General features: G+C 36.7%; 7 protein-coding genes and 1 long non-coding RNA gene across 10 annotated transcripts; 4 read left to right on the forward strand and 4 right to left on the reverse strand.

Moving 5' to 3' along the window:
- Positions 1–24,985: 24,985 nt before the first annotated feature.
- LOC133828820 (pectinesterase inhibitor-like) lies at positions 24,986–25,676 on the reverse strand. The gene has a single exon (XM_062258914.1). It carries the CDS (start codon positions 25,661–25,663, stop codon positions 25,127–25,129), a length of 537 nt encoding a protein of 178 aa, XP_062114898.1. The 5' UTR covers positions 25,664–25,676; the 3' UTR covers positions 24,986–25,126.
- A 1,196-nt stretch (positions 25,677–26,872) lies between these two features.
- On the reverse strand, positions 26,873–32,098 carry LOC133829956 (peptidyl-prolyl cis-trans isomerase CYP59). Its single transcript, XM_062259807.1, has 15 exons — positions 31,897–32,098; positions 31,656–31,758; positions 31,070–31,174; positions 30,766–30,883; positions 30,591–30,641; positions 30,114–30,205; positions 29,887–29,986; positions 29,434–29,556; positions 29,251–29,328; positions 28,992–29,038; positions 28,845–28,900; positions 28,602–28,642; positions 28,256–28,361; positions 27,822–27,957; positions 26,873–27,735 (listed from the first exon to the last, which is right to left on the reverse strand). The coding sequence occupies exons 2-15, from the start codon at positions 31,751–31,753 to the stop codon at positions 26,991–26,993; spliced, it is 1,896 nt and encodes a 631-aa protein (XP_062115791.1). The 5' UTR covers positions 31,754–31,758; positions 31,897–32,098; the 3' UTR covers positions 26,873–26,990.
- Positions 32,099–43,481: 11,383 nt separating this feature from the next.
- Positions 43,482–57,166, forward strand: LOC133828821 (uncharacterized). Of its 2 annotated transcripts, XR_009891331.1 has the most exons (4): positions 43,482–44,099; positions 44,180–44,254; positions 44,726–44,787; positions 56,919–57,166. It is a non-coding gene; the product is annotated as an uncharacterized LOC133828821 (long non-coding RNA). The 2 variants fall into 2 exon arrangements; XR_009891330.1 differs by lacking the exon at positions 44,726–44,787.
- Positions 57,167–59,596: 2,430 nt separating this feature from the next.
- On the reverse strand, positions 59,597–60,967 carry LOC133831891 (stemmadenine O-acetyltransferase-like). The gene has a single exon (XM_062262297.1). The coding sequence runs from the start codon at positions 60,965–60,967 to the stop codon at positions 59,597–59,599; it is 1,371 nt and encodes a 456-aa protein (XP_062118281.1).
- Positions 60,968–70,508: 9,541 nt separating this feature from the next.
- Positions 70,509–72,161, reverse strand: LOC133828822 (stemmadenine O-acetyltransferase-like). Its single transcript, XM_062258915.1, has one exon. It carries the CDS (start codon positions 71,994–71,996, stop codon positions 70,632–70,634), a length of 1,365 nt encoding a protein of 454 aa, XP_062114899.1. The 5' UTR covers positions 71,997–72,161; the 3' UTR covers positions 70,509–70,631.
- A 27,100-nt stretch (positions 72,162–99,261) lies between these two features.
- Positions 99,262–103,764, forward strand: LOC133831892 (uncharacterized). The gene is made up of 2 exons (XM_062262298.1): positions 99,262–99,540; positions 101,914–103,764. Exons 1-2 carry the CDS (start codon positions 99,262–99,264, stop codon positions 103,762–103,764), a joined length of 2,130 nt encoding a protein of 709 aa, XP_062118282.1.
- A 12,520-nt stretch (positions 103,765–116,284) lies between these two features.
- On the forward strand, positions 116,285–119,808 carry LOC133829957 (uncharacterized protein At4g15545). 2 transcript variants are annotated; one of them, XR_009891906.1, is made up of 11 exons: positions 116,285–116,649; positions 117,128–117,196; positions 117,667–117,720; positions 117,831–117,894; positions 118,002–118,076; positions 118,397–118,654; positions 118,891–118,936; positions 119,032–119,110; positions 119,214–119,347; positions 119,430–119,497; positions 119,573–119,808. XR_009891906.1 is itself a non-coding variant. In XM_062259808.1 (10 exons), the coding sequence occupies exons 1-9, from the start codon at positions 116,341–116,343 to the stop codon at positions 119,304–119,306; spliced, it is 1,047 nt and encodes a 348-aa protein (XP_062115792.1). In that variant the 5' UTR covers positions 116,286–116,340; the 3' UTR covers positions 119,307–119,347; positions 119,430–119,808. The 2 variants fall into 2 exon arrangements, 1 of the variants encoding a protein (XP_062115792.1); XM_062259808.1 differs by having other exon boundaries at positions 116,286–116,649; positions 119,430–119,808.
- A 7,103-nt stretch (positions 119,809–126,911) lies between these two features.
- LOC133828823 (uncharacterized) lies at positions 126,912–128,899 on the forward strand. The gene is made up of 4 exons (XM_062258916.1): positions 126,912–127,716; positions 127,900–128,046; positions 128,410–128,610; positions 128,730–128,899. The coding sequence occupies exons 1-4, from the start codon at positions 127,033–127,035 to the stop codon at positions 128,811–128,813; spliced, it is 1,116 nt and encodes a 371-aa protein (XP_062114900.1). The 5' UTR covers positions 126,912–127,032; the 3' UTR covers positions 128,814–128,899.
- The last annotated feature ends 15,280 nt before the right edge of the window (positions 128,900–144,179 follow it).

The raw sequence follows: 144,179 nt of genomic DNA on the forward strand, positions 1-144,179 counted from the left end.
TCGACTTCCCGTTGGAGTGATCAGTATGATACTTGCCCCCGATCCATTTTCGTTGGAGGATCCGTCGACATAAAGTTTCCACAGCTCGCGGGCTAGGTTATAACTTCGTCGTTAGACACTCCAGTACATTCTATGATGAAATCCACCAAGGCTTGTCCTTTTATGGTCATTCTTGGGAGATATGTGATCTCGAACGGTCCGGGTTCGACCGCCCACTTTAACAATCTTCCAGAGGCTTCTGGTTTAGATAGAACTTGTCGCAGTGGTTAGTCAATTAACACTTGAATAGGGTGTGCTTGGAAATAAGGTCGGAGCTTTCGAGATGAGTGGATCAGGCTGAGAGCCAGTTTTTCCATTAAAGAGTATCTTGATTCTGCCCCCAGTAACATTTTGCTGACATAATACACTGGTTTTTGTACCTTATTGTCTTCTTGGACGAGCACAACTCTAATGGCGTGCTCGATGGTAGTGAGGTACAAGTACAAGACCTCTCCTGTGATAGGCTTCGACAAGATCGGTGGTTCGACGAGATGTTTCTTTAGGTCCTGGAATGCGAGCTCACATTCCTCTGACCACTCGAAATTTTTGCCCCCTCTCAAAAGGTTGAAAAAAAGAAGACAACAATCTATAGATTTTGAAACAAACCTACTTTGGGCCACCATTCGTCCAGTTAAACTCTGGACATCCTTATGCTTTTGAGGTGAAGGCATATCAATCAATGTCTTGATCTTGTCAAGATTAACCTCTATTCCTCGCGCATTCACTATGAACCCCAGAAAGTTTCCTGAAGATACTCCGAGATATTCAATCAATGTCTTGATCTTGTCAGGATTAACATGTTGAGTTTCATGTTATATTTTCGTAGAACAGTGAAGCATTCTGCGAGATCATCCACATGGTTATTGTTATGTTTGGACTTAACTAGCATGTCGTCAACATAAACTTCCATGTTATTACCTATCTGCTCAGAGAACATTCTGTTCACCAGTCTTTGGTACGTTGCTCCAGCATTTTTGAGTCCGAAAGGCATGACATTGTAGTAGTATAGCCCTTTATCGGTTACAAAGCTCGTATGCTCTTGGTCCGGCGCGTGCATGGTGATCTAGTTATATCCAGAATAAGCATCCATGAACGACATGATGCCATGACCTGTAGTGACATCTACGAGCTGATCAATCTGAGGTAAGGAGTAGTCGATACATGTTCTCCATGTGCCGCTGGGCTTTGGAACCAACACTGGATAGGCAATCCAATCAGGATAGAAGGTGTCTCGTATGAATCAATTTGCCTTTAACCTGTCGACTTCTTCCTTGATGGCTTTCTTTCTATCGTCGTCCAGGAGTCTTCACTTTTGCTGCTTCGGGGGGAAGCTTTTGTCAATGTTAAGTGCATGACTCATGACATTTGGACTGATCCCCACCATGTTGGAGTGTGACCATGCGAATACATCCTAGTTTTCTTTTAAGAAGCGGATTAATTGCTATTTCGCTTCTTCAGAAAGATTCTTACCCACATTTACTATTGTTGATCCTGATTCTGGTGCTTTCATTGAGAACTTGGTATATCACCGTTGAGAAAACCAATGGCGAAAACTACAAGGAAAACTGGACAAGTGGCCGCCGCTGCGCCACCAAACCCGCCTCCACCTCCTCCTGCAAGCGTGGCTGAGGATGAGCCACATTTGGACTTTGAGGAGGAAGAAATGGATGACGCGACGCTGAAGAGTACTCTAGGGGTGTTACATGAAGAGCTGGCCAATCTGAGGGCCAGTCAGGAAAGTGTTGCCGAATTCATGGCGCGGCAGCAGCAAGAGATTGAACGGCAGCGCGCAGAGTTAAGTGAGAGGCAGGCGGAGATGGACCGTCACCAGTGCGAAGCCATGGCAGCCCTCGAGGCAGCCCTACAATTGGCTAGGAATCAGGCTCCACCTGCCTCGCAGCCTGATCAACCTACGAATGGGCCACCCCACAGGAGTCCTAATTCTAGTCCGCCTATCCAACCCTCGAGCCCACAAAGGCCCGAGCAGCCACCAGCGCCTCAGGACGATGTCCCTCTCAAAGACCCTGAGGCACAACCTCCTTCCTAGGCTGATCGTGGCAATCCTCCGCAGCAGAGGCAGAATAGGACCGGGCAGCAGCCTCGCAGTCCTAGACGCCATAGGGGTGACAAGCCAAACCTTCCGAACAGAGGACAGCATCCTCCTGGTAACAGGAGGAACTCAGAGTTAGGCTCTGCGGTCCGAGGTCCCCCACGGCACGATAATGCATGAGGACCTAACAACCAACGCAGGCCACCCTCTAACGCTCGGGACGTTTCAGCCCGGGAGGGAAATCGAGGGAACAGTCGATCCCGTCATAGCCAATCACGATTCAGAGATGGAAATGGTTATGATGAGGCCGATTCTAACAGGGGAAATGCCGATCGGAGGAATGACGAAAAAGGTGGAAACAGGAATCAACCACCTCAAGATGACCAACCCGGCAGACGGGACACTGGGGGGCAATCTAGGCAAAATAACGTCTTCAACCGGCTAGGAGGTAGCGAGCAGCGGAGAAGAGACGAGGATCTAAGAGATGTGCTCAATGATCGCCGTGAGGGACATGGCGAGAACATCCCCCCAGCAACAGAGGCCACAACGATTCCTATCGCTGTGTAAGCCTAGATAGATGCCCTCAACCAGGCGGTGCAACAGCTGGTCGAGGGAAGAACGTCTTACATCGACCACGACAGGAGGAAAGGCACTCCTTTCGTCCAGAGGATATCTATGGTAGAGACTCCTGGCAAGTTTAAAATGCCTATGCTTCCGAACTTTGATGGGTATGGTGACCCGGTATCTTACGTCAATAAGTTTGAGATACAAATGGACATTCAGAAAGTGTCCGAAGATGCTCGGTGTAGGATCTTCCCTGCAACACTTTCTGATGCCGCACAGGAGTGGTTTTTTAAGTACCCTCCTGCAAGCATAGTTTCCTGGGAGATGTTCGTAAGGGAGTTTTACGGGCAGTTCTACGCAGGTCGTGTGCATCCGACCGAGGCAAACCAGCTGGTTGAAATTCGCCAGCAGGATGGAGAATCACTGAAGGACTACATCCAGTGCTTTATGCGAGCAGCCGCTAGAGCAAAAATGGTGGGGGACGAAGGAAAAATGATGGCCATAACCGCAGGGGTTAAGCGTCGCACCCCCTATGGAAAAGCCTCCGAAAGGATGGGGTTAGAACTACCTAGGAATTCTTGGACCGGGCTAATCGTTACATCAAGCTCGAAGATGCCATTGCCGATGATGGAAAGCCTCCAGGCAAGGATAAGAAGGTTGCCGAGCCCGCCAAAGCCACCAATGGGTCTAAACCTAACGGCAAAGGCAACGGGAACGGTAACGGCAATGGCAAGAATGGTGGAAAAAGGCCACACAATGAGCCTTCCACCTCTGACAATAAGCGAGCCAAGGGTAACCGTTATGAACCGCGGTTCACTAACTACACTACCCTAGTTGAGTCTCGGGGAGAGGTCTATCAGGCCACGAATTCCAGTGTGCCTTATAAGAAGCCTTCCCCCATTCAAAAGGATATTTCGAAAAGAGACACTACCAAGTTCTGTCGTTATCATAACGACTACGGACATGACACCAACGAATGCAACCAGCTGAAGGATGAAATCGAGTTCCTTATTAGACAAGGACACTTGAGAAGATACGTACGGGCCTCGAGAAATTCCCAACGAGAAGCTCCGGGTGGCAACTAGCAAGCGCCCACACGCCAGCGCTCGCCACCTTTGCAGCCTGCCCCCGTGACTGGCACACTGTTAACCATTTGTGGAGGCCCGCACCTCGCGAGAAATAGCGGAAAGGCCAGGGAACGATACTCTCAGACTCTGCGCCACGACCAGGACATCGAGATGATGACTGTGGAGGACCGTGCGCCAAAAAAGGCTCAATCAGAGGAAGGTGGGATAACCTTCTCTGATAGCGATGCCCAACATGTCCGGTTCCCACATTCCGATTCGCTGGTCGTGGATATCCAAATGGCCAACATGATGGTGAAGAGAGTGTTGGTCGATACAGGAAGTTCGGTAAATATCCTGTATAAGGCTTCGCTGGAACGCATGAAATTGTCCGTTAAGGACCTGGAGCCCTGCAACCAGACAATATATGGCTTCTCTGGTGAGGGGCTTGGCCCCGCAGGATCAATCAGACTACCAGTAATGTCGGGTACAGTGCCTGCTACCAGGACATTACTCGCTACTTTTATAGTAGTTGATTGACCTTCGGCGTATAATGCCGTCATTGGGAGACCTATACTGGTTGATCTACGGGCCCTCACCTCTATGTGGCACTTGGCCATGAAATTCCCTACAGACGCAGGGGTAGGACGCGTGTTGGGAAACCAGAGGGAGGCCAGAGAGTGCTATAACGCCTCAGTCACGAAGGCAAAAAAGGGAACATCCAAGAGCACTACCTCAGATAGGTTGCAGATGGTAATTGATACACAAGCCCAATCCGGTGATGAAGTCACCAAATAGGGTGTTGCCCAAAGTGAGGATAGAGATCTAGATCCTCGCTTTGGGGATTTTGAAGAGAACGTTGGACCCATCGAGGACCTAGAAGAGGTCCAACTTGACGAAAAAGATCCGACCAGAGTCGTGAAGGTCGGGAAAAACCTAGAACCAACCACGAAGCATGCATTAGTGGAATTTTTGCGGAAGAACCAGGGAGTCTTTGCCTGGTCGCATAAAGACATGGCTGGGATAGACCCTGCAGTTATCAGCCATGTCTTGAATATAGACAAGACTTTTCCATCCGTGCAACAAAAAAGAAGGCTGCTCGATAAAGATCGATCAAGAGCCTTAAAAGAAGAGGTTGAAAGGTTAAAGGAGAATGGGTTCATCAGGGTGGCATTTTAACCATCGCGGGTCTCCAATCCAGTGCTGGTTCCCAAGCCTAATGGCAAATGGCGAACCTGTGTGGATTTTACAGACCTCAATAAAGCCTGCCCAAAAGACTGCTTCCTACTCACCAGAATCGACCAGTTGGTCGATGCATATTCGGGTTACAACCAGATTAGCATGCATCCCCCTGACGAGGATCACACCAGCTTTCGGACCGATACAGGCTTATACTGTTATAAAGTAATGCCCTTCGGACTGAAAAATGCAGGTGCGACTTACCAGCGGTTAGTTAACCACATGTTTAAAGAATTGATCGGGATAAACATGGAGGTATACGTGGACGACATGCTGGTAAAGTCTAAGAAGGCAGAAGGACATGTGAAGGATTTACAAGAATGTTTTGATGTACTAAACAAGTACAACATGAAACTAAATCCTCTCAAATGTTCCTTCGGAGTTGGATCAGGGAAGTTTTTGGGGTTCATTGTAAATTCAAGAGGAATCGAGGCCAACCCCGACAAGATAAAAGCCCTGATCGACATGAAATCGCCATAAAAGATCAAAGATGTACAAAGTTTAACCGGAAGGATTGCAACCCTAAGTAGATTTATTTCAAAATCAACAGACAAATGCGTCCCTTTTTTCAATCTACTTAGGGGCAATAAGAAGTTCGAATGGACAGGGGACTATTAGCAAGCTTTTCAGGCCTTGAAAGAACATATGGCACAGCCTCCCGTTTTATCCAAGCCGATAGAAGGAGAAACTTTGTTCATTTACCTGGCGATCACGGAAGTTGCTGCGAGTGCGGTACTAGTACGAGAGGAGAAAGGCGTACAAAAAGCGGTCTACTATTTTAGCAAGAGGCTGATCGGGGCAGAACTGAGATATCCACCCATTGAAAGGTTAGCGTATTGCTTAATCCTGGCCTCAAGGAAGCTGTGCCCTTACTTCCAAGCCCATCCCATCAGAGTATTAACCGACTAGCCCCTTTGGCAAGTCCTCCAAAAACCAGAGGCGGCTGGGCGATTATTAAAATGGGCGGTCGAACTAGGACAGTTCGATATCACATATTCACCGCAAGCAGCAATAACAGGAAAAGTCTTGGCTGATCTTATTGTAGAGTTCGCCGAACTCCCAAACAGCGAACAGAGCGAATAGCCTAGTGCGCCTGAGCCTCAAGAGAAAGCCCCTTCGTGGAAGTTATTCACAGATGGATCGTCTAATGAATCTCACGCAGGAGCGGGTGTGATATTGATAATGCCGGAAGGGCATCGATTTTACTACGCCATTAGGTTCGACTTCACCGCATCAAATAATGAAGCCGAATACGAAGCACTCCTCGCTGGATTGAGAATGGCGAAAGACTTGAGCATAAAGACGCTTGATATTTACAGTGATTCACAGCTGGTAGTGAATCAAGTTCTAGGGGAATATCAAGCACGAGGCCTAAAAATGGTGTCCTACTTAAATAAAACCAAAGACATGCTAGCCCAATTCACAAAGTATACCCTCCAGCAAATTCCGCGGGATCAGAATTCGAATGCAGATGCTTTAGCCAAACTCGCGAGCGCGAAAGATGCTGATACTTTGAACATTGTGCCAGTAGAAAGATTGAGTGAGCCAAGCATACAAGCAATTGAAGCCAGTATGGAAATCTGAATGGAGGATACATGGATGGCGCCGTACTTAGAGTATCTGACAAAAGGTGTACTACCAACAGATAGGAACAAGGCTAGAACTCTGCAAAGGCAAGCTGCTAGGTACATACTGGTCGATGGTGCTATGTACAGAAGAGGATATTCAATGCCATTACTCAGGTGCCTTACACCATAAAAAGCTAAGGAGCTCATGAGAGAGGTACATGAAGGCTTCTGTGGAGACCACGCTAGGGGGCAAAGTTTGGCAAAAAAGATTCTAAGGCAAGGCTACTTCTGGCCGACTATGAACGAAGATTCAATGGAGTTTGTTCGAAAATGCGATAAATGTCAAAGGTTCTCCAAAATTCCACGAGCAGCTCCAAACGAGTTGAAACAGATGCAAAGTCCGTGGCCTTTTGCAGTATGGGGGATAGATTTGATTGGATCCCTGCCCACGGGAAAAGGCGGAGTGAAGTACGCAGTTGTGGCAGTCGACTACTTTACCAAATGGGCCGAAGCTGAACCACTCGCTACCATAACGACCAAGAAAGTTCTTGACTTTTTCATCAAGAACATTGTTTTCCGGTATGGTTTGCCCCGAAAGATTGTTTCAGACAACGGAACCCAATTTGACAGGGACTTATTCACCGACTTCTGCGAAAGGCACGGGATTATCAAAAGCTTTTCTTCAGTTGCGCATCCACAAGCAAACGGGCAAGTAGAGGCTGTGAATAAAACTCTTAAGGACACCCTGAAGAAGAGACTTGAAGACGCTAAAAGAGCATGGCCAGATCAGCTGCATGAAGTCCTCTGGTCGTATAGAATGTCTCACCGAACAGGGACAGGTCATACCCCATTTTCCTTAGCCTACGGATATGAGGCCATGTTACCTGTCGAGTTAGATCCCCCCTCACATCGACGCATAACATACGACCAGGGCCAGAACAGCCAACTGATGATGGAGTCCCTGGACTCAATTGACGAAATACGAGAAAAAGCCCAACTCCGAGTTGCTGCGTACCAGCAAAAGGTCGCCCGGTACTTTAACTCAAAAGTAAAAGAAAGAAAATTCAACGTCGGAGACTTGGTGCTACGACGAGTTTTCTTGAATACCCGCGACCCTACTGCTGGAGTACTCGGACCTAATTGGGAAGGACCTTACCAGATTGAAGAAGTCCTTCACCGGGGCACCTACAAACTTGCACGCCTAAACGGAGATCTCGTTCCACGTTATTGGAATGGAGAACACCTGCGTAAGTATTATCAGTGAACAGTCCTTTTTAAAGGACTGGCTTGTATTAAATTTTACTTTTTACAAGTTTTAGAAAAAGGGTTAGCCACGTTGTATGGCTAATCGCTTATATGTGTAAGATCTTTTTTTAAGGATCACTCGTAAAGACATGTTTAGTCCATTTTTAATACGAGATTATAAGGGACTGTGCGCAGCTAGTCATTCTTGCCAACCTTTGTAAATTTACGTTTACAAGTATTTGTTCATTACGTGTGTTGTTTTGCTGTAGTGTAAGTATTACGTTTGCTACCGAGCAGAAATGTTCGAACAGGTTGTGGTCAAGGCAAGTGACCCAAGACCTAAAGCTCCTCGATCACTTGGGGGGCATATAAGGCACATCGATAGCAAAGCGTACCATGAGGTATGTAAACACATGAACAAAATGAGTGAAAGCATGCTAAAGTACTTAGAGTATTTTTCAAAATTTATATTTTGTTAAATCAAACCAAAGTACTATGCTAAGTTCGGTCATACGGACAAATATTATGATAAATGAAAATATTATAACATTATAATGCAGTCTTTTACACCGCAAGCATCACTGCTTGGATGTAATTGTTCGAATAAAAGGAAAGTTTGCTGCCCATGCAGCAAATTAAAAAAAAAAAAGATATATAGTCTTTACATCACGACCCGTGGGTCATGTAATTGAAGAAAAATAAAAAGAGAATAAGTCTAAGGAGCAGTAGGGGCAGGAGGGTCTTGCTCAGCAGTCTGGTTGGCTGCATCCTCAACAACTCCTCCTTCCTCTACGCCAGCGGCCGGCTGGATGCTTGGGGAAACAGGGATCCTTGCTCTTTCCTCTTCTTCGGCCAATCAAGCAGTGCAGCGGGCCAGCTCAGCATTCCTGATATCTTCTGAAAGGTAGTCAAATTTGGCACCCTGGTTGTGTTTCCAGAAGTCATAGAAACACCGAAGCGTCGCATTCTTATACCTTTCCAGATCTTTGGCATTGGTAAGCTTCAGCTGCTCAGTTTGGCTCTCAAGATCAGCCATGGCCTTGTTCTTGGCAAGAAGCTCCTCGTTGAGTCTCTTGCATTCATGATAATGGACTCGACTGGCCTCTTAGTACTCCTCCCTTTGCTTCCTCAAGGCTGCCTTGGAAGCTTCGACCTCCGCCAGCTTTGCCACCACAGCATCCTTCTGCTGGGTGACCGCCTCCAACTCCCCAGCATGCCTGGCTTCTGCAGCCTGAAGCTCCTCAGCAGCTTTCGCCTGGTACCTCTTGATGGCCTTTGCCCGAGCCTGGTCGATGGTGGCTTGGGCATGGGTACGAGCAGCAGTTGCAGTCAGCAAGGCCTGTGGATAAGAGATAAAGTTAGAGTCTGTTGCCAAGAATAAAAGACAGAAGCCAAAGAGATAAGAAATACTTACGCTGGCCATTTCGTTTAGGGCCCTATTCAGAATTTGGTCGACCCCCATCTTTTCTGCCTCAGCCATCGCATCCTTGCAGCGGTCATACTTCATGATGTGTGCAAGGCGGTCCTTGGCTGCTCGCAAGGCGTGGCTCGAAAGTTTGGCCCCAAGAGCTTCGTCCTGCTGGGTTTGTTCTTTGGCGGCTGTAGGTGGAGGGTTTGTCATAGCAGGCGGGGTTTCCTTCTCAACAGGAATCGAAGGCTGGGCAGAAGTTTGCCCAGTTGGCACATCCTTGGGAGGATTTTCTGTTCGACTCTTCTTGGCAGGAGGTCCTTGGCTCGATTCGCCGTTATGCCTCCTGGACATTTTTCGCCGAACCAGAGGGACTTCTACCTCCTCCTCAGTCTGGTATAGATCGAAGACGTTGGGAGTGGCCATATCTGCGTACAAATAAACATATGCAAATGATAAGACAAGGGCAGATAAAAACTCTTGGTAAAGCAGGAAAGAGTTCACAAAGTTTAATACCCGAGCTACAACTACTGGTCGCTATACTATTGACTCTATTAGTCACACACTCACTATCTAGCACGAAGAAGTCTGGCCCTAGATTTGGAGTATACGTAAAGTTGCCCTCCCCGTCAAACAAGTGACAGGGAATTCGCAAGCTATTTAAAAGCGAAATAAATGTACCATTTTCTTCGGAGGATTCACCCAAGTCAACAACAGATTCTATTGCCTTTTGTTTCCCATTGCCTTGGGGAGCAGAAGGCTTTTCTGCGGAAGGATTTCCCGTGGGTTCCCTGATTGTAACCCCCGTCGGCCTCCTTCGTGGAGGGGACACAGGGGGTTGCTGCTTGAGATCCCCCTTGGTAGTGGCATCTGCTACCACGGGTCCTCTTGTTTCATGGCGAGGAGCCAGGAGGCCGGATAGCCTCAGATTATCATCAGTGACCAGGGACTTGACACTTTTTTCTGCATCTGTCATCCAGGCCAGTGTGGTGGACCTCGACACCATGTCTGGTGTTGGGGTCAGACATAACCATGGGCCTGAAAGACAAAGTGAACCTTAGGAAAAAAATGAAGATAAATTCGCTGATGGAAAGTATCGACCAGTAGAAACAGCACTTACCTCCTCAAGCGAAGGCCAGGTTGTTGCTGGTCATGTCCGGAGTGAGGAAGTACTCCTTGCTGTACTGCCCCACGTTGGATATGTGAGTAGTGTCGCTCAGGAACGTCCGGTTTGTCTCCTGGTGACAAAGATGGAAGAAGCCCGTCCCATACTGTTGAGGGTTGGACTTGAGGTCGAAGAGATAATTGACCTCATGGAGGGTAGGTTCTGGCCATTTTCTAAGTTTGTACAGGATATAGAGTGCGGCCAGCATTCTATATCCATTTGGAGTAATTTGGAAGGGGGCGACACCAAAATAGTTGGCCACCCCCTGATAAAAAGGATGTAGAGGGAGGGTTGCCCCCGCCTCTATATGATACCTAGACCAAGCACTGTAAACACCTCCAGGAAGGTTAGCCCTTTGGTCTGCAGCAAGAATTTTGAGATTGAACCCTGTGAGAGGATACTTCCTGAGGTAGTTGAAAAGCATCCGAGGAGTCACTTGGCTGGTCGGGGAGAGATACCACTCGACATCAGGAGGATTTTGATGACGAGGGCGAGCTCTGATTTGGATATTAGGGTCAGGAGCAGGATTTTCTCGACCACTGGTCGAAGGAACCCTAGCCTGTGAATCAGGCTGGGCAGGAGAGTTTGGGCTATCTTCGGAGTCAGGTCTTTTCTTGCCTAAGGATTTAGAACGGGCCATTTGAGGAGGAGATAGGCGAGGTCTAGGAGAAGATCGTGAGAAAGGGATTTCGTGAACTCTGTCGGTCGGTTGTTCTTCACCTTCGAGAAGTTGGGCGAGAAGATCGTCGTCAATGGGCCGTTCACCTCCCCACAAATCTGGCATTAAATTCTGTAAACAGAAGAATGGGGAGGTGAGAATGGAGAATTTTTAAGGCTTTTTAGAATAACACTGGTCGAGTATAAAAGTTAAGCTTTTATACAGCAACATTTTAACAAAAGATAAAATTTTCCACACGAACAGTTTGAGAAACAGATCAGAGGGTGAAAGCAAAAAGTTTTTTCATAAAATCTTTTTCAACTCCCCTTAGGGCGGGAAAAACCTATTTTTTCGGCTGGCCTAAAAATTTAACTTTTACTTCGGTTTTACGTCCTAAAAAGTATGATCTCAATTATAAAACTAACTCGTAACTTTTTTCACCCACAAGACATCCTACAGACAAGCATCTCAACCCAGAAGTAGATAAACTCAACAGTCAAACATACAGAAACATGCATTACAAAAATACGAAACATAAAGATTCAAAGACTTACTAGAAAGAAGGTCGTGGAGATTGGTAAGGGTTTTCGGAGATCAGGGAACTCTCGGGCTGAGTCTTGAGAACGCAAAGGGACGGTCTCCAGAAGAAAATGGAAGTTCTGGTTTTAGGGTTTCTTGAAAGAGTAATGGCGTGTGTAAAAAGAAAAAGGGAACTTCAGAGATGTTATATATAAGTTTTGTCTGTGGCATTAAAAGGGATTAATCATCAGTTTCCCCTTTTTCGAAGTATGGGGAAGCGAGATAGCCGTCGAATTATTACTGGGGAAGTGAAAAGACATGATTAGACAGAAGTAGGTTGCTTTTTCCAAGAACACACGAAGGGTTCTGACACGTATGGCGGGGTCACCGAAGGGTCGTTTCCTCAAAAGTTTATTTATTGCTCGTAATAAATAAACTTGGGGGGCAAATGTTATCCAAAAAACTGGCGTAGATGACGTGGCGAGTGATTCTCGGACACGTGGCTGACACTTGGAGGAACTCTGCTAGGGTATCGACCAGAAGACAAACTATAAGTAGTAGGCAGCCGAAGTTTACCTGCGACCAGCTTGGTCGCAGGTTCCGCATGCTTCATGATGTTACTATAAAAATCTTGATAAATCCCGAAATTGACTACCACAATCTCCTGAGTATCCGATTATTTAGGAGAGAATATCTGTAACAGATTCATGTAATCCCCCTTGGGCCTATAAATAGAGAAAGATAGCTCAAGGAAGGGACTTTGAGCTTTCGAATTATTTGAGACTAGAGTAATTCTATTTGAGATATTGTATTGTTCTTCAGAGGTTAGTGAAACTCATTGAACCCTAGTTCTTTGATCACACCTTTGATTCTCACATTAATAACAATCTAAGTGGACGTAGGCTATTACCAAATCCTGGGGCCGAATCACTAAAAAATATTGTGTTCTTATTATTTTCATCATCACGTTCTTTTCAACGCATTCATCCACATGAAGCGTATTTTGACTCCGTGTCAGTTGACCAAAATCAGGGTCAACAACTATCATTGTGGGGTCTTCGAGCTTGACCTCCTCAAGCTCTTCTAGAGGTTCGAGATCAACCCTTTCTTCTATTCTGGGGTCAATCTCTTCATTTATCTCGAAGACCATCCCATCCTTGTTCTGAATAGTTACAAGTGCCTGTGCACTTGTTTGCTTCTTTCCCCTAACGGAGATGCTATAGCATTCCCTCCCCGCAAGCTGGTCCCCTTTCAGCATCCCAATGTCACTACAAGTCAGGAACTTGATGGCCAGGTGCCTAACAGATGACACTGCCCCCAGCCCCACTAGGGCAAAGCTCCCGAGCAATACATTGTAGGTCGATGGGAGGTCTGCCACGACAAACCCCATCATCTTGGTTACAGAGATTGGATAGTCTCCCAAGCTAATGGGGAGTTCAATGGATCCCATACAGGCATTCTCTTCTCCTGAAAAACCATACAGTGTGGTTGCACATGCTTTTAGATCGCAAAGCGCAAGTCCCATATTTTCTAGAGTGGCCTTATAGAGGATATTCACCGAGCTCCTGTTATCAAGCAGGACTCGGCGTACCCTCTTGTTCGCGATTTTGAGGGTTATGACCAGGGGGTCGTTATGGGAAAACTGGATGTGCGATGCGTACTCTTCAGCAAAGGTTATGGGTTGAGTCTCAACCCTTTTTTATTTCGGAGCTCGTGGTTTGGGTTCGTGGTTCGGGTTCACCGAGCTCCCGTTATCAATCAAGACTCGACATACCCTCTTGTTCATGAGTTGGAGGGTTATGACCAGGGGGTCATTATGGGGAAACTGGACGTGTGACGCGTCCTCTTCAGTAAAGGTTATGGGTTGAGTCTCAACCCTTTGTTGTATCGGAGCTCGTGGTTTGGGTTCGTAGGGAGAACCGTCGCCTGTCTTAAGCTCATTTACATATCTCTTTTGGGGATTCCTGCCCAAACTTGCAATATGAGGTCCCCCCGAGATAGTTATTACATCTTCTCCATCAATCGGAGGGGATCGCTCATCATCTCGAGCTCGGGAGTTACTGTTTTGGGCAGGTGGTGCATCCGCTACCCTTTGGCTTGTGGAAGCTTGATTGGGATTTCAGTTTTTGATGTACTATCCTAAATAACCCCTTGAGATCAAACCTTCGATCTTGTCTTTCAACTACCGACACTCATCGGTTTTATGTCTGATATCTCGGTGAAATCTACAGTATTTATTCGAATCTCTCTTTGCTTTTTGGTTCCTCATGGGGTCAGGTCGTCTGAATGGGACCTGGTTTTAATTAGCCAGGTAGATATTCTCCCAAGACTCGTTGAGCTCGGTATACACTTTGTATACGGTGAAATATATGTCCCCTTTCTTCTTCTTCCCTCCATCTGCCTCAGGGTTATTCCCTTCATTTTTCTTCCTTTTAGAAGGGTTATCCCCAGGGGGTTTCAAAGTTGAGGGGTCTGCCGAGGTCGAGGCAGAGTTCATGTTTGTCGTTGTAGTTACAGGCTAAGAGGTCATGTTCAGCGGTGACCTCGCCTCTTCTACATTGACAAACCTCTGAGCCCTTTGATTGAACTTGGTTAAAGACTTGATAGGTTTCCTTTGTAAGTCTTCCCAGAGGGGACTTCTTGGCATTACGCCTACTCTAACCGCCATCAGGTGACCACTATCGTTGACATCTTGAGCTCGGGCCAGGTAACTTTTTAGTGACTCGTTTTGTTGTTGTCGAACGTTGGTTAAGGCTGAGGCTGAGGGCCTTATGCCAACCATAGCCTTAAATTGTTTTTTAAAGTCCCTAGACAATTGATCCCAAGACGCGATCGAATGCCTTTTGAACTTCTCAAACTAGTTTTTTGCTATTCATGTAAGTGTGGTTGGAACAACATACACCTGAGCTCGTAACCAACATTGTTGGCTCGCATGATGGTGTTGAACGTGCTCAGATGGCTATAGGGATCTGAGTTTCCGTCAAATGGCAGAACATGAGGTATTATGAATCCCTGAAGGAACGGGGTGTTAGAGATATATGGGGCAAAAGGCTTGAGCTCTTCATCAAACTCTTCATCCTTGTCCCTGCTACGCTCATTCTGTAAGAACCTGAATGCTCTTTCTAGTTGTTCAATCCTTTCTTGGACTAAATCCACAAGAGGTCTAGCCTGGACCTGAGGAGGCTGGTTATCGTTAATAAAAACTCCAGCTCCCTATCTCAGTACAGGGTTATACACTGGCTGTTTGCGACCATTCAGATGGTCTCACAGATCTGGGTTTGTGGGATTGTCTCGACCCTGATTGTGGTTGAAGTGTTCCCGCAAATCAGGGAGATTCCCTCGATTCCCTGCATGCCTTGGTTCCGTGTTGTAAATGCTCAAGGACCGAGTGTAATCCGAACTTTCACTTACATAGCTCGTAGCATGATTATTACGAGGTGGGTCCCCAGATGGCCTCCTTGTCCCAGCAGTATGTGATCTTGACATTTGGCTTCCCGTAGGGTGAGGAGCCCTGCGATCTCGGGTAGCTTCCCTTTCATTCCTTTGTCCATGCCTAGCCCGTCGATTTTCATCTCAATGTGCAGGTCGTGGAACCTCCTGGACTGGCAAGGGGTGCCTTATTGGCGATGGTGGGTGTCTTATGGGTGACGGTGGTTGTCTCCCATTGCCGGGCCTAGATGGTCCCGAATTTGACTGGTCAGGCCCCGGGTTGTTTTGCGAAGCATCAGGATTCGGGTTTCGAGCCACTGAGGGGGCTTGGTTATTTCCCGTTCCTGTTTGTGCTTCTGCAGTCAGGTTGGTAGTACCCTCAGCCCGGTTACTCCTCCGGGGCCTTGACCGAATTGGCTGAGATTGGTGGCAGCACCTGTTCCGCCTTCCTGGCGGCCGTGCTCCCACGAGGACGTCCCCTAAGCCTTTGAGGAGGTGCCTGGGCACCAGCAACCTGTCTGGATAACTCTTCATTGCGCTTTGTTGCTTCTGCCAACTGTTTGCGTTGTTGGCGATTTTCAAGTTCCACAATTGGAACATATCTGTAACGCCCTGGTTACTCCAAGACCGTTACTGTGAACTTTGAACCGTGCTTAACTTGCTAATCGAGTTCTTTGGTTATAAACGTGCATCTAGGTGACATTAATAGGTTAAGGTGAAAAAACCAATCAAAAGGAAATGATATATTTCATTGAATACATAAAATTGTTCATGGGCCCATAAAAACTTTTACAAGTTATTTATAATACAAAATGGTCATTACAGTGTGAAAATTACAACCCGCTGACCTAAGCGACAAAAATAGGGTAAACCCCCTAGTTCCTCTGAGAAACTCCTTGGCCGTGGTGGTCAAGCGGACGCATATGTACACATCACCACCTAAGCTCTCCACTCAAGGCTGGGTGAGCTTTTCTTTCCCATTACCTGCACCACATAGCACCCATGAGCCAAAGCCCGGCAAGAAAACTCAATACTGCATGTATATAATATCAAATGATGATCATGATAATCATACAGAGCTTATAGCCCTGAACAGATGAGTGAGTATCACTTTGTGGTTCAATTAACCATGATGGAGCATATAGCTCTAATCAGATGAGTGATTTAACACTTGAGGTTCTATTAAACCATATGAGTGACTGACGAGCAAGTCACTACGGGGCTCAGCACCCATAGCCATGTGACTAGATAGTCACTGGGGCTCTCTGGCCCTGGCTCTAAGTGACTAGCCTTAGGCTAGCCAAGCGCTTTTAGTTTTCATCGAACTTGAGGTCAGTCCGGCATTAATGCTCATTTGAGTCATTCAATGCAGATGTCAATTAGATCTAATCTTTGTCGACTTGCGTTAAATACGCTAAGACCGTTCTTGACATATTAGTCAATACCAGGCGACCAGTGCTCAGTACTACTGCCGAACTTGACTAATGAGTCACAGCTTCACAGTTAATACTGACACCATTGCCAATTCTGACTATTTAGTCAGTGCCATGCACAAGTGAGCAAGATTTTCTAAGCATTCGATATGCAATCAATGTCCACATTTAAACACTCAACATGCCTCATGAATAACCATGCATGTTACATATGGGGTGCAGTTTTCTTACCTCTTGTTCAAGCGAGAATTAATAAAAGAACGACCCTTGAGAACGATCAGTCTTTTAGTCCCTTAGCGGTCACCTAGTCATAACCAAATATGGGATTCCATCAATAAAATGAATAATGAAAAGTTCCCGAACTAAGATCTAGCATCCGGGACGTCGAATCCTACTAAACCGGGTAGTAGGAACGATCTCGAGGCCTAAGGTTTGAGTTCTCATGACAAAAACACATTTTTGGCCAAAAAAGCTCTTAAGGGTCGCGTCCCTACTTCCACCATGCCGCGGCCCGCCTCCTAAACAGAGGCGCCAGCCTCAAGCTCCTGCACCCAATGCCGTGGCATTACCTCCCAAGCACCGCGGCATTGCCTCCCAGCAGCCAAATGCTCCTGTTTTCTCCCATCAAAACCTCATTTTTCCCTCTTTCAATCCTTCCAAAACCTTACTCAAACATCTCCAAATCCAAAACCAAGTATTACCACAACACAATCAACATACCAACAACAAAACCCAAGCAAATTCTCTCAAAATCCTCCATGAATTCTCAACTAATCACTTCAAATTTCTTAGCTAAAAACCCTTAGAAAAACAGAGTATAGCTAAGATTTCATGGATGAATTCTTACCTCAAGCTTGAATTGAGTCCTCTTAAATGGATGAACTAAGGTTATAAGGTCCAAACTTTGATTCCCTAGCTTGGTTCTTCAAACAGGGTTCAATAATTCCAAAGGAAGAAGGAGTAGGATGATGGTCGTGAGAAGAGGAAACCAACAGCTTTGTTTTGCTTTTAGTTCTTCTACAGCTTAGTAGAATCACATATATCCCTTTCCAAATGACCATATTGCCCCTAGGTTAAGTAAAACTCTATAAAGGCTAGTAAGGGAAAAAAATGTCATTTATCCTCTAATCCCGCTAATCATAATTAACGTTCTCCAATTCCTGTTATTCACAAAATTCTCAAATACTAAAAGTTCATATCCCGTTACCCTTTAATTCTCGGCAACGTTCTAATCACCAAATCACCCCGAGATTCACCCCGAGCCCCGAACTTAAACCTATTATGACCAAACCGCTAACTTGTTACTCAAAGATCGTCTCATGCCGAATGGCTCGAACAAATCCACATTTTTAATGTGGCCTCAACAATAAATCACCGACATGCATACAAATATACAATTACGCCCTCACGGGCCAAATTACCAAAATGCCCCTATGATAAAATGTGGACCTACGTGCATGCATTTAACATCATATTATAATATAATTCACATAAACATGCATGTAATCATTTAATGGCATAATAAATCAATTATGGCCCTACCGGCCTACTAATCCAACCATTAAACTGCATTAGGGATTTTAGGGCATTACAATATCTTTCAAGATTGTAATACATATCCTCATCAAGCCTGGGGGCAGGCGGCCCTCGAGAGTTGGATAAATCGCTCCTTTCTTTAGGAACTGGATCCACCATGGGCTGCTTTCCAAGCCATCGTGGGTAATCTTCAGCATGAGGTATCTGCTCCTCAGGTATATTGGGCATTGGTCGCTCACCTGTATTGGGGTTACTCGCATCAGCCATTGATGATTTGAGAGGCTTTTTCACTAAACAGGCTCACGTCTTGTTTAATAGCTCTCAATGAAAGCACCAAATTGTTGATGTCGTTTTTCATCAACTTAGAGAAGAAGAGCAATTAAACGAAATATACTAAAGGAAACAAATAATATAGACACGATTTTTTACGTGGTTCAGTAATTAAAATCTGCCTAGTCCGCAAGTCTGTGTTATTAACTTCTTGGAATTCTCTGATAGCTTTTTGGAAGCAATTGTACAGAGTTTTCCCAATATCAATTTCTCTGTTCCCTACAAATGAATTATCCCACTCTATTTATAGAGTGTTTTACCGAATCTCTTCCCACAGATTTCGGGGAGTTATTCTACAAATCAAATCAAATAATGCCATTAAATGCATTAGTTACAACGTACATGGTAATATCCCGTGATATTTGGGATTTAATAACAAATTACATCAGATCCCTCAAACATAGGGATTTTGCAACAATAAACGCGTTCACACACAGCTGACGAGCTTGGATGCCAAATTCACACTCCTTCGAGACCATTTACCTATTGCAAGCTCGTCACCTTGGTTTGCCTATGTTCCCAACAATTGATGTTGACGAGACCATCCTCTTTGATATTACAATACTCGAGCTCGAATCGTCTTGCCTAAGGGCAGGAAATAAATCAAGAAATTTACACAAGTGTTGAACCTTCGCCATTGCGAGCCTAATTTATAACCTCGGAACACCTCCGAGATTACGTAGTTCCCTAGCTCACCAATCCCGACATTGTTACAGTTACTGCTCAGTGAGATTGTCTCTGACTTACCAATCACATGACGACTGTGCTAGTCTCGAGCTTACATCTTACGAGCCTGAGTTTCGAGATCAAAATTCTCATTCTCGAAATCGGGGTGTAACAGTATGTTTGTAATTTGATTATTATTTTTTCGCTTATTTTTTTTAATATTATTTTTTATAACTAATTTTATATTAAATTTTCTTTAGTTGTTTTGCAATTTTTTTTTTTTTTTTTTGTAATATGAATTGTGTTTATTATTTTTTTATTATAACCATTTTTTTCCTTTTTTTTTTAGATTCTACGTTTCTTTTTCAAATCCTGGTTAAGGTAACCAGTTACTTGATTGATCTTTGACAGTTATGTAAAAAAAAAAAAAAACCTAAAGTTAGGTTAAATAACATGTACCAGAAGTGGTAACTAGTTACCCTGAGAGGAGTAACTTTCTGTCATAAGAGGGGCAACCAGATACCATAAGAGGGGTGACAGGTTACTCATATTAAATATGAAAAGAGACATCAAATTTGAAGGAAAAAGAGAAAGAACACTTCATTAAAAAATGAAGAGGAAGTAACTATGATTTAGTAACATAGCTAATCAGTTATAAAGAACCCAGAAATATACACACACATAAGACGTGAAGGTAACTAGTTACCATAAAGGACCCAGAAATATACACACATCAAAATGTGAAGGTAACCAGTTACCCCAAGAAATATACACACAAAGAACGAGAAGGTAACCAGTTACCCCAGACATATACACACAAAAAACGGGAAGGTAACCAATAACCATAGACCTAAAGATAGAAAGAAAAAAAAAAAAACAAATCCACCCCATTTCTCTCTCTCTCATCTTCTTCTATTCCATCATCAAGAACCCTAGCCGCTGCCTGCCTCTCATTGTCGACCCTCCACTCTGACCAGCTCTTTGCATCACCTCAAAAATATAAAAAAATTTCAGATCTGAAATGTTCGGCAGTCGGGGCTGGGACTCGCCTGAGTGCGACGAGGCTAGGGTGGATCTTTTAGGTTCTTGGTTCTTAACTTGGATTGCTGGGTTTGGGCTCGGGTTGCAGAGGGGTGGCGATGGATCTCGGGATCGACGACGGAGATGGAGATGAGGAGGGTGGTTCGCGTCTAGGTGTGGGTTGTTGTGGGGATGGGCTCGGAGTTATGCTGCAGAGCAGGTGCGAATTCGCACCTGAGTTCGGATGGTGGGGCTTGGGCGAAGCTGGGTTTTTCGAATGGTTAGGTCTCTCAAACGCAAGGTCGTCGGTGCTAGATGGGGTCGCGGTTGAGGTCGCCGGAGTTGGAGGGGATGGTGCGGCTGGGTTTTGGAGAGAGAATGGGTTTATGCGACTGGGGTTTGAGAGAGAGAATGGTGGAATGTTAAATTTACAATAGTACTCCTATTTGGCTAATGTGGTTTGGTTTTAAATTTAGCTTCCATATTTAGTTAGCTTGTAATTGTGTTTCCCATAGTTTTTTTTTCTTTAATAAATTTTCTCATACAAATTAGCAAAAGTATAATCTTCATATTTTTGCACAATGATGGCATAAAAGCCATATTTTTTAAAAATTCTCATATTATAGTTCTGAATAATTTACAGTGCCCAAATCAAAGTTCAAACAGTATATTTTCCAAGCATATAAAAAATAGTAGTCACGTGTGCAATTGACTGTTTGAACTCTGATTTGAGCACTATAAATTATTCATAATTTCCCAAAAATTGGTGAGGTGTCTACTATACCTATAATATACACGGTCATGAAAAAAAATTGGTTATAATTTTTCCAAATACCAGAAATAGAAAATGCTGCTACGGTAAGGGCATTTTCTATGTCCTATGAAAGAATTATTCTATTTATATAATAATAATAATAATAATAATAATAATAATAATAAAATCAAAAACTAGTTCATGATATGCAGAAATTTTACTCCTAAAATATTGTTCAGATAGATTGTGAAGAAAAAGAAAAGATAGATTAATACAATTTCCTACTATGGAAATACATTTCACTTCTACTTCATCATTTAAAATACCTCCCCAAAACACACATTTTTCTATTTTATCTCTAAGTTTTACATTTTACCATATATCAGATTCTCTATTTTTTTTCTCTATATCATTTAAATATTATATTTTCAAACATTTTTTATTTATTTCAAATATTTTCTATAACTATCAATAATATCTATTGAAATATTTATATATTACAGGGTATTACATATGAAAAAGTCATAATCAAAATTTACTTAATAATGTGCTCAGAGATACCTTGGAAAGCGACATCTTTGATAACTTATTTGGCTTTAAGCCTATACATATACATACACCATTCGCCATCTATATATAAATATACATATATATATACAGAAATACTCAGTTGCATTATTTTGTACCCTTGAAATATATTATATATACATACATATATTATATAATGGACAATAAATTAATGACTTGTTCTTAAGCGAAATGTATGAATCTCATCCCACTGCATGAAAATGAGGTTAAAGACCATTATTTTCTTATTCAAACACTGGAGAATTTTTTTGGTAGAAAAGGAAACTATTTAATGATATGAAGAGAGTGATAAGTGGTAAGGAGATTCCCAACAACGTTGGCTTCCATACAATTATTACTATGATCTTGAGGTGGGTGAAAGTAGTCTTTTATTGTATTAAGATAAAAACATATAAATATGGTTCTTTAAAAACAAAACTTGTTCATATAAGCAAGCAACAGAATACCAACCCCAAAAAAGATGTCGGAAACTTTGTTTTTTCCCATTAAAAATGATGCTCTGCAATAATGACTTATTGATCAAGTGATATTACCATCAAATATCTAAGAAGAACTTTGCAGACGAGTTTTGATCCATGACTCCAGATACTTGAGCTCTTCCGTACTTATTGAATGAGTAAGACCAGGATAAGCCTGCAAATAATAAAGCAAAGTTTGTCACGGGTCAAATATTAGTACAAAAAGGAAAGGAAAAAAAAGAAGTCAATTAATCTATTGACCAACAATTATCTTACCTTAAACTCGCAACTTATACCAGCTTTTTCAAGGAGAGGGGGGCCAGCTTGTCCTGCTTCAAACAATACCCTTCCGTCATCCGTTCCATGTAACCACAAGATAGGTGTCTGCTTCAAATATTTATCTCAATATTACATATCAATATTGCACGTTATAAAATCTACCATAACTGTTGCCACCATTTTTCTAACGTTCATTTTTATTGCAGGGTACTACATATGAAAAAGTCATAATCACATTCAGCTTATTTAGCTTATAGGGATTTTTATTGCAGAGGAAAAAGTCCTGAGACCAACACTATGAAAGCTAGGGGCCCAAGCTTCAACAATCAATATTTTTATTTAAAAGATAAACCTTAGCCTTTTCCCTACTTAACAAGATAAAGCCATGATCCCCCTTTTAAACACCAAAATCACCATCAAAACTACAAAGCCCAAAGGATTACAATACTATTACCCAAATCCAAACAAAAGTGATTTTACCTTGAAGCACTATAGTCGAAACCTAGGGTAATTTTTATCCTCCCTTGATCAACTTCCAAACATAAAACTCACGTCAAGAACCTATATGACTATCTAGCCATTTAATAACATTAAAGATGATCAATCCTACCTTGTTCTTGGGCACATTTGCATTGGCCAAATCTTACAATGATCCATATAACAAGAAAAGAGAGGCATAAACATACAATTCAGCAGAGATATATTCAATTCTCTTGTGCACATTTACATTGGCCTCTGCCAAATCTTGCTTCACAAGAACTGGACCAATCAACTTGTACAAATTTGCATCTTCTTTCAAAAGGTCTAACTCCTAAACCAAAAATAAAATAAAATAAAATCAGATTAACAATCAGAAACCACATATAAATATATAAATAAGTTCAAAAGAAAAAAATGATAACAAAACTGGGCATCTTCTTCATTTTTGTCCTCAGTAATAGGTATTGAAGAATATAATTGTGAAAATCAATATAAATCACTTCCAACAATGAAATATACCAACAGAACTGAAGTGGGTAGAGCTCTAAATATAAAATATCACCTCAAAAACAATTATTTACACAGGAACCAAACAGAAATTTTAAAATAGAAAATGAATTGGAAAAAGTGTAAATGACCTTAAGGACAAGCTCATTCTCGCCAAGCTGACTGGTGTACTTTCTCACCTGGTGATTCTTTGAAATATCTGATAAGCACTAAAGAAATATCATTTCAAATAATATTCCTAAGTAATGATCTCCATGTGTTTGTAGAAATGCATGAAAAGAAACTTCTAAGATAATTAGGTATAAAGGTGAAATTTGAAGAGGGTAGAATCAAGTAGTTCCATAGTCAAATTACCAGTATATATATATTATATATGCAAGACTTGCAGTACCAAAATAAGAACTTGAGTGTGCCAGTTCCATAGTCAAATTATCAATATATATATATATTATATGCAAGACTTGCAGTACCAAAAAATAAGAACTTGAGTGTGCCATTTTGTTACCTGATTGAGAGAGAGCGGGCGTGTCTAAAAGTCTGAGATGCTAAAGTGGCTGGTGTGGGTGTAATAAGGAGAGAAGAGGATCACTGCGAGGAGGGGAGGGGAATGAGGAGCACGAACCAGACAAACTTACCCAAATCAGAAGTGCTAAAACAGTTTCTGGCGCCAATCTTGGAAGAAAACGAGAGAGAAGATTGAGAAAATGGGAAGAAGAGAAAAATTAATAATATATTGGGTTGAAGGATGAATAGTATACCTTACATATAGCTTTTTACTGTAGATTTATCTAAAAATATTTGTAAAACACATCATCCGATGGACACCTATTTTTCTTAGTTTGAGCTATTTTTTACAGTTTTTGGTGATATATCCCAACGGATGGGAGTACTCTAAATACATATCAGCAAAATCTATTAATCTTGCCCCTCTAAATAGAAAAACCAAATAAAAATATTATATATAAACACTATATTAAAAAAAATATTACTTTTAAACCGTGAAATTCACATAGTCGGTTACCAAATTGGTTTTTTGCAAGTAATTGAAACAAAAACAAACTTGTTGCTAACCTCAAATGCAACCGAGGGACTAAATAACTCGCCTTAAATAAATTTTTACTTGAACTTTATTCTGAACTTTTGTTTATATAAAAACAAATTCTTAACTTTTTCATATACCTGTGTATATTGCTTCTCATCAATGTGATGTGATAGCAACTATATTGTCTCTATTCATAGTCTAGCATTTCTCTCAAAAATGTGGATCTCAACCACAATGTTAGATTTTGATTTAACTTGTAATTTTTTGTTTCCAAATCTGTGAGTTCACACAAAAAATAAAAGAGAGAAAACAACTCTTAACACCATCGAAGAAAATTACTTTTCTTACTTGAAAATTATGCATGTATTAATTTCTTCCCCCATACAATGCTGGGTATTTTATATAGAGGAAGAACAACACTCCAAAATAAAATAAGGAAAAAGAGATCGTTATGACAAGCTTTTTTTATATAAAAATAAATAAATATTGATATATTAGGTTGAAAACTTGACAAGTGGAATATTTACAAAATAGTTTTTCCAACATATTATTTTGTAAAGTAATATTAGATTTTTTTTATATACAGTTACTCATATAACTTATATAGTTTCCTATATAATAATAATATCATGTTTAATTAAAGAAATTTTTATGTGAAAATTACAAATGTGTAATAATTCAACGGATTTTTTCCTCCGTGTTTAATATATTTTTCTTAAACGGTTGGTGGATCACAAGAAATGCAATATTTTTAGGTTTATGAAGAATGTAGCTCACTTTTTCCTCTCATATTCCAAAAAAAAAAACAGATTTAAGTCTTAATCTTTGTATAAAAAAAATGAACTTGAAAATGTTATAAATTAAGATGAAATATAAACACAAAAAGTAAGATAGAGGTAAAGACATGAACTTTCTCCATTGTCACAAGAAGAAAGATTATTATTATTATTATTATAATGCTGAATGAAAACAACTACAAGTTCTTTTTTTTTTAATTTCATTCTTGTCACAATTATATAATGCAACTTCATATCTGAAATTTTTGTATGAGTAAAGAATTATGACAAGTACTAATGATAAATATACTAGAATCGCTCAATTATTCTCTCAGTAGAAAAGCATAGCTCTTCATAAATCTTCATCTCATAAGCCACTTCACTTGGGATTGTGAGCTCTTTATTGTTCTCAATAGCATAATAGCATGATTGGTGTTTAAGCATAGCTTGACCCACATAACTCTCAGCCTCATCAATCTCATAGCTCTGCAAATGATCTATTGCTGATTTGAGATCTTTCTTTGCAGCCATATATGCCTTAACACAAGCATTGTAAACACTTTTTGTAGACTTGTTTTTGGAGTTGGAAGCAGTGTCTTCCATGTTGACTTGCAAGGCATCAGCATGGCTGCTTATGCAGTTCATCATGATAAAAGCAAGTTCTACTGCAGAGGCGAATTCAGCGTAGGGATCAGATTGGAGACACTGAATGCAGATGTCGGGAACATCAGTGGCGCGGCAGACGTTTAGGATCAGTTTGGAGTCTGCTTTGGCAAGATGAGGGTGTTGGTGAAAGAATTGGGAAAGAGTAAGGAAAACAAGAACAAGTGTCTTGGAGTAAGCCATTTTCCTACTCAAGTTTTCCCTTCTCAAACTAGGTGATTAAGCAAGGCTTATTATCTGTGGTATAAATAGCTTGAAATTCAATGAGCTAGGGGAATCAAACGGTTGAGAATCCCACTAAAAGACTTGCTTGAAGTTTGTCATTGTAGGCCCTTATGGTAAATTGGTGTTCAGAGTCTGCAATCTGCAAAATCCCACTTAGGTATTTGCCCACTTCAAGTTATCCAAACCTATATACCAATCCCACTTTTAGGCATACTTGGCAAATTTGAGCCTATGGAAAACCACAATGCAAAATTGCACATCCATAATAAGAAAGCTGCCAATTCATTATTCTCTTTTGATTCAATCTTTGGTATGAACCAAAGGTTAGTGTTGCATTCAAGCTGTGTCAAACCCAACCCAAACACCAAGCTAGACACACACTACAGTTGTACAACTTTTCCATTTTTAGTTCACAACTGTATAGTGTATACAATCACACTCAGTTGTGTGTAGGAACAAACATATTTAATGTGGTCATATAGCCTTTTGGTAATTGAGAAAGAAAATAAGACTTTAAATATAGACATATGAGAAAATGTTGTGATATCTGATGCGAGGGTGACCCCTTGAGGCTGGCTGAAGTGGTTAAAATGTGTATGCACGTATGCGTGAATATTTGGATAATCGACATCCACATATTATTAGGAGGTGTTTGTTTTGAGTAGTTGAGTTGCCTTGAAAAGTGTACATAAATTTAGAATGGAGGACCTACACAAATTAATCACTTTACCCCTACCAAACATATAAATGGTTTTAAATTCCTATTGTCACATTTACTTTACTCCATACCAAACACCCCCTTATGTAATGGTTAGTTTATAAATCAAATTAGCTTATTAAGTTTGTCTTACATTCTATTTATATTTTTAAAATATTCATGTTATATATTAATTAAAAAAATTAATTAATCAAGTGAATTTCGTATCTAGTGTGCTAACTTTGAATAGTGTTGGACTCAAATTGTCACCCATAGATAGTATTAAATTAAGTTACAATACATGGAAATTCTAAACTGAAATTTGATTTTGCCAACATACTCCTATGGTAACAAGTTAAAACTATTAAGTGTGCACCTAGCTCATGTCTAAACACATCGGATGTTAATTCTGAAACAAAGTTTCCTAGAGAATTATTAAACATATAATTCAAGGAAGAACAATTCAATGCTGGAGCCAGGAAATAGTTTTTCATAAAAGCAAAACTTGGTTCAACAAATCAGTGTTTTCACAATGACCACAAAAGATAATCTACTTTAGTCACCACCTTGTGTTTTGGGAAGAACCAATCATCTTCTTTTGTCATGTCTGTACCTTCTTTCACGGTCTCGCTCATCAGCACTACCTGTTTCCTGCCTTTTGTGTTCCCTGTCTTCCCTCCTGTCTCTGTAGCCATCACCATCTGCGCCTCGTTTTCTATCCCTTCGCTCGTCTCCTGGGTCATGAACATCATTTTTCCTATAGTCTCTATCGTCTCTCTTGTCACTATGGCCTCGATGATTCTCGTTTCTCTTTTTAAAATCTCCAACGTCCCTCCTCTCTGCTCGACTATCATTATCTGCACTTCTCTTCCTATAGTCTCTGTCCTCACCCTGTTCCATAGGCCTATCGTCATCGGTTGCCTTTCTGTGATATTTATCATCCCTTCTTTCTTCATGGCGGCCATTTCCAGCACTTTTCTTACTGTAATCTCGATCTCCAACCCTTTTTTCATCTTGCTCATTTCGCCTATCCTTGTGCTTTTCTCTGTTCTGCTCTTCAACATAATCTCGACTGCTTCTACTTCCACCATGTCGACCTTCTCTACCATCCCGTTCTCGTCTCAATTCCCCATCTCTGTGGTCTCTATCACTTTTTTCTGCCTGCCTATGCCCATGCCTTGAGTCTCTCTTTTCTTGATCCCTATGCCTAGACTCCTCCAATTTTTGCCATTCCATCTTCTGTTTCTCTGCTCTTTCATCTGGATCCTGGCTCCGATTTCTCTTATCCTGTTTTGGACTTTCTTGAATGTCTTCATCAAACACCATGTCATACCTAGAAAATTATTTTACCATCAGATAAGAGAAAGAGAGGCAGAGGCACATACAGATACATCAATGACCATATACAACTCAACCAACCTAGACTTGTCACCTCCACCTCGATGTGGATTATCGTCCTTTAAGATGTACTTCTGCTGGTGCTGTGGGATTGCAGTACCCCCAGTGCAATCCTTAGCAATATGATCATCGGCACCACATTTAAAACAGCCATTACCTAACATACAAAATGTAATGCAGGAAATTCAAAATTCCGCTGAGAAAGAAATAGAAAAAATTTAGATCACACAGCATAGAAACCATGTTCACCAATCATTCATCTAATCTTCAGAGTTAAAGCCATTATTACCTTTGTGACATATCACTTCAAAAACCAACTAACGATGAATATAGTGAAACACACAACAATTTGCAAATATATAGTGTTTAAAGAAAGTAGGGAATTTTTTTTTCTCTTCCTCTTCTTTTTTGCTGAAAGGTGAAAAAAATTCAATCCAACAAAACATGTTGCTTACCTTTACCAGTTTTGTGTTCTTTGCGCCTGTACTGTGACCACAACTTAGAGACACTTTGACTAAAATCGACATGAATCCTTCGGTCATCAATCAAAGCATTATCCATCTGTGTGATTAAAATTATTATAAACCAAAGAAAGACAGATGAGTTCTACTATAAACCCCATTTGCACCCAAACACCAACACAGCATAATAAAATCTCATAAAACATGCAAATTAACTACACTACGAAGAGGATGAACATGGCGAGTTACAGTATAATCGAAGAAAAAATAAATTCAACCTTCAGCAACATGGTGAGTTACAGTTTAATCAAAGAAAAAATAAATTCAACCTTCAACCTACCTTAAAATATGCTTGCTCACATGACTCTTTGTTCTCAAACTCTGATAAAAGTCGTCATGAAAAAATTGTGTCACAACAGATTTGATGTTACTTTAACACAAGATGAGGAGGGTGTGAAGGATAAAAGAAAAAGACGTATTAAGCATGGTGCTAAGAGATAGGCATGACTATGGAAAAACTTCAAAAGAAGAAAAAGGATTAAAATATAAATTAGAGGAAGTATTGCAATGGGGAAAAACTCACCTATGAAAGCATAACAGAGACTGTCGCCGGTTTTGAAATCACGGATTACTTCAGCCCTGAGATTGTAGCTTAACATTAGATTGTGTTTAGCAATCCCCTGAAGTGACAAATTAGTAAAGTAAGCAAGAAACTTATTTTATCACTTACGACGATACAGGCCCAAATCGTGAGAAGATTGTATGCAAATCCTCATCCTGCATTAACAAATGGACCATTAAAAAGCATCTTCCACATTTTACAAGTGGTATTGCATTAAAAGGGAAGCATTATGAGAAATTGCTCTGTTCATTTTAAATTTGAATAATACTATCAATATAGTTAGCAGCATAGTCAACATCTTTGTGATACAATTATGGGTTTTAAAACAAATAAATAAGAGGAAAGCAGGGATTAAGGATTCACTTACTTCAGTTACTGGATTCAGTTTACAAACAAAAAGAACATTTTCAGGAGGCTTCATGTCAGCATCAGGTATATCTCCAATCTGTTGTGCAAGTGTAGAAAAAAAGGGAAAAATAAATCAAATTAAAAAAACAAATCACGTTTGCAAACTAAAAACAAAGGAGCAATACATGTGTGTGAGGCTTACACTCTCAAGCACAACAGCACTAGAATGTGCATCCTTTGCACGTATAATTTCCTCAAGCTCTTGTGGACCTAACGTCTCATCCATAGGGACCCAATCATCTTCAAGTCGTACGTCAACATCAATCTGCTTACAATACGACAGGTTAATTGCCACTTTTATGGAAAATGACTGACATGAACGCCACTATGTTGAATAACCCAACAAAAGAATTGCTAGTATAATTGGGGGGAGGGGGGGTTATGTTCCTAACAGAACCTATAGATTTTTCAAATCTCTTTCAGCAACCGAAATAATATCATTACAAGAGTAAAAGGAAGACAAGCCAGCATCCACATATGACCCCAAGAACCACTTTTTCAAGTGCCAAAATAAATTACTAACTCATCACCCAGCCAACTATATCCTGAATACATATTTTACCAATAGTAAATAATGTCATTAGCTCGCCATTACCTCATCTTTGGGTTTTCCTTCTGGTGATGCCTCAGGAATGAACTCAGGTAGTTGTGAAGGATCATCAAAAGGATCATCAAGAATGTAGGTGTGTTTGATTCTATTCACATAAGAAGTGAAGAAATAAATTGTATGATTTAGAAGAATACAAAGTTGAACAAGCCTGAGATATTTTAGTCTAGTTCTTTTACGAACATCAAATCAGAAAAGGGCAGAACTGAACAAACCTGATATTTTTGTAGGGTCTTCCTTTTTCATCTACATAAGCCTCATTAATCCGAGTCAGTGTTTCCAAACCTTCTGCTACCTCTCCAAAAACCTGCAATGACATACAGGTTATATCACTGGTCACTTCTAAATAAATAAAAAATTTAGATCAACTCCAAGTTTAACATTTCCTCACTGTCATCACAAATGCTGAACATAATCACTAGCGGAATGAAACCTTCTATTAGAGAACACTTGCATAAATCAATTTAATGAATCGAACAGAATCAACCTTTAATGAGAAAGAAGTAAAACCAGTCCCCTCAAGTAGAAAAAGGAAAAGCATTATAAAACTTGACAGAGCTTAACAAGACAAGGACTATCTTTTACAAGCATATATTGAAGAGACACTTCTTCTAACTAGGCTCATTTATTTGTATCTAAAACTATAATTCCAAATACAGCATAAACAATTAGTTACGGATCAAAATACTCACAGTGTGTTTCCCATCAAGATAGTCTAGATCCTCTCGCAGCGTAAAATAAAACTGAAAGCAAAAGCAACTCGGTAAGCATGCGCATCAATGGGATATTAATAAAAAGTTGAATTGAAACTAAAACAGGATTCTATTTAAAACCCACAATCCTGTATATTCAGTTTGAATCTTATACCTGAGAAGCATTAAGATTCTCCCCACCACTGGCCATGGCAACAGTGCCTGTCTTGGCATGCTTCAAATCAAGATGAATCTCATCACTGAAAAACCGAGCTTGTTCACCATATAAAAATCTGGAAAAGTAGAAAGTGAAATGAAATCATTTACAAAGATTTATGTATAACAAAAATAATCATAGATCAGAAAGATGGTGTATGGACTCTTTACAATGAGTAGAAAACATTCGAGGATTATAACTAGAAGATAAAACTTGATAGAGAAAAGGAAGTAGCAAAACAGTTATACATAAAATTTCTTACTTGTATATCGAATCACCACCAGTCCCCGTTCCTGTTGGATCGCCAGTCTGTGCAGTAAAATCCTTTTGAATGGTATGAAATAGACACCCATTGTAATACTTAATCCTGAAACAGCAATGACAGAAAAAGCTTAGGTATACCAATACATTTCCTCATTTACTTTAATACACTTAAAAGATAAGGTAACTTGAATTTAATCTGCCATATTATCTATCTGTTACTTTAATACCAAAATTCAAAAATCAGTATTCAAGGAGGGGATTATTGACACTTTCCAACAGAATGATAAAGATGTGATTTCATAATAGAAAGCACCAAGAAGCAATCAAATCAACAGCAGAATCTTAAAACTTAACAAAAACTGCAAATTCACAAAACATTTTGTATTAATCTAAAACCCCATTAAACAATTAGTTTCAAATATAATGAGTGCAACTTAAAATAGAGACTAAAACCCTATTTCTTGTTCATTTTTCTTTTTCTTTTTCTTTTTTTTTTTTCCATTTTCCTACACAGAACAACATAAAAACTCATAAGAAATCACGGGCAAACAATTAGTTGAGGTTTGAAAATAGCTAAAACTCACTTGCAAAGCTTCAAGAAATTCTTGGCGGTCAAGGGGCATCTGTCTGAGTACAAATCAATAACAATGTCCCCTAAGCTCGTCACAATCAGCACAGACATTGCCTCTGCCAAAAAAATAATAATAAATAAAAACCCAGTATAAATTTTGATATGAAAAATATAAAAGAGAAAAAAACCCGTGTCAAACCAGTTGTGGATTAAGAAAATATAGAAAAAAACTTAAATAAACGGTTGCCCAGTACCTTAATTGCAGAAGAACCCTAGAAAGAGCTCTGGAGAAAACGTTTGGTTGATTATATATGATTCTTGCTAATGGGTCAGCTTCTGTAATTGGTATTTGAGATCTATAGTAGAGGAAGGGAAGACATGGGAGAAGCTTGAGAAGTAGACACAGCCGTTTGCTCTCTCTCGAGTGCTGTATCAGTTTCAGTGTGTAATAGAATTTGCAGGTTTGTAATTAGGTACCCGACCCACTGCCCGCTCGCCCGCCCGCCCGTTTGTTTTATTATTATTAGTTGAGAAATTTGTGAAAATAATTTTTTTTTTGAGTGAATTTGCATTCGAATCCACTTTTGATAATTTTGCAAAATGATCTCTGTCTAAAATTCAATTTTTTCAATTATTTGTCTAAATTTTTGACCAACTGTCTAAATTGAGATCGTTTTACAAAAAATTATTAAAATTAAACTAGAGTGTAAAGTAGATTTAAAAAATAGTTCATTTTGTCAATGGACTTATTAGTAATATGCCTCTTGAAACTTTTACCATTCCACCATAAATTAGAAACGTTTTGTTGTGAAAAAAAATTATTAATTAATTGATTTTAAATTAAAAAAATAAAGATAAATTATTTTAAAAATTAAAAACTTATTTTTAAATTTATTAAACTATATATAATCTAATAAATAAAAAATCAATAAACTTAAAAAAAATTAATCTAAATATAATTAAAAAAAACTAAAATCAATATTTCTAAACTAAATTAAAATCTTTAAAGTAAATTAAAACTCAAACAAATCTATATTGTTTTAATATTTTTTTAATTGTTACAACAACCATTACAATTTTAGACGAAATGAGCAAAAGTCTATAAATATTATAATTTGGGAGTATTTTTGTCAAGCAAAAAAATTCAAGGGATAAAAATCTACCAGTATTATAGTTTGGTGGAAAAAACATATTTTGTCATTATTATTATCAATAATAAATAATAAAAACTTTTTAACATACCACCTTAATTTTTTTATTTTTTGAATTCTTGAAAAAAAAATTAATAATTAATTTTGAAATAGAATTATTGAAAAAATTGGTTGATTTTTTTATGAATAAAATTATATTTTTTTTTACAAAAGAATTTACACTATAAATATTTAGACATGGTATATATAAACAAAAAAAAAAAAAACACTCTTTCCTTACTTCTTTTTAAGTAAATATCTAACAAATGTATATAATTACTCTACACACTGTAATAAAAGTACAAAATTGACCCCAATAATTGAAATTTAAAATAAATTGCCACCTAAATATCCTAAGTTTTCCGAATGTAACACTTTAATTATATTTTTGTGATATAATAGCCAAAATTACTTAAACAGAGAGTTCATTACTACCTAACAAAAGTGTGTGAGTATTAAAAGAAACATGAGTATTAAGGTGCTACATTGTTTTAGCAACTTTCCGGATTATACACAATTTCATATATTAATAAAGTCAAAATCATTAAAATTGAACATTGAAAGATATTAGAGATTGGGATTTTTTTTTCCATCCAAATAAGTTTATTCTAATCTAAGAACATGTTTGGCTAATTCATGATCATTTTTCTTATCATTGTGACATTCGAAATACTATTGGAAACGCTTTAATATGAAAGAAAGAACACCCAACTTATTTTGCTAGATTTATAAATCTGGCAATACTTACTAAAAAGAAAAAGTTTGAGCAAATAGCTAAATATTATAATTCAAATATTTGAGCTGAATTAAGTCGAGAAAAATTATAATTTCTGCATGAATGACCGACAAGTTACAAGAACAAAATTTGAAGATGAAAAAAATAATAGTTGAAATTAGATGTATAAATAAACCGATATTTGATTTTCAATCATTAAATCAACTTATTCTAATGATTTTAAAAATATTTGTTTATTAAACCTCTCATACATATCTTGCTAATATATATTATGACAATACCATGATAAAATATGTTTGTGGTATTTCTGAATTGTATTAAATGAATAAAGTACTGTTCGCTATAAATGGATCTCACTTGAGCTGAGCTAAAGGGGCTAACAACCTAACAAACACAGAAAATGAAACTAACACCTCATTTTGAGTAATTAATCAGTTAGTCTGTTATCTTGCTTGACCGACATCATAATTTCAGAAACTAAGACCATTAGAAAGTAAGGGCATCTTTAATGGAGTGTCAAAAAGTAACTTCAATAGTGTTTCAAAAACTAAAAATTGTGTCAAATTTAGTATAAAATATAATATTGGTCAAATTTAGTACATCAATAAATACTAATTTTTTATTTATCATATTGTCACTAATTATTATTATTGAGTAGATGACAATTAATTACAAACTATATATTATTTTTTATTTATTTGTTTCAATGACAAATTTCTTGGTTTACATAATTTAGATAATAAAAAATAATAAAAAAATTAATTTTTGTATGTTCTCAATAAATATTAAGTGAATTATTGATTTTTTGTGTTAATTTGCATAAAGTGTTGTTAACACCATATGAGGTGGCACCCCATGATTGGTTAGCGATACCTCATAATACTTATTAAATTCAATAAGTGGGACTTGATATTGGATTGCACCAATATCAATATGTCACCTACTTGTGGTGTTGGACACCAGTGGTATCCTTTAGTAATCCTCATTTGCATATTGTGCATTAGAGCACAATTGTAAATATTGAGCCAAATATAGCATTAACTTATTTTTTGTGTTAAATTTGATACAAAATTTACATCTTGCATTGGACATGCTCTAATATACCCGAAATCTTTGTAAAATAAGATTACAATACAATCATACGAGACATTAATGATAATTAATTATCTTTGTAAATTTGAGTGCATATTGTAAAACCCAAAAAATTTCATAATACAGTTTTTATTATAAATCAGAGTTTCAATACATAAAATGTACAAGTTTACAAATTTAAGAAATAGTAATGGAAAAATTGTGTTTAAAACATAATTTTATATTATTAAAGAGATTAAAGAGAAAGAGAAACTTGAGTAGTCAAGTATTGGACTCAAATGTTATATAATTTTAATTGAAGATTTTTATAAAATTAAGAAAGTTTTGCTAAAGAGCTTATTTGAAAAGAATTTTAATATTTTGGGTCGAAATGTAATTTTAAAAAAAAGGTTTCAGCCTTATTGTAACGCCCTACTACCTTAGAGTCGTTACTAAGTGAGTTTAAAATGTGCAGTTAACTCGCTAAACGAGGTTTTAGAACAAAAGTGTGTTTAAACAAAAGTCAAGGCTGTAACCTTTGAAAATACTCTGTTTTATTGAAAATTTCAAGTGTCTTACATTTGGGATCCCAAAATATGGTTTTTAAAATATTTACAACTCAAAAGAGATTTACAGATAATTAACCATCAAAATCACAGTTTAATACAGCCATTTCTCAATATGCCCCAACCAAAGCAGTCGGGCAGGCCAAACATGTACGCACCGCTTCACGCTCTCCGTACTCATGGCTGGTTGACTTTTCCTTTGCCCTTACCTGCAACACAGAGCACCCGTGAGCCGAAGCCCAGCAAGAAAACTCTCACAGCACATAACATGTGCATATTATATAACCATTATATCAGATAATCCACAGATAAACAGATAATTCACCAGACTAAACACATACGGCCATGCCGTCCAAGAAGCATTACCAAAGTCTGGGATCTCGGTCCTCACCGTAAGGATATCCCATGTATCCATTGGGGTCTCACCCTAGTGATATGCACTCCGCGTGCCAAATGTTACTCTCGGCCCCACTGCCGTTCTCGGCCCTTTGCCGTTCTCGGTTCCTTTGTTGTTCATTCAACTATAACCACATATAGCATAATTCAAACAACATTCAAGCATGTAATAATTCAATCAAGGGCTATGCCCTAACATATAATTCAATCTAGGGTCGTGCCTTGCAACAACATTATGGGTCCATGCCCTGCTCTACGGGTACTACAGTTTTCTTACCTGTGTCTCAAGCCTCTCAATGCACCAAAGTCACGAGCACGGTCCTCTATCCCAAGCCTCTCTGAAAACTTAGTCACAACACATATAAAACACTCTTTAATATTAACCAATCCAAAACCACTTCTCGGGACCAATCCCATACTCTCGGGACCTCCAATTTCCCAAAGCAACACAACGGAAACATCCCCCGAGCCCGCAGGACAAATGCCCAAAAATGACAAATTTCCCTGTCCTGAAAATTGCCTAGCGCCGCGGCACTACCCTTTGAGGGCCACGGCGCCCAGAAAGTCCCCCAGCTCCTCATGCAGCCTTGCGCCGCAGCGCCGAAGAACAGGGCTGCGGCACCCCTTCGCGAACCCAGAATTTTGGGTTTTCCCCTGTATTTTCCCCAAGCCAAAACACCTCCAATCCAACCCAAACACAAACCTAAACCCTAAAATCAATTTAAAACCCCAAATGAACCATTTAACAACCTATAAACACTAACAACAAGGTCAACACACACAATCACACCCATAATCCACACTTTGGTATCAGATTTCAGAAACTTAAACCATAGCTTTTAAAACTTAAACCAAGGCTTGAAAATTGTAAACCATGCTTCCAAATTCTTAAACCACACCAGAAACGAAAATTCAAAGATGCTTAGAACCCTTACCTCAATCAAGAATTCAACTTTGGTCACTCTCCAATCCCAGCTTCAAGCCAATTCCTCTTGATTATCAAGCTAAATTCCCATGCAAACCAGCCACAACTATCTTTAAATGTTCATGCTCACTTTCTTAAAATCAAGCTTGAAACTTAGCAAAACAGGGGATAAATTCTTACCTCTGAATAATCCTTGGCCTGAGTTTGATTTTACACTCTTAAGCTCTTCACTAGCCTCGAAGAACTCAGCTCACTTCCTCTTCCACTTTGCCTTCTAAGTTCTTAAGTTTCTTTTTCCTTCTTAATTCCTCTAGCCATCCAAAGCTTAACTTCAATCACACTTAGCATAAAGTATCGGGAATGTTCATTTCCCTCAGCTGAAGGTTTCTATACCCCTGCCAAATGACTATTTCACCCCTCTATGTAATTCCCTTCCTAACTAAACCTCAAGGGCATTTTTGACATTTCATCTTTCTTACAAATCTACCATTTCCTCATCTAAAATTGTTACTCTCAATAGTTACCAATGGTCACTCAAGTTACTCAATTACCATTAACCATAACTCACAAAATCAAATCATTAAATTCCCAAAATACCCCTAGGCTCCTCCCGAGCCGGGTATTTAATCCCGTTGTGACTTTTAAACTAATTAGCTCCCTAGGACCGTTTCGGCACATGCATCACAATAATATCACCACTCACACGTGGTATTAATCATATTACACAATTATTACATGTATGCCCTCAATGGGCTAAAATTACCAATTTACCCCTAACAAACAAACGGGGCCCACATGCATATTTATTCCACCTAAACATGCATTCTAATCACATATTCATTTAAACTCATATATTAACATGTTAATTCATTTATTGCCCTCCAGGCACTCTAATCAAGGTCCTAAACCTTATTAGCAAATTGGGGATGTTACACTTATTTTCTCGTAGCCTCTCTCTCTCTCCTCAAAATTTTTCTTTTCTTTCTCTCTCCTTTTCTTCCTCTCTCTTTTTCCTCTTTGTGTGCTACTATTGCCGACGACGAACGACCACTTTCTGGCCGCTACGTATAGACACGCGTCTGACCAAAATGCGCATAATCCTTTGAACTATCGACCACGCTGGAATCTAGAACTCACTCACCGGTTAAGCACCTCAACCAGTCGATTTAAGTTCGGCCACCGCACGACTTCAAAGTTGCGATCCGGCCACCTCGAGCATCTGTTAGCTGATCTGTCACCACCATTGTGCTCCTCGTGTTTTGGGCTTCAAAACTCAATAAATTGTTCCCACATCTACTATAGTTGGGTGGTGGGCCCACCACGAGCCACTGTGATCCACCGTAGACCGACGGTCAAAACTTAGTTTCGAGGTTCTGAAGTTCGTTTTGAGCTTCAGAAATCATCATTTAACTTGTTTTGAAACTCTAATCATTGTGGTATAATTTATTTGACCTATATATTGGAATTTAATTGTGATTGATTAGAGTAATTGTTATTATATGTACCTATAATATATATTTATATATTCTTGATATATTGAATATTTTTCTGTAATTATATTGGCTGTCTGTGATTATATGTATTTCTGATACAAATTTTGATTTTGGGATTGTCCATTTTATAGCCGTTGTGCTGTCTAATTTTCTAGAAAATATTATACATTAAATAAATTATAAAAAGACATATTTAATTGATATTCTATTAATATGAAAATTATTATGAATAGTTAATTTTTATAATTTATTTTTATTATTTCGTTTGGTAAATCAATAATATAATTTTTATATGTAAAGTGTAATTGTGGTTACTATTATTTAACATTTATTATGGTGTATTAATATTTTTATTAATATTTGAATACTATGATATACAAAAATATATATTTTCATACAGTTATTGATATTTGTAAGAACATTGAATTTGTAGAAATTATATTTATTTTATCAATGTGATCGATTTTATGGCTGATGGTAATATAATATTTATATTATTATCATTATATCGATAATTACAATTTTATGTTAAAAATATGATTTCTTTTATAAAATGATTATTCGAATATATACATTCACACACATATTGTTATTCATGTATTTTGTTATTAAGATTATCAATATGTTTAAAAGTCTTTTAATATTGAAATAAGTTTATTTATAGACGAAAAAGTATTATTATTAATATTAATGTATCATAAAAGTACATTATACTATGAGCAAGGTTTAAATGAGTGTTTTGTAAAGAGGATAATGATGCATGAAAAGTATTAGCATTATGATGATAATAATAATTATTATTATTATTTATGTGGGTTCTCGTATTATTAATATACACCTGTATATTTACGATTTTGATAGAATTTAATTAATGATGTACCTTGAATAAGATCTGTATGGATTGGATTGATTGACTCTTGGTGAGCAGTTTTAAAATAAGCTAAGGATCTAAGGTAAGTAAATTTCACATTTTGTGCTTAAATGTGATATGCATGACTACATTTGTAACGACCCAAATTTGCTAATAAGGCTTAAGGGCCTTGATTAGTGTGCCTGAAGGGCATAATGGGAATTATGTGTGGTTTTAACGATTAAGATGCATGATTATGATTTAAAGCATGCTATATGATTATTCGAATATTTGAGATGCATGAATATGTGTATTAGTATGCATGTAGGCCCTGATTAGGTTAGAAGGGCATAATCATAATTTTGGCCATTATGGGCATAACTGTATTGATATATGTGATAATTGTCGAGACCACATTATTATGTGGATATATCTGTGATCTGTGACTCGAGACGATCCTAGTGAGCAAAGTAGCGAAAAAGTCATGGCGGAGATTTATACCCGGCTCGGGGTGAGCTTAGGGGTATAAATGGGAATTTAGTGAGTGTACTGGAGTCTATCTTGTCATTGAGGAATATTATTGGTGATTAGTTAGGTATCGGGAATTAAGCTGGAAATGTTAGAGACACTCGAGGAGTTAGCGGGAATTGGGGTAAAATGACTAGAATGCCCTTAAGTGGATTAAAGGGTTTAGACTTAATAGGGAGGGCATAATAGTCATTTGTCTTACAGGAGTTAAGTATTACCAAGGCTTTATGTTAGTGGGAAGTGTAGAGAAGTGTAGAAGTCTGAAAGAGGGAAAAGAAAGGAGAGAAAACAGAGAGAGTTTTCTAGGTCGGTTTATATTTCCTTCATCTGTTTCTTGAGGATTTCTGGAGCAAAGCTCAGAGGAAAGCTGGGATAGACTGAACATCAAGGATCCCAAGCTAGGGTGGAGGAATTGGCAGAGGTTTAGCAAGAGGTCACTAACACTTGAGGTAAGACTTTAGAGTTCTTTAGTTTCTGTTTCTGGTTTTTGAGCTATGGTGTGTAAGTTGAACTGGATGGAAACTTTAGGGAATTCAGGCCTAGGGCTGAGGAGGAGCAAGTCAAGGAAGTCTAGAGGCAACTTGCGGTCAAAATCCTATCAAAGGTATAAAGTCTAAACTCTAACTTTGCTGTTCAACTGGTTTCTGCTGAGTTTTAGTGTTTAGGAGTGACTATGGTGAATTTTGAGTTTGGGGATGCATGTGTTTGAGTTCTAGGTATTTGGGGTGCTTGGGATGAGTGGAGTTTGGTCATAAGGTTGTTTTTGAGTTTGGGTAAGATTTGGAAGAGTTTTGGTTGAGGTTGGTCCGAGGAAATTGCAGGAAGGAGAACTGGGGTGGTGTCTGTCTGTGACTAGCGCTACAGCGCTAGCCTTTGGGCGTTGTAGCGCTAGGCCAAGCTTGCTGATGGGGTTTTTGCTTCTGTTTGTAGTGCTGTAGCGCCCTCCCATGAGCGCTGTAGCGCTACCCTGCCTTCTGAAGGGGATTTTAGGGTTGTTTGCAAGGGCTTTTGACCTAGGGTTTGGGTTTGATTCCACCACCTTGTTTTGTGGAACTAGGACTTCCCGGGGGCTCGGGATTGGCCCGAGGTTAGGTTTTGAACTTGAGGATTGATGATGACTTTGGCCCATGATTGTGTTTAGGTGAGCGCTAGGGCTCGAGGGGGATCGCGCTCAAGGAGTCGAGGGATCAAAGCTAGTGAATTGAAAGGTAAGAAAACTGCACCTGGTTATATGTTTGTGAAGGGACTAAGTGCTCCCGACACTTGTATCGTGTCAATGATGGTATTATGCCATGGGACATGTAAAAGCGGCCTAAGAGTGTCGTACATTATATTTGCGCATAGGGCGCGGCTTGGCCACTGGTAGTCGAGGACAGCTTAATATTCACTGAGCTCGGTTTAAGCGGGCCGGAGTCAGTGGGATAACGGAGGGAGCAGCCTGAGAGCGCTAGCCCTAGTTATCATTTGTGCAGTGATGTATGATATGAGTTGATATGTTTAGCATGTTGAATACTTGATTACACTGAATGACTATATGGTTGAGATTATGTAATGCAATGTGAGATATTGACTTGTCTGTTGATTGCTTATGCTCTGTTGTTGTGTTTTCTTGTTGGGCCTTGGCTCACGGGTGCTACGTGGTGCAGGTAAAGGCAAAGGCAAGCTGGACCAACCCTGAGATGGAGGGCCGCGGGGTGGAATGTACATAGCCAGCTGTTCGATCTCCATGGTCGAGGAGTGGGTCAGGACAGGGATTGCCTAACTGCTTGTTTTGCCTTAATATGGCCTGATATTGTGTATAAACCTTGTGTCTTTTGTAAACAGTCTTTAAACTTAATATTTTTGGGATCCTGGGTAAACAGATGATGCTTCTTAATGAAAATGTGGCTTTTGAGACCAAAACATTTTTAACCCTAGTTCCTTTATAGTTTCAGTAACACGATTTTAATTAAATGACTTGATTAGCAAGTCTGGCACTTTATAAACACACAGTGTAACGGTCTTGGCTATCCAGGGCGTTACAACATTGATTGTGTATGTAAGTTGTGTTAAGTATGGGATGAAGATGCATATGATGAGTATGTGATGAATGATTATGTGAGTTATGTGTGGTATGTATATCATAATGGTTATATGACATATAATAGATGAATTTCGTGATATGTGAAAGTTGTCTTAATTGGTCAAATTTGATCTGAGATATGTGCAACTATGTGTTCTCATGTTGATGAATATGTGGATTACCTTCTATGTTCATGATTTTGTTACATGTTATGATATAGGAAGCCTTTAAGTTTTTAGGTTGGAAACCTTAGACCTGAGCAATAGCTCTACGTTAAGGTATAACAACACCACCAACCCAAATCTTCATGTATTATGACTAAAGATGTTTTGAGTTATATGAGATGTGATACAATGCCTTGATTGAATACCATCAAACATGAATCATGAACATGAACATTGACATTTCAGCATCAGCATGTATGCATGGCATGTACAGTTATCTGATACATTATTATGTGATATAAGACCGTGCGTAAGAATATGAGAAAAATTATAAAATGTCTTGAAAGGTCTTATGTAAAATTAAACATTTTAATGACACAAGACTTAAGCAAAGTGATAATAAGACGTTTAAAAAGGGTGTCACTGTATCGATGAAGCAAATAAGTAAGTTCAGTAAAGAAAACAGAGGTCTATAAGGCTTATAGTGGCTGCCCACTAGTGTGGGCTAGGTCAGAGTTGACCATTTAGATATGTTTGTCATGTTCTCGTCTTTCTCCTCCATTTATATATGTAATATATATGACAGCTATGGCAACGATTAAATGAGTAATACGATGAGCCCAGCTGCGTTGATGGCTTGCCAGAGGAGAGCCCATGAGATTTCATATTATATGTGTAACAAGCCCTGCAGGTAATGGCTAAATCGAACAGTGTGCACATAAGATAATTGGCTCATAACAATGTGAATGTAAAAAGAGAAAAAACACAAAAGTAAAGTTTAAAAGTGCTTGATCAATAAATGAAATGCATAAGTATTATAAGTCAGCATATGAGTATATGTGCACTTCAAACCCACGACATTCATGTGTATGTGTATGCATGAGATTTACTTACTGAGCGTTAGCTCATTATGTTATTTTCCAATATTTTTCCAGATGTGGCTTTAGATGTTGAGCAACTTGTAGAGCACGGACTCAGTAGCAATGCAATAGTGATTTAAGGTTTTTCATATTGCTACATTTAAGCTTAAAGTATTCATATGTGTAATAATTTCTATTAATAAGTTTATATAAAAAATTTAAATTTTTCTGTATTTCTTAATATCATTTTATTTAATTCATTTCATCAAATGCTTAACATAGTCATAAATCTTAAAATTGAATATGTGGCAGAGGTACCTACATTAGGTCGTCACACATACAATGAGGAAAATATTTACTACCATTACGTGTGATTTTACCGTCTCCTACGTACCACACATAACTTTCCATTAACTAATAATATGCCACTAAATTATTATTTTTTTTTATCAAAAGATAATATATATTGATCAACTAACAATTACAAACAAACCAGAGGAAGGGAACAACCCACCCCAGCCAAAACCAGTACAACACTCACATATTCTTTACAAATTTAAGCATTTGCTTTTCACGATAGGAACACTTACTGCCTACTAAATTCAAAATTCTAGCTTTGATAGAGAATCTAATCAAATGGTCAATCCTATACACTGGTGAGCAAAATTTATCAAGCCAGCAATGGTTCCTATTCTGCCATATGTGATACACTGCAGCTGCACATGTTGCATGAAGAACCTGTAGCACCCACATTATTTTGATATAATATAGCCAATAATAACATGATTGCATTGCATTACATATCATACAATATGTATAATTTGAGAATATGCATATTCTTATTATAAGTGTTTTCATGTATAAGTATAAAAGTTGTGTATGTGATGTCTATATGTATGCTCAATATTATTAATCTTGTGGCATGTGAGTTGTCTTTTATGGGTGTTTGATGTGCTCAAGATATAAGAAAGTATGAAAAATATGGACAACGCATGGAATTAAGTGATGAAAGTGAGATATAGAAGGCAAAATAGGTTAAGTAGTGAAAAATAGTACAATGTCGATTACTAGTATTTCGGTGTAAAATTGAGTATTTATGGATTTACCAAATGTAATCGAGGTATGATTAAGGTCTCATTGATGATGTAAAAATGGTTTTAGAACCATTAGATCAATTCTTGATGGGAGGTATACATAATCAGTGGTATTGATGCAAAGTCAAAACGAGCTTAGCATAAGTGCGCTACGCTCGATCGGGTAAGCATAACTATTGGGTATGAAGTCATATGGACCTAAGGTTTGGTGTGAGTGTTTTACATATAAGGATAATAGGCCTAGCAGATGATTAAGTCGAAATTATTGAAGTGATAAGGTTTTCATAAGTCAAAAGGTGAAATGATGAGATGAAATGTGTCAAATTTTGATACAATAAGGCTAAATCATTGAAAATAAAGAATTTTTCATCAACCTTATCACTTTGCACGACCATTACTCTGAAAAACAGAGAGAAAAGAAAACCAAAAACCATTTCTTGGCTAGTTTGAAGAAATTCTAAGGAGATCCAAGTGAAAGCAAAGCCAAAGAAGTAGATTAAGCTTAGTTCTAGCCTTTTTATGGTAAGTTCTTGTACTTGGAAGTTAAACCATGTTTTTGAATTTTTATGAAAGCTTATATATGGTGTTTTATCTTTTTTAAGATATTTCTTGGGGTTTCCAAGTGGTTTGAGGTTTAGAAAAGCTTGAAGAGAGTGTTTTCGCCGAAAAGTTGCTCGGTAAGTGAAATTTTGTGTTTTATGAGGTTTTTGGGGTTCTTGGAGTACAAGCTGATTTTTGGTTATTTAATTGAGTTTATAAGAGAGTATATATGTGTTATAAATGTTTGAATAGATGTGGAGACTCATTTAATTTAGGTGATGATCTAGGAAATTAGAATTTTATCAAAATCGGTATATGATAACTTTATGATGAATTATGTTGGTATTTGGGATATATATGGTTATGGCAGGTTATTTGATGTTGATTATTGGTTGATTTTGATATTTGAGGACAGCTAAAATTAAGGGGAAACTCTGTCAAAATTTCTCCAAATGTCTAAGATAAATCTAATGCTCGATCTAGGTGGTTTAAGGCATTTTAGGCATGTTTTGGGTATGAAATTTGATATGATGTTTTATGGGTATTTTTAAATGAGAGTTCAATGTATTACTGTCATCATTATGATGAGAAATCCATGTCATTGTCAGGATAAGCACATCAATACCTAAGACACCACTTGTTACACGGTGAATTATATTTTGGACAGAAGGTAAGTAAAGTACTCAACTGCAACACAAGAATTACATGTTATGTGAAAGTATGCATTATATGAATATTTTGTGAGTAAGTGGTATTAACATACATTGACACTTCATCATAAATTTGTATGCATGACATAATAGTGATATGGTAAATTATTATATGATATAAGACCATGCATGATATTATGATGATTAATTATATGATGCATTTGCAAGTTTTGTGCAACATAAAAGAAAGTTGTAATAAGAAGTTTAAGTTCAGTGCCACTGTTTTGAAAAGGCAAATAAAAGTGTTAATAAGTGTGTACGCCCTGGATTTCCCACGGGCTGTTTAGCAGGACGATCCTCGGACTAAACATGATTTAGCCCGAGGCTCCCACAGGCCAGAGGCTTTATCTTCAGAACGGGCCCTTTCTAGCTCGAGGGGATGGAGTTTCCTGCTCCTTCTTGTTGTTCCAAGAGCTGGGAACAACATCCGACGACCACTGAAGGATCAGCTCGGGTTATGGATTGCTCCGGTAGCGAGCTTCTAGGGAAGCTCTGACCCTATGGGAGGTCAACACACAAGATAAACGTGCATAATCCTGCCATCACGTGTCCGATATCCCCCTGACTTCTCGGACACGCCGCAGGAACGTGCGTATTCAGACACCCACGGATGGGTTGGGCCGTGCGGCCCATTATCTCCTTCCATACTGATTAGACCACACTTGTGTGTCAGGTTTAGGAAGTAATCATGAATATCACAGACTTGATATGACAAATGGTAAGGTCACGGGATGACCTCCCTACCAATTTCCAGGTGCCTTCTCCTATAAATATGGAGACCCTGGGAATTGATAGGGGTTGGAAAAAATAGTCTTGTAAGAACTATATATTTTTTGTAAACCAATTACCCAGAAAAGATCAATAATATTGACTAGTGGAGTAGAAGGATTTTAACCTTCGAACCACTTAAAAAACGTGTTTAGGGTCACCTAGTTCTTCTCACAAAGATTTCATATCTGCGGCGGTTCTACTTTTAAGTACTAATCTCTTTCTCTTCTTCTCTTAATTACCTGTTGCCGAAGAACCGCGTCAACAGTTTGGTGCTTTCATTGAGAGCGAATCTAATTAGTACTACCACAAACATACAACTATGGTGACCACTCGATCCAAACATGGCAACGAGACAGAACAGCATGATGGGCAGGAGGCCCGCCATGTTGCCCTCCCCGAGGAGCAAGTTCCTGAAGTCCAGCAAAGGCCAGGAAAGCAGCCGGCCGGCCAAGACGATACTGGTAGTTCGACGCCCCGGCCGCCTAATCCGAATCCAGGTTATTATACTGCGGTGGAGATGGAGAATGCTCAACTGAGGAGCCAGCTAGCAGCAGCTGGTCAGCAAATCTAGGATATTCTGAGTCGACTACCCCCTCTCACAACCAACGGTAACGTTGGAGAGAGGCAAGGCGAGGCTCCTAAGTCTCGCCGGAGTAATCGATCCAGGTATAGCCGTTCGGGTAGACTCCCTGCAGCCAACTCCACCCCTTCATCACGCCATCAAGAGGCGAACTTCAGGGAAATGCCTCAGACCGAACCGCAGCAGTACAGCCATTCGGTTAGGACATCAACCCCTAGCTCTCAGCCTTCCTCGAGGACGCCCAGAAGAGATAGGGGAAATTCCCAAAGGAGGGCCGAGGAGATCCGGAGACGTCAGCCCGTCCCCGAAGAACGTCCAGTTCCTCGTCCGAATCGCCCAGCGCGAAACCATCAAGCTGGCAGGGCCGAGAGGCCCCCACCAAATTTAGTCCGTCCAGACGGCACTAGGATCGCCTCTCCGGTCAGGCATCCTCCTTCTCCCATCAGATATCCGTCTCCTCAGACCGTCCGAGACATCCCGACCTACGGAAATAGTAGGAGAGACCCGCCATCGGCCGGGCCTTCCCGCCGCAGCAGGGCGCCGGGAGGAGAAGCAGGTCAGAGCCGCCAAAGACGCACATCGAGCCTGTCCAGCAGGAGTCACTGGACCGGTAGTGCACGGAGTGATCTTTCGGGAGGAGACCTGCGACAGCGACTAAGTTCAGCACAAAGTCACCATAATACCCAGGGAGGCGACCTTCGAGATCGCCTCAACTCTCACAGAGAGGATCGAGTTAGGGATGGTAGCCAGGCCCGCTCAGTTGGGGTCCGATCCGAAGTACGTAATGGTGGGAATGCCCCAAATGACCTATCTCCAGATAGGAGGGGCAATAACCCGCCTAATATGTACAACGGGTCCGGAGCTGTTGAACAGCCCCGGAATAACCCAGGATCTCAGGACAAAACCTTAGAGCGCTTAACTCAAATGGAGGAGCTGATGAAGAAGCTCCTGTCAGAGAAAGAAAAAGACGAATATGATTCAGGGGATGAGATGGAGCTCTTCGCCCCCAACATAGCAGCAACGGCATACCCTTCTGGCTTTCGTATGCCTCACTTGTCAAAGTTCAACGGGGATGGAGACCCATCTGACCACTTAGGGATGTTCAACACCCTAATGATGGCTCATAACATTGGGCCAGAGCTTCGTTGCTTGATCTTTCCTTCCACCCTAACTGGACCTGCCAGGCAGTGGTTCAAACAAAGTAAAAGGCAGTCAATCAGCTCCTGGAAGACCTTTTCGGCTGACTTCAAGAGGGCATTCCGCGCCTCTCAGGCCGCCAGGGTCCAGGCCGACTCCCTAGCTAACGTGAGACAGCAACCTGGAGAAACGCTAAAAGCCTACTTAAGCAAATTTGCAAATGTCGCTGCTCGAGCCAGAGATGCCGACGACAGCTCCAAACTCATGACTATGAGGACCGGGATCCAAGTAGGCGGAGATCTGTGGAAGGATATTCAAAGGAGGGGGGTCAGCTCAGTTAGTGAATTCCTTAACAGAGCCCAAGAATGGATAAACTTGGAGGAAGCTGAAGCTTCAGCCGCGGGGACCAGCCAGGTCCTCGAGAAGCCCGCTGGGGCGGGAACAGAGATCGTAGTAGCGACTCCCGACGTCACGCAGAGCAACCAGCCCGGTGGCGGCAAAAGAAAAGGAAATGGTGAAAACGTCCAGCACGGTCAAAAGAAGAATAAGTCCGTGGATAAATTCAAGCCCGTGTTCACAGCGTATACCGAGCTCACCCAAACCAGAGAGAATATTTTCCTGGCCAACGCTACGCGAGTCCCCTGGAAAAGACCGGAGCCAATAAAGCACCCTAAGGGAAAGAGAGACGCTTCCAAATTCTGCCGTTTTCATAACGACGTCGGACACAATACCGACGACTGCAGGCACCTCAAAGATGAAATCGAGACTCTCATCCGAGCAGGTCCGTTGGCGCAATACTCGCGGAACAGGGTCCCCACAGGTCGACCCGCTCCGGAGATCCCAGCCAGTCAACCTGGACCTCGAGTAGATCAGGACGTCCCTCCCCCCGTGGTCGAGGGAGAGATTTCCACCATCTCTGGAGGGCCACACATGGCTGGCACGAGCAGAGGCGCCCAGAAGAGGTACATAAATGAGTTGAAGGCCCACAATGGAGGGGAGTTCGTCCCGGAACAGCGTCAATCAAAACAACAAAGGTTAGAGAAACAACCAGTCACTTTCACGGAGGAGGACGCGGGCCATGTCCAATTCCCTCATAACGATCCCTTGGTCGTAGCAGTCCAGCTCGCCAACCGGAGAGTAAGGAGGGTGTTAGTGGACAATGGGAGCTCGGTGAATCTCCTATTCCGTTCAACCTTAGAAAAAATGGGTCTGACCGTCTCCGGGCTAAAGGCAACCTCGATGATGCTATATGGTTTTCAGGCGAAGGGTCAGCAGCAATAGGAACGATCGAGCTGGTGATCACCCTAGGCGACGAGTCCCGAACAGTGTCCAAACTGCTCGAATTCGTAGTCATTGACTGCTCCGCTGCCTACAATGCAATTTTGGGCCGACCAACGCTCGTTGCTTTCGAAGCCATCACATCCGTCCGGCACCTCGCCATGAAGTTCCCTACTTCGACAGGGGTCTGCACTATCAAGGGCGATCAGCTCGCTGCCAGGGAATGCTACAGCATTTCCATGAAGGGAAAATCTAAACCCGGGCAGGTGGCAATGGCCATTCAGGATGAAGAGGAATCGCAGGGACCCAAGGCAGCCCCTGAGATTGAAAAACCTCGGGTTTCCGAAGACGAAAAGCTCGCCTTAAGCGAGGACATTGACCCCCGAGTAGGCGAGGACAGGTCCGAGCTCCAAGCTATTGAAGATCTCGAGGAGGTAGGCATCGATGAACAAAACCCTTCACGGACGGTGAAGCTCGGAAAGAACCTCTGCGATAGAAGAAAGGCGGATCTGACCGCGTTTCTGAAAAAGAACCTAGACGTATTCGCATGGTCGCACGAGGACATGATAGGGATCAGTCCGAGCGTAATCATGCACACGCTCCACCTAGACAAAAGCGTCCCTGCAAAGTCTCAAAAGCAGAGGCGTTTAGGGACAACCCGAGCCGAGGCCCTTGAAGAAGAAGTGGCCCGGCTCAAGAAATGTGGCTTTATCCGCGAAGCCAGATTTCCCATTTGGGTTGCCAATCCCGTGTTAGTTCCAAAGCCCAATAGCAAGTGGCGGACCTGTATTGATTTTTCCGACCTGAATAAAGCCTGCCCCAAGGATTGTTTTCCGTTGCCGAGGATCGATCAACTGGTGGATGCCACGGCGGGGCACGAGCTCATGTCCTTCATGGACGCGTACTCGGGCTACAATCAGATCGCGATGAATCCAGCAGACCAGGATCACACCAGCTTCATGACCCCGACTAATGTCTATTGCTATAAGGTCATGCCGTTCGGTCTAAAGAACGCCGGAGCTACCTACCAAAGGCTGGTAAATAGAATGTTCGCAGATCAGATCGGGAAGAACATGGAAGTGTACGTCGATGATATGCTTGTCAAGTCAAAGACTGCCACCAACCACGTTGCCGACCTGGAAGAATGTTTTAACATACTGCGAGAATATGGCATGAGGCTCAATCCTCAGAAATGCACTTTCGGTGTCGCATCGGGGAAGTTCTTGGGTTTCATAGTCAATACCCGAGGAATCGAGGCAAATCCCGACAAGATCAGGTCACTGCTCGAGCTTCCATCCCCCAGGTCGCGGAAAGATGTCCAAGGACTCACAGGAAGGGTGGCGGCACTGAACCGGTTCATTTCCAAATCGACCGACAAGTGCCTGCCTTTCTACAACCTGCTCCGCGGAAACAAGAAGTTCGAATGGACAGTAGAGTGCGAGGGCGCATTCCTCGACCTAAAAACGCACCTGGCTGAGCCACCTGTGCTATCAAAGCCCAGGGTAGGAGAACCTCTTTTCCTCTACATGGCCGTGACTGAGGACGCAGCTAGTGCCGTTCTGGTGCGAGAAGAGGACCGGGCTCAGAAACCGGTTTATTACATCAGCAAGAGACTCCTCGGAGCTGAGTCAAGGTACCCGTTGATGGAAAAGCTGGCGTTCTGCCTAATCACGGCCTCGCGAAAACTCAGGCCATACTTCCAGTCCCACTCTGTACACGTCATGACCGATCAGCCTCTAAGGCAGGTTTTGCAAAAGCCTGAAGCCTCGGGACGCTTGCTAAAGTGGGCGGTCGAACTCAGTCAGTTCGAGATTTTCTATACTCCCCGAACTACCATAAAAAGTCAAGCCTTGGCCGACTTCGTGGCAGAATGCGCGGGATTCCGTGAGATCCCATCAGAAGATTCACAGCAACTCACATCCTCAGGCTCATCGTGGAGGATCTTCGTTGATGGCTCGTCTAACGAGAACGGCTCCGGGGCCGGAATTATTCTGATATCCCCAGAAGGACATAGATTCCATTCGGCGCTGAGATTCGGGTTCAAGGCGTCCAACAACGAGGCAGAGTACGAGGCCTTGTTAGCCGGACTTAGGATAGCTAGCGAGCTAAAGGCAAGCTCTGTCCAGTGCTTCAGCGACTCCCAGCTCGTGGTGAATCAGGTCTTAGGCGAGTATCAGGCGCGGGGTCCCAAGATGGCCTCTTATTTGGCTAAGGTAAAATCCGAATTATCTACGTTTGGGCAAGGGTCGATCGAGCAGATACCTCGGGAGCAGAACGCCAATGCAGATGCTCTCGCCAAGCTCGCCACCTCGGGGGAGGCAGAAACCCTGGGGTTGGTGCCAATTGAGTTCTTGGACAAACCAAGCATAGACGGAGATCGAGCGGATATTGAGATGATTGACATCAGGCCGACCTGGATGACTCCCATTGTTGAGTACCTCGTCGAGGGCAAGTTACCCGAAGGGCGCAACGACGTACGGCGAGTCCTTTATCAAGCTCCGAGGGGGTGTTGTACCGACGTGGGCATTCATTACCTCTCCTCCGGTGTGTTCTTCCAAGTGAGGCGAAGGCCATCCTGCAGGAAGTTCATGACGGATTCTGCGGAGATCACACTGGGGGGCAAAGCCTGGCCTTGAAGATCCTTGAAGACCTAGAAGGTCACCTCCCATGTATAAATAAAAATCAAATGTTTCTCGTTATTTGCAAGGGTAATTTTAAAGTAACAACGAAAGACCCTTTCCCAGTTACTTGGGGGGCATATGGTACCCGGATATATCCAGGTCTCCTTAACGACTTAGGTGTTAATTTTTATCTATGGATAAGAGTTATCACAAACTAAGTCCTATCCTGGTCTTAACCAGGTCATAAAACTTAGAAGTTAGCTAAAATTTGTTGACCGAGGTTCTTCTTTAAAGAGCCCGGGATACGGATAAAAGTTGACACGAACTAAGTTTTTTCAAAATAAGTTCCTGGTCTTAACCAGGTCATAAAACTTAGAAGTTAGCTAAAATTTGTTGACCGAGGTTCTTCTTTAAAGAGCCCGGGATACGGATAAAAGTTGACACGAACTAAGTTTTTTCAAAATAAGTTCCTGGTCTTAACCAGGTCATAAAACTTAGAAGTTAGCTAAAATTTGTTGACCGAGGTTCTTCTTTAAAGATCCCGGGATACGGATAAAAGTTGACGCGATCTGAGTTTTTTCAAAATAAGCTCCTGGTCTTAACCAGGTCAGAAAACTTAGGAGTGAACTAGAAAATTGTTGAACGCGGATCTTATTTAAAGAGCCCGGGATACGGATAAAGTTAACTCGAACTACGTTCATAAAAATAAAGAGATAAATTATGACCAAATACATGAAAATATACATGTAAAACTGGTTGAGCAAATTGTCTCGAGGCGGAAACGCCTCACATAAAAAAGAGAATTACAATAAAAAAAAGAGAGTTCAAAATACGAAAACAAGAAGCATCCTAAGCCCCATCAGCTGGCCCTTTGGAGGTCGCGGTCTCACCCTGCTCCGCCGCGGCAGAGGCCTCTCCAGTCTCCGAAGGAGGAGCCTCCTTATTCAGGCGCGCTTGAAACCGCGGCAACAGGAATGCCCAGAGGTCCGGCGGCATGAAGGAGAAGTCCGCGTCCGGATTGTGGGACCAGCAGTGATAGAATAGGTCCTGTAAGGACTGCTCCGACACGACCCGCTCGTCTTTCAGGGCGGTCTGGGAGGTCTGGACTTCGGCCTTCGCCACCTCAAGGTCTGCCCGCGATGCGGCCAGGGAGTTTTTAAGCTCTAGGTTCTCGGAGCGAAGCTTCTCTAGCTCGGATGCGGCCAGGGAGCGTTTAAGCTCTTGGTTCTCCGAGCGGACCTTCTCTAGCTCGGCTTTTGAGGCCGCCAAGGCGTCTCTCGCCTCCTGAGACTCCTGGAGGGCAGTCTGGCGATCTGCTTCCAAACCCTCGAGCTGGGCCTTGGTCCTAACGATGCCTCTATAGGCGGCAGCCATGCCCTGCAAGAAAAGAGTGATAAATTAGCAAACTGGAAGGAGAAAGGCGGCGTGTGAGTGTCAAAGCCTTAAAAGAAGGGGGCACTTTACCGTTAAAGTCATGTCCATAGCGGACTCTATAACTCGGACCGGGCTCGTTGTTTCGATGGCCCGGAGCTCCTTCTCCCTGATATTGTAATAGTGGCTGACGGCGTAGCTGGCCGACTTGTACACCGTACCCCGGAATGCTTCGGGCATCTTCTCCAGAGCCCGGGGGTCGACCGGGATACGCACGTCCGGGGCTACCGCGGCCAGATTCCCGACCTCTATTACCCCGTCCTGGGCGGCCAGTGGAGATCGTTGGGGTGGCGGATGCATGAGTCCTGTCCTGGAGACAGGGAGGTTCGCCCCCGCGACCTGGGATGACGGGTCTCTCCCCTTCTCCGTAGCTGGGGATTTGGTGGAGACCCCGGTCGAGCTCTTGGACTCGCGAAGCCTCTTTAACCTCGGCCCCGCTGGGGGATTCCCACCAAACACAACGCCCCGCAGACTATTCCCGGGCTGAGACATCTCTTCTGCCAAAGAGCAAAAAACACGGTTATCAGCAATCATACAGAAATAAAGGCAATAAGAAAGCAAATACTAAGGGAGCCCTACCCCCCGAGCTGGAAGAGCCTAGGACGATTATCTCACGAACTGGCGAAGGTTCTAGGTCCGGTTCTGAATCGGGGCTGGACTCTTCTACGTACTGCCTAATCCCCGGAGCGTAGACGCCCCTCTGGAGCGCAGGCCACGTGCGTAAATTGGTCCCGTACTCCTCAAAAATGGCCGACCTAAAGGCTAGGGTATTATCTACTACTACGGTACCCTTGGGCCGACTCTCTTGGTTGTCCAGCACGAGCTGGTCAACGCAGTGGAGCAGAAGCGTGTCCAGGTCCGGATTCCTTGGGTGACGATGGACGAGCTGCCTAGGGTTGAACCTAACCAGCCGGGGGTCTGCAGTGGCCCTATCTACGTTCTTAAATAAGTAAAAGTTACCTTGACCGGAAGGACCCGCGGCTGCTCCGGATTGGGCCCTCTCCTCGATCATCCCCTGGGCGACCTCCAAGCTCCGCTTCCTGGTCCTCACCAGAGGAACTTCCTCACCTTCTTCCTCGCCTTCGTCATCTGCGACCTCCTCCGCGACGATCGGCCTGTTGTCGCGGGCTGGGGGAGGCCCCCGGGGCCTTTTCAAATTCAAAGTCTGATTTGGGAAAATCAGCTTGCAGAATACCATCGTCTCGTCCGTCACGAGCACGCGGTAGTCTTTCTCACTGGGAGGCAGGTTCGCCAGTGTGTCGTATTGACCCCCGAGGGTCACGGACTTTTCGGTCCTCGAGTAGATGGCTGCAAGGTTGGTCGAAATCAGAATTGGAATAAGGGACGGGCTAAAATAAGATAACCGTTAAAAGGCGAGCTAAATGGAGGATTACTTACGAGGGCGGTTGAAATAATGATGATCGCAGTTTCGGAACCCAGTAGACATAAAAAACTGGTCTTTGAAGTCGTTTGGATGGCTCGGCAGCTCGATCACTGCTGCTGTGTTAGGGAAGCGGGTTAAGTAATAGAACCCATCGCCTCGCCCCCGCTGGTCCGGGCTGGCTTTGAGGCAGAAGAAATACAAGATATCAGCAGGAGTGGGGACCTCCCACTCATGCTTTTGGAACAAATACCTCAGTCCCGCCAGCAGACGGTAGGAATTGGGGGGGAGCTGAAATGGGGCCAACCCCACGTAGTTCAGAAAATCAGCAAAATACTGATCCAGGGGGAGGAAGGCCCCTGCCTTGAAGTGTTCCCCGCTCCAGGCCGCGAACGACTCGTCGAGCGGCGTGCAGCTCCTCTCCCCATCCGCAGCAGGTCGGGCGATCACGGAGGTCTTCCCCAGAGGAATGTTGTGGTTAAGGAAGATTTTGGTGATCTTTGCCTGGCTGGTTATCTTCGAGACGATTCTCTCCGCCTCGAAAAACGCGTCAGGAGCCACCTCGGCCTGCTTCTCCACCGCCGGTCCAAAGTGAGGAATTGGCGAGCTGGTCACCACCGCCTTTCCTTTATCCTTCTGGGAGGCCAAACTTCCCACATTCTTCTGTGGCAGATTTCTCTTTGGAGCCATCTGGTCGCCTATCGAACAAAAGAAAACACTTTAGAAAAGGCGACCCAAGCAGGAGAGTGAGGCAAGCATTAAGTACACGAGCTGGGGTAAGCCCAGCCCGTGGAGAGTGGTGCCACGCGTTCCAAGGAACACGCGCCTATGCCCTCAACAGATCCCAGATTACTCGGAATTCGTGTGTCAGATGGCTCAGAGTAAGAAAAAAAAAAAAATTTTGCCTTGGGGGGAAAGTTTCAACAGGCAAGGCGTGGCAAAACCGCTTTTAAGGCGTATTCCCTAAGCTACCCGGTTTTTGCACCCAAAGTTCCTACGGATCCTACCAGAAATTGTTCCTAAGAAAGAATCATGGAACCCATGTTCTAAGGCGATGTCCCATGGCAAATGTGCCCTAATCAAAGAAGGGCCATCACCCTCCATATCCGCGCGACCCAGAAAACCTCTGCATGTGGCTACAGTAAAAATTTTTACCTAGGCTACAGTGGCATGCTTTCAAAAATAAATGGGGACTGAAGACTTACAGTATAGGGTTGGATGGTGAGCGAGGTTGCTGCGCGGGTAGGGGCTTCGTTGGCACAGTAGTCTCCAAGGCCTTGAAGGAACTCGCACGCTTAAGCTTCGTGAACGGAGAAGATGAGAGCAATGGAAATGAGGGTTTTGCTCTTCGGAAGGTTAGAGAGAAAAGAAGGAAATTTGAGAGGTTCTGAATGGTAAGGTGGTCCGTGCGTGGGATGACCACCCCCTTTTTATACAAGGGGGGATCACGTGTAAAAGGCTCCTGGGAGACCCTCCACTCGAAATGTGAAACGACGGCTGGACAATAGGCTAGGCCATTTAATGCGGTTCTCGTAGAATGTACCGTCGCCACCCGCGGCGTTCCACGTATCAGACGCATGCGAAAAGCATGGAATGCGAAGGGTTGTGGGAGAAGTCTAAAAGCTCCAACTGTGGTCTCCCATGTCTGACATCATGGACCACGAGCAGGAGCATGGGGGGCAGATGTACGCCCTGGATTTCCCACGGGCTGTTTAGCAGGACGATCCTCGGACTAAACATGATTTAGCCCGAGGCTCCCACAGGCCAGAGGCTTTATCTTCAGGACGGACCCTTTCTAGCTCGAGGGGATGGAGTTTCCTGCTCCTTCTTGTTGTTCCAGGAGCTGGGAACAACATCCGACGACCACTGAAGGATCAGCTCGGGTTATGGATTGCTCCGGTAGCGAGCTTCTAGGGAAGCTCTGACCCTATGGGAGGTCAACACGCAAGATAAACGTGCATAATCCTGCCATCACGTGTCCGATATCCCCCTGACTTCTCGGACACGCCGCAGGAACGTGCGTATTCAGACACCCACGGATGGGTTGGGCCGTGCGGCCCATTATCTCCTTCCATACTGATTAGACCACACTTGTGTGTCAGGTTTAGGAAGTAATCATGAATATCACAGACTTGATATGACAAATGGTAAGGTCACGGGATGACCTCCCTACCAATTTCCAGGTGCCTTCTCCTATAAATATGGAGACCCTGGGAATTGATAGGGGTTGGAAAAAATAGTCTTGTAAGAACTATATATTTTTTGTAAACCAATTACCCAGAAAAGATCAATAATATTGACTAGTGGAGTAGAAGGATTTTAACCTTCGAACCACTTAAAAAACGTGTTTAGGGTCACCTAGTTCTTCTCACAAAGATTTCATATCTGCGGCGGTTCTACTTTTAAGTACTAATCTCTTTCTCTTCTTCTCTTAATTACCTGTTGCCGAAGAACCGCGTCAACAAAGTGTAAACAGAGGCCTATAGTATGCTTATAGTGGCTGCCCAATAATTTGGGCTAGGTTTTAGTGAACCAATTATATTGTTTGCCATGTTTCTGTTTTTATTTCTCCTCCATATGAGTTATTGTTATATGTATTGACACCACAGTGTGTGGCCGCCTTAACTCTTGAGCCCGATGGGGCAACGATGGAATAAGGTTTTTAATGTGCCCTACTATGGTGATGGCTAGCCGGAGGAGAACCCATGGGATTTTATATTGTATGTGTAATAAGCCCTGCAGGCATTGACCAATTCAAACAGTGTGCACAATATTAAGGGGCCCAAAATTTAAAAAGAAGTTGTGTATGTCCATTGATATTGGGTAATCATTAGCATTGCATGCATTACTTTGCTTACTGAGCTTTAGACTCACAGTTGTCTTGTGTTGCAGGTAGAGAAAGAAATGTGTGAATGACATGAGGAGAACTGAAGCATGGTCCTGACCCTGATTTGTACATATGAACATATCGACCTTTTTGTGGGTTATTTCAGTTATCAGTGAGATGTTTGTAATAAAGTGTGAAGTTATGTTTTGAAAATAAATTGGGTTATTTAATACTTATGTATAATATGTTTGAGACACACTTTATGTTTAATGTAAATAATGTGAAATAAGTTTTCAAGTTTTAAAAAAAAAATGTCCAGACTTTCGCAGTAATAAATTATGATATAGTTTTAAAACGTAACACCTCAAATATGGTTTTAACTAAAATAAGTGAGGGTGTTACAGAACCACCGAAAACCAGCCAGCCCGAGGCAATTCCAGCCACTTGATCCATTTACTAAACTGAACCGGCCAAGAAAATCCTCTCAGCCAACCTTGGACAGCAAGGATAACATTTCTGGAGAAGACACAATCAAAAAATAAGTGAGTATGAGACTCTTCCTCTTGACCACAAACTGGACAACAAGCTGAAAGGAGAGGGATATGACAGGACTGCAACCAGTCTCTGGTATTCAATTTCTGGTTCACTGCAAGCCAGAGAATGAACTGGTGCTTAGGAGCTGAAAGCCTACACCAGACAGCCTTTACATACTGCACCAGCTCCCCAGGAAACACAGTCAAATACAGAGTGCCCAGATGGATTTTTCCATTCCTAACCACAACATTAATCTCTGCACCAGACCAGAGGTGGCTCAACTTAATGATTCTCCTCCAATACCAACTTGTATCTTGCTTTAAACAATACTCCCATATTGAATCACCCTTTAGATAAACACCATTAACCCATTTAACTCATAACAAGTCTCGTTTGGAAGAGATTGCCCAAAAGTATTTAGCCATCACTACTTTGTTCCAAGAAGAGCTGTCCTTGAACCCCAACCCTCCAAAGCATTTAGGCTGCTGACATGCTCCCAGGATATCCTATGCATTTTACTTCTATTTTCCCTCTCACCCCATAGGAACCTCAAACACAGCCTATCAATAGCTTTCACAACTTTTTGAGGTAAAATAAAGATGTTCATCCAATAGGAACGAATCCCCAACAAAACTGAATTGATTAAATGAACTCGGCCAGCATAAGATAAATGGCGATTAGACCACCCTTTCAGCCTAGCTCTCATTTTATCAATCAGAATATCACAATCACTAGCCCTCCACTTGGTCGGTCTCAAGGGAACTCCCAAATAATTCATAGGAAATTGCTCTTCTAACAGACAAAAATCCTGAAGCAATCTGTCTTTCTCCCCTGCATCAAGCCCTCCTATGTAAACTCTGGATTTGTTTTTACTTATAGTGAGACCCGAAGAGTTAGCAAACACAGTGAACACCTGCTGAATAATTCTAACTGAATCCTGATTAGCCTTGCAAAACAAAAGAAGGTCTTCCGTGAAACAGAGATTAACCAGCTTTAAAGACTTACATAAGGGATGAAATCTGAATTCTTTCTTCGTTGAAGATTTAAGCAACAATCTAGTGAGGTAATCCATCACTATAACGAACAATAAAGACGAAATAGGATCACCTTGTTTCAGCCCTCTAGCACCTTGAAAACGCCCTTGAATACTTCCATTCAAAACCAAGGAATAAGAAGAACCCCTGAGACAAATCATAATCCATCTTATAAACCTCTTCGGAAAGCACAGTGCATTAAGGAGATTTTCCAAAAAATTCCAGTCAATTGAGTCATAAGCTTTGCTTATATCAATCTTCATAGGGCAACGAGGAGAAATATTTCTCCTATTATAACCTTAAGCAAATCTTGGAGAATAAGAACATTATGGGCAAGGAGGCGATTCTTAATAAATGCCCCTTGATTCTGGCTTATCATAGTAGGAAGCACTTTATTAAGTCTATTGCATAACATTTTGGAAATGCATTTATATAAAGTATTGCAACAAGCAATAGGCCTAAACTCAGAAGCATTAACTGGTTGATCAACTTTCGGAATTAGAGATAATAAAGTACTGTTCAAAGAGTGAGGAATAATATCTGACTCAAAAAAATCAAGAACAGCCCAAGCAATTTCCAAACCAATATCCTTCCATAAAGCTTTAAAAAAAACCAGCCCCAAACCCATCCGGACCTGGACTTTTGAGAGAATTGATGCTAAACATAGCTATTTTAACCTCTTTGACACAGTTGGTCCTCCCTGCTCAAAACAGAACCAAACCAGATAGCTTGATCATCAATCTCCCCTGAAGCTTTACTAGCTGTACCCAGAAAGTTTTTGAAGTGAACCAGAAAGTGGTATGTAACTTTATCATAATCATCAACAATTTTACCATCATTAGAAACAAATGAAACAATTCTATTAGCTAGCTTTCTTTTCTTTAGGCTGGCATGAAAGAATGAGGAGTTAGAATCCCCAAACCTTAACCAATTTATTTTACTTTTTTGATACATAAAGCTAGCATATAACTTCTCTTGCCTCTTAAACTCAAAATAAGTCTTCCGGGCTTCAATGGAAAGCATTCTATTGGACGAATCAGTAAGACATTTAAAATGAGCTTGTTGATACTCAAACTTGCTTCTCTCTTAATTACACGAAACATCCCCCATACTCAAACTTGCTTCTCTCATAACATTCATCATTCATAATAGAGTTTTTTTTAATGCAAAAATATCTAAATTAGAATATTAGGATTCAATGAAGCAAACGACAACAATTCCTGGTCTCGTTCGAAAATGGCGATGACTTTTGGATCCAAAGTGACCCAAGCTTGGATTCCACCCCCACACTTGGTGTCCTCAATCACAATCAAGTTCCTCGACGACACAACTCCACTGCTCACCCAAACCGGGTTGCCCCACCCGAAATCCATTTCATAAACCGGAAAACGACACCAACTCGAACAGCAATATACGTCCACGTCACCAACACTCTTCATAACCTCTCCTCTCTCTTTCATCGATTCAAAAACCAGTGCAGTCCCTTCTTCGTCGCTCTTGATTCTCCGCACCGTTTCGTCATGAAACGATGTCGTTTCTCCCTTCATCTTGTTGATCAGCTCATGAAACTCGATGTCGTTCTCCTTTATCGTCACCGGAAGCAACCAGAAGAGGTTCCCGATTGAATTCTCCGGCAATGGCGGCTCCGTTCTATTACGCAAGTTCACCGCTTGGAAAAGTACCGATTTTGTATCTGCTGGTATAGGGTTCGATGATCGAGCGGCGGAGATCGCTGATCTCAGAATTAGAGCCAGAACCACTTCGACTCGAGAGAGCTTCTTGTACTGATCGGAGCTTTCTGTGAAATATCTTGATTTGAGAGCCGAAATATTTGAAGAATCGAAAACGAGCCTCGTGGTGTTGCGATTCTCGATCGGATTTCGGTATGTTGGTAAGGGAGGCATGTCTTGGGGCGGAAGAAACGTAGAACCGACGAAATCCGGGAGCGCGATTTCGGCGGAGCCACCGCCACCGCCACCGCCTCTGGCTCTGGCACTCCAGCTCTTGAGGAAAACCATGACCGAAGAGAAGTCGCAGAATCGATGCTCGAGGCAGAAGCTGATTGAAACTCCACCGCACTTGAATACGGTGATTTGAGCGATCAGCATGCATTTGGAAGCTAATTCCATGGTTTCCGAATCCAAAGTCGGAACCAATTTGCCCAAAAGTGTGTGAATATCTTTTCTCCGATTGACGCTAGTGAGAAAATCGGAGAGGTTGGAGTTGATTGTGGCTTCAACGACACAAGCTCCATTGTCGTTGCAATCGATGGTGGACGTGTCCTTGAATCGCCCTGCTATGGGGTAGAAATCCGTTAGGGTGTCGGATAACGATTTCTTCAGAATACGACAGTAGTATTTGTCGTCGTTTTCATCGGATTGAAGAAAATGAGAAGTGGAGGAGTAGAAGAAGGTGATTCCACCGTGATTTTCAGGTAAGAATTGATCCAAAAGACAAAGCTTGTAGTCTCTACGATGAGCAGGAGTTGGTGTTGATGGTTTTACTAACTCTCTCGATAAAATCTCAACTTTCATGGTATTATCCATTTTGATAACCATCCAAAAATGTATACTCAGTTAGTTAATGTTGTTTTTTAGTTAAAATTAGCTAAACTTACATCGGTATATATATATATATATATATATATACACATGTACAATAATCTAACTAAGTTTAATTGTTTTTATTATAATCAGTCAATGATTCTCCCAACTACTTTGGAGAGCGATTGCTTGTTTTAAATTTTCTTATTAGGTCAGAAGTTTTAATTATGTTCTTGGACATATTTATTTAGTAATGCATGAAATGTTAAGCCAGATATATTATATTGAGTGCAGCCTGTAGTATACATTATAATTATATAATATGCCAAATTTTTAGAAATTTTGAATATTGTTGAAATAGTTAGATGCACATGTTGCTATTTTTTTATATATAAAAATAAATTATTTGAATTTTGATTTTAATACCTTACATTGTTAGAAATATTAGAAAATTGACATAATACTTACTATACATATCACAAAAAAAAAAATGGTACATTTGTCCAATTACTTATTTGGACCCTGTATTTTGAAAAATGATTTTTTAGACCCTATATGTTTGTAAAATGATTCAAATAGAGTCCTAAACTCGATTTTGGTCAAAGTTTTATGAGCTAAAATTACAAATAATTTACCAAACTAAAAAATTAAAACAAAAATAAAATCATTTTGCCTATAACAATTGTGTTGTTATATTCAATTTATCCTTCATTAAAATTGGGTTTAAGGGTTAATTTGAATAATTTTACAAAACACAGGATCTAAAAAGGAATTTGTCAAAACACATGGTCCAACACAAATAATGAGACAAAACAAAAGGTCCAAAAAAATATAAATCATTTATATGTTATAAAGAGATCTCAGGGATGTCATTTTCATTCATGACTGGATTTGAAAATTAATAATTCAAACATATCTAATCTATCTCCCTCTAAACTCCTTTGATTTAGTCAGTAGCATTATTGTATATTTAAATATGCATGTATTAGCTTTTAAATAAACATATGTATAACTTGTACCAATTACATATCTTTTTTATAAGTTACTTATTATAGTTAACACTATGATATAATATTCTTAATAACAATATGATCAACCTTATAATTAAAATATTACATTTGAGGAGTGCTAAGGAAACTCTTTAACCTACTCTCTTTTGCATTCTCTCACAACTTGATGACACATGTCATTTTTTTTAAATAACATCAATTCTTACAAAATAATTAGTCATGATATTTCATCTTTAGTACATATTTGCCATCATTAAACACATTTTCATTTATAGGAATCAAATTAACTATGAACAAAAATCCAATAACCAATAAAAAGAGAATATTTTTTTTTCTAATTAATTTATGGGGTTTGTTATGGTAAATATAGTAGAAGAAATAATATTAATACATAAAAAAATATTATTACGTTAATAAATGATTCTCTAAAAATATCTTATTAAATGAATAGTAAATAATATATTAATTTAAGAATAACTAACTAATAGATATTCATTAATAAAAAAATAGTTTTCACTACAATAATGATGATAATAAAATCGAAAAGTTTTCACTACAAAATTTCTTTGAGCATGTATTTATTGAAACATTATACCAAACATAAAAACTGAAATCCAAACAAGTAAGAGAAATTAAAAGGGAAAGGAAAACTTAATTATGTGTATTTTCAATTACTCTATTTTTTTTTATTAAAGCCCAAGAGTCAATTACTCTATTTGCAAAGCATATTTAGATAAATTTCTATAACCATTTCAATAATAAAATGGAAACACTTTTTTAAGTTTATAAATAAGGAAAATATAAAATATTTATATGAATTTATTTAAAAGAAATAACAACAAATTGTATATTGTTTTTATTATTGATAATATATTTTTTTTAAATTGATGAAAATCAAGGTGCATACATGAAATCCTCTTAATGATGAAGTGGTGAAGCTCTTCATCAATAAATTATGAATTCAAAGAAAGAATAAAAGCTTCATGTAATATTTGGTTAGTTTCAACTTGTTCTTTTTTAAAATATGATAATGAGTAATGAATATGATAGAGAGATCATATTTTTGATATATAGAGAAATAAAATAAGTGTTTGATGGTGATATAATTGTAATAAAATTAAAATATTATGATTCTATATTTTGTAAAATAGACATTGTTTAAAAGATGACACATGTCATTAAATTATAGAGAGAGTGCAAAAGAGAGTAATCTAGAGAGTTTTCTTAGCCCTCCTTATTATATTTTAATACTTCTTTTGTGTAAGAGTATTATTATTTGACACTTTAAGATGTCCAACACCACACGAGGTGATACCTCATAATAGGTTAGCGATACTCCATAATATTTATTAAATTCAAATATGTGAGACCCGATATTAAATTGTAACAATAGTGATATGCCAGCTCATTGTAGTGTTGGACACCACTAATACCCCTTAGCCATTCTCTTTTTGTAAATATATACAATGTCTTGTGTATTTGGTACTATCAACCATCTAGTAGTGTTAATAGTGCTTCTATGCATAAGGTATTCTTACTTCTAGGAGGCCTTCCCCCCTCAATTTTTTTTTTAAAAACTAGACTATTTTTTGTAAAAATTCTTGTATTTAAAAAAAAAAATCAATTTGGATCCCTTTAATTTTTTTTTAGTGTTTGCCCTTAAAATCAATTCTTCCTACGTCCCTACTTATGTGGCACACGTGGCCTGACCCAACTAATTGGGTTGAGATTGAATATACATGTAAAGTCGTAGCTTAAGTTGCATCCAATAACTCAATTTCGTTTGATAAGCTAACACTACTTGAATTAATAAGTGTTAGAAAATATATATTATTTAATGGAAATGGTAAAACTAAAAATTATAATTTTATGCAAAAGTACAATAATTAAGGTAGTAGAATAAATAAATATTAGAACTTAATTGCAAAAGATACACTTAAAATAGAAAGATGTAAAAGAAGAATACAATTAAATAATAAATAATACAAATAAAAATGTAAAGTAGAATAAAGAAATAAGAACAAAAGAAATAAAGAACAAGAACTCTCACAGTGAAGAATAGTAATGATTATCAACTTGAACAAGGTTGAAGACCTTTGTCCAAAAACTTATTTCCCTCTATTCTCTAACCATTAAGGGACTCTCAAGTTTGGAAATAACTCTCTCGAATTATCAAGTCTTTTAGTGTATTTTCCAGCCAAGTGTTTTGTGGATAGAAAATAGTGTGTCTTACAAGTGAGCACTAAGCTCTTATTTATAGAGTTTTGAGACATCATTTGAATTTTAAATTCCACCAACCCCTTAGATGTTACCAATATTCAATTGGATGTTTATAGAATTAAAATGAAAATTTGAGAGTTACTTAGGATATTAAAACCATTCAAATTGGAAAAAATGCAAAATGAGATTTGGATGCCACCACCCCAAGTTGCGCCCAAGGATGCTTGCGCCGCAACCTGAAGGGTGTTACAGCCTCCCAATTTTCCACATTTTCCAAAACATCTCAATACATTTCCCATATAATTTTGTAACCTCTATACATATAATGGGAGTTAAAAACATATCTTCAACAACCATATCACATTATGACCTTATGAAATTCAATAAAAAAATGTGTAACTCTCAATCTACACATTATTTAGTAATATTTGGAAGTTACAAATTTGTAAGTGATTTTGTAACTCCAAAATATATTACACTCGAACACACACATATTTCTAATTTTGTAACTGTAATGCCCCACATCACTATGGTTGCTTCCTGGAATGACAACTGACCCTACAAACCAACACGAATCTTTCCAGCGTGCTTTGTCCTCACTCGCACGCTTCCTGGGAAAGCATCCCAGGAGGTCACCCATCTTGAGATTACTCCAGGTCAAACACGCTTAACTGTGGAGTTCTCAAGTGATGGGCTACCGAAAAGAAGATGCATATAGGTAATACCTATCAATCTATTTAAGCCATCTTCAACTGTGTAGTCCCATACCTACACAATCATAGAATCATCACACTTGACCTTCCCCAGACGATGTGGGATTGCACAGTTTTACCCGGTCTTTCCCCTTACGGATCAGAGGATTCTGACTGTCACAATAACTCTTAATATTATGTTACAAAGTGTGAAGAATCACATTTGCATGACAAATTATTTTTGTCACATTATTTAATCTAACATTATATTATCTAAAATAATATAACAATAAGTAAACTTGGTTGAATTATTTATTGGGATAAGTTTACTGAATTATGTATTTATACACATAATTTTATATCATCGTACACTTGTATAGAAGATTTATATGTTCAATCAATGTTTTAGTTTTAATTAAGAGTAGTGCTAAACACATACAAAAATTGCACTTTTTACCCACAGTGATGTGTATAAGCCATAGATATTTTAAAGTGGGGATCACATCACTTTTAATTGTGGGATTGAGATTAATTTCACCATTGTGTGTCAATAATGTGTGCAATTTATATGTGTCTCGATCATTACTCTTTAATTAATATGTGTGACACTATATTTCCATAAACTCATTATAAACTCGATCATGTTAGTAGGAAAAATCTCGTAAGAAGTGATTTATATCTACATTTTAACAATATGCGACTCAATTTTTTTTTTAAAAGAGAACATTCATTCAAAGGTTTAATGAGACAAAGTCTACAAGTGTAACGCCCCAACTCCAGGGACCGCTACAGTGCACATTGCAAACAGTGCTAAACTCGCTAATCGAGTCATTTGGCCATAAACGTGTAACTAAGTGTGATTAGCGGTTTAGGGGTTAAAAACTTTGGTTAAGATATAACGTTTCACTAGAATGTTTACTGTATACATTGGGATCCCAAAAATATAATTTCAGAGTTTATTACAAAAGATTATTTACAACAAGTCGTACTAAGCGGCAAAACAGGGTTCAACCCTAGTTCCACTTTCAAACCTCGCCCAAGTATTGGTCGAGCAGCTGCATATGTACACGTCATCACCTAAGCTCTCCAACTCAAGGATGGTCCAGCTTCCTTTTGCCTTTACCTGCACCACAAAGCACCCGTGAGCCGAAGCCCAGCAAGAAAACTCATATGCTCATAAACAGTCATATCATGATATCAAATCATATCTGGCATGCCTAGCATTCATAGCTCTACTCAGCATGCAAATGAATTCAAACAGATGCTGGGGTATCCAGGACAAGAAATCATGGCCTTCTGATTGGAGGACTATCAAGTCAATCCTAATCAAATGAGTGTCGTAACACTAGGTTCTGGTAAACCATACTGAGTGACTGACAAGCACGTCACTAATTCAAATGGAAGGTTGGCTGTTGGGTAAGCCTCTAACCTTCAACATGGTCCTGGTAAACCATACTGAGTGACTGACAAGCACGTCACTAATTCAAATGGAAGGCTGGCTGTTGGGTAAGCCTCTAACCTTCAACATGGTCCTGGTAAACCATACTGAGTGACCAACAAGCAAGTCACTGGGGCCCCAATGCCCAAGCCATGCATATGATGATCAAAATGATCATGCAGAGCTCATAGCTCTGATCAAATGAGTGAATATCACTTTGAGGTTCTGGTAAACCACACTGAGTGACTGACAACCAAGTCACTAGGGGCCCGGTGCCCATTTCCTGCAATGGCTCTAGATGACTAGCCTTCGGCTAGATAAATGCTTGTTTATATTCATCGACCTTGAGGTCGGTCCTGCATTAATGCTTTTGGAGTCATTCAATGCAGAGGGTCGATTAGGTCCAATCGACATAGCTTGCACTACTCACTAGGGTTGTCATGTCTAGTGAGACAGCACAAAGTGGCCAGTGCCCAGTACCACCGCCGAACCTGACTAATAAGTCACAGCTTCACAGTTGATACTAGCACCTTTGCCAAACCTGACTAATAAGTCAGTGCCATGCACAAGTAAGCAATGCTATCAATATGTATCATATGCCAATTATCCAAGAATAGGGCACTCAGCATGCTTACTAAACCGTTGCTAGCATAATTATAATCATGCACAAACACAGAGACTCAAGCTCTGACCAATCTCATATTCATCATTCATGGCATGCCCTAATCACATGTTTCTCATACATCACATGCATCACATTTAACCAACCAGCATGCCTCAATAATAATCATATGCAAATGGGCAAGATTGCCAAGCATTCATTATGCTATCAATGTTTACATTTAAACATCCAACATGCATCAATCATAACCATGCATGTCACATATGGGGTGCAGTTTTCTTACCTTTGGTCCAAGCACAGGTTACCAACAAATGAGCCACAAGCACGATCCTGATCCAAGCCTCTAGTGTTAACCTAGTCACAACCACAAATGATGATCCAATGAGTTCAAGTTCTAAAACCAACCCTTGAACTAACCCTTAGCCTCCAAGACATCAATCCTCACTAATCCGGGTAGTAGGAATGATCCCGAGGCCTAAAACCATGTTTCTGGGGTCAAAACACCCAAACGGGCTCAAAAGCCTGCCTGAGCCGCGGCCCTGGCACCCTGAGCCGCGGCCCCCAGCACCACCAGAAGCAAGCGCCGCGGCGCCCAACCCAAGGGCCGCGGCGCCCAGCAAAACAGAGAAGGCACCTGCTTCTTCGAGCAAGGGCCGCGGCCCAACTTCGGGGCAGCCATTTTTCCTTCGCTTTAACCTTTTAAAACCTCCCAAAAACATGTCTAAACATTCCCAAATCATTAAATCAAAGTTCCCAAACTCCCCAATGGTCCAAAACCACCAAAACCCAAGGTTCAAACAACCTAAAAACTCAACGATTCACAAAGTCCAATTCAAGCTTAAAAACTTTTAAATACTTAAAACTTAAACTTGAATTACCTCTGATTGAGTTGTTTCCAACTAAATCCTCCGGCTAATAAGCTTCTAATTCTCCTTAGGATTGCTATGCCTCGATCCTTGCTTGATTCCGAGTCCTAGAACTCAAGTTACCTTCGAAAATGCGATCGGGAACGAAAAGGGAACTTTTGGGAGAGAGAACGTACAGAACGTTCTTTTTATTTTCTTAAAAGGTTACTTCAAGCTTAAGTGGCTTCCAATAAAACCTAATGCTCGGGGTCCCGAAAACACCTCCGGGGACATTATAGTCAAAACTTCCAGAATTTCCCCCTGGTCTTACTAACTCCCAATTTATCACCAAATGTTAATTCCCATTACCCAATAACCTGGTAATGCTATAAATACCCCTTGACTTACTCCAAGTCAAGCTTAAATCCCGTTGTGACTTTCCCACTAGCTTACCTCCTAGGATCGTCTTGTGCTGGGTAACCCTGGCATAACCAGATAATAACAAAGCACCACGCCCATTTCACATATATGCCAAAAATGCCCGAAATGGCCAAAATATGAAAATCACCCAATCAATCACAAATGGGTTCACATGCATATTTAGTACACCTAAGCATGCATAATATCATTAAATAGCATAATAAAGCAATTATGGCCCTCCCGGCCTCCTAATCAAGGTCCTAAACCTTATTAGGGAATTTGGGGCATTACAACAAGTCTAGCAGAAACATAGTTTGCACAAATCTCACAAAAAGAAGACCAAACAAACAACAAACCATCTCAATTACAATGTTATAGCATAAAGCCTAAGAATTAAGACCTCCAAACAAAGATATACAGATGACAGGACAGGGTCATGACCCGAGTAGCAATCCACACAAACCAGAAGCTCGCATTTGAAACGAACAATCAAACGACGGTGGTCTAAACCGTCTTATCGATGCTTCATCGATGGATGCAAATAATTAATAAAAAATAATTAATCAATTCAATTGTACAATGGGCCCGGTTGGCACCGATTCTACTTATTGCTTTTACCTATTAGAAGAAACACTTTTGGGAACCGTCACTATTAGCAGCTTTATCAGAAATAGCTTATTATCTTAAGGGTTTTTAGCGGCGAAAATACTCAATGTTTTCGCAGTGTTCCACTTTTACACCAAATCTTTTTTTTTGGCGGTGAATATACCCAAACTCGCTAAAAGCGTCTCTCCGTTACTACCCACTTGTTAACACCGTTAATGATACTTATGTGGCATTGATGTGGCCTGGCTGAAATATCGTGGCATTGCCACATCATTGCCACGTGTACAATATAAAATAATATTTAATAATTAAAATATATATTTTTATAATTAAAATCAAATTATTTTTTAATTTATAAAATCTATCAAATAAAAATTAATAAATATAATTAAAAAATAAAAAGCAACCACTACCCGAGGTCTTCCCCCACATTTTTTTCTTCTTCTTCTTCTTTTTTGCTTAGATTTTCTTCATTTTTCTTTGTCTTTTTCTTCTTCTTCTTCTTCTTCTTTCTTTGCCCAGATTTTCTCAGCCCCCCACCCCCACCCCTTTTTTCTTTTTCTTCTCTTTCTTTGCCCATAATTTATTCTTTTATTTTTTTTCTTTTTCTTCTTTCTTTTTCTCTTTCTTTGCCCAGATTTTCTCAGCCCCACCATTTTTTTTTCTCTTTCTTTGCCCAGATTTTCGCACCCCCAACCCTCTTTTTTTCTTTTCTTTTTCTTCTTCCTCTTTCTTCTTTTATTCTTCTTCTTCTTCTCTTTCTTTGCCTAGATTTTCACACCCCCAACCCCTTTTTTTTCTTTTTCTTTTCTTCTTCTTCATTTTTCTTCTTCATTTTTTCTTCTCTTGCACCCAGATTTTCGCAGCCCCCCACCCCCCCCCCCCCTCCCTTTTTTTCTTTTTATTTTTCTTTTTCTTCATATTCTTCTTCTCTCTGGCCCAAATTTTATAAGCCCCTTTTTATTTTTCTTCGTTTTCTCTTGCCCAAATTATTATGGGTGTTTGGATGTTGAGAAAATTTGAGAGAAGAAAAGAAAATCTGAATTTTTTCTTTTAGATCTCATTTGTATGAATTTGTGTTTATACTCTCTCTGTACAGGTTTTTTTAAAAAAAAAATATGTTTGGTAAGCTAGAAAATGAGAGAAATGTGTGAGAACATATGATTTTTGTATGTTGAAATGTTTGGTAGGCTAGAAAATTAAAGAGAAAGTGTGAGAAAATAGCCAGAAAGTGAAGAAATTTTTTTATTATAATTTTAAACTGATTTAATTTTTTTTTCGTTTTTTATGAAATTATTTTTTAATTTTGGTTATTGATTTATTTTATAATTATTTGCAATTTTAAATTAATTTTTATTTTATATTGTACATGTGGCAATGCCACGTTATTTCGACCAGGCCACGTCAATGCCAAATAAGCATCATTAACGGTGTTAACAAGTGGGTAGTAACGGATAGACGCTTTTAGCGGGTTTGGGTATATTTATTGCAAAAAAAAAAGATTGGGTGTAAAAGTAGAACACTGCGAAAACAAACATTGAGTATTTTCGCCGCTAAATGTATTTTCGCCGCTAAAAACCCTTATCTTAATAAGCTCTTTTAACTTCAATATCCAAACATAGCATTAGAAGAGCTTTTAACATTTTATAATATAAAAAGTGGTTTTTTAAGCTTATGCAGGATTGTAAAAAGGCACACACGCTCTCATTTACTTTTACATAATTATATTATACTCCAAATTAAAATAATATTGTAATCTTCACTAAAAAGTCTGAGTATATGTGACTCATAAATGACTAGAGTTTGATGCAAAACTAAGTGAGAATACTAGGGTTTAATGAAGCAAACGACAATAGTTGTTGGTCTCGTTCAAAGATGGCCATAACTTTTGGATCCAAAGAAACCCAGGCTTGGATTCCCTCCCCACACTTGGTATCCTCCATCACTATCAAGTTCAGCGACGACACAACTCCACTGCTCACCCAAACCGGGTTTCCCCACCCGAAATCCATCTCATAAACCGGAAAACGACACCAACTACTGCACCAGTACGTGTCCACCTCACCAACACTCTCTATAATCTCTCCTTTCTCTTTCACTGATTTAAATACCAGTGCAGTCCCTTCTTCGTCGCCTTTGATTCTCCTCACCGTTTCCTCCAGAAACGACGTCGTTTCCCTCTTCATCTTGCCAATCAATTCGTGAAACTCGATGCTGTTTTCCTCCTTTAGCATCACCGGAAGCAACCAGAAGAGGTTCCCGATCGCATTCTCTGGCAATGGCGGTTCCGTCCTCTTCCGCAAGTTCACCGATTGGAAAAGCAAAGATTTTGCGTCTGCTGTTGGATTGGAGATCGATGATCGAGTGGCGGAGATTGCCGTTTTCACAATTAGAGCCAGAACCACTTCGACTCGAGAGATTTTCTTGTACTGATCGGAGCTTTCTGTGAAATATTTCGATTTGAGAGCCGAGATTTTTGGAGAATCGAAGACGAGCCTCGTGGTGTTGCGATTCCCTAACAGATTTTGGTATGGCGGTAGAGGAGGCATGTCTTGCGGCGGAAGAAACTTCGATCCGACGAAATCCGGGAGCGCGATATCGTCGGAGCCACCGCCTCTGGCTCTAGCGCTCCAGCTCTTGAGGAAAACCATGACCGAAGAGAAGTCGCAGAATCGATGCTCGAGGCAAAAGCTGATCGAAACTCCACCGCACTTGAATACGGTGATCTGAGCAATCAACATGCATTTGGAAGCTAATTCCATGGTTTCCGAATCCAAAGTCGGAACCAATTTGCCCAAAAGTGTGTGAATATCTTTTCTCTGGTTGACGCTGGTGAGAAAATCGGAGAGGTTGGAGTTGATTCTGGCTTCAACGACGCAAGCTCCACTGTCGTTGCAATCGATGGTGGACGTGTCTTTGAATCGCCCTGCTATGGGGTGAAAATCCGTTAGGGTATCTGATAAAGATTTCTTGAGAATACGACAGTAGTTTCTGTCGTCATTTTCATCAGATTGAAGAAAATGGAAAGTGGAGGAGTAGAAGAAGGTGATTCCGCCATGCATTTCAGGTAAGAACTGATCTAAAAGGCATAGCTTGTAATCTCTAAGATGAGTAGGAGTTGGTGTTGATGGTTTTACTAACTCTCTTGATAAAATCTCAACTTTCATGGTATTATCCATGTTGATAACCACCCAAAAAAGGTACTCAGTTAGTTAATGTCGTTTTTTAACTGTAATCAGCTTAAAGTTTATATCGTTATATATAGAGTTTAAGTTACTAACATAGTAACATGCATAATTTAGATTTGATAATAATGAATTATATCATAGTTTATAGTTTATTATCTTATGATTATCCCAACTATGAGTATATATGTACAAATATAAAAGACAAACCTGTGGGGCAAGGACAACATTAATTTAATTTTGTTAGTATCATATAATGTACGTTACTAATTAATCATAAACTTTTAACCCATTGACTTAATCAAATAAAGAATAATAACATAAAAAATTTACACCTAACTATTTTTTGATGGTTTGCTCATCAATTATGGTAGGAAAATAATATTTTAAAGAAAATCTCACTTGTTAATGGTATTTCTCAAATTTTGTATTTATTATTATGTTTGTTTGATATTGTTTTTTGTTTTTCGTTTTCAGAAATGAGAACAAAAAACAGTTTTCGTAGTTTTAAAAAAAAACTATAGGTGTTTGACTAATATTTTCTAAAAACAGTGTTTTAGTTTTAATTTTTTTTAAAAAAATCTTGAATAAAAAACTAATAAATATATTTACAAAGAGAATTTTTAAAAAAAGTTTGTGATAAATAATGTAAAACAAAAAGTGATGAAAAATAAAGAGTGAGAAAAAGTAAGGAAATAAAATTCGAGGAAAGAGAAATCGAGAAAAGGGAAATTAATGCGAGAAAAAAATGAGAAATAAAGTAATGAGAAAAAAAGTGAAGTGATCAGAGAGAAAGTGATCAGAGTAAAAAATGAGGATATAGTAAGTGATAAGAAAAAAAATGATGAAATTACAAGTGAAAAGAGAGAAAATAAGAAGATAGAAAATGAGAAGAGAGAAACTAATGAAAGAGAAATTGATGTGAGAGAAAGTAAGGAGAGAGAAAGTGATGCGAGAGAAAGTGATATGAGAATAAATAATGTGATATAATAATAAGGGTTTATACATTTTAGGACCCTATGTTTTGTCCAATTACCTATTTGGACCATGTGTTTTGACAAATGACTTTTTGGACCCTATATTTTATAAAATTGTTCAAATAGAACCCTAAACTCGATTTTGGTCAAAGTTTTTTGAGCTAAAATTACAAATAGTTCGTCAAACTAACAATTTAAAACAAAAACAAAATCATTTTGCCTAACAATTGTGTTGTTATATTCAATTTTGTCTTCATCAAAATTGAGTTTATGAGTCTATTTGAATCATTTGCCTTCATCAAAATTGAGTTTAGGGGTCTATTTGAACCATTTTACAAAACACAGGATCCAAAAATAAATTTATCAAAACACAGGGTCCAAACAAGAAATATGACAAAATACATGGTCCAAAAAAATATAAACCATAATAATAATAAAAAAAAAAAGTGAAAGAAAAACCAAAAATAGGACAAAAAAAAGTTTGAGAACAACATAAAACAATTTTTTATTATTTTCAAATTTTTTTTATATTTTGTAACTTTATTTTTTAAAAGGGAATATACTCATTTGGTACCATGTGTTTTTGCAAAATATCATTTTGGTACCCTCTGTTTTCAATAATGCTCATATGGTACCCTGTATTTTAAAATCGTACATATTTGGTATCCTAAACTCAGATTTGATAGATAAAATTTTGTCAATATAATCAAACTGTCATCAGTTATATGTATTATGTAATTAAATTTAAATTTGTAACTTACATAATTAACAGCAGTTTGATTAAATTGATAAAATTTTATCTATCAAATTTGAGTTTAGGGTACCAAATATGTACGATTTTAAAATATAGGGTACCATATGAGCATTATTGAAAACAGAGGGTACCAAATTAATACTTTGCAAAAACATAAGATACCAAATAAGTATATTCTCTTATTTAAAATTATTATCTAAAAACAATGGCAACCACCCTTTTTTTTTTTTCTTTCAGAAAACAGTTTTAAATTTTAAAAACAAAAAAACTTTTTTTAAATTAAGAAGCCAACAACCTCTGCATCTTCTTTATTCATCTACCAACTCATATATTGTATTTGTTTGACTTTGATCCATTTTTCACGAGTGCAGAAGTTTATGTATACTTAATTATTTTGAAGTATTTTTTCATATATATATATATATATGTGTAGTTGTGTTAGTATTTGTCTTGTTATTAGAGTATAGTGGCATATATTTATCTAGAAAAGAAAATCTATCAAAAAAGAGGGATGTCATGCATGACTGTATATGAAAATTTTGATTAAATCATGTCTACCTCGTAAAATTACACATTTTGATTTAGTCATCATCATCAAATTACACATGAACACATTTGATTTAGTCAAAGGATTGTGTTGAATATATGTATTAGCTTTTCAAATGTACATATCTTATATTTTGTACAAATTATATTTATTTTAGCAAGTTGAATGATAACTTAATTATTTTTAATTAATACTACGATTTAATAGTTATGGGACATGTTTAATAGTCATGTAATTTTACCTAAGTTGTTTACACACTGTGTATGCGTATGAATAAAATTTATAAATCAAAATAATTCCAAACATGTTTGATAAAACATTTTGGTAAGTTGGAATAAAGATCAAACTCTCATACATACAAGCAAAGCTTTAATTAGGTTAAAAAACATAATCAAATGTGTTGCAGAAATCAAAATCAAACCCTATTGAACCAAACCAAATATTAGATTGATAAGCAGAGATAGATTTTCAATTAAAAGCAGACTCAAAATATAAGTAAAATAGAGGTGTGGTTGTTGAGGTATGTTAGGACAAATTTACTTATTAATTTTTAAATTGCTGATGCTAACCAATGAAAGAAATTGTGGAGTAATTAATTAAAATTGTTTGAATTTTAATAATTTCTTAGTATCAAGAAAAAAGTGAGAACACACAACAAACAACAACCAGAAACATTCGAACCCGCGTGATGTCGCTCAATTGAGTACTGAGTCCGAGTATCGTGCTTTGGCTTCTGAACTTATTTGGCTTCACTCTCTCTTGCGTGAGATTGGTATTTTAGGGCCTCGCACACCTCCTATTTTGTGGTGTGACAATCAAGTGGCTCAAGCTTTAGCCTTCAATCCTGTTTTTCACTCAATGACTAAGCATATTGAGGTAGATGTTCACTTTTTGTTCGATCTCAAGTTGCTGCCAAGAAATTGGATGTTGGTTACATTGGGACTGAAGAACAACATGTGGATCTTTTTACCAAGCATCTCTCATTATTATTTCTGTTAGAGGTTGTTAGGATTGTGAGTGTTCATTCTGTTATTGGGGCTAACAGAATTGGTTATGTAATCTTCTTATGAGCCTCTCACTATTGTACTCTATTTGCTGTTTTTATCGAATTTTGTCATTTTTAATAACTTCGTCGTTTGTCTTCCATATTGTCGTTTTTATCAATTACTCAATAATCTTCGTAATAAATTCATACACTGACATTAATATTTTCATCCTCTAATGCTTGAATTTAGCTTTGCATTATTAGTTTATTTTATTGTATTTTGCATTAGTAACCACTGTTTCAAATTAGAAAGTCACCACTAAACAATTCCCACATTGTTACAGAGGAATACAAAGGGAGTTGTTAAACATAACATACTTACAACCTCATAACAGAACTAATAGTCACTAACAGAAAGTAACAAATATAAGTACTTAGTTAAAATATGTGAATCAATTATATGAATATAGTGAAGGTTGTGTGTTGAATTTCTTTTATTTTTTACTTTTGTGTTCATGTTTCAAGTTGTTGTTTTGACTTTATACATTATTATATTTGAATTCTTTTACAGTTGGTGGAGACATTCAAGAGGCAGCTAATGAAGTCTCGCTAAATGATGAAAAGTCATCTGTAAGATTTTTTGGTGACAACTTCTAATTGTGATTTGGTGATAATCTTCACATAAAACCCATTAGCTATGACATTTTGATCTTGTAGCCAGTCCAAACTGTTGATATTGGGACATGTGACCAATCCCTAAGGCACATATCCTGATACTGGTACTGTTAGACTCTCTATTGCTTGGCTCCATTTGGTGGTCAAATCTTTTATTCATTGTTGTCTTTTGTGGTTACAGATGAAGTGACAAATGGGTACAATGGATCACATTCCTTGAGTGGCTCAACTGATATGAGATACTTAAGTGATGAAGGTATATGACCTTTGTCTCATGTTTGCACAGCATTTTTGGTGTCTGCCAATATTGTCTCCTATGTAAACCCATTACTGTCAGGGGTGTTTGGTACGAGGATTTAAATGGGTGGGAATGATAATGTCAAATTCTTATATTTAGTAAATTTATTTTTAATGATTTGGAGTTTTGTATTTTCAAGTGGATTCATTTTTAGTTTAATTTTTGAGGGTTTCATATTCCTCAAATCTAAATCATTTCTAACTCTACTCCCACAAACTCAAATCTCATACCAAACAATCCCTCGTGAATTTATAGTTTTTTTAGTTGCAATCTTAGATTACAACTTATGCTGAAAAGCTCGCATCTATTATATATGTATTGGATATTGGATGTTCAGTTGAAATAAGTAAAAAAAAGGTGTTTGACTGAACTATCACTGTATTTAGTATTATTTATTGATTTTTGTTTCATTATATCAACAAAATATTATGACACTTAGTTGTTGTTGATTTATCCATCAAGGCTAATATTTTAGTCTACAGCATCAAGGAATTGTGGAGATACATATATAAAAAAGTTATAATTCAAATTGTTTTAATTTAAATAATAACAATTTATTTACTAAGTGAATATGTTTTAGGGATTTTTTTATTAATACATATATAAAAAATTTATAATTCGTTTATAAGAAATTTAAAAAGTAATTCAAATCTATATAATGTAAATTTTTTAATGCAAAAATACGGTCTCCTCCTCAAAGACTTGTTCAGCAACAAATCAATTACATTCATGTGAATTCGTTTTTGTTGATGAATATAAATCTATATACGCAAAAAACAAATAAACAAAGAAAAAACCCAAAACTACTGGATTATATATTTAGCATAAAGAGCATGTGCATTATTTAATTTTACAAGACAAAAATTATCAATGTTGTGGCAGTAAAACCACTTTTTGCCTTTGAATAGTTAAAGATAGTAGAAAAATTTTAAAAGCTATAAATATTTTAATGCTTCCTGATTAAGATATTGACTATGTCAAATGTTATTCAATACGTGCCTAGAGCATTTTATCAAAGCATCTCTGTGAAAGAAAGAGACTTAATGAAGAAATAGAAAAAAAGGGAGAGTGTTAGAGAGAAAATAAAGTGATATTTTTTTATCCACTTTTGTTAGAGAAAGAGTGATTTTTCTCTTATTATAAGAGAGAGAGTATTATAATTTGTGCTCTCCTTACTTTAGAGAGAATTATTATAATTTTTTTGTTATAGTGAAATTATTAATTTTATTTCAAATTCTCATTTTTATTATCTAGACTTCAGTTGTAATTGAGTGCTTAGTACCATAACATACCTAACAAATGGTTTGGATTGTGAAACTTGGTTTGGATTATAATTTATAAAGCAACTCTTGAAACTCCTTAAACAATCTATAAAGCAAGTAATAAGAAACTCATAAGCAATCTATTAAGCAACTCCTGAAAGCTGAAACTTCAAAACAACCCCTAAATCAACATGTTAAGAAACTATTAAAACTCTAAAGCAACCCTATATAACAACATATAAAGTAACCCTTAAAACTCTATATCAACTCATAAAATAATTCTTGAAACTCTAAATCAACCCTATATAGCAACTTGATCCATAAAGTTGATAATGTTGATTGAATCCATAAAGTTAATTAATACAACCACACTATAAAATGATTATGTTGATTTTAGGGAGTTAATTTGTTTATGCAGTTGATTAGATTGCTGCAACAAAAAAAAAAAGAAATAATAATTAATTGATATCAAAAGGTTGATTTGGTAGCATACCTTGTGTAAAGGTTGCAACAATAATATTTATAAAATAATTTGGTAGCTTCATAATTTGATATGGTTGCGAAATCTGGTTGCTTAAACTAAGCAAATACATAACTATAAGCAACTCATAAATTTCATAAGCCACATAAAACTCCTTAAGCAACTCTATAAAGTTGCTTAGAAATTTCAAGGGTTGCTATATAGAGTTTAGAAATTTCAAGAGTTGTTTATGAGAATCATAGGTTGCTCAACATGTTGCTGTCTGGGTTGTTTATCAAGTTCTTTTTGGAATTGCAGGTTGCTTAAGAGTTGCTTTAAGGGTTGCTCAAAATTTGGTGATACTTAGGATTATGGGTTGCAAATGGTTGTTGCTTATAAATTTCAAGGGTTGCTTAACATATTATTTTATGGGTTGTTTATCAAATTCATTTTGGGATTGTGGGTTGCTTATGAGTTGCTTTAATGATTGCTAAAAATTTGGTGATGGTAAGGATTATGGGTTGTTGAAGGGTTGTTGCTTAAAAATTTCAAGGGTTGCTTAAAAGTTTTAAGAGTTGCTTAACATGTTGCTTTATGAGTTATTTATCAAATTCCTTTTGGGATTGCGGGTTGATTAAGAATTGTTTTAAGGGTTGCTAAAAATTTAGTGATAGTAAAGATTATGGGTTGCTAAAGGGTTATTGCTTAGAAATTTCAAAGGTTGTTTAACATGTTAATTTATCATTCAAAGCAAACATTAACTTATAATGTCAAAAGATGAAAAAACTTGTCTTATAATGTGATAAAGTCATTTTATCATTCAAATTATTTTTAAATGAGAGAAAACAAACATTAACTTATAAAATCTCTAGGCGTAGGTGGTTATGTTAATATTTCTTCAACACATTAACACAAATAAATATCCTTTCAAAGAAATAATTGTGTCAGTCAAAATTATACGTTAAACGGTTTATATATATTTTGAGTTTATACTCTTTATTTCAAATAATTACAATAGAAACTGTAAAAATGAATTGAATAAAACATATAAATTGTATATTTGAAAAATAGCTTTTATAAAAATGAAATAGAAAAAAATAAACGTAAAAACGAAAAAATATAAAAAAATAACCGCAGAAGATACAATTTCCTTATGTTTTATGATGATGGATGAATAAAAAATTTAATTTATTTCTCTGTACATTTAGATAATATAAATTATTTTGTTGGGTTATATAATATAAATTAGAATTACTTTTGTGCATAATAAACTTACATTTTACCTTTGAAAATAATAAAATATCGTATATACTTATATTATTATAATTATATTCTATAACATTATATATTAATATAATTATTAAATATTAGTATATAATATTTGAATTTATATTAGTATAATTACTAGGTATTTATTTTACCAAAATTTTATAAATTAGAATTATTATAATATTAATATTTTTTTATCACTACATTTGAATTTATTTTAAGATAATTATTAGATATATATTCTCATATTAAATAAATATTAATATGTTGATATTGTATTTCGTAACTTGAGAACATAAGAGAATGAATTCAAAAATAGAAATATAATAAAATAAAATTGTTGACTGTCTTTTTCGCTATCAACTTAATAATAGAACTTAAAAAAATAATAAAAATAAACACCAAGGTCCACAAGTCTTTAGTATTAGAGTTCTTGAAGCTTGAGATGACAAGTTTCAATTTGAGTTTCTCAGGTAGCGTGAGAAAGTTGTCAATCATTTTTCAATGGTATCCTAGCCCTATTTATAGGGGTTGAATGTCATTAATATAATTAATTACAAATATCCCTCAATTGTTTGAGGAGTTAATTGATATTTAATCCCTATAAATGTTCTAATAAAGATTGTGGGCCCGTGCATATCACAGGGGCCCAATTCGTAAGTTGTAGTCCATCAACTTTATAGGAGTCACACTTCTGACACTGTCAAGGTGTGGTGTGGCTGCATGTTTTCTCGTGTCATGCAGCGTTGTGGGAAATATTAATTGTAAAGTGTACGAACTCGACGCCACTACTCGAGGCGCCCAAAAAGTTGTCAGACATTCTTGTGGTGGTCCAAGGCTAGAGTGGTGGACACCTGACGCTCTCTCTAGGCCTGATGACAAAACTCCTAGACCTAGAGAACTATCGGATAAAGAAGACAGGAGGACCCTAGGGTGTTCTTTTTCTTATCTAAGGTAAGGCCAAAATTTGGTCGGCCAATAATGATCATTTCTAATCCAAATCTAGCAATTTCGCTCAACAAGATCAACCTTGCGCTGATTTTGAAGTCATACATTCACAAATAGTAAAGATGATGAGTCGTTGATTTTACTACCATCTTTAGTTTAAATTACATCACAAATATGTAAAGAAATACAGAACCGAAGTGTCTTAAACATGAACAAACCAAAAATAGGGTGTAAAGGGCCTTGATCAATCCGTCATATTGGAAAATGGAAATATGAATATGAAATGCCCTAACATTTGACTAGCAAAGAAAAGTTAAGGTTGTGTGTTGAGTTTCGCTTTATCTATCGTTCTGTTCCTTTTGGCTCTTTTTCCTTGTCTACTTTTAATTACTTCCAGTCAGATTCCTTTTCTTCTGCACAGTTTTTTTTTTCCTTTTGTGTTGATGATTCAAATTGTTGTTTTGACTTTATACATTATTATTTTTGAACTCTTTACAGTTGGAGACGTTCAAGAGGCAGCTAATGCAGTTGCTAATTGAAGAAAGTTCATCTGTAAGATTTTTTGATGACAAATTCTAGATGTTTATCTTTATTCTAATTGTGATTTGATGATAATCTTCACATGAAACTCATTAGCTATGATACTTTGTTCTTGCAGCCAGTCCAAACTGTTGATATTGGGACATTTGACCAGTCTGTCTGATGATGTTGTTTGTCTCTCTACTGATGATGAGGCTTAACATTGTCATTCTATCTTCCTTGGCTCCATTTGGTGTTAACAGTCTTTTGTGGTTACAGATGAAGTGACAAATTAATAAATAAAAGTTTGAGTCATTAAAAAATCATGTTCTCTAGCATTTTTTTCTTTTTTGATATTGTTTCTTTGTGATACTTTTTATAATGGTAAAAATGAATACAAATCACCAAAATCTGGACAAGTACATATTCCATACTCAAATCTATGGAATCGATTGTTGTCTCTCACAATAATAACCATTCCTGAACACTTAGACAATCACCACACACACCCAAGTTTTTCACAACCCTTATATATAGGCCCTTCAGGTGGGAAGGTAACGAGTCCAAAAGGCAGAATTTATAATCACGAAAATGAGTGCTCAAATCAAAAGATAAGATTTCTACTTTGATGGTCTCCATGTTATGCTTTTGAATTTTCAGCCAGAATAGACAGCTTTATATGCCCTATTAGGCATAGCAGTTTATCAAAACAATGCATTATATGATTGATTAGGAACGTCTTTAACAAAGTGCTAGTTTTATTATTATAACTTGCTTAGGAGAGAAGCCTTGCTATTTTCTAGTATGTATATTTGCCTTTTTTTCTCGAATTTTGTCATTTTTAATAACTTTGTCGTTTGTCTTCCATTATTCTCGTTTTGATCAATTACTCAGTGATAGTCGTAATATATTCGAACACTGACATCAACATTTTTATCATATAATGCTTGAATTTAACTTTGCATTATTCATTTATTTTATTGTGTTTTTTTGCATCAGTAACAACTGATTCAAATTAGAAAGTCACCGCTAAACAATTCCCACATTGTTTATAGACAGAGGAATACAAAGGACTTACAACTATAACAGAAATAATAGTTATTAATAGAAAGTAACAACTAAACTCTATGTACTTAGTTAAAACCTAGAGTGGTTTTTGAAAATAAAAATAATTGATAACAGTTTCTGTGTTTCTAATTGAGAGTCATACTGATAAAACAAACAAACAACATATAACAATCTATAATAACAACTGTCCTACCATTGTACTTTGTCCACAGTTTGTACAAGTAGTTGCACAACTACAAGAAGTTGCACAAAATTTGTACAAGTAGTTGCACAGCTACAAGAAGTTGCACAAAGTAATCTGCTTCATAATCCAGGTAGTAGGAAAGAGGAAGGCGGTGGCGATGAAGACATAGCTCTTGATCTCGCATAACTTGATTATTTATTCTTACATTAGAAATCCAGGTATTGGGAGAGAGGAAGGTTGTGGCGATGAAGACATAGCTCTTAATCTTGCTTAACTTGATTCTTCATTCTTCCAACATTAGCCATCGCCGCCAGCTTATGCCAATTCTCTACCATGTGCATGGCTTCACCCACTTTCTAATGACGACTACGACTTCGCTTACGCCATTGCAACTTAGAACTTTTGGCAGTGATTATCGTTAGCAAATCGTCATAGAAAGTAATACAACCCCATTAAACAATTGTCGTGTCCATTGAACGTGAAAATAATAGAAAAATATATGGCTATAAATATTTATATTTCTTCTATATAAAAAATATGTATATAACAAAATTTTTTGATTTTAACGGTTTGTTTTGTTAACTTTAATGGAATATTCTAAATATTTAGTGAAATATTCCTTTAATACTAATTAAAATAGATATTAATTAATTATATTAATATAAATTCAAATATTATAAAATATCATTATTATAATAATATTTAATATAAGACTACATATATAATAATTATATTAATATAAATTCAAATTCAAATGTTATAAAATATCATTATTATAATAATATATAATACAAGATAATTAATATATTAATGTAAATTTAAATATTATAAAATATTATTATATGATAATAATATATAATCCTAATTTTTTACTAATTATGTTAATATAAATTCAAATATTATAAAGTATCATTATTTTAATAATATTTGATATAAGATTACATATTGTTGACGTCGTTTTTCGTCAACTTAGATATGAAGAGCACTAAACAATGATGCAGAAAAAATAAAAGGATTCACAAGCTTTTTACGTGGTTCAGTAGTTAAAATCTGCCTAGTCCACATGTCAATATTATTACTCACACTATTCTCTCAAAGCTTTTTCAGAAAGCAATTTGGCAAAGTATTCTCCAATACCATTTGTGTGTCCATACAATTGAATCAGACCAGTCTATTTATAGACCCGATCATGAGAATATTTTCCTCTGATTCAGGGAAGTTACAATCAATCATATTAATTTGAAATATATATAATAAATACATTGATTACATAATATCCCATAACAATAGGAATTTTATATATGGTAATAATGAATCCCTACGAAATAGGGATTTCCTAACGGCCTTTCCGCATGCCAAACGCGTCACTGAGCTCGATCGTTGTGCTAACGTGCTTTCGATTCTGGCTAGACTTCAGCTCATCGTTCCAGTTATATCCTCCTCATCATCCAATGATTTTGACAAACTCATTCCTCGGAGAAGGTTGGTGTGTTCGAACCTGCAACTCATGCTCGAACTCTGATCACAAATCTGGATCATATGCCAATTTATACAAGTGTGCAACCAACACTTTTTATTTTCGAGCTTACTCTTTTCGAGCCTACATTTCGAGGCTATTTATTTATTCTCTTTATTTTGGGTGTAACATTTTCCCCCTCAAAAGTGTTGGTTTGAATCCTCTAAGAAGGAAACTTTTGAACTTCACTTTTGAAAAATGTGTCCACCTACTACACTCAAGTATGGACAAACGTCATTAGGGGATTGTATACCATGAGTACTCGAGTACTCTTTTTCCTGCACACGTTCTTTCCCATTCTCTTTTTGCTGCCATCCTTTGGAAATCAAATGTGATCCCTTAGATCACTTTCCATCCCAGATCAAGGGATCAGATCCATTTGCCTTTTACAATTCCTCTCTCCTATATATATATATATATATCTTTTCTTCTTCCCCATTTTATTCACCTTTGCGTTTTAACTTTCAGAAAAGAAAACATGAACCAGAGCTTTTCTCTTTGCATGTTCTCTAAACCGAAGAAGTAAAGCACTATTTCCACCTTCAGCTTCGTGGGATCGTTTCTGCTACCTCTTCTATAGTTGATGATTTATTCGTACCCACAATCAACCTTGTGTAAGTTCTCTGATCTCCATATATGTATGTTTCTTTTTATACATATATACATTTCCTCATCGTACATAAGAAAACCCTTCTGGATATTACCTCACTCTTGAAACCTTCTTTGCAAGAGGTAGTTTTTTTATTTGTGTAGGCTTGCATATATCAGAAACATGCTTTAGAAAAAAATGTTTTGGTAAAAAAAGATAAAAATGGTGCCTTTCTTTAGGTTATGGGGTGATAGGTCATAGGTTTCGTGTAGTTTAAGAAATAGGGTTTTAATGCACGCATCCCAATAGTATCTCATTTTTGGGAAACTGCCATCTCTTTTCCTAGAAATTCAGGATACTCTTAAACTGACAATAACCGCCCCACTCTCACCTGGGTATATCCTCGATGCCTTGAATTTTATAACAGTTCGGTGTTGGCATTTGAGTTAATCTCATCATTTTGAGCCTTCAGGCTCAATTAAGGTGATCTCATTATCTCAAGCTTGCGAGCTCGAATTATCAAGATCTTAGTATTTTCTTCTTCTTTTTTATAATGGGTCCTCAGCTTTTTCTTTCTTGTTAGATGTCGCAGTCTTCAGAGAATCAGTGGGGGCCCAAGCTTGCCATCCCTTACCTCCCGTCATCTCCTCTCCCTGAATTGCCATTCATGCAAAATAAATGGTTAATCCGTGAGCATAAGGAACAACGCGAACGAGAAGATATACGAGCCCATTTTCGACGTCAGATCGACGAGGTTGAAGAGAGGAAGAGAAAGAGACTTCGAGTTGCAGTATACCCCAATCCAGACACTGAGATCCGAACAATTCCACTAGACCCTAAGCTTTGAGTCACCATTGCCTACTCTCCAGGTGAGCTCTCATTTAGCCTCATGGAGAGTGCTTCGACCCAACTGACCACCTCTAAGGCCCTTTCCATCCCAAGCTCGGAGGACAATTTCTTTGAAGGTGAGCACTATCGGAGCTCTGTGACCTCCATCGGACATATCTATCAATTGCTGGCATTTCACAGGTTAAATTTATCTGAAAAGTTGATGTGTCAGCTTGCAACCTCCAACGAGAGGAGTTACTACGCTCCCAGTGACGGTAATCCTGATAGGATGATTAAGCTCGCGGCCTGGAATCCCAAACATATGCGAGCTGGGGCTTTATTTCCCTTAAGGGATTATTTCCGGAGTTTCTTGGACTACGCTAGTATCGCCCCATTCCAACTCCAAACCAACTCATATAGAGTCCTAGCCGCCTTGAGGTTGTTGTACAAGGAGATGAAGTGGGAGGGGCCCTCAGCGCACGAAATCCTCTATCTTTTTTGTCTTAAAAGTAACCCTTCCCGAGCTCACGACGGAGATGGATTCTACTACCTCTCGAGCTATCCCAGGGAGAAGCGGGTTGTTCGAGGATATACCCAACCATCCTCCTAATTTTAAGACCATCTTTTTCTGGACGGACGGTCTTGCTCCCTTTCGCTTTTATTCCTTCTAGCGGATTCGTAAGTGTCTCGCCATACTCATTTTCTATTCTCTTTTTCTTTGGTTTTTTGAGCTTGAAATGCTCACTCAACTCTTGCCTACAGTCAAATACCATCGACCAGCACCGACCAAGGCTATGAAGACCACAAGGAAGCGATTCTTAAGCTCACTTATGGTCGACGGTCTCTGTAACGCCCTGGTTACCCCAGAACAGTTACGGTGAACGGTGAACCAAAAATTTGACTCATTGCCTGAGTCCTTTGGTTAAAATCGTGATCTAAGTGTTATTAACAGGTTAAGGTGAAAACCAGTAAAAATTATAGGATATGTTTTATTGATACATAAAACTGTTCATGGGCCCACAAGAACATTTACAAGTTATTTACAACTCAAAAAGGTCATTACTGTTCCAAAATTTCAAACCCCGCCGACCTAAGCGGCAAAAATAGGGTAAACCCCCTAGTTCCTCTAAGAACTCCTTGGCCATGGTGGTCAAGCGGCCGCATATGTACACATCACCACCTAAGCTCTCCACTCAAGGCTAGGTGGGTTTTTCTTTTCCTTTACCTGCACCACATAGCACCCATGAGCCAAAGCCCAGCAAGAAAACATAACATTATATGTAAACATCATCAAATGATTATCATTATAATCACACAGAGCTCATAGCTTTCAAACAGATGAGTGAACATCACTTGAGGTTCTGATAAACCATACTGAGTGACTGACAAGCAAGTCACTAATTCAAATGGAAGAGTGGCTGCTAGGTAAGCCACTAGCCTTCAACAAATGAGAGACTGATGGGTAAGTCTCTACTTTATCAAGTGAGTGACTAATGGGTAAGCCACACATGCGCTTATAATATTCATCGAACTTGCGGTCGGTCCTGCATTAATGCTCTTTGAGTCATTCAATGCAGAAAGTCGATTAGATCTAATCTTTATTGGCTTGCGTTGAACACGCTAAGGCCGTCCTGACTAATGAGTCAGCCCAATGTGACCAGTGCCCAGTACCACTGCTGAACCTGACTAATGAGTCACAGTTTCGCAGTTGATACTAGCACCTTTGCCAAATCTGACTAATGAGTCAGTACCATGCACAAGTGAGCAACATTTGCTAAGTATTCCACAATGAATTCATGTCCTCATTTATACAACCAACATACCTCATGAATAACCATGCATGTCACATTTGGGGTGCAGTTTTCTTACCTCTGATTCGAGCTAGAATGAACAAAAGAACGACCCTTGAGAACGGTTTAGCTTTTAGTCCTTTAGCGGTTACCTAATCATAACACATTATAGGATACCATCAATAACATGATAATTAAAGGTTCTCAAACCAATATCTAGCCTCCAAGAGATCAATCCAAACTAATCCAAGTAGTAAGGACACTCCCAAGGCCTAAAACTAGGTTCCCGGGGTCAAAACGAGCAAACGGGGCGAAAACTGGGCAAGGGCTGCGGCCCTAGCACCTTGGGCCGCGACCCCCAGAGTTCCCTGAGGCAAGGGCCGTGGCGCCCAGCAGACACAAAAACTCCACCTGCTTCTTCAAGGCAGGGCCGCGGCACCACAAGAACAGGGCTGCGGCCCTCAACTCTGGGCCATTCCCAAACACGTTTTTAACACTCCAAAGCCTCCAAAATCATACCTAAACAGTCCCCAATCATCAAATCAAAGTTCCCAAGCTTCCCAATGCACCAAAACCCTCAAACCCAAGGTTCAAACTAATAAAAAACACAACAATTCACAAAGTCCAATTCAAAGCTTAGAAACTCTAAAAACTCAAAACTTTAAACTTAGATTACCTTCGATTAGGTTGTTTTCTGTCAAATCCTTCGGTCAAGAAGCTTCTAATCTTTCCTAGGATCGCTATGCCTCGATCCTCACTTGATTCTGACTCCTAGAACTCAAGATTTCTTCAAATATGCTTCGGGTGGCAAAAATGAACTAACGAAGGAGAACGGGAGGTTTTCTTATCGTACGTTCTATCTGACAGCTACTTCAAGCTTAAGTAACCTCAAATAAAACCTAATGCTCGGGGTCCCGAAAACACCCCCGGGGACAATATAGTCAAAACTTCCAGAATTTCACACTGATCTCAAATATTCCAAATTTATCATCAAATAAACATTTCTACTACCCTAAAATTGACCCCGTTATGACAAAACCGCTAATCCACTAAAAATGACCGTCTCACGCCAAATAGCTCGAATATATCTCCATAATAATGGAATCTCATTCACAAATCACATCATGCACCTAAATACACAGATTACCCTCAATGGGCCAAATGATCAAAACAGCATAATATTTCAAATGTGGACCCACATGCATGCATATATCATCATATTATAATATAATTCACATATACATGCATAATATCATTTAATGGCGTAATTAAAAAATTACGGCCCTCCCGGCCTACTAAACCGCCACTAAACCTCATCAGAGAATTCGGGGCATTACAGTCTCTCACCTACCTCCTCCATGAGGATAAGCTCCGAGCTTGTGGTCTCCTAGACGAAGGCGAGTCCACCGATGACTCGGGAATCCACAAATATGTGAGATAGGAAAACGTCCCAATCCCCACCGCCAAACTTCCCTCAAGGAAGAGGCCCTCGGGCTCGCAAGCCCATGCCTCCGTTCCCCACCTACCTGAGCATCCATGTAATGACCCACTAATCTAGACTAATTGGACCATTATCGAAACTATACATAAAACTTACATTTTTACAAAAATACCATAATTTATTGAGTAACTTGAAAAATAAGAGTTATTTACAAAGAAACAGAATACTAAGAAGGATTATGGGATCCCATTGTTTTTAGAACAAAACATGATTTAAAATAAAAGACATTACATAATAATGCGGAAAATACACATAAAAACCATAAAAAACATAAAAGGAGACTACATCCTCGAATCGAATAACGCTCGGCCCCTTGACTCCATTCATCATCGATACACATCCTCCAAGCGTCACGAATCTTATCGCCTCTAAACTTATTTTCCTGCACATAAACAGAAAGGAGTGAGCCTAATGCCCAGCAAGGAAAACCTAACACATAGTCATATACATAATTTCATAAGAAAACATAAAGACATATCATAACACATAATTCACTTATTATAATGGCCATTATTACTTGGGATCCCATAGACTAAACAAGCTTATGCCCATGAGATTAGTGGGGTCCTACCAGCTAAATAGGCTTATGCCCACAATCCTTTTGGGGTCTTGTTAGTCAAATAGGCATATGCCCAAGCCTACAACATACACATCAATAACATATAACATATGAAAACATAACACATAAAATAGCATAATCATAAACATGTAGATTCTAGCCTATTTTCCTTACCAAAGTTACCGAGATTATGGACTGAGTTGGGATTGTTGGAACACTCCTAAAACCATAAAAAAAGAGTAAGTCTAAAGAAAGGAGATGAAATGAAAGAGATGGAAAGACTAAACCATAGAAAACATACTTACCAACTTATATGCTTAAAAGCTTGGATTCCCTAACCAAAATAAGAATAAGGTTAGGGGACTGAGTAGAAGGTTTTGAGAAAGGAAATAACATAAAATACAGAAAGGAACTATAGTTTTGGGTTTACCTCAAAGATTGCAAGATCAATCTAACCTCCACCGAAATACTATAGAACTCACTTCCCAAAGTGTTTGATAAGCTTATGATGTTTAAGCTTATAGTTTTTCCCCAAACCAAGTGTTTACACTCTCACACTCACTTAACACTAGCAGCTTCTGAACTTAGAGCAAATGGTGAATAATGGCTGGGTACTAGGTCCTATTTATAGAGTTTGGGAATGAAAATATCTTGATTTTACTTGAATAAAAATAATGGCTTTTTAGGTGAAAATCATTTGAATAATCGTTCAGCAGAGGCTGAAGACTCGTTCAGAAGATGCTGGACTGTTGAAGAAGTTTGAATGGCTGAAGGGAAAAGAATTCAAATGTATTTGAATTCATGCTGGTGGAGGCGATATATCGCCCCCTATAGGCGATATATCGCCTGGACCTTTGTTCCCGAGGCGACCGTGCATCGATTCGTGTTTTCCGTATCTACGTGCTGCGATATATCGCCCCCTATAGCTGCGATATATCGGCATACGCTGAATATTTAAACACGAATTTACACATTTTTAGCTGAGTTTGAATGGAGTAAACAGCCTTGACTAAGCCCTCAACGTGCTCAAAGCTGCTGACTGACCCTATACATTCAAACTTTTACCCTTATTTAATTTAATCCTCAAAAATACTTAATCCTTAATTACCATTCAAAACATGTGCTTAAAATCCTATTGGTTGATGTCTAAACCTTATAATATAATAATATGATCCTTAATATCAGACACATTAATCAAACCTTAGGTTATACTTAATATTCTTAAACTATAGGTTAAACTTAGAAAATCTATAAGTACTACTATGAGTGTCCAAATAACTCCCGGTCTGAACCCAAAATCCAAAGTAACAATGATAACACTAAACATACTATAATACTACTAAACAATTAGCTAAGTAAAGTTCTTGGACTCTACAATCCAGGTTCGGGTACTGAAGCCCAAGACGAGGCTCCGCCGAGTTCGGCGGATGGAGGTAAGGTAGTGTTGGACTTGTCAATGTGGTCCCCCACCCTTCTTAGGTATGAACCCGATGTAATGGTTCTTTTTAAGGACCCCAGGATTAACCTACATTACATTGTCGAGGGTATACCTTAGAGTCCATAGGTTCGATAATTGGTTAGGGAAATACCAGACTATGTACAGTCTAAATGAAGTTTGGGATGGTATTGCTGTCCAATATGGGACTGATGGGTGTCGTATGTCGTATAAAATTTAAATATATTTATTCCTTATTACTCACTAAATTATTAGTAAAGTGGTAGTAAGGGTCGAACCCACAAGGACTATTATTCAATTTATCATTCAAAATAAAAACAAGAATTAAATAGGGGATTTTGTTTCAAGATTTAATAACGCAAAATAAAGTAATAAACAAAGAACAATGGATAATACGATTTTAAAGAAACAGTTAAGAATTATTCTCCACATTCGACAATCAATCTATCAACAATGACAAATAATATTCCCTACTCTCAATTAAATTGTTAACCCCACAAATAATACTTAAGCAGTCAATTATCCCAGTTTCCCTAATATAATTAATTAAAGCTAAGCGCTCTTAATTAATCCTTTTTACCAAGCAATAAACTCATTAAGCATGCGATCTATTTAACCTAGAAAAAGTATTACATTCAATGGAAACAAGTTAATCTAGGCAACAAATTCATTAAGCATGAAATTTGTTTAACCTATGTTCTATTCTTCATCACAATTAAAATATCTGTCACAATACTCTAATTGCAATGCTTAGTTTTAAAACTACTTTGTAAAAGTTAGTTTTTCTAAATCTACAAAAAGTTCAGCAGCATAACGACTGTAATCTAGCCTATCCTAAAATTTAAAATCTGCATAAAAACATATAACCCAGTCCCAGAACATACATATATTATAAATATCTAATCATATTAATCTAACCTACCACACAATTTAAAAATATAATTCACATTCACATTTATATACATATAAACATATTCACATACATTCACATTTATATACATATAAACATATTCACATACATTCACATTTATATACATATATCTAATATATCATACATTTTTTTTATAACATAACATTTGATTAAATTAAAATAACATAAAAGAAAATTAAAAATCACAAATATAATTAAATTAACAATACAAATCTAAAATGAAAAATAAAATTCAACACTATCTAAAAAAACCAATTACCCAATTAAAAACATAATTTAACCATTAATCAATCACAAAATATTTAAAAAAAAAACAAGAATATAATCAAATTAACAAACATACAAATTTGAAATGAAAAAATAAATTAACACTATCTAGAATAACTAATTACACAATTTAAAAACATTAATTAATATTTTATTAATACATTAATCAATCACAAAAAAAAATCAATACAAAATTTTAAAAACAGTACCTAAGGGTTCGAGTTAGGGAGTTATCCAAAGGCAAGAGCTCGGCCTCGGGCTCCAATGGAATCTAAAAAAAAACAAAAACCCATTTATACCAAAAACAACACATATATTTAAAAAAAAAAACTACAATTTTAAGGGCACAATAGAAAGAATATGGTGTAGATTCATGAACCTCACGAAAAAATGGCAAAAAAGTGGGTTGGGGAGGCGTCTTGCGGCGACGTGCGGCGATCTGAGGTGGAGGAGAAGCTCTGAAAGTTCAAAGTTTTTGAGAAATGGAGAAGAAGGGCTCGAGTTGGGAGATATATCGAAGGGTTCTATAGCGACAACATGTTGTCGCTATAAATAATAAAAGGTCTTCGCTGATATCAAACGCATCGTTTCACTCAAACTGTGAGATCCTACAGCGACGACATGTCGTCCCTATAGGATAGTGAATAGTACACGAAACCTCTCGTACGCTACGCGTCTACCCTGCAACGAGGACATGTCGTCGCTATAGAATACAAAATAACTGAACAGTGGATTAAATTGGACTCTATAGCCAATAATCACATGATTGCATTGCATTACATATCATACAATATGTATAATTTGAGCATATGCATATTCTTATAAGTGTTTTCATGTGTAAGTATAAAAGTTGTGTATGTGATGTCTATGTGTATGTTCAATATTATTAACCTTGTGGCGTTTGAGTTGTCTTTTATGGGTGTTTGATGTGCTCAAGATATAAGAAAGGATGAAAAATATGGACAAGGCATGAAATCAAGTGAGAAAAGTGAGATATAGAAGGCAAAAGATGTTAAGTGGTGAAAAATAGTACAATGTCGATTACTAGTATTTCGGTGTAAAATTGAGTATTAGTGGATTTACCAAATATAATTGAGGTATGATTAAGGTCTCATTGATGAAGTAAAAATGGTTTTGGAACCATTAGATCAAGTCTTGATGGGAGGTATACATAATCAGTGGTATTGACCCAAAGTCAAAACGAGCTAGCACAATTGCGCTACGCTCAATCAGGTAAGCATAACTATTGGGTATGAACTCATATGGACCTAAGGTTTGGTGTGAGTGTTTCACACATAAGGATAATAGGCCTAGCATATGATTAAGTCAAAATTATTGAAGTGATAAGGTTTTTATAAGTCAAAAAGTGAAATGATGAGGTGAAAGGTGTCAAATTTTGATACAATAAGGCCAAATCATTGAAAATAAAGGATTTTTCATCAAACTTATCACTTTGCACGACCAAGAATCTAAAAAACAGAGAGAAAAGAAAACTAAAAACCATTTCTTGGCTGGTTTGAAGAAATTATAAGGAGATCCAAGTGAAATCAAAGCCAAAGAAGTGAATTAAGCTTAGTTCTGGCCTTTTTATGGTAAGTTCTTGTACTTGGAAGTTAAACAACATTTTTGAATTTTTCTGAGAGTTTACCTATGGTGTTTTATCTTTTTTAAGATATTTCTTGGTTGTTTCCAAGTAGTTTGAGGTTTAGAAAAGCTAGAAGAGATTGTTTTTGCCGAAAAGTTGCTCGGTAAGTGAAATTTTGTGTTTTATGAGGTTTTTGGGGTTCTTGGAGTACAAACTGATTTTTGGTTATTTGATTGAGTTTATAAGAGGGTATATATGTTTATAAATGTTTTAATAGATGTGGAGACTCATTTAATTTGGGTGATGATCTTGGAAATTAGAATTTTATTAAAATCGGTATATGATAACTTTGTGATGAATTATGTTAGTATTTGGGATATGTAGTTATGGCAGGTTATTTGATGTTGATTACTGATTGATATTGATATTTGGGGATAGCTAAAATTAAAGGGAAACTCTGTCAAAATTTCTCCAAGTGTCTAAGATAAATCTACTGCTCAATCTAAGTGATTTAAGGTATTTTAGGCATGATTTGGATATGAAATTTGATATGGTGTTTTATGGATATTTTAAATGATAGTTCAATGCCTTATTGTCTTCATTATGATGTGAAATTCATGCCATTGCTAGGATAAGAACATCAACACCTAAGACACTACTTGTTACACGGTGAAATATATTTTGGACAGAATGTAAGTGATAACTCTACAAAATAGAGTTATTTTACCACTTTTTATATGCTAATTGTTGCTTAATTCTTGAGTTTTTAATTGATTTATTAAGTTTTAAAGTAATTTTGAATTTATTGCGTTTATTTTGATTTTATATATTTTTGTGTGTTTTTATAGTTATTTTGTTGTAAAATGTTGTAGTTAATTATTTGAATTATTGTTGCTTAGTTTGAGATAAAAAAATGTTATTTTATTGAAATTAAATGTTATGTAAATTAAATTTTAATCAATATTTTCATGGAAGTTATATGCTATATTTTATTAGAGAAAATAATTAATTTTAATTTAGTTTATGATTATTTTGTAGGAAACAATGTGGCATTTTGATACTTTGAAAAGAAAAAAAGATCTAAAGCTGAAAAAAGAAAGGCAAAAAGTGGCATTTTTGAGAGAAAGGCAAAGGAAATGGCAACAGCAGCCCACACCACCTGGCCCAGTTGCCCCAGCCGAAGCCTTCCACCAGCTGCCTCCACCTGCCCCTTCCTCCTGTTATGCCTAGCCTTTCAGCCCATCTCCACACCAGCCCGCCTGTCAGCTGCCTTCTCCACGTTTCTAGCCCACAGCCCAGCAGCTTGCCACCAGCCCATCTCCAGCTTCCAACAGCAGCCACAGGCTCACGCTTGGGCCTGCCTCATTCCCAGCTGCCTGAATCAACGGCCCAGCGCCTGTTTCCTGCCCCCCTCACCAGCAGGTCGTGCCTCTCCTTGCCTCCCTGCACCCAGCAAGCTCTAAAGAGAGTAGTCATTGAGCCGCCTGCCCTTTTTCTTGTCTCCTTGTGCCAAATTCTCATTTTAAAACATGCAAAAGAAAACTACAACATTCACATCAAAATTACCATTTTTTTTTCATGTTTTATTTTGGTTTAATCCTTGTTTTTAATCCCCAATGTAATTTACTTTTATTTCTTAGTCCCCATTCCCTCCTATAATTAGGAGCCTCATTTCACCATTTCACACCTCCCTCTCTTACACTAATTCTTCCATATCTCTTTATTTTTTCCATCTTTGTTCTTTTCTTAGATTTTATGTATTTTTAGAGGAATAATTTGGGAGTTTCTCCTCCAAATTTTCCTAGTTATGTGTAAAATCCCGGTTTTGAGGGATTTGTTTCTATTTTTAGTTTATTGGCATTTTTGGTTTTAGTCAAAATTAATATTGTATTTATTGATTAAATCATGTTTATTGTGTAATATTCTCTGCTGTAAATGTCTCTTTCCGTATATAGAATAAATCTGGAATTATCTTGGAAATATTCTTGTCATTTATTCTTTTTGTCTCGGTTAGGAAAGTCTGGGTATCTTTTGTTTCAGCAGAATCCGTTTTTGTCAAAACAGATGGATATTTACCTTATTTAGAATTATCTTGTGCATCAAGTAATCAATGGTGAATATTCTTTATTTATGCTTTTGTTTCTCTATAAAAGCTTCTAACCTAGACGATTAGGTTATCACTTCAGAGATTGATTTCATATTTTGTTGAAGTGCCGTTTTCATGTGTAGAGAGCTTTTGTCCTAGAGCTCTTTGTTTTGTTTTTTGTTTTTCTTGCATATGTTTGTTAACTGTTTTGCAGGTAAAACTCTCAAGGACACCGTGTTTAAGAGCTTTGGGAGAAGCTTGTAGTGTGAGTCACTCTTCGGGAGGATTAGTGCACGGACCAGAAGTTGAAGGGAGTTCAAGTTTCTGAGTCATTTGGAAGTGTTAATAGGAAGTGTCAAATTGCTGGGATTGCGACAATTTAAAGAGGGAGTCTTTAAGATTGTATAAGTCAATTGGTGATTGTAATTTGAATAATTCTTATCTAATAAACTTCATTCTCTGGGCGTGGCCTCGTGGATTAGTAACAACCTGCAAAGGTTGTTGATACCACGTAAAAATTCGTGTGTCCTTTATTTTTACGTTTCTGATTAAGTAATTCTGTTGACACATATCATACATCTGTTTAAGCATTTCCGCAATCTGTTAAAACGTGGTTTTACATACATCCTTGGATTAATTATTTGAATTAATCAATTAATTTAATCCAAATAAGAGAATTTCATTATGTTTGTATTTTCTATTCTAGTTATGAGTTTCTAATCTTTTTAAGATTATTAAGGTGATGATGAAACAATATATAACTAGATAGTATTTATTTTGTATGTTGATTTCCCATTTTGTGCAACAAAGTTTATGGATTTTTCTTGTTCAAATATCTTCTTTCATCTTAAATATCATGTATTTTGGATTGTTAGCACATATTTATACTTTGTTCTTCATTAGTGTCAAAACATAATATTCTTTGTGTAAGATGTGTCATTAAATTGTACACATCCAATGCTTAAAACAAAAATATTATGTTTTACCTTATAAATAATGTTCATTGATTTATTTGTTATTGTTGACTATGTTTTTAGCCAACGACGTGAGAACGTCAAATACGATAAACCTTCAAGAGAATGTAAACGACAACAGACAGTTCAAACAAGAAAAGTAAATAACACAAGAGATTTTATAGTGGTTCAGTCCCGATTGTCGGTAATAGCCTAATCCACTTAGAGTTGTGATCTATAGATCCGTACTCAAGATCAGATGGACTGAGCCAACTGAGTTTCTTCAGTACAGATTGCAAAAATACAAGAATTCTCTCAAATGCCAGCACTTTCTCTCTCTAGAATACTCAGACCCAAATTTCTCTCTCTAGAAAGAAGAAGCAGAAGAAGCCCCTTTCTCATCCCATAAGCCCTCTATTTATAGGTTTAGGGTCATACATACGGTATTCCCTAGAACCGGGATATTTTATTATATTTATTACATTTAAATTACAAAGAAACATTCAAAATTCAAAATGTAACAAACCCCCCATTTGTTGGAAGAATGAGAGATTCCCACATATCTTGTTGAAGTTGTTTCTGGGAATCTTGACTTAGTCCTCCTCTAGCTAGTTGATCCACCTCTCCTACTGACCACTCATGCAAGTGCTGGTCGGACATGTGCATGGTGGTAGGACAAACATTTGTTGGTCGGACGTGCATGGTGGTAGGACTTGTGCATGGTGGACATGCACTTCTCTCCTCTAACATCCTTGGGGTCTCCTAGGACCACTCTCTTGGGGTCTCCTAGGACCACTCTCTTGAGTTCTCCTTGGACCAAAATCCCTCGGGCTCTCCTCGGACTACATCCTTGGGGTCTCCTAGGATGCACTCTCCTTAGCTCTCCTAGGATGCACTCTCCTTAGCTCTCCTAGGATGCTTTCTCCTTAGCCTCATAGGATGCACTCTCCTTAGCTTTCCTCGGACCAAGGTGAACTTGGCTTGGTTATGACATCTTTCAAGCAGTCCAAATTCTTCGTCAGTCTACCGGGTCCCTTTTCACAACTATGAGGAGTCAATGTATTTACTGACTATTAATGTGTCTTTTACTGACCATGCACTGCCACTTGTCACCTTTATTGCCACGTCATTTGATCTCCATTTTTTGGGTATAACAGTTATTTCATTAGATTGATTTACACTAAATGCTTTGAAATTATACTTTTTGAAAAGTGAAGATATATCCTATATTTTTATAAAAACTTGTGCTTAAATAGAATAGCTAATTTGAATAAGTGATGGTTTGATTAATTTCTACTATTACTAAAACTTGGGAATCAATGTACTTTTAAATATTATCGAACTTATATTTTGTGGATTCTATTATCTTAATAATCTTTCTTTTACCATCTTGTTTAAAATTATTTAAGTATATATATTGTCTTTAATATCTTTATTACTATATTTTATTTTATTTTCATTATACAAAAATCCCATCAATCTTTGGGGCTAGGTTAGAATTTATCAATTTTAATTTAAAATAGTTTTCTTTTCGATTTTAGACAACTCCTTTGGGTTCGACATCCTTGCTTACACGATCACTATTCTATATGAACGATTCGTGCACTTGCGATTTATAAATATTTAAAACATACCCGTTTTGGGTCCATCAGTAAGTGAAGTACTCAACTGCAACACAAGAATTACATGTTATGTGAAAGTATGCATTATATGAATATGTTGTGAGTAAGTGGTATTAACATACATTGACACTTCATCATATATTTGTATGCATGGAATAATAGTGATATGGTGAATTAATGAATGATATAAGACCATGCATGGTATTATGATGATTAATTATGTGATGTCTTGCCAAGTTTTATGCAACATAAAAGTAAGTTGTAATAAGAAGTTTAAGTTCAGTGGCACTGTTTTGAAAAGGCAAATGAGAATGTAAGTAAGTGTAAACGGAGGTCTATAGTTAGGCTCATAGTGGCAGCCCAATAATTTGGGCTAGGTTTTAGTGAACCAATTATATTGTTTGCCATATTCCCGTTTTTATTTCTCCTCCATATGAGTTATTGTTATATGTATTAACACTACAGTGTGTGGCCGCCTTAACTCTTGAGCCCGGCGGGGCAACGATGGAATAAGATTTTTAATGTGCCCTGCTGTGGTGATGGCTAGCCGGAGGAGAACCCATTTTATATTATACGTGTAACAAGCCCTGTAGGCATTGGCCTAATCAAACAGTGTGTACAATATTAAGGGGCCCAAAATTTAAAAAGAAGTTGTGTATGTCCATTGACATTGGGTAATCATTAGCATTGCATGCATTACTTTGCTTACTGAGCTTTAGGTTGGATTGATTGACTCTTGGTGAGTGTAGTGGCCAAAAATTACGCCAGGCCCAAATCAATTACGCCATCGGCCCAATCAGAAACTATAGCCCAATAAACACTAAAGAGACCATCAAGTTAGGTCCGTAAGGAACTACTCAAAACAACCAGGCCAGTCTATGCCCCAAATAAATCTTAGCCCACTCATCAAGGGTAGTGTTGGATTTTGACTACTCTGTAAGCCCAAAAATCTTTAAAGCGGCAAAACGAATCCAAAACGTGGGCAAGGGAGTTGGGTCAATCTATAACTCACCCAAGAGAATAGGTCTTCCTCCTTTTTAGGAGGAAGATCGCTTCTCACGTTCACTCCTCAGTGGCTAAGCAATAGACTATTGAAAACTCTATAAAAGCAAGTTTCTGGACCTGAAAGGGAGAGGCATTTTTTTATTCAAAAACTCAATCTCTCTCTAATACTGTCAGACCGATCACTTAGATCATCCTTCACCACCACATTTACGATGGATTTATTCACTTGTTGTTTACTTTCTTTACATTTTCTTTATTTTATATTAGAATTGCTTACTGACTTGACCGTTGGAGTCCCTTCGGCTGGCATCACCCCAGTGTCCCAAGAATTTTACTGTCTTTCTTCCTTTGTTCTACAGGTTGTCAGTGCCCGTGATCCATCCTTTCCGATCATTGTAGATTTCAGCCTCTACAATTTGGCACCCACCGTGGGGCCCTGACAGACTGAATCAGGAGCAAAGGACGAACATCCATCGCCATGGAAAACTTGGAAGAAGGAGAGATCAACGTCCAAGCTCAGCTAGCTGCCCTGATGGCCCAGATGAGAGATACTAACGAAAGCCTTAGGATGGTGCAGCAAGAGAACATAGCATTCAGGGAGGAGAATGCCTTATTTAAGTAAAAAATGGAGATGTTGGAATCTGCTCAACGCAGCGCAGCTGAATCCCAGATAAGGTTCCGCACTCCAATTCCACCCATGCAACCGTTCGATACTACCCCAGGAGCGGCGTCCATCCAAGCCTCAGGCCAACAGTCGACGATCACAGAAAGACCACAAGATCATACAGCAGGCCAACAGTCGACCCCGACGACTAATGGAACTGGTGGATCAATCCCAAGGGGATCAACCCAAACCCATGGACCCCCGCTGATAGTCGACAATCCTATGGAAAATGAACAAATGGCAACTGCTCCAATATGAGAAAACCCAGTGTCGAGTACTCCAGGGGGGCCACCCAAGACCTTTGATCCTGTAATGCCCCAGGTTCCCTATTATGGTTAATGGCTGGATTAGTAGGCTGGGAGGGCCATAACTGTTTAATTATGCCATTAAATGTGTTTATGCATGTTTACAAGAATTATATTATAATATGATGTTAAATGCATGCATGTGGGTCCACATTTGTTTACAGGGGTGTTTTGGTAATTTGGCCCGTTGAGGGTATAATTGAATATTTGTTTGGTGTTAATGATATAATGTGAGACCACATTATAATGTGGATTGGTTCGAGTATTCCGACATGAGACGATCGTTGAACGGGATTTAACAGTTTGGTCATAACAGGTTTGAGATCGGGGCTCGGGGTGAGTCTCGGGGTGATATTTATGGTTATGGCGTTACCGGGGATTTTAGGGTAACAGGATATGAATTATTGGTGTTTGAGGATATTGAGATTAGCGGGAATTGGGAAGCGTTAATTATGACTAACGGGTTAAGCTAAAAGTACCAATTTTACCCCTAGAGTAGCTTGAAAGGCTTAGGATGACACAAGGGTATTTTGGTCATTTTAGGGGTGGATATATGAGACTTAAGTGGCTGTAGAAGGTGGTGGAATAAACAGAACAAAAACAGGGGTTTGCTTCCTCCATTCCTGTACATCATCTTCTTCACTTCTCCTTTGAGGGTTTTGAGTTCTTGGTGGAGATTCAAGCTAGGGAAACTTAAGGGCTGGATTGGAGACCTGATTGAGCTTGTGAGGGAGGTCCAAAACCAGTTCCAAGGTGAGCTTTAGCCACTGGTTTTTATACATGCTCTGTTTTGATTGTTAGTTTCAGCCTTAGAGTTTTGATGTGGGAAGTGTGAATCAAAGGGGGTTTTAGTGTTAGATTGATTGGGGTTCGATGAGAGTGAGCTAAGGGTGTTGTTTGGGGGTTTAATTATATGTTTGGGAGAGGTTCTATGAAGGTTTAAAGTTTGAGAGGGAATCCCACAAGGGAAAATTGGTTCGTGCGTGGGCGTTCTTGCTGTTCTGGGCTGGGCGCCGCGGCGCAGCAGGGGTGCGCCGCGGCCCTTGGCGTTTGGCAGGCAGGGAGCCCTCTCTGTTTGAGGGTGCGCCACGGCGCAGCAGGGGAGGGCCGCGGCCGTTAAGGCCAATTTTGCTAAAATGTGGTTTTTAGCTTGGGGATTCAAACCATAGGCCTCGGGGTTGGACCTAGTACCCGGTTGGGTAGTATTTGATGTCTCGGGGGCTGGGATTTGGTTTAGGAACCCTCAGTTATCATTTTTATTGATGAATTCTATAATTTGGTTATGACCAGGTGACCGTCAAGGATTTTAAAGGTTGATCGTTCTCAGGGGTCGTTCATATTATAATTCTCACTCGAACCAGAGGTAAGAAAACGGTGTATGAATACAGTTGCACCCTATATAGGTATATAACATGCATGGTTTGATATTTGAGGCATGTTGGTTGATATATGTGGACATGGATTGCATATTAACTGCTAGTGAACGCTGATTACCTGTTGAGACACTGACTAGTCAGGGACCGACTCTAAAGTCGAGAATCATGCATTAAATGGCTCTATGGCATTAATGCTAGACTGACCCTAGGGTCGAAGAACTTATAAGCGCTTGCCTGGTCTACGACCAGATGACTATAGCCTAGGTATATGACCCCGGTGACCGTTTGCCACGTGGCTAAGGGACGTTGTCCATAGTTTCGACTCTAGAGTCGTGAGGAAGGTTATGTTGGTGACCAATCACCATGCACCTGTCCTGAACAAGCTTATGAAAGAATCACCTATCAGTTAAGCCCTGGTGACCCTATCGTCACATGGCTAGTGGGAGCGATGCTCATTATTGTGACTTTTGGCTATTGTCACCTATTTGTTGGACTGATAGTCCCGAATGGTTATTATGATCGTTGTTGATATTATATCATGTTTTATTATGTTTTCTTGCTGGGCCTTGGCTCATGGGTGCTATGTGGTGCAGGTAAAGGGAAGGAAAAGCTTAACCAACCCTGAGTGGGGAGCTTAGGCGGTGTGGTGTACATACAGGGCCGCTTGACTGCCACGGTCTACTTTTGCCGCTTAGGCCGACGGGGATTGTAAATTTGAAACTGTAGCGACTCTTTTGTATTATGAACATCTTGTAAACATTTTGAAAGGCTCATGAGAAGTTAATTTACTTAATGAAATGTACCCTTTCCTTTTTATGGGTTTTTCACCTTAACCTGTTAATAGTACCTAGATCACGTTTTTAACCAAAGGACTCGGGTAGCGAGTCAAATTTCCGGTTCACTGTTCACCGTAACTGTTCTGGGGTAACCAGGGCATTACAGATCCAACCCTTCCAACTACTCTGCCATCTGATATTTCTATTGTTCCATCTGTAGGATGGAGCACTACGCTAACACCCGAAGAGATGATTGAGCAGCTGGTGGCAAAGAAGCTGGAAGGCATGGAAGCCATGATCCATAGGATCCTAGGGGTCCCAGCGCTAATCCGGAAGAGCTTACCCAGTAGCTTTGCAGACTCTCCATTCATGGATGCCATAGCACTCGTAGAGATGCCAAAAAAGTTTGTCTTCCCACTAATGAAGATGTACGATGGAACGACAGATCCGAATGATCACATAGCAAGCTACAAGCAACGAATGTTCACAGCCGCCATCCCTCGCGAACTATGCGAGGCTTGTATGTGTAAGGGGTTTGAATCCAGTTTGGTAGGCCCAACCCTCCAATGGTATACGAACCTACCTAATAACTCTATCTCTTCATTTGCTCAATTAACTGACATATTTGTAGAGCAATTTGCTAACAGTAGGAAGCTGGAGAAGTTATCTGATGATTTTTATAGGATCAAACAAAGGAGGGGCAAGTCACTTAGAGACTACACTGCTAGGTTCAATACGGAGAAAGTATCCATCACGTCATGCAACATTGATACAGCGATTACGGCCTTTTGGAAAGAACTAATGGTAGATTCAAACCTTTATAAAGAACTAACCAATTATCCTTGCAGGACCATGGAAGACGTGCTAGCCAAAGCTTGGGCTCAAATCAAATGGGAAGAAGATGAATCAAACAGACCTACATATTCGCCCTACCCAAATACAAGAGAAAGCAGAAGCACAAGAAGAATAGAACGCAGATATAGCCCATACCGCAAATTGCACCCAACTACCAGAACCAGCAAACCAGGAAGAGAGCCCAGGCACACACTACCATCCACTAGACCAAGAGAACAAGAGAAAACACCCATCCCAGAGTATAATCTAAATATAGACCCAGTGGAGATCGTAGTGGTAATGAAAGGGATGGGAAACAAAGTCAAGTGGCCTGAAAAGATAAAAAAGCCAGCTGATAAACGAGATACCACCAAGTGGTGCGAATTCCACAATGATCATGGCCATACGACAGCAGAATGCATCGCTCTACGTTTTGAGGTCGCAGGACTTCTCCGCCGAGGTCAACTCAAAGACTTTTTGTCAGACAAAGGAAAAATCACCATGACCGGGGGAGATACCAGACCAACCACGCCACCAAAGCCACCCCAACACACACGGACATGCAACGTAATATCTGAAGGATCAGAAGTGGGTGGAGTGACATACTCAGCTTCCAAGAGACATGCAAGGGAAGTCTCGGGGATGGACGGAAGACCAAAGAGGCCACCAACAAACTATACCAGACAAACCATAAGCTTTGTCGATGATGAAGCCTCAGATTTGCTTAATCCTCATCATGATGCTTTAGTCATTTCACTATTTATTTCAAACTGTTTAACTAAACAAATATTGATTGACAATGGAAGTTCAGCTAATATCTTATTTTTACATGCTCTTAGGGGGATGGGGATTGACGAATCTATCGTCATCCGTAAGTCAACCGTACTTGTGGGATTCAGCGGTGAGCAAAAGCATTCTGTTGGTGAGGTGACATTGTATGTGTATGCCGAAGGAGTCAATCTCCAAACCAAATTTTTAGTAGTCAACTCACCCTCAGCCTACAACACCATCCTTGGCCGTCCTTGGATTCACGCAATGAAAGCAGTCCCATCTACATACCATCAGGTCATCCGTTTTCCAACTAAGTGGGGAGTGAAGGAGATCTGTGGAGCACAAAAGACGGCTCGAGATTGTTATCAGACTACATTGAAAGACAAACAAGCCTCAGCATAGCAACTACAGCACGCTACATCATCGAGTGCACCTGTAGAGCCCGAGATGGAGGATCTCGATGATGTGAGCATCAGTGAAGACTTCCCAGAGCATACCATCCAAATAGGATCAAAGTTGACACCTGAGTTTCGCGCTCGACTCATCGAGTTCCTAAAAAAGCACCATAACTGTTTCGCATGGTTTCACGAGGACATGACATGTATTGACCCTAATATTATTGTTCATAAGTTGCAGGTAGACCCAGACTATCCCCCGATCAAGCAAAACAGGAGAAAGTTTGCTCCAGAACGCAACAAAGTAATCAATGAAGAGATCCAAAAGCTGATCGACATAGGGTCTGTTCGAAAAGTTGACTATCTTGACTGGCTAGCCAATGTTGTTGTGGTAAAAAAGAAGAATGGTAAGTGGTGAATTTGTATTGATTTTACAGATCTAAACAAGGCGTGCCCCAAGGATTCGTTCCCATTGCCACACATAGATATGATGGTGGATGCAACAGCTGGACATGAGCTACTCAGCTTCATGGATGCCTTCTCAGAATACAACCAGATACTCATGCATCTGGAAGATCAAGAAAAGACAGCATTCATTACCGAACGAGGGACGTTCTGCTACAAAGTCATGCCCTTCGGACTCAAGAACGCGGGGGCAACATACCAAAGGCTAGTTAATCGAATGTTCGTAGAGATGCTAGGAAACTCGATGGAGGTCTACATAGATGATATGCTAGTCAAGTCGTTGGTTGCCCAAGACCACCTTATATTTTAAGGTACTTGAAAAATATAACATGAAATTAAATCCTGCCAAATGTTCTTTTGCTGTATCATCAGGGAAATTCTTAGGCTACATGGTGACAAAGCACGAAATAGAAGCAAATCTAGAGCAAATAAGGTCAATCCAAAACATCCAACCACCTAAGAACATCAAAGATATACAACGTTTAAATGGGAGGATAGCAGCACTAAGCCGATTCATATCAAAGTCATCTGAACGCTGCCATATCTTCTTCTCAAAGCTTTAGAAGACCGAAGACTTCATCTGGACAGAAGAATGTCAGAAAGCACTCGACGAACTCAAGGCATATCTCTCGTCACCACCACTGATGGCCAAGCCTAAAGATGGAGAAACGCTCTACATTTACCTAGCAGTATCAGAAACAACCGTTCTCATAAAAGAAGAAAATGGTAAGCAACAACCTGTGTATTATATATCTAAAACTCTATTGGATGCAGAAATTAGATACAACCAGCTAGAGAAGCTTGCTCTAGCACTCGTCACAGTAGGACAGAAGCTCAGACCCTATTTCTAGTGTCACCCTATAGTGGTACTTACGTAATACCCACTCCGTGCCATACTACACAAACCAGAGCTCTCAGGAAGATTGACAAAATGGGCTGTAGAGCTCAGTGAATACGATATCACATTTCAACCAAGGACCGCAATCAAATCTCAAGTATTAGCTGACTTTATTGCAGACTTCTCTAGTGATATGCAGATTCAAGCGGAGAAGGAATTGTTATGTCTGGAACAACAATCAAATACCAAATGGAGGTTGTCGGTTGACGGGTCAAGCAACAGCAAAGGATGCGGACTTGGGATAGTGCTCACAACCCTAACTGGAGACATTATACAACAATCCATTAGGTGTGAATTCAAAGCTACGAATAATGAAGCAGAATATGAGGCATTGATAGCTGGACTCGACTTAGCAAGGGAATTGAATATAAAGAATATCAAAGTCACTTCGGACTCCCAGCTGGTGGTCAACCAACTCAATGGGACTTACCAAGCAAAAGACTCAAAAATGACAGCATACTTGGAGGTAGTAAAAGAAAAGGTAAAACACTTCAGTGAATTTTCAATTGTTCAAGTTCCTAGATTAGAGAATGACCATGCAGATGCACTCGCAAACTTGGGCTTGACAATCCAAATTAAGAATGGGGTTACAATCCCAGTAGTATACATGCAATGGCCAGCTGTGTGGAAGCAACCAGAACAATCAACGAACACCATCGACACTCAATCTTGGATGACACCAATTATTGAGTACCTGCACCATGGTACTTTACCGGCGGACAAAAATGAGTCAAGAAAGCTAAGGACAAAGGCAGTCAGGTTCACCCTCAACAGCGGTCAACTATACAAAAGATCGTTCACTGGTCCTTTACTCAGGTGTTTGAATCCAGCTGAGGCAAAGTATATACTAACGGAGCTACACGAAGGCAAATGCGGAAACCATTCTGGATCAAGGAGCCTGTGTAACAAAGCCCTTACAACCAGGTACTATTGGCCAACAATGAGGAAAGACTCAATTGAATTTGTAAAAGGTGCAACAAGTGCCAGAGGTTTGCTCAAGTGTTGCATATGCCACCTGAGAAACTCCATTCAACATTAACGCCATGGCCCTTCATGAAGTGGGGAATGGATATCGTAGGAAAGATGCCAACGGCGCCGGGACAAAGAGTATTTATGCTAGCAGTGACTGATTATTTCACCAAGTGGGTTGAAGCAGAAGCATATGCGCAAGTCAAGGACCAAGAAGTCAAGAGTTTTATCTGGAGAAATGTCATATGCAGATTTGGGGTGCCAAGGGAGATTGTGACGGACAACGGTTCTCAATTCATAAGTATCAAATTTCAAGATTTTTGTAAAAAATGGGGAATACAACTCTCGTTCTCGACACCCAGATACCCACAATCAAATGGACAAGCGGAAGCGACAAACAAGGTCATGGTAGCATCGCTAAAGAAAAGACTAGACAAAGCAAAAGGAAGGTGGGCAAATGAACTTCCAGGAGTACTATGGGCCTACCGAACAACAATAAGACTTCAACTGGAGAAACTCTGTTCTCGCTAACCTATGGAACCGAGGCAGTCATTCCCGTAGAGACAGGACTCCCTTCCACAAGATTCGAGCACACGACAGATGCAAGAAACTGGCAAAACATGGGTCACGAGCTTGACATATTAGACGAACGAAGGGAACAAGCATTAATAAGGGTCGCAGCCTACCAACATAAAGTGGCACAACACTTTAACAAGAATATCAGAGTTCGACAATTCCATGTTGGTGCTGGGTCTTAAGAAGGGTCTTCCAGAATACAAAAGAAGCAGGAGCTGGAAAGTTGGGTCCGACATGGGAAGGGCCCTATAAGATTACCAAAATAGTAGGACAAGGTGCATACAGACTTCAAGCATATGATGGACGCAACATAAGTAACAGTTGGAACGCTGTTCATTTAAAACAGTATCACTTCTAAACTCTTAACTCTAATGAAAAAAAAAAAGTATTTTACCTTTATCATTATTTAATCACAATACTGACTTAAGCATCGGAGGGTCGACGGCTTTGCCGTCGACCACACCCCCTGACATTCCAAGATTCGAAGAACGGCCAAGGAAAGCCAACCCATGACTACTCATTAAACAGGTAAAAAGTTTCAATTGTTTATTATTCTTTATTATAAGATTTCAATACTGACTTAAGCATCGGAGGGTCGACGGCTTTGCCGTTGACCGCACCCCCTGACATTAAACAGGATTCAAATATAATAGTCAAGAGGCTAGTATGATGATCCATGTATCAGAAGTCTGAAGTGAACCTGGACAAACACCTGATAATGCATAATAATTCAGACTCGACACAAGTCCAAGCATAGCCATATAACATACCAACACTTGGACTGGGGAGAAAGGAGAAGGTCGTAGAAATGCTTGAGAAGACCAAGACAATAATCGTAGAGACAACTTATGACGATTCCAGATGGATGGATTACCCTAAGTTGCCACTCCTTGTTATGTGACCATCCCCAGATGGATGGATTATCTTAGGTCAGCACTCCTTTTTATGTAACCATCCCTAGATGGATGGATTGCCATAGGCTGGCTCTCCTTGTTGCATAACCATCCCCAGATGGATGGTTGGCCCAAGGTTGCCACTCCTTGTTACGTGACCATCCCTAAACGGATAGCTTGCCCTAGGTTGGCACTTTTTATCACACGACCATCCCCGGACGGATGGATGGACCCCGGACGGATGGTGGACACCAGTCGCATGGATGGCCATAAATAGGCATTGTTTGGCACTTGACGGTCCTTAGACCAATGAATGGATCTCTGACAGATGGATGATGAATAGCTATTGTTTGTCGCCTAACGTCTGATATTATTGTAGAATACTACCAATGGTGTTATCTGAGATAATCACATACCTCCTGTAGAGGACCATGATCACAATCACTGTATGCTTGGTCAATTTGTATGATATTCATTAAACTTCAATCACAGTTGACTACCAACATTCAACTGTAGTGAAAAGCATGATTTAACCTCAACAATACAACAGAGAGTACAATTCGGCATTCAAAAGGCTCAACAAAGAGCATCAAAAGGCTCAACAACCAACATCACAATGTTAAACCAACAAAAGAGCAAAGCAAAAAAAAAACTAGGTGTTGACAAACTAAACATCGTCCAACCGAGAAAGAACACTCGACATACTACTGAGTCACCTCAGAATCAACAATAAACTGATGCTCAACAATATCCCAAACAACATGTCCAACAATCTGGTTGCCCCCTCATCCGGCATGTGACGATCCCTAGACGGATAAACAACTTAGGAGTGACCCTCTTTGGTACCCTATGATCCCAAGACGGATACACTACTTGGGAGTGACCCTCTTTGGTACACTACAATCCCAAGACAGATGGATGACATTGGGTCCACCAATTATAACTCTCTACAATCCCCAAGTAAATATGTGACATCAAGACAAGCATTTTCTCATTCGACAATCCACCAAATTGTCTCAAACACTTAGTCAAATTTTGGGCAAAATATTTGTTAGGAAAAATAATATTGCCTCAATGGAAATGGTAAGATAATGTTACAACTCTATGCAAAATATTACAATGGACAAGATTGATTAAATAAAGTGTTACAACTCTATAACTGAAAATACAAATAAAACAAAGGAAATGAAGAAGATGATGAAGAAGAAGAGAATAGTAAAATACAACTCAAAACAAAAGTTATAAATAAAATAAAGTGTTTGGACCAAATGAAGAGATTACAACTCTTAAACAAAATATACAAGTAAATAAAACAAGAGAATAAGAAGAAGAACAATAGAATAAAAGGAAGAACATAAACCACAAACAAACTCTCACTTACACAACCTAAGTGAAGAGGATTGGGGATCACCAACTTGAACAAGGTTTAAAACCTTTGTCCAAAAGCTTATTTCCCCTAACTCAAGCACTAAGGGATCTCTCTCAGATTTTTGGAAATGCTTTCTGGAATAATCAAGCCTCAAGGTGTTTCTATCCAAGTGCTCTAGTGGATAGAAAAATGGTGTGTCTTACAAGTGAGCATTAGGCTCCTATTTATAGAGTTTAGAGACACCCTTTGAATTTCAAATTTCACCAACCCCATGGCTGTTACCAATGATTAATTTGGTGTTTTATGGAATTAAAATAGAGACTTGGGAGTTACTTGGCTGTTGGAATCGTTCAAAATTGGATAAAAACCAAAATTATATGAAGCTGTCAGCCATTAGGGTCGCGGCGCTTGTTCCAGGCGCCGCGGCCCTCAGTCAATTTCAGCAACACATTTTTTTAGTTTTTTCCAAAACGTTCCAATTTATTCCTACTTGATTTTGTAACTTCCATACACAATATGGGAGTTAAAATCACATCTCTATCAGCCATTTCTCATATGGCTTTAAGAAATTCATCTCAATATTGTGTAACAACAAATCTACACAATAATGGGTGATATTTAGGAGTTACAAATTTGTGATGAATTTGTAACACCAAATATGTTACATGTTTGGATATTTCACATATATCCAAATAATGTAACTCTCTATTATATGTTACAATATGTGACACTCTATGTCACATTTATTTAATCTAAAACATTATATTATAAAATAATATAATATTACATTATATTATAAAATAATATAACAATATTTGCCAAATCAAAACCTAGAAACAGCCCACAAACACAAAAGCCCATAAACCACCAAAAACACATTTAAATTTTTATTGTCATTCATTCTTGTCAAAAAGCCAAAATATAAAGAACACCAAGAATATTTAAACCTTTCATGGGAACCCTATAAACCCATTTCACAATCTACCACAAAAAATCCTAAGGTTCTAGAAAAAATGCCAAAACAAAAACAAAAGCTTACCAAAATGTATTGAAAATACAAAAAAATCAAAGGAAGTTCACCTAAAGTTGTTGGAAGTCAATTCTCTGCTGGAAGAAATAATGCTGCAAGTCACAACTTAAGAAAATGGCCTAAAGTCCTAAAACTACTTAAAAGGCTACATGTTCTTCTTAAAATGAATGCAGTATATATATGTGAGGGAACCTTGAAAAATAAAGGAATTGCTCCTGCGCCACACCACTTCATTCTGATACTCTGTCCTAACCTCTGTACTGAGCATATATGCTATAGCAAAACGAAATGGAGAGCATGAACCATATTCTATGGCCCATACTTTAGGCCCAATAGTAAGTTTTCTTTTTCTCTTTTCAATTAAACGCTTATGTGTGTTATATTTTTGATGAAGTATATATATTTTTATCACATATAAATAATATTTATTATTATAATATATATTACATATCAGTTTTATTTTTCTCTTTTCAATTAAAGGTTCATTTACATATTGCATACGTGTTATACTCTTGATGAAGTATAAATAATATTTATTATAATATATATTACACATCATAATAGTCAACACTTAGGCATAATATATACATATGTGTTTTATAATATATATATATGAAACATAATCTTAAAATATATTTTATTTAAATAAGCTTAATAATTACTATAATAAGAAGTGTATATATATTATTAAATTATCAAGCTCCATTTTAAATTGTTCTTTTTTACCCCTCAGCAAAAATCCAACATTTTTCTAGATCACTCGACAAAATTATCAACACTACATATCTTAAATTTTTTGCCAGTCGACGCTACTACTCTCCGAGCCAACTTAACTTGACTCGGAAAGTAAGGGACAAACTGTAGTGGCCAAAAATTACGCCAGGCCCAAATCAATTACGCCATCGGCCCAATCAGAAACTATAGCCCAATAAACACTAAAGAGACCATCAAGTTAAGTCCGTAAGGAACTACTCTAAACAACCAGGCCCAGTCTATGCCCCAAATAAATCTTAGCCCACTCATCAAGGGTAGTGTTGGGTTTTGACTACTGTGTAAGCCCAAAAAGCTTTATAGCGGCAAAACGAGTCCAAAACGTGGGCAAGGGAGTTGGGTCAATCTATAACTCACCCAAGAGAATAGGTCTTCCTCCTTTTCAGGAGGAAGATCGCTTCTCACGCTCACTCCTCAGTGGCTAAGCAACAGACTATTGAAAACTCTATAAAAGCAAGTTTCTGGACCTGAAAGGGAGAGGCATTTTTTATTCAAAAACTCAATCTTTCTCTAATACTGTCAGACCGATCACTTAGATCATCCTTCAACACCACATTTACGGTGGATTTATTCACTTGTTGTTTACTTTCTTTACATTTTCTTTATTCTATATTTGAATTGCTTACTGACTTGACCGTCGGAGTCCCTTTAGCTGGCATCACCCCGGTGTCCCAAGGCTTTTACGGTCTTTCTTCCTTTGTTCTACAGGTTGTCAGTGCCCGCGATCCATCCTTTCCGATCATTGTAGATTTCAGCCTCTACAGTGAGCAGTTTAAAATAAGCTAAGGACCTAAGATAAGTAAATTTCACATTTTTTTGCTTCAGTGTGAGATGCATGACTACATTGATTGTGTATGTTTAATGATTTAAGTATGGGATAATGATGCATATGATGAGTATGTGATGAATGGTTATATGAGTTATGTGTGGTATGAATACCATTATGGATTGTATGACATATAATAGATGAATTTCATGATATGTGAAAGTTGTCATACTTGGTTAAGTTTGATATGAGTTATGTACAAGTATGTGTTCCCATGTTGATGAATACGTGGATTACTTTCTATGTTCATGATTTTGTTACCTCTAATGATATATGAAGCCTTTAAGTTTTTAGGCTGGAAACCTTAGATATGAGTCATAGCTCTACGTTAAGGTATAACAACGCCAACAACCCAAAGCTTCATATATTATGACTAAAGATGTTTTGAGTATATGAGATGTGATACAATGCCTTGATTGAATACCATCAAACATGAATCATGAACATGGACATTGACATTTTAGCATCAACATGTATGCATTGCATGTACAATTATGTGATACATTATTATGTGATATAAGACTATGCATAAGAATATGAGAAAAGTTATGAAATTCCTTGAAAAGTCTTATGTAAAGTTAAACATTTTAATGACAACAAAGCTTAAGATAAGTGATAATAAGATGTTAAAAATGGTGCCACTGTTTCAATGAAGCAATTAAGTAAGTTTAATAAAGAAGACGTAGGTCTATAAGGCTTATAGTGACTGCCCACTAGTGTGGGCTAGGTCAGAGTTGACCATTCAGATATGTTTGCCATGTTCCCGTCTTTCTCCTCTATTTATATGTGTAATAAGTGTGACAACTATGACAACGATGAAATGAGTAATACGATGGGCCCAGCTGCGATGATGGCTAGCCGGAGGAGAACCAATGTATTTTATATTATATGTGTGACAAGCACTACAGGTATTGACTAAATCGAACAGTGTGCACAAAAGATAATAGACCCATAACAATGTGAAAGTAAAAAGAGAAAAAACATAAAAGTAAAGTTTGAAAGTGCATGATCAATAAATGAAATGCACAAGTATTATAAGTCAGCATATGAGTATATGTGCAGTTCAAACTCACGACATTCATGTGTGTGTATGCATGAGATTTACTTACTGAGTGTTAGCTCATTATGTTATTTTCCAACATTTTTCCAGGTGTGGCTTTAGATGTTTGGAAAACTTGTGGAGCACAGACTCAGTAGCAATTAGGGATGCACATTTTCCCCATGGGGACGGGGCCCCGTGGGGACCCACCCCTAATGGGACGGGGAATCCCCGTCTAATTGGGGAACGGGGCGGGGACGAGGATACCTTTCAATCCACGAATATTAAATGAGGCGGGGACGGGGATAACACTCCTCGCCCCGACGGGGCCTCGTTTAAATTTTTATATATTTTTATAATATTTTATATGTATTTTATATATTTCTTTATGTGTTTTAGTAGTATAGTAATAACTTTTTTAATATTTTAAAATTTATTTATGATAGTATAATTTACAATTTTATTTTAAAATTTATTTTTTAAATAAATGGGTTCCCCGTGAGGATTCTCCGCCCCAATAAGGGATTCCCCACCCTGTCCCCGATGGGGAATAAGCGGGGATAGGGCAGGGACGGGGATTAGAAATATAAATGGGGACGGGGACAGGAGGAGCACTCCCCACCAATTCCCTGCTCGTGTGCAACACTAGTAGCAATGCAATAGTGATTTAGGGTTTTTCATATTGCTATATTTAAATTTAAAGTATTCATACGTGTAATAATTTTTATTAATAAGATTATATAAACGTTTAAAATTTTTCTCTATTTCTTGGAATCATTTTATTTAATTCGTTTGGTCAAGTGCTTAACATACTCGTAAACCCTGGAATTACGAGTATGTGGCAGATGTACCCTACCTTAGGGTCGTCACACATACCTAATGTCCTAGAGGTCAGGGGTTCAAATTTGGGTGACTCCCTCTGGCAGCGTGGAGCGACAGTCCAAAGAGTCTTAAATGTGAGCACTATGTGTGCCAGTCCAGCCACCCTTGTCCTCTGACTTAGGATCCCTTTAGCACTAGTTGGCTGATGGAGCTCATGTGACACACCTTATCATAGGTAGGGGCGACCCGTCAAGTAGAGTTTTGGCGAACATTCCTTAGCGAGGTTGGAGCTCTCACGGTAACTCCCAGAGAGGGGAGCCACACTGGTAGCCCCCTCCTCCTTTTTTTTTTCATAAAAAAACTCTTTCTAATTTCATGATTTGCATTACACTCGTGAGTTTTATGATTTGAACCTGCTAGATTTGGAGCATGATGATTGCATTTACCATGATCATTAGTGCATAATAGGGCTGAGCATAAAATCCGAAAAACCGAAAAAACCGTGTACACCGACCTACCGAACACCGAAAAAACCAAAACCGTTTAAACCGAAAACCGCCGACGGTGCAAACCGCCACTGTTCGGTCGGTTTGGAAATTTTGGGTGAACCGACCAAAAAAACCGAAACCGACCGAACACAATAAAATAATAATATAATATTATATAATTATTAATTATTAAAAATTAAAATTTTTAATAAAAAAAAAACTTAAGGCACTTGTAAATGTAATTATATTCTTTATATATTTATGTTTTAAAAACATACAAAAATGGAATCTAACAATCCAAAATTTTTAATTTTTTAACTAAAACTTTCAAAAAAAAAAAAAAAACATCAATTCGGTTTGGTTGGTTTAACCGACCAAACCGCGGTCCAAAACGGTCGGTTTTTTTTTAAACTGGTTTGGTTCGGTCGGTTTTCGGATTGCACCAATCCGAACCGAAAACCGAATTCTGGATTTTTTTTGGTGAAAAAACCGCCAAAACCGACCGATGCTCACCCCTAGTGCATAATAATACTCTTTTTTTCAATGGAATAATATTGTTTGCCAAATTATAAGGAGTCGATTCTACAATTATGAAATTCGGGCCACAAATTCAAAATATAATAAAAGTAGAGAAAGAGATAGCTCGAGAGTAATTTTTTTTACTCCACTTTTAAGTAGATTGATTATAGTTTTTGATAGGATACCTCATAATAATAATAATTGAATGATGTGTTATGTACATACATATACTAGGTATAAGCAACGTGCAATGCACGTTTACTTAGTTTTATAGTTTTAAACATTGTCTATAATTTTATAAAAACGACTTTACTATTTAAAATATATATTTATATATATATATATAATAGAATGAATTATAGTTCTATAGCATATATAAATATTTATATCAATAATCTCTACATATATGACATATAAACACAACTTTGATATAGATATATATTTACATGACTACATGACATATATATAAAATACAATAATAGTTAAAAAAAATTAATAATAGAAAAAGTCGTAGTGTAGGCACTAATATACATGCATCAACTATTTTTAGTTTCTAATGTATCTCACAGTATCATTTGATAATTTGATGAAGAAAAAGAGCTACAATCACTTGATAAAAAATAAACTATCACACAAATTTCTAAGATAAAAAAATGATATGTATGCCTTTATTATTTTTAAATAAATATAATTTAGTTATTTAAATTATCATAAAATATCTCATTTTAATCAATTAATTAATTTATTTTTGGTTAAGTTTATGTTTGTTCTAGTTTTTGAATTTGACAGTGACAACAAAAGAATATATAATTAAGTTTAAGTTTAATTAAATTTTATTTTAATTATAAAATATATGGTTTTAATTATCTTATTTTAATTTGCTTAGTTAATTTTATTTAAGTTTAAGTCATGTTTACAATCTACCGTTAAATATAAAAATATTCTATTAAATATAAAAATATTCGGAAAAAAAATAAAAAACAGTTAAAATAAAAAAATTCTGTTATCTACACATTTTTTATATAGAAAAAATATACATTTTTTAGGAGATATTAGCTGTAAGTTGAAAATGTAATAGTCTAAACCAGCTTACATGTCATCATTATTTATTTTTAATGATTTATCATTATACATGATAAATTAATTGATTATTTCTCTTCAATCTAATTAATTAAAGTCACATTATTCATAATTAGTAGTGCTCACATAACCATGTTATAGCTAGGAGGAATTTGAGTCCCATTCAAATTTTGATAGTTTAAATTTTTTAAAAATTATTTATATTAATAAATTCAATAAATGTCCAAAACTCTTTGCTATCCCAACTTTTTGTTTGGATCTTGAATTTAGGAGTAAAAAAGAAAGAGTTCCAAAAAATTTAATTTCTTCTTGTTTGAAAAATAATTGTATAAAAAATTTAGAATAATTATAAATATTCAAACAAAAAATTCTCTATTTTTTTATTTAGAAAAATTCAAGATTCAAACAGGTCCCATTGTTGATTAGTTTGTATTTTTTGAAAATTACTTGATTGAATTTTCTCTGTGGACCTAATTTTGGAGGGAAACTATTCAAATTTCAAACTCAGAAAGCAACACCGCAAACAAACACTTTACAATTTAGCCCAAAATTAAAGAAAAAGAAAAAGAAAAATAATTTTTCTTTTCAAAGAGAGCGCAAAAGGAGTGGGAATTTTCTTTTCAAAATAATAATAATAATAAAATAATAAAGTCTTCTCTCTCTCTCGTCGTGACCAAAGAAGCTGCAACGACACAATAACAACAACTACCACCTCTCTCTCTCTTAATTTAAACTATTTTTCTTACCTAATTTATTTATTTATGTATAATTTTTAAATATATATTTATTTTTAGAGAGAGAAAGAGGAGGAGAGAGAGAGACAGAGGGAGGCAAGGGAATGATGTCGCAGAGCAGTGGAAGTAGTAACGGCGGAGGCGGTGGTGGTGGTGGACCCGATTTTCACCTATCGGACGAAATCTTATCTGTAATACCCACGGATCCGTATGACCAGCTGGATCTGGCTCGGAAGATTACCTCCATGGCCATAGCTTCGAGAGTATCGAAGCTCGAGACCGATGTGGGGAGGATGAAGCAGAAGCTTTACGAGAAGGACAGGATCATTTTTGACCTCGAGGATAAGCTTTCTCGTATCCAACTCTCCCAAAACGATGCCGATTCGCGTTTGAAGGCCGCCCTCGATGACAATGTAAGCCAAAGGTTCATATATTTATTTATTAAAAAAAAAAGAAATTCAATTTGATGATGCCTAAGGAGATGACTCTGTTTAGGGTTTTGATTGGATTTTTTTTAATAAATTCCTATGGGATATGCTGAGGGGAGAAATGAGGAATTTTGGTTCCGCGGGGTTCAGTAGTTTGAATTTGGTTCGTGTATAAATTGAGATTAAAAGTTTAGGAAAGGGAAAAAATGGGGAGGGGTTTAGGGTTTTGTTGTTTTTGAATTTTGCGATAAGTTTTAATTGGGGTTTGTGAATTTGGCTTTAAAATTTTTGCTGTGCTTTGATACCGCATTGTAAAAACTTAGAAGTTATTAGGGACTTCAAATTATCCACATTACACGTAAAACCATTGTTCTTTGATTGCCTTTGATAAAGATAAGATATTTTTTATAATGAATATTGAGAATTGTCGGCAGCTTTTGTTTATAGATTGTTTGTTATGCAGATGAAACTCTCTAAGGAACGGGATTCATTGGCAGCGACTACGAAGAAACTAAGCCGTGATTTGGCAAAGGTTAGTATTTTTGAAAACTTGCCATCAGTTAATATTTTAATGGTATTTGTTCTTCTGAAGAGACTTGCTGCTACTAAACTTAACCTAAGGAGTAGTGAACTTGTAAAGGATTCCATTTGCCTACGAAGGCATTTTACATCTAAGTAAATACGTTTGAATCCTAATTCATCACATGTTACGGAAACCAGAGGCTATATGAGATTGTAGCATGTGTATTGGAAAATGGAAAATTGAAATGCCCTCACAATATATTACTAAATATATTACTGGGAAAGAAAAGTGAAGGTTGTGTATTGAGTTTCACTTCATCTAACGATTCTGTTCTTTTGGCTCCTTTCCTTATTTTCTTTTAATTACTTCCAGTTTGGATTCCTTTCCTTCTGGACAGCTATCATTTTTTTCCCTTTTGTGTTCATGTTTCAAGTTGTTGTTTTGACTTTATACATTATTATATTTGAATTCTTTTACAGTTGGAGACATTCAAGAGGCAGCTAATGCAGTCGCTAAATGATGAAAATTCATCTGTAAGATTTTTTGGTGACAACTTCTAGATGCTTATCTTTATTTATTCTAATGGTGATTTGATGATTATCTTCACATAAAACTCATTAGCTATGGCATTTTATTCTTGCAGCCTGTTCAAACTGTTGATATTGGGACATGTGACCAATCAGTCCCTAAGGCATACCCTGATAATGGTACTGTTAGTCTCTCTATTGAAGAGGCTTAACTTTGTCATTGCTCTCTCCCTTGGCTCCATTTTGTGGTAAAATCTTTTATTCATTCTTGTCTTTTGTGGTTACAGATGAAGTGACAAATGGCTACAATGGAGTACATTCCTTGAGTGGCTCTACTGATATGAGATACTCAAGTGATGAAGGTATATGAACTTTGTTTCATGTTTGCACGGCATTGTTCATGTCTGGTATTAGTGCCTCCTTGATGCAAACGCATTACTATACTTTAGTTTATAGTATTTTTAGTTGCGCCTCATCTTAGACTACACCTTATGCTGAAAAGCCCAAGTATCTATTATATATGTATTGGATGTTCGATTGAAATAAGTTAAAAAAAGGTGTTAGACGGAACTATCACTGTATATACTATTATTTATTGATTCTTGTTTCATTATATTAACAAAATATCACAGCACTTAGTGGTTGTTAATATATCCATCAAGGCTAATATTTTGGTCTACAGCATCAAGGAATTCTGGAAACAGGTTTTCCATGACTGCATATATCTCTCCACGGCTTACTCCAACTGGAACTCCAAAAATTATTTCCACAAGTGGGTCTCCTAGAGGATATTCTGCTGTTACCTCTCCACATCGAACCTCTGGCTCCACTTCTCCCACAAAACTGCCGTATGATTCACGGTCTTCTTTGTCTGCTTGGTATCCATCTAGCCAGCAGTCTTCAGCAGCAAACTCTCCTCCTCGTGGTCGTGCATTGCCAGGTTTGCATTGTTAGGAGTTGTCATTATTTCACTACTGCAAAAGTTTGGATTTCAACCCACTGATTTATCATTATTTTGTGTGCTAGTGTAATCCCATTTGCATTGTGTACAAGTCTACCTTTCTATTAATGCTAAATAAACTTATTTTGTTTTTGAAATGATAAATCAAGTCAATATTGCTGACATTCTTGTACCATATTTAACTTCATTCTGCTTTTACATTCAAAATTGTGTAGGGCGCACTCCACGAATTGATGGCAAGGAGTTCTTTCGTCAAGCCAGGTAGGTTTTGTTAATTGTGAAATGTATGATGGGTTGTTTACTGGAATAATAAAATTACCTTCATATGCTGACAAGCGATTTTGATTATTTTGTAGGAGTCGGCTCTCATATGAGCAGTTCAGTGCATTTCTAGCTAATATCAAGGAGCTAAATGCTCAAAAGCAAACTAGAGAGGTATATTGTTGAATCCTTGTAATTATGCTCTATGATGATGCAAATGGATATCTTAGGGACGTAGTTGCTTAACTAGTGGATGGTTGTTCTTATATTTTTCCAGGATACCTTAAGAAAAGCAGAGGAGATATTTGGCACAGATAACCAAGACCTTTATTTATTATTTCAAGGATTGCTTAACCGCAATATCCAGTAAAACTTAAAGTATTTGTCGGTTGGAAGGGTTTGAAATAAGTGGTACGTTTCTCTCCCAGTGAATGGGTCTTTCGGTGCATGTTTACATACATTAACTTTATCTTGTACAACTATGGAATTGCAGGCAATAGAGCTCCAGCACATGGAGAGGGCCTTGAGCACACAAGTCAGTTGTGAATTGCTGTTTGACAGGTTGTGGATCAACTCATTCCCAGCCGCTTTAAATGGATGGTTTATGACTCATTTCTTTATGTACTTGGTTTGCAGAAGTTAACTAGTGTCTTCTTCCCTTTCCAAAGCTGGGGTATGGTTTTGTAGGCCTCGTTAATATGTATCATTAAATGCAGGTATGCTTGTACATAGTGGCTTTATTATTTTGCACTACCTGCCCGGTTGCTCAAAAAGGTTCAATTGGCATTTTCTTTCTAAAAATTTTCATTCTTGAATTTGCATGTACAAAAGAACCATATTCAACATCAGTCATGTTGTGTCCTTTTCCCTCTTTCTCTCTCTCTCACACACACACACACAGACAAGATACAATTCATCTGTTAAAGTGTTTCATGTCCTTACACATTCTCAACATACACATAAAAATACAACTAAGTTTATGGATTTTTAATCCGTCTTCAGTACACGTTTTGGTGGTTTTCAACTTAACGATGTGACAATCACTTGTTAATTATCAAGCAGTGTTTGTACATTGAGTTTATGTTTGATGGCAATATTGAATATCGGCGGTCCTGCAGATTAGCATCTTTTACTTTTAAACTTGTGGTTTGCAACATTCACAGGGTCTTATTGATTGCCTGGCTGTTTAATCTTGCCCTGAATCTGTACCAAATCTCTTTACTCAAAAACGTTTATGGGATTTAGTTAAATTAGTTGTTGATGCTGGAAAAAACACAGATATGCATTTGTACAAAATTGAATTTGATAGCTTGGCAGAAATGTACAATCTGAGTGACTTAAAGGGTTTGCCAAAATCAATTTTTCGTCCTTTGATTTAACAGTGAAATCATCTTCCTGTTTGTTTGGATGTACGGAAAATTTAATAACTTAAACGTTTTTAAATGCACGAGTTAATTCGAGATAGGGAATAAAGAGCTTTTTTTTTTATGCTACATTATGATGTACGGTAGTCATACCATGTGCATATATTTCATATATAAATGTTAGCCAATGACTTTGAATGCCTTGTCTAACAAAAAAAAAAAAGAAAAGGAAAAGCATGTAGAAAAATATTAAAATTATCAATGTTCTTGAACATAATTCACAGACAGTGATCTTCTCTGCCACGATTGATTTGACTAGTTAATTCTCTGGTTTATTTATTGATTTTGCTTGCCAATTGCCATGGCTAATGTGATAGCATGGAAAAGACCAGGATTAAGAATCAGTGGGAAAAGAAAAAGAAGTCTGACCATATGTAGGAAGAGGAAAATGCCCTGTATCTCAAAGTGTTGGCAAATCTATAAAAGTAGGATCTTGAAATGGTGAAGTGAAACAAAGGAGTGTACTATAGGAACCAGAATAATTATATAGTGGTAAATGATAGAAAACAAGAAGATTGCTGTTTCGATCTTATGCCTCAATATCTGCCTTATATTCATTTTAGATTACATTGACGACTTCATTAACATGAGCTTGTTTGGACTGTTAATTAATTCATAATTACAAATTAATGATAAGTTATTTCATTAAACCCAACATTAGACAAAGTTTTGAAATAATGATTGACATGATTGTTCTTCTTTTGTGATTACTTATTGTGAATAAGTTGAGAACATTATAATCACATCACTTGTTTATGATAACACCTGAAATGAACATGAATTTCTCTAATGTGGGACTCAAATCACTTCTTGTCTTGTAGTTGTAATGAAGACTCAAAAAGGAATACATAATACATATCATCAATTAGTGGAATCAGTTTGCTTAAAATTTGAGACAATCATTTCTTGTCCCTCTATTGAAAATTCTATCCAACTCTACTAGTACATACATACATACATATATATATATGTATCTCTGTTCATTTTTGCCTTTTCAATTAGTTTATACAAATTTCAACTAATATTTTTTTTTTAAAAAAAATATTAAAATTATTCACATGCAAGTGGGATAGAAGGGAAGGCAATATTGGCCGTCAGGAGGAATGGAAAGCTTAGGCACCTGATACTGATCAGTACCAGCCTGCAAATCTCTTCTCTTATCTTTATTTTCTTTTCACTTTTTGTGGCAAATAGGCAGAGAAAATAAAGATAAAATACCCCTTAGAAGAAAAAAAAGCATCTCATCTCTAAAATGTGCCTTAAGGTTCACAATTTCATTACAAATATCACTTGATACAGTAGTAGTGATTGTAAATTTATGTACTTTTTGTGACAAGAAGAATTATATTATTTTATTGGACTAAATTTAATCTAACCATAACCTCTTTTTATATATAGATAGCATAATCACCAAATTAGGTGGTGAAAAATTCACATTCACTTTTTGTGTTACTTGTTGTGGCGTGTGTTATTATATCATATTTTATTATATGGTTCCATTTCCAAATTTGTCGTTTTTGAGTTTGTCCATAATTAAATTGATACTAGCTTAGGTATAGGTCAGAGTTATATATAGGATAGCTACCCAGGAATCTTTTAAGATAACAAAAGATTATGTAATCTATTATTAAGAAATCTTTTTTTTGAACCAGATACCCGTTCAAAGACGAACAAAAGTACATTATGTTTGCTATTTGTTCCCTTCTCCAATAGTAGAAACTTGAACAATATATAAATAAAGGAAAATAAAAAGAAGAAGATAAAAGAGGAAACTTTGATAACTCTAACAGATATATCTATATATATCTCTGTCTAAGGATTCACCACAAAGGTGTATTGTACAAAGTTAAGCATTCATGATTAAGAAGCTTTCTTTTTAACTTTTTCATCTTAATCAAACTAACCATCACAATCAATTATTTTCATTAATATATAATTTTATCTTTTTATTCAAAATATCTACCTTTACCTATAGTTAAAAAATACTTGTTGAACATATTCTTATTCTTATTTGTATTATAAATTTAGAAATAAGATATATAATAGAAGAGTTTTAAATTGGTTTAATTTCGAATATTAAGTTATCATAATTAGTTTTCACAATTATTTATAAGTTAAAATTTATATATATTTATGCTTCTAAAAAAATATATAACTATTGAGTAGTAACTCATTTATAAATATATGTAATATATGGTTTAGTCTTTTATATACAATACATATATTCTTATGCCAACTTGCCAACTTAAATGACTAACCCAGAGTGTCCCACAGTCAATTATATGTAGTGAGGGTGAGGCCTTATTCCTGTTATTTGTTTTAATTTTTTTTAATTTTCTTTTTATTTTTTATTAAAGAAAAGTGAGGCCATCATGGTGTACTGTCAACTGTAATAAAGGATAGGAAAAGGAATATAAATTTTGGGGGAAAGATGTATATAATAAATAAGTTGTACTTGATTTTTGAGAAACAAAAATTATACAAGCCCATGTGTTAGATTCTTGGCTATACCTATGAATGAGTAGCTAGGTTATGATCTTGTTGTCCAGCTTTAAATAGTATAAGAATAGTATTCACATGAGACCCTCTATGTTTCCCTCATGATCAGAAAATTCTAGCTTTTCCTTCTTCTATAAGTTCTTCAATAGATTCACTTTATCATACAATATATATAATATATTATATACATTTAATTGCTTGACTTTTAGAGATATGTAACAGACATGTATATGCTCTTTACTATATATGTAAAAACCTAGTGGAAAAAAATTTATTATTATGTTTGGACAAAACATGATTTGTTGAGACTATGTTAATTGATATAATTATTACTGAGAATTTGTTTATGCTGTTTTTGTTTTAATGAAAAAGCATGTTGCATGTGAGCTCCAAATTACATCAACCAAAAAGTGATCAATCAAAAGGATAAAAGAGACACATCTCCTTATTAACAAAAATATATAAGAAAAGAGAAAGAGACATATTCCTATTAACAAGACCTTGACACATATAGATCACAAAATATAATATAATTTGTCACTATACATGATAAGAGTATATATAGGAATATTTATATATATATTTATAGGGTTACACACTTATTCATTACTCATTTTGAGTGAATACAACAGCTCAATATTATGGAATGAGTACAACAAGCAAACATAAATATGTAATGATATATTTTTAGTCTCAATAAACAAAGTTCTCTTTCTTCTCCTAAAAAAAAAAAAATTAAATAAAAATCTCTTAGCTCTTGGACCAATACTATCCATGCTTCAACAAGTTGCAAGTTTGCTTTCCGAGGGCTAGTCTTTCTCATATTAGTCGTTAGTTTAATACTGCGGCTCATATTTTGGCTAAGCACGTCCTTAGGCTAGATGACGAGTTTTGTTGGCCGGAGGAAATTCCTCTCCCTATTTGTGCTGTGTTCTAATTATCTTTAAACAGTTTAGAATTCAATTACAGAGAAAAAATTTTAGGTCTATTACTAGGGTTGGTCCTTTTTGGCTAGATAAACAATCCCCCTAAAGAATCCCCAATCTTATTTTCATTAATAGTTTCTTATTTTTGGTTTGTTTTTGTGATGCATGTATCTTGATGACCTTCTAAATTGAAGCATTGGTGCTATCATGGACGGTTGTTTGAGATTATTTTTTCTATTGTCTTTAGTTTAATTCCATTCTTGTAGTTCTCTAAAACAATTATGCTTGATTACCACATGTGAACTTCTTTGTCTAAATTTTTGAGAGCATCTTTGTATGCTCTTTGGCTAGATGAAGAGTTTATGATAATTAGAGGATTATATCCTCATCCATTTCGTACATTTAATATTTCCAGTGTGAATAATAATAAAGTTATTCTTGACAAAAAAAAAGAAGAAAAAATTACTAATCTAATTAATTATATTTATAGTACACATAGAAAAGCAAAAAGAGTGATTTAAATCAGGTGAGACATAAAATAAATGGAGTATATCTATAAAATTATATATTTTTTAATGATAAAAATTCAGATGAGACGGTTGCCCACACACGTCCAAAATTATAGTTATAGTTGTATTATAAGTTTATAACTAAATTTTTTGTTTTTGGGTATGGCTAACCATGCACCTCCAACTAATACAGAGGTAATGCATATACATACATATATATATATATACATTTATAACATGGAGAAATGTAATATTTCCCAATCATGAGAGCAAAACAAACACTCCACGTTCTCATGGTGATCGAAGCTTTTCTAAGATTACATATTATATCACTGTAATAATTAAAAGATACAAAATTTATACTCAAAGGTCAGTGTGACATAAATTTTAAGAATATTTTTCATAAAAAACCTAATTTTGACAAAAAAAAAACTATATTAAAGCTTTTAAATTTTAAAAGAAAATTTCGATTTTTGTTTATTATAAAAATCCTATTCTATATTCTTATATAATCTAGGAAAACAAACATGAAGATGAACATAATAGTAATAATAATAATTTATTTAACAATACAGTGAATATAATTTTAATAAAGAAATCAATTTTAAAAATTGAAAATATCATAAAGAAATAAAATACAAATATATAAAGCAAATGTTATTAAATAAAAGTCAAAGTGGTGCAATTTTTTTTTAATTAAATTTACTCCATATACATAACTCCTTAGTCTTATCTTAAATATTTCAATTAAATCCAATTAATAAGTTGTCAGTTTGTTATATTTTATTTTAATTTTGATTTATACAAATTTCTTGTAAAATTTCCCAAGTGTGCGCAACCTTTTTTGGTTTGTATAGTTTTTTTTTAATGAAAACTAACCAAATTTGAATTCAAAGATTCACACGCATGGGTGATTAATAATAAGGGTAGCGATCGAATTCATTGTGAGTATCAATTTTGATTATGATTGATGTGTCTCTAGCATCATTCTTTATATATAAATATAATATATATATATATATTTTAGTGTAGTACTAGTTGATACCGGGTTAGTTAAGTTGGGATATATGTTCAAGCTTTTCTTAAAAGTAAAATTCTCTCTATCAAAAAATACAATACTCATATAGTAGTCTAATATTTAATGTATATATATTTAGAAAATATAGCAGTTATATATATATATATTAGATACAAAGGTGTTATGTGCATGTCATATAAATTTCAAATAAATATCATATTTTAATTAAATAATTTATTTATTTTTGTTTAAGTTTATGTTTGTTCTAGTTTTTGAATTTGGGAGTAACAACAAAAGATTATATATTATATGTTTAATGTAATATTAAATATTATACGTGTATTTTAAATTTAAGTTTCTTCCTAGTTTTTTAAAAAATCAATTTATTGCTAATTCACGGTAGATTATATTATATGTTTAATATTATATTATTATAATAAGTGAGTTTAAGTTTAATTAAAATTTATTTAAGTTATAAAACGTATGATTTTATTATTTTTAAATAATTATCATTGTAAAATATCTAAAAAATATTATATTTTAATTTGTTTAATTATTTATTATTTTTAAATAATTATCATTATAAAATATCTCAAAAATATCATATTTTAATTTTTTTAATTATTTATTTAATTTAATTTAAATTTAAATGTTTACAAACTACCCTTAAATATAAAAATATTAAGTTAAATATAGGAATATTCCATTAAAGATAATATTAAAAAAATAAAAAAAACTGATAAAACAAAAAATTTTCATTATCTACACACTTACTATATAGAAGATATATATATATATATAACTCATAATATGTGCATATCAATTTAAGCTCAACCACCAAAAGTGTTCCAAAACCAAATTATCCTCATTAAATAGCAAATCATATGATTTTATTTTAGTTTTAAAAATTAAATGAAACATATCTTGGGGGGAATTTAATTGTGCACATATAGTAGGGTCCTTTGGCAGCCTTATTAGATGTTAGAAGATTCTAATTTTGATCTTGATATTGATGGATTCTGATATGATATTATGTTTTTTTTTTTTTGCTAAGAAGAAGAAGAAGAAAAAAAACTATATAGTAATTACTATATTTCGTGAAACACATATATTAATATATATATAAACCCCTTAAAGTATGTTAACAATATTAGTAACACATATATTTATATTTTATAATAAATAATAATCCCAAAAAAAAAAAGTGTTTTAATAATAATACATAAAACAAATATACTGAAAATAAGAAACAGTATAAACAACTACACGCGTTTACAGTACTAAATCCAACTATCTCACAATATAGAGATCAACAGTTTAATTTAGTTCAGCCGTAAAACAACAGTTTTAGCCAGTTAATTAATAGCAGCCTTTACTTATTATTAGTTACTAATTGCCTAATTATGGCAGTTAATCATCGATCACTACTAATCTAATCCACACGGTTAAGCTAATCTGCCCATACGGGCAACACAACTTGCCCACTGAACCCACTATACCCACACAACATCTCTCTCTCTCTCTCTACAATCTCATACTGCTTTAGCTATATATATATATATCTCTGTATATATAAACACATATATATATATATATACATATAAAGATAAACCACAAGAGATATCAGTTCTCTCTATCTAAACCCAAAACACACAAAGTTTTTATAACATAATAATTACTACTATAGAATACTGCTATATATATATACATCGATCGATCAATGGCTTCCATTCCTGAATATCTATACTCTTCTCTAGATCATCACTACACATTGTTCCCCACTACTACCACCACCACTACTGATCTTATTTCAGGGCTGCCCACCATGGCAGAAGACGGCGGCGCCGCCTCCTCAATGTGGTGTGCTAATACTACTGCTATTAATACTACTATCAACGATCATCATCATCTTCTTCATCACAGAGAATTATTGGTTCCCTTTTATGGCGGTATTACTAGTACCACTACAACTACTAATAACACTGCCAGTAGTAGCAGTACCATTAATAATTATGGGTTCGAGAATAATGCTCTGTCTTCTTCTCCAACGGATTCGCTTGTTTCTTCCACCTCGTCATTGTCGCCGGCGTTTATGGTGTCTGCCGCGGCGGCGGCTTTTCCGGAGCAGAGCATCGTCGGGGTTGCTGATGGGGGTGCGGGCTTTGTCCCCGCCGCCGGAGCCGGCGCCGGAGCATTATACTCTCATGATTACCTAAGCGGTTTCAGTAATATCATCAGTAATGATCACTTGCATGGTTTCTCCGCCGAGGTTCATAACTATGGCGGATATAATAATAACAGCATTAATGGGTTTGTTGAGTTTGGGGATCAGGATTCTTGTGCGACGTCGTTTTTGCCGGAGTTTAAACCAGTTGGCCTCGTGGCTGCCGGAGATCAAAATTGGGTAAGATGCTCTCTGGTAATTGATGTTGCAGCTAGCGTTTTATAAAACCACCTATATATATTATAATATATATGAATGTGTGAATAATCTATATAGTTACTTAACGAATTATAGTTAATTAATTAAAATAATTAGTTTTTAATTTAATTAAGATTATGGTTAATTATTTGTTAATTATTGCAGCTAGGAATGCAAAGTTGTAATCAAATGCATGGAATTGAAGATTCGAATATGATGAAGGTGAGTCGATATTCTGAAGAGGAAAGGAAAGAAAGGATTGTTAGATATTTAAAGAAGAGAAACCAAAGGAACTTCAACAAGACCATTAAGGTATAAATACATATTCATATAGATAATATTATATTAATATTTTGATCATGACAATTATATATAGACTCCACTGTCAAAATTCACAATTATTTTATTTTGAAGTTATTTTGTATTCCGCTGTAGTTTTGATTTTTTTTTTTAAAAATGGCCTCCAGTACTCTAAATTGCTGGTAGAAAATTTTTGACTACCGGTCGAAATTTTAGATAAATGGTAGAAATTTTTAGACGAAGGTAAAAATTTTAGACATATACTATTTTTAAAAAAAAGTTATAAAGTCCGACTACAAATTGACTTAAAAAAATATCATTTTTTTTATAATATAATATTCTAATTAAAATATTATTATTATATATATATTATAGTATGCTTGTAGGAAAACCCTAGCAGACAGGAGAGTTCGAGTACGTGGGAGATTTGCAAGGAACAATGAACTGTGTCAGCTGGAGCATGAATATGAACAAATGGTGCCCAAAAAGAAGGAGTTATTATTATCAGATCACAATAATACTTCTTGCCAACAAACTGACTTTTGTTGTGATGATGATATTGCTGATACTGTCCAGGTATATATATATAATATATATATATATTTGTACTTGTTAAATTATTATTTTAATATTAGTTTTTTTTGGAATAATCACAATAATGATTATAAATATATGTATATACTTTGGTTTTGCAGATCAAATATGATGATGAAGAAGATTGGCTGCAGGATTTTGCCTTGTGTTGCTTTGTAAATGGGGGACCTAATAGTAATAAATAATTTAATATTATTATTATTGTAGAGGAAGAGATATATTTAATTATTGATCTTGAGTTAATTAATGTAGAATTTGGATTGATCTTATTGATTATTATTGTTGACCAAAAGCTAATTAATTAATGTTGCATATATATATATATATTATGTAAAGACCGAATTTGAGATTAATTAAGGTACTAATTAAAGATTAACAGTAAAATTGGAAACAATAGAATATATTTTATATGTATATATATATAGCAGGGACATCATCATTTATATTTTGATTAGAGATCGATAGTTAGTAGTGGTGTGTTTCTAGAAAAGTCGAAATATATAACTAATGGATTTATATAAAATATATATAAATGTTTCACGTAACTTCATATTGACCAATTACTGAGAATATCAAATCACTTTTAGTAACTCAAAAGTTGCTACCAATTACAAGGGCTATTTATACTCTCAAATTAATATATATATACACACATAAATATATGTCGGAAAAGTCATGTATTTTTCAATTGTCGAGATTAACCAATTGATTTAATTTATTAAGTGAAATGAAGCTGCAGATATACTATGGTGGCCAATAATATATTATATTGCTTGTCAATATATATAGAGAATATATCCATACATATGCCTTATTAAAAGATAATGATGAGAAAAGATCAAATATGCCTGTCAAATCAAATAAACCTGGCTTTGTTATTTACTAGCTAGTAAGTAATTACAATTAAAAACAAGGTTTTAGTAATTAGTAAAGACAGATACCTATATATATATATCTATATATATCTATATATATCTTGTCCCCATGAAGATCATCTATCTAATAAGAAAAAGCATCTCACCATATATATATATATATATATATATAGGTATATATGAATATTTACAGAACTTACGTGTGTATCCTTTTCAAGTTTCATGCAGACTAGATTCATTTCATTTAGCTAATTAAATAGTGATGATGATAATATAAATATATATACATATAGTAATTAACTAACGAGGCATCCATGAATATAATAATGAGTTAATTGGTCTAGATACCACTTTATTACATGGCAAACGTCTCATAAAAGCGGATATATAGTTGAGTCAATAATCGTCCTTAGGTTTTCTATATTTTATAGAAATATATAATTTGATACATAGTATCTAAACTCAAATTTGATTAATGTAACAAAAGTATTATTAGTTATATATAATTAAGTAATTAAATTTGAATTTGATACCCTTATAATATTGATAAAATTTTACTAATTAAATTTGAATTCAGGGTATCAAATATGTACAATTTTAAATATTACAAAGTACCAGGTAAATATTATTAAAAACATAAGATATTAAATTTATATTTCTATAAAACACAAAAATACCAAATGAGTATTTACCCAATATATTTCAACTTCATTATCCAATATAAAATATATATAAGCTTAACTTGTCATATTTTATTCTTAATATAAAGGATATATGTATATAAATATATAAATATTCAAGAATTGATGCAAAATAACTATTAGAAGATAATAAGAGTATTAGGCCCCTTACATTAACACTATGTTTGTTATATATAGTGGAAAATTGAAAGGGAAAAGAAAAGTGGAGAGAAAGTTTAAATGATTATGCATGATTTAATAGAAGAGAAAAATGGATGGAATAAAGAAGTGAACAGAAAAAAATAGAAATAAAAGTGACTCACCAAAATCTATCTTTCCAATAATGGAGAGAAAATGAAAGAGACAAAAGTATTTTAATATACTATGAAGTTACCCTCATTAATAATTAGTAGTAATTTATATATAATAATAAGAAAAAAATTATCCTTCTTTTTTACCAAACAGCATAGAAAAAAAAGTATTTTATTGTCTTTTCTTTCTACATATATTTTTCATGATCTCCCTGGCCGATTTTCTTCTTCTCTACCAATTGCAATAATAGTGTAAATGAAAGTGAAACTAGAGACATGATAATTAAAGAGAATATTATTCTGAGCAGGATGAGACAGTCAACCTCAAATTAAGTCAAATAAAGATGGCCTATACACATATGTTTCTATATATATATAAATATGTATAGGATTGCGGTGAATGACTTCCTAGCTATAGCGTTAGCCTTTCGGTGGTTAAGTCCTCAAGCTGCCAATGTTCTATAAATAAATATATATGGCAAATTTTGGGCTGCACACCCTAAAAGGCCACACTAGTGTATTACCTAATATTTTTGGTTTGGGAAGTATTTTGGGTGAATTTGTTTTTTAAGACTACGTACATTGTAGTTATTTAGAGTATTTGATAAATTTTTAAAAAATTCTGAATAATTTACCGTGCCAAAAATAAGATTCAAATATGTTACCTTCTACGGGCATAAAAAAATTAGTCATGCATGCAACAACTTATTTTGAATATAGTTTTCGGTTCTGTAAATTATTCAGAATGCTGTAAATAACTACCATGTACATGGTCATAAAAAAAATCGCCAAAAATACTTCCCGAGCCAAAAATCCCGAGCCATATTCGGCATATATATAATTAATCAATTCATAATCAATTAAGCAACATCAAAAACCTTCCATTTGTTCCACTAATATTAATGGTTTAAAAAATTAAGTAGAAAATAGTTTTTAAATAGTTCTATTTTTTTTTATTTTCTCTTGAAATGTCACACATTATTTTTTAATTTTGATAAATTACTCCTTAAAATTCATATATTTTAAGCTTTTTTTTGTATATAGAATTAATTAATTAACAAATAGTCTCCTAATGAAAAAAAAAATCAATTAACTCCCTAACTATAATTAACAAATGTTCGTAAGGAAAAAAGACAAAAAGCATGGTACAATAATAATAATAGAGAAAGATATGAAGATTGCAATGAAGTTGGTTATATAATTGACTTGTTTATATTTCTAGGAAAATATCGAGTCAAAAGTGCAAAGACCGCCAAAAAGAGATCTACACGAGACAATAGAGAAGTTACAAAATGTCAAAGATCCTCACCAATAAGTTTTATACATGTGGAAGACTTGTATATATGTGATGTTATAGAATGTAGATATGGTACTATATATATATATATATAAGTACTTTCTATCCACCAAGTGGATATCTAGATTTATATATATATATATATATATATATATATCTTTTAAGTTTAAGCTTTTGGATGAAATTTGGAACTTCCAAATTTGAAGTAATATAAGGTTGTTTTTGTTGTTATTGTTGTAATATATATATATATTTATATTATATATACAATAATTTTTAAATGATATACTTGAATTTACACACTGAAATTGAAAATGTGATTTTGGTCGATATAGTTATTTAATAAAAAAAACAAATAATTAAACTTATATATATCATAAGAATACTATACTTCATTAGTTTAACTTTTTAACAACATAAAAACAAACTCTATTACGACAATATTTGTCCTCATAATATGTTAAATTGTCATTTTTAAAGACACTATTCTATTTTTTTTTTGTTGACAAATGACCAAATACTTATTAATTTATTAATCAGAATAATGAAGTACAATATGATCATAAGACTAGACTGTTTTAATATTTTTTAATTTTAATTAAGATATGAATTATAGTTGCGGCTCTATTGTTAGAAGGTAATGTTTAATTATGTCCCTTTTAATCTCTTAATTAAGCTTACGCTTAGTTTGAATTATCATAAATTGAGCACCTTCCTTGATATATTAACATAATTATCCGACAGCAAAACCAAGTTTTAGTAACCTTTAGCTAGATCAAGTAAAAACCTTTATCCCACAATTAAATTTAAATTATATATTAATTAGCTATAGCTAGTAAATAAGTTGACCCAATTTGTAAAAATATAGGTCGGCCTAGGGTTATCAATATATATAATAATTTGGGAATAAGTCAAACAAGGAGATAATATTTATAGAGCCAAAAAAAAAAAATCAGAGAGAAACTAATTTGTGGTTGATTACGAGTACTATTAATGATCAAAAACCATTTAAAGTCAACTTCATGAATATGACTAATGAAGGAGTACTAGTAGGAGATTATTAGATCTCTTGTCAAGTGCTTCTTGTGTTCATTTTTTTTAAGTTCAAAAAGAGTGGGCGCTAGCTTCGATCATTGTTATCATTATTAGGTCAAGTAGCTAGTTAGAAAATGGGTGTCACAAGTATGCATTCTCACAATCGTAAGAGAGCACTATCTGATATATATATATATATCTATACAGTTCCCACTTTTATATATATATATATATATGGTGACCCCATTATTTGAATAATTATTATGATGGTTATTATGTTTGTAAAATCTTTGATGGGGTCTATTCCATCTGAACACTTACAGCGACCTTTTATCATCATCATCATGATCATTTGGGAGCTAGTATTCACATCTATATGGGACTTTTTTAGAGTGAATCTTTCACCTATATATTTAGTCAAAGCTCAAAAAAGAAACACCACACACACACACATATATATACATTTATATTATGCTAGTATATATACAAATATATCTAGCTAGAATAATTTAAGTAAAGTGATGATGACTAGTGTCCCTTGAAGAGTAGGGAAGGTTAATATAACTGGCCAGGAAAATCTGAGTGGGATCAACTATACTTATATATATATAAGCACCCAATAAATTTGTTGATATTGATACATCTCTATTATATATATATATTTTTTCTTTAAAACAAATAATTAATCCTAATTATATAAGATTTCATCATCAGGATTTTGATCAAGCCAAATTAAAGTCCCCACACCTTTGATTCAACACAATAATGTATATAAATCGGAAAGAGTTGTCTGTAATATATAGTCATATATAGCATTATGAGTATTTTGGTTCAAATTGAGACCATATATTTCTCTGCTATAATCTATAACCACAAATTTGAAAACTAGAGGCCTACATATATACTGGCACAAACAGTAGTTAAAGACGAATTTTTTTGTTTGAAATTTATTATATATCACAATCACTAATATGTATATATTATAGTACAGTCTTACACTATAAATCCTCAATTCGACATAGTTTACAGGAGAAAATATTGTTGGCGACTGCACAACTTCCTGAAATTGAATTTAATGTACAAAACAACACATTTTTGGAAAGAAAGAGTGTCAAACCTCTTTGCAATGAAATGTGATAGGAATACACCACCAATTTGAGAGAACAAAAACACTGCCACTAACAATAGAGAACCAACAACTCCACCTCACAATAGGGAGACTATATATATATATATATATAAAACCACGTAACTTTACATATATACAAATTTAAATACAGCGATAAACGAAACTTAGAACTTGGTTACCAAGTCCGGGGTCCCAACTAGAGCTGTAAATACGGGCCGGGCTTTTGAGCACGGCACGAAATCGGCACGAGCCCGGGAGGCACGAGCACGACACGGCATGAAAAAATATGGCCTTGAGTCAGGCACGGCACGAAAAAATATGGGCTTGGGCCAGGCACGGCATGACACGGGCTTAGCATGGCACGGCACGACAAGCCCGAAGGCACGAACAAACTAGCCCGAAAGCACGACACGATAAAAAACCTGATATTTTGATATTAATAATCATAATAAATTTTTATTTGTCAATAATTAATAAATTAAAATGATAATATATGTCTTATTTTTTTCAATGTTTATATTTTTATAATTATATTAATTTATTTTAAGATTTGTTAGTTAAAATTTTAGCATTTATTAGTAGGTATTAAAATTCTAATAATTATCTTTGATATAATTTTGTGTAAAATATTGTTAAAAAATATATAAAAATATCTAAAATTATAATATAAACAAAGAAATGTATTTGGTTGGGTGGTAAGTCCATTGATGGTTAAAGAGGAGGTGGAGGGTTCAATTCTCCATCTTCACATTTTTTAGCAAAAAAAAAGTGGGCCCAAATTTGGACCCGAATATAGAAAGTGAGCCGGCCCGACACGGCACAAGCACGACACGACATGGGCCGGGCCCATGAGCCGTGCTGGGCCTACCCTTTCAAAAATGGGCCGACACGAGCACGGCACGAATTGAATATGGGCCGGGCCCGAAATTACCGGAGGCACGAAAAATATGAGCCGGGCCGGGCGGCCCACATTTACAGCTCTAGTCCCAACTACTTGTGCAAGTACGTAGTGGCTAGCACAAGTAATGGTTACTTTTGAAGAAAATTAAGACAGAAGATTTGTGAAGCCTAAATAATTTCATGGGTGACCCAAGATTTCCAAGTGGGCCTTGGGTTTTCTTTGTCCATATCAATAGTCAAAATGGAAGAGAAAAATAGCAAACTATGCATATGCATATATATCAGAAATGAGTCATATATACATGATATGATACCATAAAGATGTCGCAGCACTAAGAAATAATAAAGAAGAAGATGATAAGAAATTGCACTATACGACATGGATTTTCTAAGCTTATATACTGTAGTGTGTAAAAACACTTTGGTACTTGTTGTTCTCAACGCAAGAGAATACTACTGTAGATGTTTCCTCAAAATTAAAAGATGATAATGTAGATATATTGAAAGTGCCCATAATATATATTATTCTTTTTTTCTTTCTTTCTAACATATATAGTTTTATATATATAGCTATATCTAGGATTCCTCTTCATATACCCAAGTTTTCATTACTAATTAATATGATGGCATTTCCTACTGTTATAGATTCTTTTTAAGTGTGTTACCAAATTGGTGTAGGCTGATTAGTTATCAAGAAGCTTGTTTGTTTTATATTGTTTCTTTTTAAAGTTATATATGTTTGAAGGCAGTGAGATTCCAATTTGGAACTTCTTTTTTATTTTCTGAGGAAAATATAGTAATATTAGGCTGTGACTTTAAGTCACTTAATAATATTAAAATTATATGTGTTTTACAAAATTAATTAGTTTTTTTTAAGATATTTAGTGATATTTTATTAAATAGTTATATTAACAAATTCTTTGCAAAATATACTTTTAACACATCTGTAAGAGTGTGTGGGAGATGTTATTAAAAGAAATAATTTTTTAACACATTGAAACACAGCTGTTAAAGTGTGTGGAAGATATATGCTGTTAGAACAATTATTTTAGTAAAATAATGTCTTAAAAGTTTTATTTTCACTCGTAAAAAAAGAATTACTGAGGTTGTTCGAGATACTAAAAAATTTGCTTTTTGTTTTTAAAAACAAAAATTATTATATGTAAATAAGTAGGAGTGTTTTACATTAATTTTAGAGAATAAATTAAAACATACAATTTTGAGAATAATAAAAAAAAATTGTATTATTTCTTTAAAAACAATTATATATTTGCCAATTTTTTATATATTACTTTCTCTGATATCATATTCTCTTACATTTCTTTCTCCCTTGTCATTTTCTAGCTTCTTCTTCTTCATAATTTCACTTTATTATTATGAAAAAGAATATAATAAAAAACATGTCAGTAGTGTATATTATAAAATAAATTCATCAAAGCAACTCTTGAATTCCTATATTATTTATAAAATATATTAATCCATCAGAATCCAATAATTAATAGAATTTTGAAATTAAATAATTTTTAAATTCCATTTAAAAATAGAAATTGTGACTACATATAATATAAAAATATAATTAATACCTGTCTAACAAAACCATCAAAAAATTGAAAGCATTTTATTTCCAACCTCAATTAATTAGTAATAATTCTAGAGTACACTTTATCTATATTTCTTTCTCTTCATTTTCTCTTATGATACTTGCACTCTTCTCACGTCTTGTTCGAAAGATCTCTCCTTATTTTTTCATTATTATTTTTTATCATTCCACTTCTTATCATAGTCTCTCAATTTTTTCTTCTTCTTGTTTTGTTTCTCGTCACGGTCTATTTCCTCACTTAGTTTTACTTATTATTTATTACAAGCTTTCACAATATTGTCTCTCTAAGTATATTTATTACTAATTTTATCAAGTTCTTTTTTTAAAATAAAAATAAATTGGCTTTAGAAAACAATACCCTAACTTCTCTTACTTACTAAAAACAATAAAAACTATTTTCTATTCTTATTTCTAAATTAAATTCAAAAACAAAATACAATATAAACACACCCTAAGTTTTTTTTTTGTTATTTATTCAGTCCTATCATAATTTTTGGTGTAATTGTCTGTTGTATATATGTTGGTACGTTATCAGAGAGACAAAGGATGACCTAAGCATCTCAGTTATTCTCTTAATTATTATATCTTCCATTTTAATTCAAAACGTACGTTCCTTCATATAATTTGGTATGTGGCTCATAAAATAAGTATATATATACATATATATATATATACATACTTGTGGTCAGGAATTTATTAGTATTTTTTAAGGAAATACATAGGTTAGACACATTATTTCAAAAGTCTTTTCGTAACTAACATTATAAGATGAGATGTGATTAGCATATACTTTTATGTTTAGTTGGTGCAATTTAAGGATCTGTTAACTACGTCCGAAAAGTAAAATATTTCCTTTCAAACATGGATAAGGGATATATATTAGTGATCTCAAACCCTAAATATGATTGGATAAACTAATCTCAATATAAAAAAAAAAAAAAAAAAAAAAACTAGTCTTTTCAAAACATAAATTATTAGTGATTCCAAAGTATAATAATATCCTTAACGATCGGAATTAAGACCACTAATTAAACTAAGAGTTCCATATTATATATGGGCAGGGATTTAGTCCTTAATTCATTACAAGTGCTATATATACATAAACCACCCACAAACTATGATTATTGATTTTGATCATGTGATAGAATGAGAATATAATGGAACTCATTGACATGTACATATTATATTGTGATAATACACAAAAATATTAAACGTATGTTTTTCAATATATACTATATATATATATATATATATTTGACAGGCGTCAGCTAGCCATCCAACAACTTTAATGTGCTTCGTAATTAACTCATATCTCTTTTATATAAAAAAAATGTATAGATAATTGAATTTTTGATTTTAATAGTTTGTTTGTTAATTTTAACAGAATATTATTAATATTTAATGAAGTGTATTTTTAAAACTAACTAAAAATAGATATTTATTAATTATATCAATATAAAATCAAGTATTATAAAATATCGTTATTATATTAATATTTAATATAAAACTACATATATAATAATTATATTAATATTAATTCAAGATATATAATAATATATGTAATACATATATATAGTATGTATAATACATATACATATATATAATATATATAAAACTACATTATTATAATAATATATAATACAAAATATTTAATAATTATATTAATATAAATTTAAATGTTATAAAATATTATTATGATAATAATATATAATCCTAATGTTTAATTAATATGAATTCAAATATTATAAAATATTATTATTATAATAATATTTAATACAATACTAAATATTTAATACTTTTATTAATATAAATTTAAATATTATAAAATATTATTATAATAATAAAATATAATACATAATCTTAATTTTTATTAAAAAAATTATCATTTATGTTTAAAAATGCTATCATATATATATATAAATCATAAACAATACTTTGGTTTAATTTTTCATTTCATATGTTTATGTCATTCTTTTATATATATAATATTGTTTATTTATTTAAAATTTATATGACAATGATACAAATTTAATATATATAATTAATAGATTCTATAAACAAAATTAAGCAAACGTGTATTGTATGTTGTTTGTATTTAGTACATATACTAGGTAAAAATAACGTGCAATCATGTTTGTTTAGTTTTAAACTTATAGACATGCTTATTCAAACATGTATTTATTTTTATTATTTTTTAATTATCATATAAATTTTAAATAAATAAACAATGTCATAAAAATAAATAAAATATGTTTAATATAATGTATGACATAAATGCATTAAAAAATTAGGGCAAAATAATATTGTCTATAATTTTAATAAAAACCGGTTCATTTTTTCTTCTTCAATATATAATAGAATGAATTATAGTTCTATCATAAATAAAAATATTTATATCAATAATCTCTACATATATGACATCTAAACACAACATTGACATATATATTTACACGGCTATATGACATATATATAAACTACAAAAATATTTTAAAATAAATTAATAATAGAATAAAATAAGAATAGGAAAAATTATAGTATAGAGTAGTATACATGCATCAACTATTTTTAGTTTCTGTTGACGCCGTTTTTCGTCAACAGTGAAAGAAGAGCACGAAAACAATAATCAGTTATGGCCAAATGAAATTTGATAAAACACACGAGATCTTTTACGTGGTTCAACAGTTAAATCTGCCTAGTCCACGAATCCTTGTTATTAAACTTGAGATGATCTCTGAAAATTCTCCAAGGATGAATTCTCCAGAGTTTTCCCTCAAGATCACAAAAATTCCCCCATTTACAATGGTGCATGACCTCTCTATTTATAGAGAAGATTTCAGAATACTATCCCACATATTTTTGGGAAGTTATTCTGTATATGCAAATAAATTAAATGGCATTAAAAGCCAGCAATCCGATATACAGGGAAACGTCCCCTGAAGATCAGGGGGGCGTATAACTGAACAAATAATATCCCTTGATTGTAGGGGATTTATAGTAATCAATGTAGACCGCGTCTCTTATAGATGACTCATTAGGATATTCAAAGTTATTATCCTATATCACCAAAGCCCCTTTTCTCCCAGATTTCTTATTGACTTTCGAGCTATAGTATCTTCCCGAGGCTATATGACTTCGAGTTCTTACGCGCGTCATGCTCGGAGCCCTGATCCGAGGCCATCCCGAGAACAAGTGTACTTCGGGGTCTATCTTTCGAGCTTGTGAGGATTTCGAGGCTATCATCTGCGAAGTCGTCTCCGCTTTGCAGGTTCGATGTTTAGATTTCAGACATATTCCAGACTTTACGAGTTCATTCATTATGAATCCATCTTTCGAGGTCACAACTCTCATGGCTCGAAATCTGGGTGTAACAGTTTTTAATGTATCTCGCAATGTCCTTTGGTGAGTTTGATGAAGAAAAATAGCTCCAATAACTTAATAAAAAATAAACTATCATACAAATTTATAAGATAAAAAAAATTATATGTATGACTTCTTTATTTTTAAATAAATATGATTTAATTATTTAAATTATAATAAAATACCTTAAAAATATACTACTTTAATTAATTAATTCATTTCTGTTTAATTTTATGTTTGTTCTAGTTTTTGAATTTGGCACTGACAACAAGAGATTATATATTACATGTTTTAATATAATATTAATATTATAGATGAATTTTAAATTTAAGCTTGTTGCTAGTTTTTTTTTAAAGAAATTTGTTTCTACTTGATAGTTGATTATTTTCACTACAACAAAAATAGGTTTTAGGGGCGACGCATATCGCCCCTAATAACCCTAAAAGTCGCCCCTGATGTGTCGCCCTTGATAAAATGCGCCTAATGGGGTACATTAGGGACGACTCAATGGGTCGCCCCTAAAAGTTGGAATGTCGCCCCAAAAGTTTGAATATTTTCCACCACTTTTGTCGATATGTCGCCCCTGATATACCAATAGTCGCCCCTAATATTCAAATATCAGGGGCGACATGTCGCCCCTAAAAGTCGGAATGTCGCCCCTGATATTTGACTATTTTCCATAGCTTTTGTCGATGTGTCGCCCCTGATATTCCAATAGTCGCCCCTAATATTTGATTATTAGGGGCGACAGTGTCGCCCCTAAAACTATTTTATTTATAAAAAATAATTAAATAAAATTTTAATTAATTATTAATCTAAATTATTAATTAAAATTTAAATAATTGAAAATAAATATATTAAAAATAAAAATATTATATTAAATATTCAAATTAGTTTATTAAGATAAAAATTATCCATATTCTTAATACATTAAGATAACAAATACTCATATTGTTCATATAATTTAACAATAATTAATAATAAAATAAACCTAGTTTTTAAATCAGCTGCCTCGTCCTCCCTATTGTCTTCTTGTTGCGGTTGTGGTTGTTGCAGTTGTTGCGGTGGCGGCATCGGCCAAGGATATTTGGGAGGTGATATGGATGATCCAGCTCCATACATGTAGGGATACGATTGTTGCGACGATAGTGGAATCGGCCACGGACAAGGTGTTGCTCCGTACATGTATTGAGGTACCATATGTGATATTCCTTCCATGACTCAATAAGATCTGGGTTCGCCTAAAAAATATAGCCCAAATGTTAGAGAACATATAATTTAAAAGAACATAATTTTGATAATATTTTAACATTCACATACTTTTTCGTAACAGATGGCTGCCATTGATTTTTTATCATGCGTTGTAGAATACTTCTGTTTCTTCCGATTTTGCCCTATTCTTTACGGAGCGCGCAATAAATTTCAAACTTGTAAATAACTGACAAACTATCCATGCGGTCACATAGTGTCCTGGATAATTTGGAGAAGCATATTTAAGAGTTCTTACTGACTCAGCCTCTCCGAACGGGTCTAAGGCTATTCGTGATTAAAAATAATTAAGAAAACATTATCACTAGGTGATAATATATAAAATTTCTATCCTATCTTTGGTGATAAAATTTGATCACCAAAGAAAAGCAACAAAAAATGAAATATTTTTTAACACTAGTTGTTTTATGATGTCTTATAAAATCTTATGATACCATAAAAAAATTAATTGATTAGTTTTTTTTTTAATTATCAAACTTATTTTTTCATCTCAATTAATTAATGATTTATTTTTAAATTATTCCTCTAATTTTTTAATTTGCATATAAATTATTAAATTTGTTTATTTATTATTTAATTATTTATTATTCCCTTACCCTATCCCGACCTAGAGGATCTCTTGGAGATAGTAAGCAGACATCTACTACTCCTTATTTTTTCAAAATGTTTGAATAAACATTTTGAAAAAAATGAGAATATTAGAAGAATACATTTATTCAGATTATTATCCCTAAGGCATCTACTAGATGCATGTCTATGACTTTTTGTTATTAGAAATAATAACAATTATCAATATGTGATAATAACCATCATATCCTATTTATGATGTTTTATAAGGTCTTATTTTATTATTAATTTCTATTTTAATTAAATATAATTAAAATTAATTATAGGTAATTATTTCATAATTAGTTATTTTTTTAACTATCAAACTTATTTTTAAATTATTTATCTAGAAATTTAATTTATTTTTAAATGATTAAATTTGTTAATATTATTTATCTAAAATTTTGTTTTATTTTTAAATTATCTATCTAAATTTTAATTTATTTTTAAATTAATAAATTTGTTAATATTAAATGAAATTATAATTTTTTTTAATTTTTTAAAATTATTTATTAAAAGACATAATTTATTTTGTAATTATTGAATTTGTTAATATTCAATTAAATTATTTATCTAATTTTTAAAATTATTAAATTTGTTAATACTAAATTACATTACTTATAAAGTTTTTTAATTTATTTTAAAAATATTAAACATGGTAATTGTTATACCCAAAAATTGGAGAATGCATCCTAGGAGGCTAAGGAGAATGTATTCTAGGAGAGATAAGGGGAGTGGTCCTAGGAGACCCCAAGGAGGATGTGGTCCTAGGAGACCCCAAGGGAGTGGTCTTAGGAGACCCTAAGGAGAAAGTGGTCTTAGGAGACCCCAAGGAGGATGTGGTCCTAAGAGACCCCAAGGGTGTGTAGGAGGCAAGCCTCCCAAGGTTTCCTAAGTGTTGGCTCGAACGTGTCCAAGGTAAGTAGCTAAGGAGGAGGAGTCTCATGCAAGAGGAATGAGACTTAGATTTTGATAAGGAGAGCCTATACAATGTTCGATCGAACATGTTTGGGAGATGCTAAAGGAGAATGCCTTGATCTTGTCCAAGGTGAGATGTTATGGAGGAGGTTGCCTCAATGTTGTCCAAGGTGAGGTGCTAAGGAGGTTGCCTCAATGTTGTCCAAGGTGAGGTGCCAAGGAGGTTGCCTCAATGTTGTCCAAGGTGAGGTGCAAAGGAGGTTGCCTCGGACCACCTTGGTCCAAGGAGAAGCCAAGGAGATTGGTTCAAGGAGGAACATGGCATGCTAGAGGAGAGAAGTGCATGTTCTACCACCATGCACGTTCAACCCACGAAAACATGTCCTACCACCATGCATGTCCTACCACCATGCATGTCCGACCAACACTTGCATGAGTGGTCAGTAGGATGTGGATCAACTAGCTAGAGGAGACTAAGTCAAGATTCCCAGAGACAGCTTCAACAACATACGCGGCAATCTCTCATTCTTCCCACAAATGGGGGGTTTGTTACATTTCGAATTTTGAATGTTTAAATGTAATAAATATAATAAAATATCCCTATCATAAGGGGATATCAGTTGAGGATCCCAGGCCTATAAATAGAGAGCTTATGGGATGAGAGATGGGTCTTCTTCTGCTTCTTCTTTCTAGAGAGAGAAAATTGGGTCTGTGTATTCTAGAGAGAGAAAGTGCTGATATTTGAGAGAACTCTTGTATTTTCACAATCTGTACTGAAGAAACTCAGTTGGCTCAGTCCATCTGATCTTGAGTATAGATCTATAAATCACAACTCTAAGTGGATTAGGCTATTACCGACAATCGGGGCTGAACCACTATAAAAATCTCCTGTGTTATTTACTTTTCTTGTTTATACCGTCTGTTGTCGTTTTTATTTCTCTTGAAGGCTTGTCGTTATTGACGTTCTCACGTCGTTGGCTAAAAACGCAGTCAACATTTTTGTGCTTTCATTGAGAGCCTGAAGAGAAGAACAGACGGTCCCTGAAGCAAGATGGCGCCTAAGAACACCACTGCTGCTTCCAAGAGGACAAACTCCTCTAAAGAACCTGCTAGATCTGAAGGTCCTAGCCCACAATATCATGAGAATGAGCCTAGGGTCATGCTTGAGGACGTGACTCCAGGAGTTGAAGAGCTCCAAGAGACCATGGGGGCCTTCCAGGAGGAGATGGCACAATTCCACGCTAGGCAAGAGGCGTTTGCTGAAGAGATGGCCAGGCAGAGAGCTGCCTTAGGGCAGCAAAAACGCGATATGGAGGCCAGAAGTGAGGAGCTCAGACAACAGCAGGAGGAGGTCAATCGGAAACATCGTGCGGCAACACTTGCTTTGGAAGCAGCTACCCAGTTGGCCCAAACCAATGCCCAAGCTGCAGTACAAGGAGGACCCCCTCCAGGAGCAAGGACCACAGAAGCTGGTGGTAGGAGCAATGATATACTAAGGAGGGGTGGTAATAACCCGCCTGGTGAGGGAGATGGAGTCCGATCGCACACTACCTCAACCCAAGGGGAGCACTCTA

The sequence above is a fragment of the Humulus lupulus genome, chromosome 4 (genome assembly GCF_963169125.1).
Source record: "Humulus lupulus chromosome 4, drHumLupu1.1, whole genome shotgun sequence".
NCBI lineage: Eukaryota > Viridiplantae > Streptophyta > Magnoliopsida > Rosales > Cannabaceae > Humulus > Humulus lupulus.

Coding starts and splice junctions, on each gene's coding strand:
- LOC133828820 (XM_062258914.1), bottom strand. CDS start 25,663: ATGGCTTACTCCAAGACACTTGTTCTTGTTTTCCTTACTCTTTCCCAA.
- LOC133829956 (XM_062259807.1), bottom strand. CDS start 31,753: ATGTCTGTGCTGATTGTGACGAGCTTAGGGGACATTGTTATTGATTTG. Junction 28,901..28,991: donor CGATTTGGGCCTGTATCGTC/GTAAGTGATAAA, acceptor CTACAATCTCAG/GGCTGAAGTAATCCGTGATT. Junction 27,958..28,255: donor AGAACACAAAACTGGTAAAG/GTAAGCAACATG, acceptor TTTGTATGTTAG/GTAATGGCTGTTTTAAATGT.
- LOC133831891 (XM_062262297.1), bottom strand. CDS start 60,967: ATGGATAATACCATGAAAGTTGAGATTTTATCGAGAGAGTTAGTAAAA.
- LOC133828822 (XM_062258915.1), bottom strand. CDS start 71,996: ATGGATAATACCATGAAAGTTGAGATTTTATCAAGAGAGTTAGTAAAA.
- LOC133831892 (XM_062262298.1), top strand. CDS start 99,262: ATGGAGATGTTGGAATCTGCTCAACGCAGCGCAGCTGAATCCCAGATA. Junction 99,541..101,913: donor CTATGGAAAATGAACAAATG/GCAACTGCTCCA, acceptor TGGGGTAACCAG/GGCATTACAGATCCAACCCT.
- LOC133829957 (XM_062259808.1), top strand. CDS start 116,341: ATGATGTCGCAGAGCAGTGGAAGTAGTAACGGCGGAGGCGGTGGTGGT. Junction 117,895..118,001: donor TAAGGCATACCCTGATAATG/GTACTGTTAGTC, acceptor TTGTGGTTACAG/ATGAAGTGACAAATGGCTAC. Junction 118,937..119,031: donor GAGTTCTTTCGTCAAGCCAG/GTAGGTTTTGTT, acceptor ATTATTTTGTAG/GAGTCGGCTCTCATATGAGC.
- LOC133828823 (XM_062258916.1), top strand. CDS start 127,033: ATGGCTTCCATTCCTGAATATCTATACTCTTCTCTAGATCATCACTAC. Junction 127,717..127,899: donor CTGCCGGAGATCAAAATTGG/GTAAGATGCTCT, acceptor TAATTATTGCAG/CTAGGAATGCAAAGTTGTAA. Junction 128,047..128,409: donor ACTTCAACAAGACCATTAAG/GTATAAATACAT, acceptor TATATATTATAG/TATGCTTGTAGGAAAACCCT.